We start from the raw sequence: 130,227 nt of genomic DNA on the forward strand, positions 1-130,227 counted from the left end.
CGGTTAAAATCTTGGGGCAGATCGCCTGGAGGCGACAGACACAGGCAGCTGGCACCAGGGGGCAGCAGCGAGCCTATGGGCAGCAGGGTCCATCCCACAGGCCATCCCTTCACAGATCCAAAGTATCTGGCGAGCAGTGACTGCAGGACCTCAGGTGCCTGGGCCCTGGGAGAGAGCAGGCCTGGGGGAGGGGTGTCCAGGATGGGTGATGGGGGAGGTGGACAGGCTTCGTGTGCCTTCTGGAGTCCAGGGATTAGGGCCTAATCAGGGGAAATCTGAGCTGCCTGAAGGTTGGAATTCAGGCAGATCCGCCAGCAGCCAGTGGGTTTCCTGCCCCTCCTCCTTCCTTTTGAGAGAACTGCCCCAGCTCAGAGAATTCGAGAGCCGGGGAAGCTGGGGTCCCCCCCACCAGCCGCCCACTGGCTCACTGCCCCCCACAAACACGCCAGGCCTGGACCTGTACAATAGGCACTTTATTAGTGGTTGGAATGCAGTTACACGCAGGGTTGTGCAGACGCAGTGGGGGCAGGGCTGGCGCAGGTACAGGAAATGGGAGACCCCCCCCACCCCGCTTCCTCCTGGGGCTGGGGTTCTCCCTCTCCAGGATCCTGGGACAGTGCTCATGAGCAGAGATGTTAAGTCTGAGGGGGCCTTGGAATATGGCAAAGGGGCCACTGGGAAGCCAGGTCCCCCAAGTTCAACAAGTTTGGCAAAAGTATCATCAAGTGAGGTGCGTGGGCAGAGGGGCCCGGTTTGCCCCGGGCATCTGCCCTCCACCTTTCCCCCTGAAATCATCCCTTGGGTGGGTTGTTTCTTTCCTCTCTTACAAAGAGAGCTGTGTCAGTAACTGGCAGAGGAAGTCGGGAAATTCAGCCTAACTCCCTCCAGCCCAGCAGGTTTCCATTAAACAGCTATTAGCAATCTCCTCTCCAGCCCGCTCCCCACTGCCAACTACCTCCGTAAAAACCTCCCTCCCTCTCCCTCCTTCCCAGCCAGGAGACACCCCCACCTGGGCACAACACTCCCACCCCAGCCACTCCCAGCTAGGAGGGAGCAAAAGAAAGGCACTCCTTGGCGGCCCCATCTCAGCTGTTGAGACAGATGGAAAAAAAAAAAAAAAAGCTAATAGACCCTTTAATGCACATCCAGTTAAAAAACAATAATAATAAAGAAATGCTTCTGGTGGCTCTTACGCCAACTGTTCAGGTGTGGAGAAGGGGTTCCGTCCTGGCTGGAGCAGGCAGGAATAAACGTGGGTGTTCACTGCGGCCAGCAGCTCCCTCAGACAAACACTATCCTGCCTGTGGTCTGGCCCGTGGTCATGTAAGCGAGAACCGGAAGCATGAGGGAGCTGGCGGAATGTCCCGGACATCAAGAGGCCCCACTGGATTTGAACTCGTTTCTCGCAGTCTTGGGGGGCAGCCGTGAAAACTCTAAGCGCCCCTTGGCATAAGGAGATGCCCCAGACTCTCCACGTCCAGAAACTGGTGGGATCTGGCTCATGGGGATGGGCAGAGCGGCAGTGACAGGACTTTGGGTGAGCCCGAGGGGTCGGGGGGGGGGACAGACCCCGCTACTGAGCACCCTGCGGCATGAGGCTCCTCGAGAAGTGGGGAGCACGGGGCCTTCAGGACTCCGCTACCTTCTTGTTGGTCTTGTTCAAGAGTTTCTTGAGGGTGGAAGACATGAAGTAAGGCCTCTCGGCGGAGCCGTCGTTCCTCTCCAGGTCCTCCACTGTGGAGAGAGGTCCCAGAGCAGGAGGCGTGAGGGGAGCTCACAGGCAGGGGCCACCGGGAACAGGGAGGGTGGGCGAGGGTCACAGAGAAGCCTCAGAGGGTTAGAAAGCAGACACACTGGGACCAGAGAGGGGCGGACTGTGACGGGCTCCGAGGGACACCCAGGATCCCCACACTCCCAGGCCGGGAAGCCTCCCGCTTCATGCACCCCCAATCTACACGGAGGAAAGCTGGCCCCCACGCCAGCCTCCCTCACTGTCTACTCCTCATCTTCTGCCCGCTTCCCCTCCTCCGCACTCCCCTTCAACAGGATGTCTCTCAGCTCGGGCGACATGAAGTAGGGTCGCTCCTGAGAGCCGTCATTCCTTTCCAGGTCCTCACCTGGGCTCCCCCGGGGAACCGGCAGGGGGAAAATGGGGTGGTCGGGAAGGGAGGGAAAGAGAGAGGCAGGGAAGAACAGGGAAGCCAGCAGGCGTGGAGGAGAGGAAGAGAGAAGAAAAAACAAAACAAAACAAAAACAGATGGAGAGACCAGAGTTAGTGGCAGCCACAGATCCACCCCCCCCATCAAAGCCAGAAAATGCGAAGCGAGGGCCTGAGGCCAGCGTCTGGGCTGCAGCCTGGGTCAGTGGACAGGAGGTCAAAGCTGCTTCTAAGTGCAAAAGGAAACCAAGAAGACGGGCTGGGGACCCAGGACGAGGGACAGCCAAGCCCCGGGGAAGCTGGGGGCAGGCAATCATGTTGCCCCATTGGAAGGGGATGTAATGCCCAGTGGAAAGGAGAGTTTCGGGGCCCCGCAAATTTGGGGTGAGGGGTCACTCACAGAAGCAGAGGAACAGTGTGTCCACACACATGCCATAAACGCTGAAGAAACCATGTGCAATCAGGTAGGAGCCGATGATCACCGTCTGGGCGAGGAGAAACAAGCTGTCCTTGCTCTGTGTCCTTCCCAGAGCAACCCCCACCCACTATGTCCCTCCTACGCTGGGATCATGTCCTTCCTCTGCTGAGAAACCGTCTTTGGAATAATGACATCTTAACCCCTCACCCCTGCTGGCCGGGCCCCGCCATCCACACAGCCCTCTTCTCTCCCTCTCTCTTTTTCTTTCTCTTCATTTTTTGGAGATGGAGTCTCACTCCGTCACCCAGTCTCCCCCTGTCGTCCAGTCTGGAGTGCAATGGCGCAATCTCGGCTCACTGTAACCTCCACCTCCTGGGTTCAAGCGATTCTCCTTCCTCAGCCTCCCAAGTAGCTGGGATTACAGGCATGCACCACCACACCTGGCTAATTTTTATATTTTTAGTAGAGACAGGGTTTCACCATGTTGGCCAGGCTGGTCTTGAACTCCTGATATCAGGTGATCTGCCCACCTCGGCCTCCCAAAGTGCTGGGATTACAGGCATGAGCCACCACACTCAGTCTGATTTTTTTTTTTTTTTTTTTTTTTTTTTTTTGTATTTTTAGTAGAGACGGTGTTTCACCACGATGACCAGGCTGGTCTCAAACTCCTGACTAAGGTGATCCACCTGGCTCGGCCTCCCACAGTGCCGGGGTTACAGGTGTGTGCCACATTCCCCTGTCTTTTTTTTTTTTTTTTTTTGAGACAGGGTCTCACTCTGTAGCCCAGGCTGGAGGCACTGGTGCAGTCTCAGCTCACTGCAACCTCTGCCTCCTAGTCTCAAGTGATCCTCCTTCCTCAGCCTCTGGAACAGCTTAGATTACAGATGTGTACCACCATGCCCAGCTAACCTCTGTATTTCCCCCTCCACCCACCCCAGAGATGGAGTCTTGCTCTGTCACCCAGGCTAGAGTGCACTGGCTCGATCTTGGCTCACTACAACCTCTGCCTCCTGGGTTTAAGCAATTCTCCTGCCTCAGCCTCCTGAGTAGCTGGGATTATAGGCACACACCACCATGCCGGCCAGGTTGGTCTTAAACTCCTGACCTCATGATTCACCCACCTTGGCCTCCCAAAGTGCTGGGATTACAGGTGCAAGCCACTGTGCCCAGCCAACCTCTGTATTTTTTGTAGAGATGGGTTTTTGCCACGTTGCCCATTACCCAGGCTGGTCTCAAACTCCTGGGCTTAAGGGATTCACCTTAATTGGCCTCCCAAAGTGCTGGGACTACAGATATTAGCCACCACACCCAGCCTCACCCTTGCTTTCTTTAATCCCTGGTCCTTTGCATGTGCTATTGCCCTAAGTTTAATTTATGCCTCATCAGCCTTCTGCTTTCAGCTCAAAGAGCAAGTCCTCAAGTTCCACCTCTTCCAGTAAGCCACCCGTGACATACAGAGCCGGCTTTTTTTTTTTTTGAGACAGGGTCTCACTGTGTTGCTCAGGCTGGAGTGCAGTGGTACCATCTCAGCTCACTGCAGCCTTGACCTCGAAGGCTCAAGTGATCCTTCCACTGCATCCTCACCAGTAGCTGGGACTACAGGCACGTGCCACCATAGCCAGCTAATTTTTGTATTTTTTTGTAGAGATGGGGTTTTGCCATGTTGACAGGATGGTTTCAAACTCCTGAGCTCAAGCAATCTGCCTGCCTCCCAAAGTGCTCAGATTTTATGTGTGTCCCCCTGTATCTGGCCTAGAGCCTATTTTATGTCCTCCTAGCACTGGGCACCCCTCCTGAGCTCTTGGTTCAGCTGCAATTTTATGCCTATTTAGGTGTTTTCCAGGTTTAAAGCCCATATCCTTTTTCTTTTTTCTTTTTGTTGAGACAGAGTTTTGCCCTTGTTGCCCAGGCTGGAGTGCAACGGCGCAATCTCGGCTCACTGTAACGTCCGCCTCCTGGGTTCAAGTGATTCACCTGCCTTAGCCTCCTTAGTAGCTGGGATTACAGGCACCCACCACCACACCTGGCTAATTTTTGTATTTTTAGTAGAAATGGGGTTTCACTATGTTGGCCAGGCTAGTCTCAAACTCCTGACCTCAAGTGATCTGCCCACCTCAGCCTCCCAAAGTGTTGGGATTACAGGCGTGAGCCACTGTGCCCAGCTTAATGTGCACATCCTCACTACACCCAGTCCCATTTACTGCTGCATCCCTAGCAATCTGGAGACTCCCAGGGCCTCGGTAGCTGCTTGGTAAACATAAGTCAACGTAAGTCAGTGGAGCTAGCTAGGCGTAATGGCTCATGCCTGTAGTCCTTGCACTTGGGAGGCTGAGGCAGGAGGATCCCTTGAGCCCAGGAGTTCAAGACCAGCCTGGGTAATATAGGGAGACCCTGCCTCTATTTTTTTTTTTTTTTTTATGAGAGGGAGTTTCGCTCTTGTTTCCCAGGCTGGAGTGCAATGGCGCGATCTCGGCTCACCGCAACCTCTGCCTCCTGGGTTCAGGCAATTCTCCTGCCTCAGCCTCCTGAGTAGCTGGGATTACAGGCACGCGCTACCATGCCCAGCTAATTTTTTGTATTTTTGGTAGAGACGGGGTTTCACCATGTTGACCAGGATGGTCTCGATCTCTTGACCTCGTGATCCACCCGCCTCGGCCTCCCAAAGTGCTGGGATTACAGGCTTGAGCCACCGCGCCCGGCCAACCCTGCCTCTATTATTATTATTATTGTTATTATAGTAGAGTGTGAGCCGCCAAACCCAGCCTATCTCTGTTATTTTAAAGTAAAAATTTTAAGAAATAAAGCCATGGCCGTGCAGGGTGGCTCACTCCTGTAATCCCAGCACTTTGGGAGGCCAAGGTGGGTGGATCACCTGGCCAATAGTTCATGACTAGCCTAGCCAATAGGGTGAAACCCCATCTCTATTAAAAATTCAGAATTAGCCGGGTGCGGTGGCTCAAGCCTGTAATCCCAGCACTTTGGGAGGCCGAGGCGGGTGGATCACGAGGTCAAGAGATCGAGACCGTCCTGGTCAATATGGTGAAACCCCGTCTCTACTAAAAATACAAAAAAAAAGTAGCTGGGCATGGTGGCACATGCCTGTAATCCGAGCGACTTAGGAGGCTGAGGCAGGAGAATTGCCTGAGCCCAGGAGGCGGAGGTTGCGGTGAGCCGAGATTGCGCCATTGCACTCCAGCCTGGGTAACAAGAGCGAAACTCCATTTCAAAAAAAAAAAAAAATTCAGAATTAGCCGGGCATGTCTGTAATCCCAGTTATTCAGACAGCTGAGGAAGAATTGCCTGAACCCAGGAGGTGGAGGTTGCAGTAAGCTGAGATCACGCCACTGCACTCCAGCCTGGGCAAGAGCAAAACTACATCTCAAAATAAAAAGAACTAGCAAATAGAGGAACTAAGATAAGAAACTAGGTCACTGGGCTTCAAGACCTATACTGAGATACAATACTGCCCTTGCAATGAAGGCTCATTCCCTCCACAGCCTCATTACCTCTCTTTTTTTTTTTTTTAAAAGATGGGGTTTTACCATGTTGGTCAGGCTGGTCTTGAACTCCCGACCTCAGGTGATCCACCTGCCTTGGCCTCCAAAGTGTTTGGATTACAGGCATAAGCCACCGCACCCGGCCTTTTTTTTTTTTTTTTTTTTTGAGACGGAGTTTCCCTCTTGTTGCCCGGGCTGGAGTGCAATGGCGCGATCTCGGCTCACCGCAACCTCCGCCTCCTGGGTTCAGGCAATTCTCCTGCCTCAGCCTCCTGAGTAGCTGGGATTACAGGCACACGCCACCATGCCCAGCTAATTTTTTGTATTTTTAGTAGAGACGGGGTTTCACCATGTTGACCAGGATGGTCTCGATCTCTTGACGTCGTGATCCACCCGCCTCGGCCTCCCAAAGTGCTGGGATTACAGGCTTGAGCCACCGCGCCTGGCCTTTTTTTTTTTTTTTTTTTTTTTTTTTTTTTGATACAGTCTCACTCTATTACCTAGGCTGGAGTGCAGTGGCGTGATCTTGGCTTACTGTAACCTCTGCCTCCTGGGTTAAAGCAATTCTCCTGACTCAGCCTCCTGAGTAGCTGGGATTACAGGCACCTGCCACTATGCCTGGCTAATTTTTGTATTTTTAGTAGAGATGGGGTTTCACCATGTTGGCCATGCTAGTCTCGAACTCTCAACCTTAAGTGATACACCCACCTCAGCCTTCCAAAGTGCTGGGATTAGAGGCATGAGCCACCGTGCCCAGCCCTTATCTCCACTTGTTTAGTCCCTCCACATGCCCCACTGCTCTCTTTACTGTTCCTGGCACAGTCCCACCCCAGGGCCGCTGTACTTGCTGTTCCCTCTGCCTGGATATTGTCTACAGCTTCAGATCTCAGATCCAGCATCACCAGCACGGTGACACCACCTGGACTCCCACACCTGCCACAGGTCCAAACAGTTCCCTGTGCTATACAGACATACAGACGTACTAACGGCATGTCCCAGTTTACAATCATACATTCACCAATATCATTATGGAGGACTATCTGTATACCCCCAAACTGTAAGGCCTTGAGAGGAAAGCTCTGCCTCTCAATGCCTGATACACAATAGGTGCTTGATAATGTTTGTGGTCTGAGGTTGGGCATGGCGGCTCAAGCCTGTGGGAGGCTAAGGTGGGTGGATCACTTGAGGTCAGGAGTTTCTGACCAACTGAGACAACACAGTGAAACCCTGTCTCTATTAAATACACAAAAATGAGCCGGGTGTGGTGGTTGGTGCCTGTAATCCCATCACTTTGAGAGGCCAAGGCAGGTGGATCACCTGAGGTCAGGAGTTTGTGACCAGCCTGGCCAACATGGTGAAACTCTGTCTCTACTAAAAATAAAAAATAGGCCGGGCGCGGTGGCTCAAGCCTGTAATCCCAGCACTTTGGGAGGCCGAGGCGGGTGGATCACGAGGTCAAGAGATCGAGACCATCCTGGTCAACATGGTGAAACCCCGTCTCTACTAAAAATACAAAAAATTAGCTGGGCATGGTGGCACGTGCCTGTAATCCCAGCTACTCGGGAGGCTGAGGCAGGAGAATTGCCTGAGCCCAGGAGGCGGAGGTTGCGGTGAGCCGAGATCGCGCCATTGCACTCCAGCCTGGGTAACAAGAGCGAAACTCCGTCTCAAAAAAAATAAATAAATAAAAATAAATAAAAATAAAAAATAAAAAATAGGCCTGGTGAGGTGGCTCTTGTCTGTAACCCCAGCACTTTGGGAGGCTCAGGCAGGCAGATCACCTGAGGTTGGGAGTTTGAGACCAGCCTGACCAACATGAAGAAACCCTGTTTCTACTAAAAATACAGAATTAGCCAGGCATGGTGGCATATGCGTGTAATCCCAGCTACTCAGGAGGCTGAGGCAGGAGAATTGCTTGAACCTGGGAGGTGGAAGTTACAGTGAGCCGAGATTGTGCCATTGCACTTCAGCCTGGGCAACAAGAGCAAACTCCATCTCAAAAAAAAAAAAAAAAAAAAAATATTAGCCAGGTGTGGTATCGTCTGCCTGTAATCCCAGCTACTCAGGAGGCTGAGGCACAAGAATTACTTGAACTACAGAGGTGGAGGTTGCTGTGAGCCAAGATCGCGTCACTCCACTACAACTTGAGCAACAGAGTAAGACTCTGTTTCAAAATAAATAAATAAAATGAAAATTAAAAAATAAATAAATATACAAAAATTAGCCAGGTGTGGTGGCAGGCACCTGTAATCCCAGCTACTCGGGAGGCAGAAGCTGGAGAATTTGCTTGAAATCGGGAGGCAGAGGTTGCAGTGAGCTGAGATCTCACCACTGCACTCCAGCCTGGGTGAAAGGGCAAGACTCTGATTCAAAATCAAACAAACAAAAAGTCTATAGTCTCAATAAATAATGAATTCCTGCCGGGCGTGGTGGCTCAAGCCTGTAATCCCAGCACTTTGGGAGGCCAAGACGGGTGGATCACGAGGTCGAGAGATCGAGACCATCCTGGTCAACATAGTGAAACCCCGTCTCTACTAAAAATACAAAAAACTAGCTGGGCGTGGTGGCGCGTGCCTGTAATCCCAGCTACTCAGGAGGCTGAGGCAGGAGAATTGCCTGAGCCCAGGAGGTGGAGGTTGCGGTGAGCCGAGATCGTGCCATTGCACTCCAGCCTGGGTAACAAGAGCGAGACTCCGTCTCAAAAAAAAAAAAAAAAAAAAAAAAAAAAATCAATTCCCCACTTCTGACCCCTATCCCCATTTATCTAGTCAAAGAAGACCAGCAAAACATCTCTTTCTTCCCAAACCCCAGCTCCCCCCAGCGGTCCATACCAGTATAGGAACCCAGTAATAATTGAGGGGTGGTGCTGTATCCTGCACGATCCTAATACGGTGAGTGAAGAAGAAGAAAGCCAGGATCCCTGGAAAAAGGAGAGGAAAGCAAGATGCTGAAAGGTTCTAGGTATAGGAAACAGCTTCCCCAGAAGATGACACCCATCACAGAAGACGGAAATCAGGTTCCCACACCCTGAGAGGCTAGGTGGGCGGCACTCACCCACACTACCCACGATCAGAAGTTTGCCCAACAGAAAGAGGAAGTCGGTAACTTTGTCGAGGACAGCCACTCTGTAGAGGACAGTGAGGGGCAGGTGTGAATGCTGGCTTCAGGGACTAGGGGAAGAGGTGGGGTGGCAGGAGGAAGATGTCTTCCCTGACCTGATGATGTTTCTCATGAGCAGAAAGAAGGCATTCCTGGCCGAGGTGCAGAAATTGGTGCCGTAGATGGCAATCTGGAGGACAGTGGGAGGGAGAGATCAGACTCACTGAGTGGGCATGGTGGTGGGTGGGGGGGCATCACCCTGCAGGCGCTGTTGGGTTGGTTGGAGGTCCCAGGCCCACTCACCATGATGTAGGCATTCCTGTTGAGGAATTTGATGAACTTCTCCAGGCACCAGAAGCAGCATTTGAGACAGGTCATGAGGTACTTGGCAAACCTGTTCTCTGCAGCTGGAAAAGAAGGGAAGGGATGTGGAAGTGAGGGGACACCCGGCCTGGCCTGGAAGGGATCCCCTCCTCTTCCCTATCACACACACTTGCCACCGTCCAGGTCTCCTGAGTTCATGCTGTCAAAGAGACAGGGACTTGAGCCCAGGATTTTGAGGCTCCAGTGAGCTATGGTGGTGCCACTGTACTCCAGCCTGGGCAACAGAAAGATCCTGTCTCTAAAACAAAGTGCAACCAATCCCAGCCCCACAGTCCCTCTTCTGCCTTTTTTTTTTTTTTTTTTTTGAAACGGAGTCTCAATCTGTTCCAGGCTGGAATGCAGTGGCTCGACCTTGGCTTACTGCAACCTGCACCTCCCGGGTTCGACCAATTCTCCTGCCTCAGCCTTCCAAGTAGCTGGGATTACAGGCATGTGCCACTACGCTCGGCTAATTTTTGTATTTTTAGTAGAGACGGGGTTTCACCATGTTGGCCAGGCTGGTCTTGAACTCCTGAACTCCAATTTGGCCTCCCAAAGTGCTGGGATTACAGGCATGAGCACCCCATAAACCCGTTTCATTCCTGCTCTCTTGAGCGCAAATAGATCTCACCCCTACTCGCTCTAGTAATAACCAGCGGTGGGCCAGGCTTCATGAGCCTGTCTCCTCCGGTTCTGGGCTGCTTCTCTATCGCAGGACCCAATCACGCGAACTCCCGAACGGCACAGTGAGAGACAGAAACCAATGACTCCCCTATTCTCTTGTCCCCGCCCACCTCCAAGCAAGAACCAATCCTGGTTTGCTATTCAGCCTCACACACCCCCGCCCCGCCAGCCAAGGCCAGCCGTGGGTGTGCCGTACCTTTCAGCCGCTGATCCAGGTACTCGAGGATCACTCGGATGATCTGCACAATGGCCAGGATGAGCGCGCCAAAGGCCAGGGAGCCTGTGTGGTACCTGCAGGCCGAAGGGGTGGTCGGTGGCAGGGCCAGGCCTCGTCCTCCACCCCATCCTGCCCGCAATGCCAGCCCACCTGAGCGCCCGACCAAAGGCAGAGAAGAGCGGAAAGGCCGGCAGGTCGTCTGGCTTGCGCAGGGCCCAGTAGTAGGAGGCAAAGGCCCCGGCCAGCGTGACTTGGCCCAGCGCCAGCACAAAGTTGGCCAACCAGAAGAACATGAAGGCATTGAAGATCTGCAGGCCCAGCAGGGCCCGGTGGTAGCCCGACTCACCACCGTAGAAGGCGAACTGGCAGCGGGCATTGGGGCATAGGCGGGACTCATTGGAGGAGGGGAAGGTCTGTGGGAGAGAAGGGAGAACGAAGTCCAAAAAGAGGCACCAAGAGTTCAGAGTGGGCTCTGAGCATCAGATGTGGGGCCAGGGAGACTAGGACAGGAGACATGGGGGTCAGAGTTAAGTGAAGGAATTAAGGGTTCCGAATACGGTCTTGTGCAAAAAAAGGGAATCTAGAAACAAGAAGTGGACATCACCATGGTCAAGAAGAAGGCATGGAGACAGGAAATGAAGTGGGGAAAATGAGTGATTTAGCACCTGGGGTGAAGGCCAGGTCAAGTTGGAGAAGTCAGCCTGTCCCGGGAAGTTGTTTGATCCTCCCCCCATCCCCCCGCCACACACACCCAGCACAGGGCATGCAACAGGGGACAGTTGCTTGCTGAATAATCTCCTAGTGGACATGAGAGGTTTCAAATCATCTGGGGCCTGCTGGGGCAATACCTGCCCTCCCCATCCCAGGGACGCCCACCTCTGGGTTGCAGGTTTTCGCAGTAAGTGGGCAGGGGCCATCATCAAAGATCTTATAGACCGCTTCGTTGGAAGTGGACAGGAAGCTAGAGGCTTGTTAAGGAAGTGGAGGTCTAGGACTGAGGACCCCAGGGACTTGTGGGAAAGAATCCATTCTCCCACCAGTTTCCAGCCCTGTTCCTAAGCTGCAGGTTACTTCTGGGCAAAGTTGGTCTTTAGCCATCCCTGGGGTCAGAGATTGGTGTCTGGGGGTGGATACACAGCAGTGCTGGCCCAGTAGGCAATGCAGAGGCACAGCAGGAAGAAGGTGACCAGTGGGTAGAGCATGGAGCACATGACGTATCCCACAGCCCTGGGGAGGAACAGAGACACAGGCATCAGGGCAAAAGACATGACTCTAGGGATAGGTCCATCCTGGCCCCTGATGCCCCGGCCCCTACCTGCTGGCTTCTTTGATGAGTGCAATCGCGATGAGAATTCTCTTCCGGAGAAAGATGAGCAGTAAGATGATAATGACTTCAAGGATACTCAGAATGATCACTGCAAAGGGCAAAGGCTGAGCCGCCTGGGCTCCCCACTCCCTCCAAGGCCTCATGTAGGGGCAGGATTGGGAGACTGGGACTCACTAAAGGCCAACCAGGTCTGCCGTAAATGCAGGTACACCCGGAAATCCGTCTGAAAGCCGAGGTCCACCAGAGAGACATCAGAGCCAGCCTCACCACGCAGTCGGGAGTACTCCATGTAGCAGTGAAATATGCCTGCATGGGGGAACCACAAGCTCAGTCCACCAGTGCCTCCTGTAACTTTGCAAAGCAGCTACAACTGCCCCCATTTAACAGAAGCAAACACTGGCCAGGCTCGGAGGCTCACACCTTAAACCCAGCACTTTGGGAGGCCAAGGTGGGCAGATCACCTGTGGTCAGGAGTTCAAGACCAGTCTGGCCAACACGGTGAAACCCCGTCTCAACTACAAATACAAAAGTTAGCCAGGCGTAAGCCGGGCGCGGTGGCTCAAGCCTGTAATCCCAGCACTTTGGGAGGCTGAGGCGGGTGGATCACGAGGTCGAGAGATCGAGACCATCTTGGTCAACATGGTGAAACCCCGTCTCTACTAAAGATATAAAAAATTAGCTGGGCATGGTGGCACGTGCCTGTAATCCCAACTACTCAGGAGGCTGAGGCAGGAGAATTGCCTGAGCCCAGGAGGCGGAGGTTGCGGTGAGCCGAGATCGCGCCATTGCACTCCAGCCTGGGTAACAAGAGCGAAACTCCGTCTCAAAAAAAAAAAAAAAAAAAAAAAAAAAAAGTTAGCCAGGCGTGGTGGTGGGTGCCTGCAGTCCCAGCTACTCGGGAGGCTAAGGCAGGTGAATTGCTTGAACCCAGGAGGTGGAGACTGCAGTGAGCTGAGATCGTGCCATTGCACTGTAGCATGGGCAACAGAGCCAGACTCTGTCTCAAAACAAAACAAAACAAAACAAAAAAACAGAAGCAAACATTGAGGCTGAGAGGCTGCTTTTTTTTTTTTTTCTTTTTTTTTTAGATGGAGTTTCACTCTTGTTGCCTAGTCTGGAGTGCAATGGCATGATCTCGGCTCCTTGAAACCTCCGCCTCCCAGGCTCAAGTGATTCTCCTGCCTCAGCCTCTTCAGTAGCTGGGATTACAGGCAAGTGCCATCATGCCCAGCTAACTTTGTATTTTTAGTAGAGACGGGGTTTCTCGATGTTGGTCAGGCTGGTCTTGAACTCCTGACTCAGGTGATCCACCTGCCTCGACCTCCCAAAATGCTGGGATTACAGGCGTGAGCCAGCGCGCTCGGCAGAGGCTGCCTTTTCTTGCCCCTGCCTCAGGGACTTTACACTTGCAGTTCCCACTGCCAGGCACTTTCTCTCCCGATGGCTGGATCCCACACATCCTTAGGTCTCTGCTCAAGTGTCACCTTCACAGGAGACTTTCCAGAATCCTTTCCCCCTACTTGGAATCATAATCATGCTGCCATGCTAAAACTTCTCTCTTTCTCTTTTTTTTGAGGAGTCTCACTCTGTCTCCCAGGCTGGAGTGCAATGGCATGATCTTTGCTCACTGCAACCTCCGCCTCCCAGGTTCAAGAGAGTCTCCCTGCCTCAGCGTCCAGAATAGCTGTGATTACAGGCACCTCCTACAACGCCCGACTAATTTTTGTATTTTTTAGTAGAGACAGGGTTTTGCCATGTCCGTCAGGCTGGTCTCGAACTCCTGATCTCAGGTGATTTGCCCACCTCGGCCTCCCAAAGTGTTGGGATTATAGGCGTGAGCCACTGCACCTGGCTGAGTCATTTTTTTTTTCCCCATCTTCACTCCCCTCCACTTTTTTTCTTTCTTAAAGACAATGTCTTTCTCTGCTGCCCAGGCTGGAGGGAAGTGGCAGGATCACAGCTTATCGCAGCCTCAAACTCCCAGGCTCAGGCAATCCTCCCACCTCAGCCTCCCCAGTAGCTGGGACTATAGGCTTATACTACTACACCCAGCTAATGTTGACATTTTTGGTACAGATGTGGTCTCATTATGTTGCCCAGGCTCGCCCAAAACTCTTGGGCCTCCCAAAGTACTGGGAGATTACAGGCATGAGCTACTATGCCTGACCCAAGTAGCTTTCTTGAGAATGGCTTTTGCTGTTGATAAAGTACAGACCTAGACCCTGGATTGGAGGCCAGTGGTGAGCCTGGCTTAACCCAGCCTCCACTGAAGGATCCTGAGGCTGTTATCACAGGAATCTGCTCTTGGCTTGTAACCCCAGCACTTTCAGAGTCCAAGGTGAGAGGATCACTTGAGGTCAGGAGTTAAAGACCAGCCTGGCCAACACGGTGAAATGCTTGTCTCTACTAAAATACAAAAATTTGGCCGGGCATGGTGAGATCGGGAGTTCAAGATCAACCTGACCAACATGGAGAAACCCCATCTCTACCAGAAATACAAAATTAGCTAGGTGTGGTGACCCATGCCTGTAACCCCAGCTACTCGGGAGGCTGAGGCAGGAGAATCATTTGAACCCGGGAGGGGGAGGTGTGGTGAACCGAGATTGGCACCATTGCACTCCAGCCTGGGCAACAAAATGAAACAAAAGAAAATTCTGTCTCAAAAAATGAAACAAAAGAAAACAAACAAAAAAGAATCCGGTCTTCTCAACAACACCAAGATGAACATTTTCACAAATATGTCAAGTAAGCGATGAAGAATGTCTGATGGCTTAGGATACATTTCCCGATGGGCCATTTCCATGGGAAAGGGAAGGGCGGTGTGCAGATTCAGGAAAGAGGTGTCTCGGCGAGGGGGTGACGCACCATAGCCCAGCACCAGAATCACCATGATGATCATCACCCAGACCATGATACCAGCCAGGAATCGCAGCAGGATGATGAACAGGAGGCTCATCGCCATGGCAATGACCAAACCTCTGGGGAAAAGAAAAGGGTCATGAACAGATGCCACCCCGGCCAGGCATACAGGGGGCAGCCAGGGGAGAGGCCCCTTCCCTCCCGACTTACATGATAATCCAGTACCAAGACACGGTGTAATCTTCAAATATGCGCATGGCGAGTTGCCGCGCCTCGAGGACCCCATTGGCTTTCCTGGGGGAAGGAGAACGAGGCTCGGATCAGACCCTTTTCCATGATCCGGCCAACCCCAGGGGATGCCTGTCCCACCCAGGAAAGCACGACCCCAGCATGGTGCGCCAACATCCTCACTTAGCGCCCTCCACCAGGTCTGTGATGTTTTTCCGGGAGCCGTGCCCATCCTCATAGGTCGTCTCATTGCCCACCATCAGGACACCCTTGTGGGCATGGATGGCAGGGAAGCATCTCCGGGCCACTGCATGGAGCAGAGGATAGGACCAGTCAGGCTGAGCCTCCTGCACAGCTTCCCCGTCCCCACCTGAGCCTCCTGGGATCCCCTGACTCACAGGGTTTGCTGGGGGTGAGGACAGCAGGACAGTCACCATCTCGAAGCACCTCAGCGACTCCCTGCCGAGAGAGAGATAGAGGGAAGTGAGTCCCCAAGGCCAGCACCCTGCCACTACCCGTGCCTGGGCTCCTGGGGCAGGCTACAACTCACTTTATTGTTCTTGAAGCCAGGAACACAGAACTGCTTATAGTACTCAAAGTCCCGGGAGCTGCGGGCATTCAGGTATGTGAGGTAGCGGTCGGGGCATTTTTCCACGCAGATCTGGGAGGGGAGAAGGAAGGGATTGGGTGGGGTTGGGACAGACTGCTTAGGACAGAGGTCCCAGCCCACCTTCACAGGGAGAAAAGGATGGAAAGCAGGGAGAGGAAAAGAGGAACAGTGGGGACAGGTTACCTGGGGAGTAGGACATTGGAATTCCAGCAAAACCAGGGGGCTGGCACACTTCACAATGTTGAAATAAAACAGGAAGGGTTTCTTCCTGGAGTTGGAGAAAGGAGAATGGAAACTGTCAAGACTTCTTAACCACCCAACAGAAAACTTCTTTGCTTCTTTTTTCCTTTTTGTTTTTTCTTTCTCTCTCTCTCTTTTTTTTTTTTTTTTTTTTTTTTGAGACGGACTCTTGCTCTGTTACCCAGGCTGGAGTGCAGTGGTGAGATGTGGACTCACTGCAACCTCCATCTCCTGGGTTCAAGCCATTCTTTTGTCTCAGCCTTCCGAGTAGTTGGGACCACAGGTACCTGCTACCACACCCAGCTAATTTTTGTATTTTTAGTAGAGACGGGGTTTCGCCATGTTGGGCAGACTGGTCTTGAACTCATGCCCTCAGGTGATCCTCCCACCTTGGCCTTCTAAACTGTTGGGATTACAGGAGTGAGTCACTACGCCTGGCCTCTTTTTTGTTGTTTTTTTGAGACACAGTCTTTCTCTGTTGCCCAGGATGGAGAGCAGTGGCACAGTCTTGGCTCGCTGCAGCCTCAACCTCCTGGGCTCAGGTGATCCTCCACCTCATCCTCCTGAGCAGCTGGGATGACAAGCATGCACAACCACACCTGGCTAATTTTTTGTAGTGACAGTGCTTGAACCCAGGTGGCGGAGGTTGCAGTGAGCCAAGATCGCACCATGGCACTCCTGGCGAAAGAGCGAGACTCTCTCTCTCTCTCTCTCTCTCTCTCTCTCTCAAAAAAAGATATTTTATATAGCGCCAGGCAGGGTGGCTCAGGCCTGTCTTATGCTAGCACTTTGGAAAGCCCAGGTGGGAAGATCACTTGAGCCCAATTCCAGGCTGTAGTGAGCTATGATCCTGCTACCGGCTGACAGAGACATCACCTCAAAATCATATTAACAATAAAACTGCAGCAGCAGGAACTCTATGGCAGGTGCCATTCTAAGCTCTGTACAGGTACTGGCACATCTAACCATCAAAATGGCCCCATGCGGGTGGGACTGTCATGATCCTCATTTTAGAGATGAGGAAACTGAGGCTCAGAGAGATTGAGACACCTGCCCTAGGTCACAGAGCCGGGAAGTGACGCCACTCACACTGTACTTGCTCTGCTGTCTCACCTGCTCATCACCACCTGTCGTCTGCTCCAGGACCGTCCCCTCTCTGTCTCTCCTGCCCTTAAAATGTGAGCTGCCAAAGAACAGGACACTTACTATCTCATTTAGAGTTGTGTGTCCCCAAGGCCTAGAATAGTGGCTGAGGCTGGTGAGACTTTTATCAGTACTTGCTTTCTTTAGTTGTTTGTTTTGCTGAGACCAGGTCTCGCTCTGTCGCCCTGGCTAGAGTGCAGTGGTACCACCATACCTTACTGCAGCCTTGATCTCCCAGCTCAAGCGATCCTCTCACCTCAGCCTCCTGGGTAGCTGGGACTAGAGGTGCACCCCTCCATGTCCACCTAATTTTTTTTTTTTTTTTTTTTGACATGGAGTTTCACTCTTGTTACCCAGGCTGGAGTGCAATGGCGCCATCTTGGCTCACCTCAACCTCTGCCTCCTGGGTTCAAGCAATTCTCCTGGCTCAGCCTCCTGAGTAGCTGGGATTACAGGCGTGCGCCACCATGCCCAGCTAATTTTTTGTATTTTTAGTAGAGACGGGGTTTCACCATGTTAACCAGAATGGTCTTGATCTCTTGACCTCGTGATCCACCTGCCTCACCTAATTTTTTTGTTTGTTTGTTTCTTTTTAGGCAGAGTGTCATTCTGTCACCCAGGCTAAAGTGCAATGGTGCGATCTTGGGTCACTGCAACCTCTGCCTCCCAGGTTCCGGTGATTTTACTGCCTCAGCCTCCCGAGGAACTGGGATTACAGGCATCTGCCACCACGCCTGGCTAATTTTTGTATTTTTAGTAGAGACAGGGTTTCACCCTGTTGGCCAACCTGGTCTCAAACTCCTGGCCTCAAGCGATATTCCTGCCTCGGCCTCCCAAAGTGTTGGGATTTCGGGTGTGAGTCACTGTGCCCGGCCCTGTAAACACTTGTTAACTGGACTTAAGGAGATGGGGAACGCCTAGAATCTTCCACCCACTTCTCCCCAGCTCCACCAGGCCCCAGGGAGGACTCACTCGTTTTTGGTGCCCTTCTGCCCACAGAACTCGCCCCGGCTATCCGTGGGGTAGATGACCTTTCGAGGGTCTCCATGAGTCCAGGCTGTGGAAAGATCCGGGGATACTGAGATGCTGCCACTCCTCAGAACCAGCCCTGTTCCCACTGCAGAGGCTGGGACTGTGTGGCTGCCCCCTCCTATCCTGGAACCCCAGGTCCCATCTCATTCTCTACTCACCTATAATGCCCACAGCCACGTAGCCCACAATGGCCAGGAGCAGAAACACACAGCAAATGACATCTGTGCAGCCCCTGGGGAGCAGAGGGGTAGTGTTGAGGGGCGTCTTGGTGCCGTGTGCACCACGGGCACATCTGCACTCCGCAAACACCCACATACAACACCCGCATCCGTGTGTTATTTGGATACATTTTCCTTAGTCGTTTGAATGCCGTACCAAACAGCATATGCAATTTAATTTTTATTTCATTTCACTTTTGTACTGGCTACTTTTCTTTTTTTTTTTGAGACAAAGTTTTGCTCTTATTGCTCAGGCTGGAGTGCAATGGCACGATCTCGGCTCACCACAACCTCTGCCTCCCAGATTCAAGTGGTTCTCCTGCCTCAGCCTCCTGAGTAGCTGGAATTATAGGAATGCGCCACCACACCCAGCTAAGTTTGTACTTTTAGTAGATGCCAGGTTTCTCCACGTTGGTCAGGCTGTTCTTGAACTCCCGACCTCAGGTGATCCACCCGCCTTGGCCTCCCGAAGTGCTGGAATTACAGGCATGAGCCACTGTGCCTGGCTTTTTATTTTTTATTTTATATTTTTGAGAGCAACTCTTGCTCTGTCGCCCAGGCTGGAGTGCAGTGGCGTGATCTCAGTTCACTGCAACCTCTGCCTCCCAGGTTCAAGTGATTCTCCTGTTTCAGCCTCCCAAGTAGCTGGGATTACAAGCACCCAACACCACACTGGGCTAATTTTTGTATTTTTAGTAGAGATGGGGTTTCACCATGTTGTCCAGGCTGGTCTTGAACTCCTGGTCTCAAGTGATCCACCTGTGTTGCCCTCCCAAAGTGCTGGGATTACAGGTGTGAGCCACTGTGCCCGGCTGCATTTTATTTTTTGTTATTATTTTTTTGAGACAGAATCTCACTCTTGTCATCCAGACTGGAGTGCAGTGGCGCCATCTCGGCTTACTGCAACTTCTGACTCCCAGGTTCAAGCGATTCTTCTGCCTCAGCCTCCCAAGTAGCTTCCAAGTAGTCACAGCTACTCTGGAGGCTGAGGCAAGAGACTCGCTTTAACCTGGAGGGGAAAGTTGAAGTGAGCTGAGATTGGGCCACTCCAGCCTGGGTAACAGACAGAGACTCCATCTCAAAAACAAATAAATAAATAACAGCATGGTAGGCCGGGAGCGGTGGCTCAAGCCTGTAATCCCAGCACTTTGGGAGGCCGAGGCAGGTGGATCACGAGGTCAAGAGATCGAGACCATCCTGGTCAACATGGTGAAACCCCGTCTCTACTAAAAATACAAAAAATTAGCTGGGCATGGTGGCACGTGCCTGTAATCCCAGCTACTCGGGAGGCTGAGGCAGGAGAATTGCCTGAACCCAGGAGGTAGAGGTTGCAGTGAGCCAAGATTGCGCCATTGCACTCCAGCCTGGGTAACAAGAGCGAAACTCCATCTTAAAAAAAAAAAAAAAAAAAAAAAAGAGCATGGTAAAAATTAAGTCCAGGCTGGGTACAGTGACTCACACCTGTGATCCCTAGCACTTCGGGAGGCCAAGGGAGGTGGATCACTTGAGGCCAGGAGTTCAAAACCAGCGCTTCGCACTCAGGAGGTCGAGACTAGCATGGGCAACACAGCAAAACCTGTCTCTGCTAAAAATACAAAAAAAAAAAAAAAAAAAAAGAAAAGAAAGAAAAAAAATTAGCCAGGCGTGGTGGTTTGTGCCTGTAACCCTAGCTACTCGGGAGGTTGAAGTGGGAGCATTGCTTGAACCTGGGAGGTGGAGGTTGCAGCCACTGCTCTCTACCCTCGGCAACAGAGCAAGAGAAAGACTCCGTCTCAAAAAAAAAAAAAAAAAAAAAAGAAAAGTTGCAAATATTTGTCATCAGTCTGTTGGAGAACAGATGGGAGCGGGTGTGAAGAGACAGGGACTGGAGCAGTATTATCTGGGAGAATCCTCCAAAACCCAAAGCCCTTACCTGTTGTAAATGGGTCCTTTGAAAGTAGGATCATACTTCTGTGGCGTTCCTGAAAGTGGACAAGATTAAGATGGATGGGGTTGGAAACCTGAACCAAGACAGCGCTGGGAGAGCACCTCTCCCAAAAGCCCCTAGGGGTGTCTTTGCCTTGGCAAGAATAAAATTCAGAGTCCTATGGAATTTCTGCCCTACCCACCTCCAGGTGACCACACCCAAGCCCCCAGTCCCAGCAGGCCAGGACAGGGAGGGAGGGATCACTAACTGTGAACAAATTCATTAAGTAGGGGCCACCTACTGGGAAGAGGGCTGAAATGGTGGCCACCCTTGAACCAGGTGGAGACGGGGAAGGTCTGAGGTGGGATGGGAGAAAAGGGAGCCGGCACCAGTGCCAGGCAGAGGGGCACAGGGCCAGGTCCTTCGGGTGGCGGAAAGTAAGGAGGGTCGTCTGCGAGGCTCCGGGGGACAAGTGGGGGGGAAGCGGGTTGGGTGACGGTGGGGGGGCTCCAGGCGCAGATGTGCAATTGCGCTCCCCCTCCAGCCCCCTTTCCTGCGGCCCAGCTCCTCTTGAGGCCCCCTCCGAGGGGCCGATGGGTCGGCCCGGGGCTGCAGGCGGGGGTCGCTGCCTACCGTGTTTCCCGTAGTAGTGGGGCCGCTCGTTCCCCATTCTGCAGGCGCCCAGCCCCGGCCGCCTGCGCTCTCTCCCGCGCCCCCTCGGCCCTCCGGAGTCTGGAGGGAGGCACTGACCGCGCGGCTGGCGGCGGCTCCTCCCAGAACAGCGCCAGGCGGGGCGGCCCAAACCGGTCAGGCCGGCCCGAGCTGGACTGCTGCCCAGACGGAGGGACCCGGGAGGGCGCGGGCGGGGCGCAGCTGCTCCCGCCACTCACCGGCCGGCCGGATTTAGCCCTCCCCGCCCCCACCGGGGAACCCTGCGGATTCACCCCGGGGCCACCCCGCCACCGGAAGACGCCGCCTAGAACACCCTCAAAGGGCGCTATTGTGGCTCCGTTTTGCAGGTGTGGAAACTGAGGCACGGGGAGGGAAATCGGCCCACGGCCCAAGCCCAGACAACCAACTGTGGAGTGTTGCGGCTGAAAACTCCTCAAACCTGTGCATAAGTTTTCTGTCTGCTGCTTTTTTTTTGAGACTGGATCTCCCTCTGTTGCCCAGGCTGGAGTGCAGTGGTGCAATCACAACTCATAGCAGTCAGGCCATGCTCCTGACTCAGCCTCCCGAGTAGCTGGGACTACAGGTGCTCTACTGCACTCGGCTAATTTTTAATTTATTTGTAGAGCTGAGATCTTGCTATGTTGCCCAGGCTCATCTTTAACTCCCGGACTCATGGGCTCTTCCCACCGTGGCCCCTCAAAGTGCTGCGATTACAAGCATGTACTACTGGGCCTGGCCTTAGAACAAGTATTTATTCAGCCCTTACGGGGTGCAGGCCTTGGACTGGGCACTGCATACAGTGAAGAATGAGAGACCCAATCTCACTGGTAATCCCAGTGGCTCAGGCCTGTAATCCCAGCACTTTGGGAAGCCGAAGTGGGTGGATCACGAGGCCAAGATATCGAGACCATCCTGGCCAACATGGTGAAACCCCATCTCTATTTAAAAAAAAAAGGTGGGGGGTGGGACCCAATCTCCAGCCTTGTGGAGCCCACATCCTCCTGGGTCACCCTGAATTTAAATGCTCCTTCTGCGCCCTCTGGACTAGATGATACTTAACAAAGGCCTTATCTTCCCTGAGCCTCAGTTTCCTCAACTGCAAAATGCGGCTTAAGTATGAAACCAAAAGTGACCTCAAAGAGCAGGCATAGGCCGGGCATGGTGGCTTATACCTGTAATCCCTCCACTCTCGGAGGCTGAAGTGGGCAGATCACCAGTGATCATGAGTTTGAGACCAGCCTGACCAACATGATGAAAACTCATCGCTACTAAAAATACAGAAATCAGCCAGTGTGGTGGCACATGCCTGTAATCCCAGCTACTTGGGAGGCTGAGGTTGGAGAATCACTTAAATCTAGGAGATGGTGCCATGCCTGATCTAGCCAGTGTTTTCCTTTTTTAAAAAATTTATTGTCTTTTTGTGTGTATGTGTGTGTGATAGAGTCTCACTCTGTCCTCCAGGTTAGAGTGCAGAGAGGTGCAGTGGCTCACACCTGTAATCCCAGCACTTTGGGAGGCTAAGGTGGGTAAATCACCTGCGATCAGGAGTTCAAGACCACCCTGGCCAACATGGCGAAACCCAGTCTCTAAAAATTAGCCAGGCATGGTGGTGGGCGCCTGTAATCCCAGCTACTCTGGAGGCTGAAGTAGGAGAATTGTTTGAACCTGGCAGGTAGAGGTTGCAGTGAGCTGAGGCTGTGCCACTGTACTCCAGCCTGGGTGACAGAGTGAGACTCTTTCTCAAAAAAATAAAATAAAAATAGAGACAGTGTCTCACTGTGTTTACCCAGGATGGTCTCAAACTCCCTGCCTTAAGCAGCTCTCCCACCTTGACCTCCCAAAGTGCTGGGATTGCAGGCATGAGCCACTGCACCACAACCTGCCCCTACTTTTTTATTTATAGATAATTATAAATATAAGTGCATTTAGCGTGTGGGCGGGTACACAGACAGCCTGGGGTTATACAGTCAGTGTGACCATATGCAGTTGGTGTCCAATAACTGTAGCTGCTGCCTTAGACTCTAGGACTCACAGGCAGGGCTCTGGTCACTAACTCACCATTTTTTTTTTTTTTTTTTGAGATGGAGTTTCGCTCTTGTTACCCAGGCTGGAGTGCAATGGCGCGATCTTGGCTCACCGCAACCTCTGCCTCCTGGGTTCAGGCAATTCTCCTGCCTCAGCCTCTTGAGTAGCTGGGATTACAGGCATGCACCACCATGCCCAGCTAATTTTTTGTATTTTTAGTAGAGAGGTGGTTTCACCATGTTGAGCAGGATGGTCTCAATCTCTTGACCTCGTGATCCACCCACCTCGGCCTCCCAAAGTGCTGGGATTACAGGCGTGAGCCCCCGCGCCTGGCCACTAACTCATCTTATCCTTAAAGAAATACTCTCTCGGCTGGGCAAGATGGCTCATGCCTGTAATCCCAGCACTTTGGGAGGCCGAGGCGGGTGGATCATGAGGTCAGACATTTGAGACCAGCCTGACCAACATGGTGAAACCCCGTCTCTACTAAAAATACAATTAGCCGGGCATGGTGGCCCGTGCATGCCTGTAATCCCAGCTACTAACGGGGGCTGAGGCAGGAGGATCACTTGAACCTGGAAGGTGGACGTTGCAGTGAGCCAGGATCATTCCACTGCACTCCAGGGAAACAGAGGGAGACTCTATCTCAAAAAACAACAACAACAACAAAAAACCTCCCTCTCTTATTAGTAGCCTCCAGCAGAGGAGACTCCATCTAAACACCTGGACCACAGGCGAGGGGCAAGGCCTGAGGCACCACGTCATGCCCTCGGATGACCCAGACTCCCAAAGAAGCCCTGTGGTTCTTTCTCAAAGTCTCTGCCAGCCCAAAGGCTGGCTAGTCCCACCCTAGCCATTCCAAGCAGTGGAGAGAGAGCAGGACACAGGCCTCTTCTCCTTCCAACTACACTGGGTGCCCTGGGGACATTCAGGTTTATTTGTGCCCCACCTACCAGCTCTACTGAGGAATCCTAAAAGTTGAGCCCTCAGGAAGCCGTTGTCTCTGAGCTGCACACCCATGTGACATCTGTTTTCCCCCAACACATGTGGGCATCTCATACTCAGTGTGGCGGCATCCACGCTTTTTTTGAGACAAAGTTTCACTCTTGTTGCCCAGGCTGGAGTGTAATGGCAGGATCTCGGCTCACTGCAGCCTCTGCCTCCCAGATTCTCCTGCCTCAGCCTCCCGAATAACTGAGATTACAGGTGCCCACCACCACGCCCAGCTAATTTTGTATTTTTTTTTTTTTTTTTTTTTGAGACGGAGTTTCGCTCTTGTTACCCAGGCTGGAGTGCAATGGCGCGATCTCGGCTCACCACAACCTCCGCCTCCTGGGTTCAAGCAATTCTCCTGCCTCAGCCTCCTGAGTAGCTGGGATTACAGGCATGTGCCACCATGCCCAGCTAATTTTTTGTATTTTTAGTAGAGACAGGGTTTCACCATGTTCATCAGGATGGTCTCGATCTCTCAACCTTGTGATCCACCCGCCTCGGCCTCCCAAAGTGCTGGGATTACAGGCTTGAGCCACCGTGCCTGGCATTTTTTTTTTTTTTAAATAGAGAGGGGGTTTCACCACGTTGGCCAGGCTGGTCTCCTAACCTCAGGTGATCCACCCGACTCAGCATCCCAAAGTGCTGTGATTATAGGCGTGAGCCACCACACCTGACCTAATTTTCTATTTTATTTTTACAAAATACGTGTTGGTCAGGCTTGAACTCCTGACCTCACACACAAGTGATCCACTCACTTCGGCCTCCCAAAGTGCTGGGATTACAGGCGTGAGCCACCATGCCCAGCCAGCTTTTTTGTTTTTGAGACAGGGTCTCACTCTGTCACCCAGGCTGGAGTGCAGGTGCACAGTCACAACTCTCCATAGCTTTGACCTCCTGGGCTCAAGCGATCCTCCCACCTCAGCCTCCTGAGTAGCTGGGACCACAGGCATGCACCACCATACTCAGCTAATTTTTTGTATTTTTAGTAGAGATAGGGTTTTGCCATGTCCTCCAGGCTGGTCTCAAACTCCTGGCCTCAGGGATCCTCCCACCTCAGCCTCCCAAAGTGCTAGGATTATAGGTATGAGCCACCACACCTGGCCCAGCCGAGCTTCTGATTATCCCATGACTCAGGAACAGCAGCTCCATCCTCTCATGTGCTCAGACCAGGAACCTGGGGCTGCTTCTCTGCTTCAGATCAGTTTTGCCTTCAGAGCTATCCAGAATCCAACCTCGTTTCACCTGTTCCTCAAGCACTCACCCTTTTTTTTTTTTTCTTTTTTCTCTGGCTCAGCCACCCAGGCTGGAGTACAGTGGCTGGATCTCAGCTCACTCCAATAACCATCTCCTGGTTTCAAGAGATTCTCCTATCTCAGCCTCCCAAATAGCTGGCATTACTGGCACCTGGCACCATGCCCAGCTAAGTTTTGTATTTTTAGTAGAGATGGGGGTTTCACCATGTTGGCTAGGCTGGTCTTGAACTCCTGACCTCAGATGATCTGCCCACCTCGGCCTCCCAAAGTGCTAGAATTATAGGCGTGAGCCACCATGCCTGGCCAGCACCCAGCCTTTTCACACAGCTCTGTCATCTCCTCCCTGGACAAACACAGGTACCTTCTATCTTCCCCATAGCAGTCAACATGGTGAAACCCCATCTCTACTAAAAAACCAAACCAAACAAACAAACAAAAACCAAAAATTAGCCAGATATGGTGGTGCACGCCTGTAATCTCAGCTACTTGGGAGGCTGAGGCAGGAGAGTTGCTTAAACCTGAGAGGCAGAGGTTGCAGTGAGCCGAGATTGCGACCACGCCATTGCATTCCAGCCTGGGCGACAAGAGCAAAACTCTATCTTAAAAAAAAAAAAAAAAAAAATTCCACATGGATTAATCATGCAAACATCTAAAACTCAAAACTATTCTAAGTATGAAGGGAAAGCTTAAGAGAATACTTCTACCATCAGATAGGCAGTAAGACTGGTAAAGCCAGAAGGCAGAGACAGGGGAGTACTGGAAGTTTCTGGTGTTAGCTAGAATGGCAGAGGGTGAGCGGCCACATAGAAACAGCCAGTGCTGACCAAAGAGAACTCGCTACCCTTCAGATCCTCCCCACCACACTGGAGGCCATTTCATCAACCTATTTTATAGCAGAGGGAATGGAGGCTAAGGGAAGGGAAGGGGCTTTGCTAGTCAACTGAGTGATCAATCCCCAGGCCAGGTTAGATGGGTAAGTGGGAGCCATGGAGGGTGTTTGGGCAGGAGCATGATAGGGCCGCGCCGGGAAGGGGAGAACACATGGGGGAGTCTCAGCTGTCTCGGGAAAAGACTGGGGAGCCTGAGGGTTTGGTGCCATGAGTGGGACAGCTAGGCCATGCCTGGCTCTGTGAACTTGAGTTACTTCTCTGTGAGATGGAACTAAAAATGCAGAGAGAGGTGCCTGGTGTACACTTGGCTCAAGGCCTGGCTTTGTGGGCTCTCAGGAAAGGGAACATTGGTATCACCTTATGATGGTTTCCATTAGCTCTCATTAACGTTAGCTGGGTGGGGACGAAGGGAGGGGAACAGTAAATACTAATGCAGGCGTCCCCAAACTACTGGCCCGCGCCCATGCGGCCCCCTGCCGCACTTCAGGAAGGGGCACCTTTTTCTTTTTTTTTCTTTCAAGACGGAGTTTCGCTCTTGTTACCCAGGCTGGAGTGCAATGGCGCGATCTCGGCTCACCGCAACCTCCACTCACCGCAACCTCCGCCTCCTGGGTTCAGGCAATTCTCCTGCCTCGGCCTCCTGAGTAGCTGGGATTACAGGCACGCGCCACCATGCCCAGCTAATTTTTTGTATTTTTAGTAGAGACGGGATTTCACCTTGTTGACCAGGACAGTCTCGATCTCTTGACCTCGTGATTCACCCGCCTAGGCCTCCCAAAGTGCTGGGATTACAGGCTTGAACCACTGCGCCCGGCAGGGGAACCTCTTTTATTGGTGGTCGGTGAGAGGAGCACAGTATGTGGCGGCCCCCCAACGGTCTGAGGGACAGTGAACTGGCCCCCTGTGTAAAAAGTTTGGGGACGCCTGTACTAATGGTTTCTGCTCGTGGTGCCTGATCTAAACTCTGAAGATTGGAACTTGCTGTATCTCTGCAACAACACTTCAAGATAATAAGCACAAGCTGGGCATGGTGGCCGATGGCCGGTGGCCAGTGCCCGTAGTCCCGGCTACCAGGGAGACTGAGGCAGGAGGATGACTTGAGCCCATGAGTTACAGGCAGCCGTGAGCTGTGATGGCACCATTGCACTACAGCCTTAGCAACAGAACAAGACCCTGTCTCTAAAAACAAAAGTAACATGGTGGCTCAATCCTGTAATCCTAGCACTTTAGGAGGCTGAGGTGGGTGGATGGCTTGCATCCCGGAGATCAAGACCAGCCTGGGCAACATGGCGAAACCTTGTCTCTACAACAACAATAAAATTAACTTGGCGTGGTAGCATGCCTTTGTAGTCCCAGCTACTTGGGAGGCTGAGGTGAGAGAATCTTTGAGTCCAGGGAGATAGAGGTTGCAGAGAACTGAGATTGCGCCACTGCCCTCCAGCCCAGAAACAGAATGAGACCCAGTCTTTTCCACTATGTGTATGGAAACAGTTTCACTCTGTTTCAATAAATAAATAAACATAGTAATAAAATGTTACACCGTTCACCTCATTTCATCCTTACTTTTTTTTTCTTTTGAGACAGGATCTCACTGTCACCCAGGCTGGAATGCAGTGGCATCATCTTGGCTCACTGCAGCCTCGACCTCCCAGGCTCAAGTGATCCTCCACTTCAGCTGGGATTACAGGCACATGCCCCCATGCTTGGCTAATATTTGTATTTTTGGTAGAGACAGGGTTTTGCTGTGCTGCCCAGGCTGGTCTCCAAATCCTGAGCTCAGGCGATCCTGCATTGACCGTCTAAAGTGCTGGGATCACAGGCGTGAGCCACCATGTCCAGCCTGCCTCATTTCATCTTTACAGCCACTCCTGTCATTATCCCCATTTGAGTCAGAACAACTGAGGCCTAGAGAGAAACAGGTGCCCATGATGTAAAAGATTTCAGTGAGCAGACCCAGGCCGTCCAGCTCCTGGGTCAACGTTTAAATAGTTAACGTTTGAACAACACAGGTTTGAACTTCACGGGTCCCCTTAAACACCAATTTTCTTCCACCTCTGTTACCCCTGAAACAGCAAGACCAACCCCTTCCCTTCCTCTTCCTCCTCAGCTCACTCATTGTGAAGACCTTTTTATTTTTTTGAGATGGAGTCTTGCTCTATCGCCCAGGCTGGAGTACACTGGTGCGATCTCCGCTCACTGCAACCTCAGCCTCCCAGGTTCAAGCGATTCTCGTGCCTCAGTCTCCTGAGTAGCTGGGACTGCAGGTGTGAGCCACCATGCCCAGCTAATTTTTGTGTTTTTAGTAGAGATGGGGTTTCACCAGCCTCGGCAGCCTCTGAGGCAGGAGGATGACTTGAACCCAGGAGTTACAGGCAGCAGTGAGCTGTGATGGTATCACTGCACTACAGCCTTGGCAACAGAGCAAGACTCTGTCTCTAAAAACAAAAGTGAAATAGAGACCGAGCATGGTGGCTCAATCCTGTAATCCTAGCGCTTTAGGAGGCTGAGGTGGGTACCCCTCCTGTGGCTGCCCCGGAACCTGGGAGGGAGGCTGCTGTGAAGGGTAGTACAGGGAACAGGAGACCCATCTGCGGCTCAGCCCTAGCCATCAGGCCAGCTTCGGGCAAGTTTACTGCCTGGAGACCCCCCTTGCCCATGCCTCCAGCTACAAAACAATTCAATTGCTTTTGTTGTTTGTCCAAAATAAAACCTCAGCTAGCTCTACCAAAAGAAAAAAAAAAGAAAAAGAAATGGTGTTTCACCATGTTGGCCAGGCTGGTCTCAAATTCCTGACCTCAAGTGATCTGCCCACCTCGGCCTCCCCAAATGCTGGGATTACAGGTGTGAGCCACTGTGCCCGGCCCCTAATTTTTATTTTTATTTTTAGTACAGACAGGGTTTTTGCTATGTTGGCCAGGCTGCTCTTGAACTCCTGACCTCAAGTGATCCACCTGCCTTGGCCTCCCAAAGTGCTGGAACTACAGGTGCGAGCCACCGCACCCAGCCTCTTTAGACCTTTTTGATAATCCACTTCCACTTAATGAATAATAATTTTTTTTTTTTTTTGACGGAATTTCGCTCTTGTTACCCAGGCTGGAGTGCAATGGCGCGATCTCGGCTCACTGCAACCTCCGCCTCCCGGGTTCAGGCAATTCTCCTGCCTCAGCCTCCTGAGTAGCTGGGATTACAGGCACGCGCCACCATGCCCAGCTAATTTTTTGTATTTTTGGTAGAAATGGGGTTTCACCATGTTGACCAGGATGGTCTCGATCTCTTGACCTCGTGATCCACCTGCCTCGGCCTCTCAAAGTGCTGGGATTACAGGCTTGAGCCACCGCGCCCGGCCAATAAACATATTTTCTTTTCCTTATGTTTTAATAGTTTTTGCCATTAAAAGGAATGGCAAAAACTGCAATCACTTTTGACTTTTGCACCAACCCTGTAATATTTTCTTTTGCTTTGTTTTGTTTTCTTTTCCTTCTTTCTTTCTTTTTTTTTTTTTTTTGTGATGCAGTCTCACTCTGCCACCCAGGCTGGAGTGCAGTGGCACAATCTCAGATCACCACAACATTTGCCTCTCAGGTTCAAGCCATTCTCCCGCCTCAGCATCCTGAGTAGCTGGGATTACAAGCATACGCCACCACGCCCAGCTAATTTTTGTATTTTTAGTAGAGATGGGGTTTCACCATGTTGTCCAGGCTGGTCTCAAACTCCTGACCTCAAGTGATCCACCCACCTCCACCTCCCAAAGTGCTGGGATTACAGGCATAAGCCACCGCACCCAGCCTTCTTCAGGTTGCTTTATTCTAAGAATAAGATATAAATAATACATAGACACAATACATATACATTGACTGTTATCAGTAAGGCTAAGGGTCAATAGTGGGTACCACCAGTTAAGTTTTTGAGGAGTTATATGCAGTTATATGCAGGCTGAATGTGGTGGCTCACACCTATAATGCCAGCAATTTGAGAAAGCTGAGGTGGGAGGATTGCTTGAGCCCAGGAGTTTGAAACCAGCCTGATCAACACATCACAACCCTGTCTCTACAGAAACTTAAGGCACAGGCAGATTTCTAATTGCACGGGGGTCGGTGTTCCTCATACCCATGTTGTTTGAGGGTCAATTACATTATTTCCTATGGTTGCTGTAACAGGACACTAAATGCCTTGGTGGCTTAAAAAACACAAATTTAGCCGGGTGCAGTGACTCACGCTTGTAATCTCAGCACTTTGGGAGGCTGAGATGGGCAGATCATGAAGTCAGGAGTTTGAGACCAGCCTGGCCAACATAGTGAAACCCGGTCTCTACTAAAATTACAAAAATTAGCTGGGCGTGGTGGTGCATGCCTGTAGTCCCAGCTACTCGGGAGGCTGAGGCAGGAGAATCACTTGAACCCAGGAGGCGGAGGTTGCAGTGAGCCAAGATCGGGCCACTGCACTCCAGCATGGGTGACTAGACTTCATCTCAAACAAACAAACAAACAAAAACACACATTTATTACCTTACAGCTCAGGAGGGCAGAAGTACAAAATTCAACTCACTAGGCTACAATCAAGGTGTAGGCAGTGCTGTGTTTCTTCCAGAGATTCTAGGGGAAAATCTGTTTCCTTGCCTGTTTCACGTTCTAGAGGCTGCCCACATTCCTTGGCTCCTGGCCTCTTCTTCCATTTTTAAAGCCAGCAATCACATCAAACCCACCATGCTTCCGTTGTTTCGTGTCCTCCTCTGACTCTGCTATCTCCCTCTTCCATTTATTTTTATTTATTTATTTATTTATATAGAGATGGGGTTTCACCATGATGGCCAGGCTGGTCTTGAACTCCTGACCTCAGGTGATCCACCCCCCTCAGCCTCTCAAAGTGCTGGGATTACAGGCATGAGCCACCTTGTCTGGCCGTCCCTCTTCCATTTTTTTTTTTTTTTAAAGAGACAGGGTCTTACTATGTTGCCCAGGCTGGTCTCAAACTCCTGGGCTCAAGCAATCCTCCCACCTTGGCCTCCCAAAGTGCTTGAACTACAGGCATGAGCCACTACACCCAGCCAAAGTCTTCAACTTGGTCAGGAGCAGTGGCTTATGCCTGTAATCCCAGCATTTTGGGAAGCCAAGGAGAGCAGATGAGGTCAGGAGTTCGAGACCAGCCTGGCCAACAGGATGAAAATCAGTCTTTACTAAAAATACAAAAAAATAACTGGGCGTAGTGGCAGGCACCTGTAGTCCCAGCTACTTGGGAAGCTGAGGTAGGAGAATCACTTGAACCCAGGAGGCAGAGGTTGCAGTGAGCCAAGAGCTTGCCACTGCATTCCAGCCTGGGCAACAGAGCAAGACTCCATCTCAAAAAAAAAAAAAAAAAAAAAAAAAGAGAAAAGAAAAGAAAAAATAACTATATTAGCTAAGTGTGGTGGTACATGCCTGTGGTCCCAGTTCACAGCTCACTGCAGCCTACCACTAGAAAGGCTGAGATGGGAGGATCACTTGAGCCCAGGAGGCAGAGGCTACAGTGAGCTGTGATCACACCACTGCACTCCAGACTGGATGAAAGAAACCCTGTCTCTAAAAAAAACAAAAGCAAACAAATAAAAATAACAAAACAAAAACAACCCCTCCCATTCCTACTAACAATTAGTGTGATCCCATTTCACGACGGGCACACTGAGGCTGCTTGGTCAGACCACACAGCTGGTGTGAGACACAGCCAGGAATCAAACCAGGCCCTGCTGGAACCAACCCAGGCCTTTTCCTTGGCAGGTACTGGGAGAAGCAGAGATAACGTTGCGGCAATGGTGGGGAAGAACAATTGGAAAAATTGGGCTATTGGACAAGGCCAGGATTGAGAGAGGCAGCCTTCAGGTCCCAGCCTTGCTGGCGGTGACAGCTGACCCACCCAATGTAGTGGGCGTGGGCGATAAGAGAACAGCCACAGCCTGCCCAGTCACAGTGCTGGTGCCAGGACATCAAATGCCACCCAGCCCCCACAGCTTCCGGACACTGGCCAAGTCCCCAAGAGCTGCAGCAGCCCAAGGCCTCACTCACACAGCCAGCCACTGGCCTCTGCCTTCCCAGAAGTCTCTGCCTGCAGAATGAGCATCACCAGCTGCCCAGACACCTCCTTTTGACAAAGGGTTTGAGGACAGCATCTAGGTGGGGAGGCGAAGTGGGGAGGCGCAGAAGTGTTAAGGGCAAAAGATAAGAGCGCCTACTGTATGCACAGAGCGCCTACTATATGCTGGACCATGCTAGGCACCAAACCAGACGTCGCTTCTAAAAACAGCTAAGCTTTTTTTTTTTTAAGACAGGATCTCCTTTCTCTCTTTTTTTTTTTTTTTTTTGAGATGGAGTCTCACTGTGTTGCCAGGCTGGAGTGCAGTGGCGCGATCTCAGCTCATTGCAACCTCCTTCTCCTGGGTTCAAGTGATTCTCCTGCCTCAGCCTACTGAATAGCTGTGACTGCTGGGACTACACTACAGGCGCACACAGCCACGCCCAGCTAAATTTTGTGTTTTTTAAATCAGAGATGGAGTTTCACCATGTTGGCCAGGATGGTCCTGATCTCTCTCTCTCTCTCTCTCTTTTTTTTTTTTTTTTTTTTAATGAGACGGAGTTTCGCTCTTGTTACCCAGGCTGGAGTGCAATGGCGCGATCTCGGCTCACTGCAACCTCCGCCTCCTGGGTTCAGGCAATTCTCCTGCCTCAGCCTCCTGAGCAGCTGGGATTACAGGCACGCGTCACCATGCCTAGCTAATTTTTTGTATTTTTAGTTGAGGCGGGGGTTTCACCATGTTGACCAGGATGGTCTCGATCTCTTGACCTCGTGGTCCACCCACCTCAGCCTTCCAAAGTGCTGGGATTACAGGCTTGAGCCACCGCACCTGGCAGTCCTGATCTCTTGACCTCATGATCTGCCCTCCTCAGCCTCCCAAAGTACTGGGATTACAGGCATAAGCCACTGTGCCTGGTAAGACAGGGTCTCCTTTCTCGTCCAGGCTGAAGTGCAGGGGTACAATCATGCAGCCTTGACCTCCCGGGCTCAAGTGAGCCTCCTGCCTCAGCCTCCCAAATAGATGTGCCTGTAGACATGCACCACCACACCCCACTAATTTTTAATTTTTTTGTAGAGACAGGGTCTCACTATGTTGCCCAGGCTGGTATCGAATTCCTGGGCTCAAGTGATCCTCCCTTTTTAGCATTTCGAAGTGCTGGGATTAAGAAGTGACCCACCACACCCGGCTTAGCCTAAGAAGCTTTAAAATATCCAGATGCTACACACAAACAGAAATTAATAGGCCACAATCTGGAAGGAGACATTTTGGCTGAGCTGCCTCCGAGGTGAAAACAGCTAGCCGGAGATTTGTAGAAGATTCTTTCACATGGAAAGCTAAAATCTTCCATGCGGTTGAGGGCTTACTTATATTTAGTTTTTAGTCCACCTGCCAGGACAGAGGGAATTTCTTAGTTTTATTATATGAGTTTACTCATATAGTTGTATATTCGAGACACGGTCTTATTCTGTTACCTAGCTTGGAGAGCAGTGGCACAATATCAGCTCACTGCAACCTCCACCTCCCAGGTTCAAGCGATTCTCCCACCTCAGCCTCCCTAGGAGCTGGGATTACAGGCATACGCCACCACGCCTGGCTAATTTTTGTATTTTTAATAGAGACGGGGTTTCACCTTGCTGGTCAAGCTGGTCTTGAACTCCTGACCTCAGGTAATCCTCCCACCTCGGCCTCCCCAAGTGCTGGGATTACAGGTGTGAGCCACTGTGCCCGGCCTAAAATAATATTTTAAAATAATCTTCTCTAGCCTGGCATAGAGGCACATGCCTATAGTTCTAGCTACTCAGGAGGTTGATGGGGGAGGAGCGCTTGAGGGCTTGAGTCCAGGAATTCAGCTAGCTTGGAAAACATCGTGAGACTCCCATTCATTTTTTTTTTTTTTCTTTTTCTTCTTTAAAAAATTTGTTTGTGGCTGGGCGCGGTGGCTCAAGCCTGTAATCCCAGCACTTCGGGAGCCTGAGGCGGGTGGATCACGAGGTTGAGAGATTGAGACCATCCTGGTCAACATGGTGAAACCCCGTCTCTACTAAAAATACAAAAAACTAGCTGGGCGTGGTGGCGCGTGCCTGTAATCCCAGCTACTCAGGAGGCTGAGGCAGCAGAATTGCCTGAACCCAGGAGGCAGAGGTTGCGGTGAGCCGAGATTTCGCCATTGCACTCCAGCCTGGGTAACAAGAGCGAAACTCCGTCTCAAAAAAAAAAAAAAAAAAAAAAAAAAACCAGCCTGGCCCACAAGGCGAAGCCCACTCTCTATTAAAAATACAAGCCGGGCGCGGTGGCTCAAGCCTGTAATCCCAACACTTTGGGAGGCCGAGGTGGGTGGATCACGAGGTCAAGAGATCCAGACCATCCTGGTCAACATGGTGAAACCCCGTCTCTACTAAAAATACAAAAAATCAGCTGGGCATGGTGGCGTGTGCCTGTAATCCCAGCTATTCAGGAGGCTGAGGCAGGAGAATTGCCTGAACCCAGGAGGCGGAGGTTGCGGTGAGCCGAGATTGCTCCATTGCACTCCAGCCTGGGTAAGGAGAGCGAAACTCCGTCTCAAAAAAAAAAAACAAATATTAGCGAGGCATGGTGGCTCATGCCTGTAATCTCAGCTACTTGGGACGCCGAGGCAGGAGAATCACTCAAACCCAGGAAGCAGAGGTTGCAGTGAGTTGAGATAATGCCACTGCACTCCAGCTTGGGCAATAAAAGTGAAACTCCATCTCAAAAAAAAAAAAAAAGGAAGAAAGAAAAGCAAAGTCTCTAGGGAGAATTCTTTACCAGGGTTCTGTAAATGTTTTCTGTTAAAGACCAGATATTGAAGATGTTAAGCTTTGTGGTTCACATATCATCTCTGTCATATATTTTTTTCTTTTTTTACAACCATTTAAAAATATAGCAGCCAATCTTAGCCCACTAGCCTTACAAAAACAGGCCACCACCCAACAATCTAAATATAAGTAACATTAGCCATGTGCGGTGGCTCACGCCTGTAATCCCAGTACTTGGAGAGGCCGAGGTGGGCGGATCACTTGAGGTCAGGAGTTCAACACCAGCCTGGCCAGCAAGGTGAAACCCCGTCTCTTAAAAATACAAAAATTAGGCCGGGCACCATGGCTCACACCTGTAATCCCAGCACTTTGGGAGGCTGAGGCGGGCGGATCATGAGGTCAAGAGATCGAGACCATCCTGGTCAACATGGTGAAACCCCGTCTCTACTAAAAATACAAAAATTAGCTGGGCGTGGTGGCGCCTGCCTGTAATCCCCCCAGCTCAGGAGGCTGAGGCAGGAGAATTGCTTGAACCCAGGAGGCGGAGGTTGCGGTGAGCCGGGATTGCGCCATTGCACTCCAGTCTGGGTAACAAGAGCGAAACTCTGTCTCAAAAAAAAAAAAAAAAAATACAAAAATTAGCTGGGCATGGTGGCTTGTGCCTGTAATTGCAGCTACTGGGGGGGCTGAGGCACGAGACTCACTTTAACCCAGGAGGCAGAAGCTGCAATGAGCTGACATGGCGCCCCTGCCCTCCAGCCTGGGCAACAGAGGGAGACTCCATCTCAATAAATAAATAAATAAGAGTAACATCATAGATCTGCACATTTAAAAAGAGTTATGGGCTGGGCGTGGTGGCTCACATCTGTAATCTCAGTGCTTTGAGAGACCAAGATAGGAGGATCACTTGAGCCCAGGAGTTCAAGACCAGCCTTGGCAGCGTGACAAAACATGGTCTCTTCAAAAAATACAAAAATTAACTAGCCAGGCGCGGTGGCTCACGCCTGTAATCCCAGCACTTTGGGAGACCGAGGCGGGTGGATCACGAGGTCAAGAGATCAAGACCATCCTGGTCAACATGGTGAAACCCCGTCTCTACTAAAAATACAAAAAAATTAGCTGGGCATGGTGGCACGTGCCTGTAATCCCAGTTACTCAGGAGGCTGAGGCAGGAGAATTGCCTGAACCCAGGAGGCGGAGTTTGCGGTGAGCCGAGATCGCGCCATTGCACTCCATCCTGGGTAACGAGAGCGAAAACTCCGTTTCAAAAAAAAAAAAAAAAATTAGTTGACTATCATGGTGCACACCTGTAGTCTCAACTACATGGGAGGCAGAAGCAGGAGGATCACTGGAGCCTGGGAGTTTGAGCCTGCAGTAAGCTATGATCATCCCTCTGCACTCTAGGCTAGCCTAGTGATAGAGTGAAACCCTGTGTATCAACAACAAAAATAACAACAAAGAATAAAGTATTGTCCAGGGTGGCAGAGTAAGAGGGAGACTTTCATCATAAAGCCATAACATCTTTTGTATCTTTACAATTTTTTTTTTTTTTGTTTTGAGACGGAGTTTCGCTCTTGTTACCCAGGCTGGAGTGCAATGGCGCAATCTCGGCTGACCGCAACCTCCGCCTCCTGGGTTCAAGCAATTCTCCCGCCTCAACCTCCTGAGTAGCTGGGATTACAGGCACGCGCCACCATGCCCAGCTAATGTTTTGTATTTTTAGTAGAGACGGGGTTTCACCATGTTGACCAGGATGGTCTCGATCTCCTGACCTCGTGATCCACCTGCCTTGGCCTCCCAAAGTGCTGGGATTACAGGCTTGAGCCACTGCGCCCGGCAGTTGTATCTTTTAAATTTAAAGCATGTGAATGTATTATCCCTTTCAAAGAAAACAGCTGCGAGTAATAACCTTTTCTTTTTTTTTTTTTTTTGAGACGGAGTTTCGCTCTCCTTACCCAGGCTGGAGTGCAACGGCCCAATCTCGGCTCACTGCCACCTCTGCCTCCTGGGTTCAGGCAATTCTCCTGCCTCAGCCTCCTGAGTGGCTTGGATTACAGGCATGTGCCACCATGCCCAGCTACTTTTTTGTATTTTTAGTAGAGACCGGGTTTCACCACGTTGACCAGGATGGTCTCGATCTCTTGACCTCGTGATCCACCTGCCTCGGCCTCCCAAAGTGCTGGGATTACAGACTTGAGCCACCGCGCCTGGCCGTATAATAACCTTTTCATACATACATACATATATATGTGTATGTGTGCATATATATTTTATTTTATTTTATTTTATTATTTTTTTTTGAGACGGAGTTTTGCCCTTGTTACCCAGGCTGGAGTGCAATGGCGCGATCTCGGCTCACCGCAACCTCCACCTCCTGGGCTCAGGCAATTCTCCTGCCTCAGCCTCCTGAGTAGCTGGGATTACAGGCACGTGCCACCATGCCCAGCTAATTTTTTGCACTTTTAGTAGAGACGGGGTTTCACCATGTTGACCAAGATGGTCTCGATCTCTCGACCTCGTGATCCACCCGCCTCGGCCTCCCAAAGTGCTGGGATTACAGGCTTGAGCCACCGCGCCCGGCGCGCATATATATTTTAATATTACACATGTACATATTTTTTTTGAGATGGAATTTCGAGCTTGTGGCCCAGGCTGGAGTGCAATGGCATGATCTCAGCTCACTGCAATGTCCACCTCCTGGGTTCAAGCAATTCTTTTTTTTTTTTTTTTTTTTTTTTTTTTTGAGACGGAGTTTCACTCTTGTTACCCAGGCTGGAGTGCAATGGCGCGATCTCGGCTCACCGCAACCTCCGCCTCCTGGGTTCAGGCAATTCTCCTGCCTCAGCCTCCTGAGTAGCTGGGATTATAGGCACGCGCCACCATGCCCAGCTAATTTTTTGTATTTTGAGTAGAGACGGGGTTTCACCATGTTGACCAGGTTGGTCTCGATCTCTCGACCTTGTGATCCACCCGCCTCGGCCTCCCAAAGTGCTGGGATTACAGGCTTGAGCCACCGCGCCCGGCCAGGGTTCAAGCAATTCTGACTCAGCCTCCCAAGTAGCCGGGACTACAGGTGCACATTACCACACCCAGCTAATTTATTTATTCTTTTATTTTTTGAGACAGAGTCTCTTGTCGCCTAGGCTGGAGTGCAATGGCGTGATCTCGGCTCACTGCAACCTCTGTCTCCCGGGTTCAAGCGATTCTCCTGCCTCAGCCTCCTAAGTAGTTGGGATTACAGGTGCGCATCACCATGCCCGGCTAATTTTTGTATTTTTAGTAGAGACAGGGTTTCACCATGTTGGTCAGGCTGCTCTCGAACTCCTGACCTCGTGATCCACCCTCCTCGGCCTCCCAAAGTGCTGGGATTACAGGCTTTAGCCACCATGTCCGGCCCTAATTTTTGTATTTTTAGTAGAGACAGGGTTTCACCATATTGGTCAGGCTGGTCTCGAACTCCTGACCTCAGGTGATCCACCTGCCTTGGCCTCTCAAAGTGCTGGGATGACAGTAGTAAGCCACCACGCCCAGCCGTATGTATATATATTTAAATCAGGGCCAGGGCCTCAGTGCAGGCTGAACTGTATTCTAGCGAATGGAAGCAGGAAATCTGCTTTTTGAGACAGGGCCTTCCTCTGTCATCCAGGCAGGAGTGCAGTGGCATGATCTTTGCTCACTGCAACCTCTGACTCCTGGGCTCAAGTGATTCTCCCACCTCAGCCTCCCAAGTAGCTGGAACTACAGGTGAGCACCGCCATGCTCAGTTAAATTTTTTTTTTTTTTCCGAGATGGAGTCTCTGGGATTATAGGCATGCGCCACCACACCCATCCAATTTTTTTTTTTTTTTTGAGACGGAGTTTCGCTCTTGTTACCCAGGCTGGAATGCAATGGCATGATCTCGGCTCACCGCAACCTCTGCCTCCTGGGTTCAAGCAATTCTCCTGCCTCAGCCTCCTGAGTAGCTGGGATTACAGGCATGCGCCACCATGCCCGGCTAATTTTTTGTATTTTTAGTAGAGACGGCATTTCACCATGTTGACCAGGATGGTCTCGATCTCTTGACCTCGTGATCCACCCACCTTGGCCTCCCAAAGTGCTGGGATTACAGGCTTGAGCCACCGCGCCCGGCCTAATTTTGTATTTTTAGTAGAGACAGGGTTTCACCATGTTGGCCAGGCTGGCCTTGAACTCCTGACCTCAAATGACCCACCCACCTCGGCCTCCCAAAATGTTGGGATTATAGGCAGGAGCTCACACCTGTAATGCACGCCTGGCCAAGAGTCCGTGTTTTAAATAAGCATCATTACTGTTCCCTCCAACCCCAGTTTTATTTCTCCCTGGTCAGAGTCTATTGTTTTGGACCCAGAATCTTTTTCTGCACTGCTTTTACCAAGGGTGAGCTGGCTGGAAAGGATGGCAGTGCCCATTGCTGACATCCTCCGGGGCCCAGAGCCATTTCCCCATTTCCCTTGGAACTGTTGCCTTCCTCTAGATATGATCTCTGCTGAGGAACGCGCTTCCTGCCCAATCTGGTCTCGCCCAAGTCAATGCTTTGGGTTGCTTCTCCTCCATCAGCTCGTGGCAAAGCCATGTCCACAGTAACACCAGCCCTGGAGGCCTCTTCACACACTGAGTTTGCCAGCCTATGCAAAACGCTTCCTCCACCAGTGAGTGTGGTCAACTGAACCCTACAGACCAAGACACAGAGCATCAGAGAGGTCACAGACTCACCCAGGGCCACATGGCTCCTAAGTGTCAGAGCCGGGATTTGGGCCTGGGTTTGTCTGACGTCAGTCCCTAAACTTCTGCGGGATAGGAAGCCATTAGGACAAGGGGGTAGGTTATGTGAGCCACTCTTCCACACCATCCCCAGGAGAAAGTTCCCTTCATCCATCAGGGACTTCAGGCGGCAGTCCAAGGCCCCCAGGTTTTTGGTTCTGATGTGAAGCTTTTCCAAGCTAAGCAAAACCCCTACTTCAAGCAATCAAACCAGATGGCCCCACTGGCCCCAAGGCAAAATATAATTAAGTAACTATGTGGTTTGTTTGCTGTTCTTTCTTGGTGAAGCACACTTCCCCTAAATCTTCCCACGGCTGGCTCAACCTCCAGCCCTTAGTAACCTAAAATAATCGCTGATGTTTCTGCCACACAAGATCACACGATGTCCCGTTCTTTGCTTCACAATTTACAGCAACCTAAAATTACACATTTCTTCCCTTGACTACTACTCCCTGTGGTCAAAGATTTCACTCTGTATTCACTGCTGGGTTCCCAGGGTCTAGACCCCTGGCTAAATTGTGCTCAATAAATATTTGTTGATTGAAGGTACTCCCTTGAGCCTAGCACAAGATCTGTCTGGCGGGGTCCCCTGTCTCATGTGTGGGCCTGGGAGGTCTGCCTAGCTCCGCCCATGGCTTAGTTCCATCCTTTGGCCAAATTCAAGGCTGGGCGAATTCTATCATTGTCTATTCTGCCCCAGCCAAACCTCATAGAGACTCAAGACCCCTCAAATGCTGCCCACAAGCAGGCAAGACCTGGCTGGAACCCCAGACTGAGACTCTGAGGTCAGAGACAGCCTGTCACACCCAAGGAACACACAGCACCCACAGCCACTGGGGCCGGGGTTTGAGCCCAAATCCAGAGCAAGGAGGTCCCTCCAGGCGACTGGGCTGGCAGCTTCAGTCGGGCAGGGGGTGCTGGGAGCCATCCAGGTCCTGCTGCCTCCCCTTGGCTGGGCTCTGCAGGGAAGGTCCCAGCCTCCATCTATCTCTCCTGAAACCTCCCGAGGCCACAGTCCCTGGGGGCAGGAAGGCACAGTTCTAGGCAACTTGTTTGTCTTGAATATTTTCGAGCAGTTTCCGGCCCCCTCCCCAAGGCCCTTCAGTGTCACAGTTTCCAGGAAGTTCTTGTCACACAAAGAGGGGCGATACGTGGTGCCTCTTTGCCTCCAGGGTAGTACCACCTGGGGCTGGGGCTGAGTTGGGTCTTGGGGACCCAAAACAGAGAAGAGAAAGGAGAAACTGAGGATGGCAACTCTCCCCACCGTGGGAATCCAGGGGAGGGCGGCACCACACGGCGCTAGAGAAGCCCATATCCTGGCCCCATCCCCGGGGCCAACTGACTCAGGCCGCCCCCAGAGGTTCGCGGGAGGGAGTTCCAGTCGCCAGCACCTCTCGAAATGGGAGGTAGGTGTCCCCATTCCCTTGCACAGGGCGGGGAAAGTTTCTCAATTGTTTCCTGCTTCCTTCCTGCCCCCTTGTCAGAGACGCCCTTCTTTCCGCCGTTTCCAGGCGGCTGGCCAGACCCGGTGGGCTCCCAGCTTGGGTATTCGGTCTGCCCAGTCTTGCCTCAGTTTCCCCATTTTGCTAACAGCCCTAGAGGGCTACTTCTGGCGGTAAGGTGCAGGAGGAAGAAGTGGACAAAGGGGTTCGAGAGAGGAAGGGGATTTGGGGAGGTCGGGGCCCTGTCCCTTTTCCGAGCCCGCATCGCCGCGCCTCCCCTCCCCCGCCCGCCATCTGAGCCGCCCAGATAACGGGACCTCCCCGGGCGGAGCATGCGCCGTGAACCCCGGCCCATCAGCAGGAGGGGGAGCTGGGGCTCCCAGGGAGGGGATGCGGGGCGACCCGGGTGGAGCAGGGGGCGTGGGATCCGCGCAGTGTGGGATACGGGGGCCCGAGCGCGGAGGGCCCTCCAGCGGCAGCGCGGGTGCCTAGGGTCTCAGATGTCCCCCTGGCTCAAGGTCCCCCACCCCCAGGTCAGCAGAGGCGGCCCCTGACCGGAGGCGGCTCCTACCGTAGGCTCCGTTTTTGCGCTCGTCCTCCATGGCCACGGCGGGCGGGAGGCGAAGTCCGAGCCAGCGCGACCCCAGCCCGGGCGGGCGGGAGGCTCCGCGGGCTGCAGCGCCCCGCCCCGGGCCCCAGACCCGCCCCACCCGCCAGACCCGCCCCCGCGCGTCTCCTCCAATGGGAGCCTTAAGCGGGTGAGGGCGTGGCCCAGAGGCGGGACCTGGCGTGGGAGGGGTGGAGCCCCAACCTTTGTTTCCAGTCTTGGCTCTCAAGTAATCCTCTCGAGGGCGTGCACCGTGGGCAGAGAGGTCTGTCATTCATTCATTCATTCATTCATTTATTCATTCATCTATGCATTTAATCGTCAAGGAGATATTGAGACTGGGTGTGGTGGCGCGGGCCTGTAATCCCAGCCACTCTGGAGACTGAGGCAGGAGGATCACTTGGGCCAAAGAGTTCCAGACCAGCCTGGGTAGGAGGATCCCTCGAGCCCAGGAGTTCTGGGCTGTAGTGCGTTATGCCGATCAGGTGTCCGCACTAAGTTCGGCATCAATATGGTGACCTCCCGGGAGTGGTGGACCACCAGGTTGCCTAAGGACGGGTGAACCGGCCCAGGTCGGAAAGGGAGCAGGTCAAAACTCCCGTGCTGATCAGTAGTGGGATCGCGCCTGTGAATAGCCACAGCACTCCTGCCTGGGCAACGTAGCGAGACCTCGTCTCTTAAAAAAAATTTTTTTGACTGGGCGCGGTGGCTCAAGCCTGTAATCCCAGCACTTTGGGAGGCCGAGGCGGGTGGATCACGAGGTCAAGAGATCGAGACCATCCTGGTCAACATGGTGAAACCCCGTCTCTACTAAAAAATACAAAAAATTAGCTGGGCATGGTGGCGTGTGCCTGTAATCCCAGCTACTCAGGAGGCTGAGGCAGGAGAATTGCCTGAACCCAGGAGGCGGAGGTTGCGGTGAGCCGAAATCGCGCCATTGCACTCCAGCCTGGGTAACAAGAGCGAAACCCCGTCTCAAAAAGAATAAAAATAAAAATAAAAATAAAAATAAAAAAAAATTAGGCCGGGCGCGGTGGCTCAAGCCTGTAATCCCAGCACTTTGGGAGGCCGAGGCGGGTGGATCACAAGGTCAAGAGATCGAGACCATCCTGGTCAACATGGTGAAACCCCGTCTCTACTAAAAATACAAAAAAATTTAGCTGGGCATGGTGGTGCGTGCCTGTAATCCCAGCTACTCAGGAGGCTGAGGCAGGAGAATTGCCTGAACCCAGGAGGCGGAGGTTGGGGTAAGCCGAGATCGCGCCATTGCACTCCAGCCTGGGTAACAAGAGCGAAACTCCGTCTCAAAAAAAAAGTTAAAAAAAAAAAGTAAATCCAAGTCATGTTCACCCGGTGCCATTCCTGCCCTGGCACTGACCAGTGTGTGTGCACAGAATGTAGTAACCAAGGGGTGTTCCCTGCAGCCTTGACAGTTATTGTGGAAAATGGGTGAAAGCATCACTGCACTCCAGCCTGGGTGACAGAGTGAGACCCTGTCTCAAAAAAGAAAAAAAAGAAAAAAAAAAAAGAATAAAGCATAAAGCACGAAGTCATCAGGGACATGTAAATTAAAGCCTCGATGAGATACCATTGCACACCCACCTGAGTAGCTAAAATTAAAAAGTCTGGTCGAACCAAGTGTTGGGGAAGATGGGAAGCATATGGAGGCTCTCCTACTCTGTTGGTGAGAATGTAAAATGGCACAACCACTTGCAAAATAATCTGACAGTTTCTTCTTTCTTTCTTTCTCCATGTTGGTCAGGCTGGTCTCAAACTCCCAACCTCAGGTGATCCACCTGCCTCTACCTCCCAAAGTGTTGGGATTACAGGCGTGAGCCACCTCACCTGGCCTGATCTGGCACTTTCTTGCAAAGTTAATGCCCTAGAAATTGCACTCCTAGTTACTCACCCAAGAAAAGTATAAGTGAAGAAAAGAAAAAACCCACAAAACATTTCATATAAATGTTCATGGCAGCTTTACAGTATCCTTATTCATAACGGCAAAAAATAATAATAATAACGAAAAGAAAACTAGGGGCCAGGTGCAGTGGCTCATGCCTGTAATCCCAGAACTTTGGGAGCCTAAGACGGGCGGATCACAAGATCAGGAGTTCGAGACCAGCCTGACCAACATGGTGAAACCCCGTCTCTACTAAAAATACAAAAATTAACTGGGCATGGTGGCACCCGCCTGTAATACCAGATACTCAGGAGGCTGAGGCAGGAGAGTCGCTTGAACCCAGGAGGCAGAAGTTGCAGTGAGCTGAGATTTTGCAACTACACTCCAGCCTGGGCAGCAGAGTGAGATTGTCTCAAACAAACAAACAAACAACTAGGAGCAACCTAAATTCCCATTAATGGTTCAGTGGTGAAGCAAACCATTGTGGGTTTCACCCATACCATGGGATTCTCCTTATCGATGAGGAAGGCATATTCCCTTCCCCTTCCCCTTCCCCTTCCCCTTCCCCTTCCCCTTCCCCTTCCCCTTCTTTTTAGGGACAGGATCTTTCTCTGTTGCCCAGGCTGGAGTGCAGCGGTGCAGTCATAGCTTACTGAAGCCCTGACCTCCTCAGCTCAAGCAATCTTCCTGCCTCAGCCTCCCAGGTTGCAAGGACTACAGAAACACACCATCATGCCTGGCTAATTTTTTAAGTTTTTGGAGAGATGGGGCTCTTCCTAATAGGTGCCCAGTCTGGTCTCAAGTGATCCTTCTGCCTCAGTCTCCTAAAGTGCTGAAATTACAGGTATGAGCCACAGCACCCGGTCCAGGAATAAACTATTGATACAGGCAAAAATATGGATGAATCTCCCCAAAAAGCATAATGTTGTGTGAAAGAAGCCACGCACTTTTTTTCTGAAATTCTAGAACAGGCATAGCTAATCAACCTATAGTAAGAGAACATAGATCATTGGTTGACTTTTGGGACAGTAATAACTGCTAGGATGACAGGAGCAGCTTCTGGGGACTGGAAACAGGATTGTAGTGATATAGCTTAGTTCAGTTTGTGAATACTTCATACTTGATCTTTCCCCTTCCATCTCCTCAACTCCTTTCTTTTTTTTTTTTTTTTTTTTTTGAGACACAGTCTTGCTCTGTCGCCGGGCGCCAGGATCTTGGCTCACTGCAACCTCTGCCTCCCGGGTTCAAGCAATTCTCCTGCATCAGCCTCCCAGGTAGCTGGGACTACAGGCACACGCCACCACGCCCAGCTAATTTTTTTTGTATTTTTAGTAGAGACGGGGTTTCACCATGTTGGTCTGGATGGTCTCGATCTCTTGACCTCCTGATCCACATGCCTCGGCCTCTCAAAGTGCTGGGATTACACGCTTGAGTCACCGCGCCCGGCCTTCTTTTTTTTTTTTTTTCTTTTTTTTTTTTTGAGACAGAATCTTGCTCTGTTGCCCAAGCTGGAGTGCAGTGGCAATTTTTGTATTTTTACTAGACACACAGTTTTGCCATGTTGCCCAGCATGGTCTCAAACTCCTGACCTCAAGAGATCCACCCACCTCAGCCTCCCAAAGTGGTGAGATTACAGGCATGAGCCACTACGCCTGGCCTTGACTTCTGCCATTTAAAAATATGTTGCTCAGCTGGGCGTGGTGGCTCATGCCTGTAATCCCAGCACTTTGGGAGGCTGAGGCAGGAGAATCACCTGAGGTCGGGAGTTCGACACCAGCCTGACCAACATGGAGAAACCCCATCTCTATTAAAAATGCAAAAAAAGCCGGGCGCGGTGGCTCAAGCCTGTAATCCCAGCACTTTGGGAGGCCGAGGCGGGTGGATCACAAGGTCAAGAGATCGAGACCATCCTGGTCAACATGGTGAAACCCCGTCTCTACTAAAAATACAAAAAATTAGCTGGGCATGGTGGTGCGTGTCTGTAATCCCAGCTACTCAGGAGGCTGAGGCAGGAGAATTGCCTGAACCCAGGAGGCGGAGGTTGCGGTGAGCCGAGATCGCGCCATTGCACTCCAGCCTGGGTAACAAGAGCGAAACTCCGTCTCAAAAAAAAAAAATAAAAATAAAAATAAAAAAATAAAAATAAAAAAATAAAAAAAAAATAGCCAGGCTTGGTGGCACAGGCCTGTAATTCCAACTACTCAGGAGGCTGGGGCAAGAGAATCACTTGAACCCGGGAAGTGGAGGTTGTGGTGAGGTGAGATTGTGCCATTTCACTTCAGCCTGGGTAACAAAAGTGAAACGTTTTCTAAAAAAATTAAATGGGCCGGGCGCGGTGGCTCAAGCCTGTAATCCCAGCACTTTGGGAGGCCCAGGCGGGTGGATCACGAGGTGGAGAGATCGAGACCATCCTGGTCAACATGGTGAAACCCCGTCTCTACTAAAGATACAAAAAATGAGCTGGGCATGGTGGCAGGTGCCTGTAATCTCAGCTACTCAGGAGGCTGAGGCAGGAGAATTGCCTGAACCCAGGAGGCGGAGGTTGCGGTGAGCCGAGATCGCGCCACTGCACTCCAGCCTGGGTAACAAGAGTGAAACTCCGTCTCAAAAAAAAAAAAAAAAAAAAAAAAAAAATTAAATGAATAAATAAATAAAATATGTTGCTCTTCCAGGTCCAGTCGCCAGCATCATGCTCTTTTATTCCTTTTTCAAGTCCCTCGTGGGCAAGAATGTGGTCATGGAACTCAAGAACGATGTGGACATCTGTGGTACCCTACATTCAGTAGGTCAGTATCTCAACATCAAATGAGCTCACACAAATGTCATACACCTCGAGAAATATCCTCACGAGTTATCAGTGAAGAACTGCTAGACTGAGCTAGATGGCTGACACCTGTAATCCCAGCACTTTGGGAGGCCGAGGCAGGTGATCACCTAAGGTCAGGAGTTTGAGACCAGCCTTGCCAACATGGCAAAATCTCATCTCTATTAAAATACAAAACTTAGAGTGGGGCAGTGGCAGGTGGATCACCTGAGGTCAGGAGTTCAAGACCAGACTTGCCAACATGGCAAAATCCCATCTCTACCAAAATACAAAACTTAGCCCGGGGCAGTGGCAGGTGCCTGTAATCCCAGCTACTCGGGAGGCTGAGGCAGGAGAATTAGTGGAACCTGGGAGGCGGAGGTTGCAGTGAGCTGAAATCACGCCACTGCACCCAGCCTGAGCAACAGAGCAAGACTCTGTCTCAAAGAAAAAAAAAAAAAAAAAAAAGGACTGCTTAATTCTGGGCTTAGTGGTCCCATACAGGCAGTTCCCAGCAGAGGAGGTGGACACAGTGTGCAGCAAGGAAGAAAGCCCGGCAGCAGTAAGTGACGACCCCTCCTTCTCCTCCCCTGCCTCTTCCTTGGTGACCCGTAACCCCAAGTCCCAGCCCAGGACCCCTAACTCCCAATACTTGAAGTTTTTTTGTTTTGTTTTGTTTTTTGTTTTTTTTTTTTTTGAGACGGGGTTTCGCTCTTGTTACCCAGGCTGGAGTGCAATGGCGCGATCTCGGCTCACCCCAACCTCCGCCTCCTGGGTTCAAGCAATTCTCCTGCCTCAGCCTCCTGAGTAGCTGGGATTACAGGCGTGCGCCACCATGCCCAGCTAATTTTTTTTTTGTATTTTTAGTAGAGATGGGGTTTCACCATGTTGACCAGGATGGTCTCGATCTCTTGACCTCGTGATCCACCCGCCTCAGCCTCCCAAAGTGCTGGGATTACAGGTTTGAGCCACTGCGCCCGGCCGAAGGTTTTTTTTTTTAAACTAATGATGGTTTTGTGAGTTTTTTTTTTTTTTAAAGGGATGATCGGATAAGAGGAATAATAGGGAACAGGTGTCCTTTCTGAGCAGGGGAGAAGACATAGGCTGGGAAACTTCAAAGCCTTCCCAATCCCCAGCACCTGCTTTTCTCACTACCTCCCTGGAGATGGTGGGAGGGAGAGCTTCCTCGGTCTTTTCAGGGCAGTATGTGAATCACTTGGGGGATGGAAGGAATCTGTCCCACACCAGGAATAAAATTTATGATGCAAATATATATATGTATATATAGTATGCATATATATATATACACACACACACATATACACACACACACAAGCATATATATACACAGGCTATATTTATAATGTCTCACACACACACACACACACACACACACACCATATACATAAGCCAAATGCGGTAGCTCACGCCTGTAATCCCAGCACTTTGATCCCAGGGCGGATCACCTGAGGTCGGGAGTTTGAGACCGACTTCACCAACACTGAGAAACCCTATCTCTACTAGAAATACAAAATTAGCTGGGCATGGTGGCGCATGTGTGTAATCCCAGCTACTCAGGAGGCTGATGCAGAAGAGTTGCTTGAACCCGGGAGGTGGAGGTGGAGGTTGTGGTGAGCCGAGATTGTGCCATTGCACTCCAGCCTGGGCAACAAGAGCAAAATTCTGTCTAAAATAAATAAATAAATGAATAAATAAATAAGTGTGTGTGTGTGTGTGTGTGTGTGTGTGTGTGTGTGACATGTTGCTGGGTGCAGTGTCTCACACATATTGGGAGGCTAAGGCAGAAGGATTGCTTGAGCCCAGAGGTTCCAGATCAGCTTGGGTAACAGAACACCTGAGGTCGGGAGTTCAAGACCAGCCTGACCAACATGGTGAAACCCCACCTTAAAAAAAAAAAAAAGGCCAGGCGCGGTGGCTCAAGCCTCTAATCCCAGCACTTTGGGAGGCCGAGGCGGGCGGATCACGAGGTCAAGAGATCGAGACCATCCTGGTCAACATGGTGAAACCCCGTCTCTACTAAAAATACAAAACATTAGCTGGGCATGGTGGCGCGTGCCTGTAATCGCAGCTTCTCAGGAGGCTGAGGCAGGAGAATTGCCTGAACCCAGGAGGCGGAGGTTGCGGTGAGCCGAGATTGCGCCATTGCACTCCAGCCTGGGTAACAAGAGCGAAACTCTGTCTCAAAAAAATAAAAAAATAAAAAGAGGGCCGGGCGCGGTGGCTCAAACCTGTAATCCCAGCACTTTGGGAGGCCGAGGCGGGTGGATCATGAGGTCAAGAGATCGAGACCATCCTGGTCAACAGGGTGAAACCCCATCTCTACTAAAAATACAAAAAATTGGCTGGGCATGGTGGCATGTGCCTGTAATCCTAGCTACTCAGGTGGCTGAGGCAGGAGAATTGCCTGAACCCAGGAGGCGGAGGTTGCGGTGAGCCGGGATCGTGCCATTGCACTCCGGCCTGGGTAACAAGAGCGAAACTCCGTCTCAAAAAAAAAAAAAAGAAAAGAAAAAGAGTGAATGTTTATAGAAAGCTTAGTCAGTGTCAGACAAGGCATTAAGTGCTTTATATTTATTATTTTTCTTTATTTATTTACTTATTTTGAGACACAGTCTCACTCTGTCGTCCAGGCTGGAATGCAGTGGTGCGATCTATGCACACTACAACCTCCACCTCCCAGGTTTAATCCATTCTCCTGCCTCAGCTTCCTAAGTAGCTGGAATTACAGGTGCCCGCAACCAAACCCGGCTAATTTTTTTTTTTTTTCTTTTTTGAGACGGAGTTTCGCTCTTGTTACCCAGGCTGGAATGCAATGGCGCGATCCCGGCTCACCGCAACCTCCGCCTCCTGGGTTCAGGCAATTCTCCTGCCTCAGCCTCCTGAGTAGCTGAGATTACTTACAGACACGCGCCACCATGCCCAGCTAATTTTTTGTATTTTTAGTAGAGACGGGGTTTCACCATGTTGACCAGGATGGTCTCGATCTCTTGACCTCATGATCCACCCGCCTCGGCCTCCCAAAGTGCTGGGATTACAGGCTTGAGCCACCGCGCCCGGCCTTAATTTTTTGTATTTTTAGTAGAGATGGGGTTTCATGCCACTGCACTCCAGCCTGGGTAACAAGAGCGAAACTCCATCTCAAAAATAAATAAATAAATAAATAAAATAAAAATAAAATAAATCTATTATAACAATTTTCTAACTGGGGAACGTGACACGGAAAGGTGAAGTAGTCTACCCACAGCAACACAGTGAGCACCTGACTGTGCAAGAATCTGCACGCGGAGGGGCTGGCTTTACACCACAGACACACTTCCTTCCCCTTCAACCACGTGCTTCCAGAGCAGCCTCCGGGTCATATTGTTGAGAGATAACAGCAAGTTGTATTTACTTTTTTTTTTTTTTTTTTGAGACGGAGTTTCGCTCTTGTTACCCAGGCTGGAGTGCAATGGCATCATCTTAGCTCACCGCAACCTCCGCCTCCTGGGTTCAGGCAATTCTCCTGCCTCAGCCTCCCGAGTAGCTGGGATTACAGGCACGTGCCACATGCCCATCTAATTTTTTGTATTTTTAGTAGGTACGGGGTTTCACCTTGTTGACCAGCATGGTCTCGATCTCTTGACCTCATGATCCACCTGCCTTGGCCTCCCAAAGCGCTGAGATTACAGGCTTGAGCCACCACGCCCGGCCTACTTTTTTATTTAAGACAGAGTCTCACTGGGCATGGTGGCTCACACCTGTAATCCCAGCACTTTGGGAGGCCGAATTGGGCGGATCACCTGAGGTCGGGAGTTCAAGACCAGCCTGGCTGACATGGCATCTCTACCCAGTCTCTACCAAAAATACAAAGATTAGCCGGGTGTGGTGGCAGATGCCTGTAGTCCCAGCTACTTGGGAGACTGAGGCAGGAGAATCGCTTGAACTGGGAGGCAGAGGAGGTTGCAGTGAGCCGAGATGGAGTTCCTGCACTCCAGCCTGGGATCTCAAAAAAAGAAAGAAAGAAAGAAAGAAAGAAAGAAAGAAAGAAAGAAAGAAAGAAAGACTGGGCATGGTGACTCACTCCTGTAATCCCAGCACTTTGGGAGGCCAAGGCGGGTGGATCATGAAGTTGGGAGTTCGAGACCAGCCTGGCCAATATGGTGAAAACCCATTTCTACTGAAAATAGGAAAATTAGCCAGGCATGGTGGCACAAACCTGTAATCCCAGCTACTCGGGAGGCTGAGGCAGAAGAATCACTTGAACCTGGGAGGTGGAGGTTGTGTGAGCTAAGATCGCACCACTGCACCCCAGCCTGGGCGACAGAGCAAGATTCTGTCTCAAAAAAAAAAAAAAAAGAAGAAGAAGAAGAAGAAAATGAAGAATGGTGGAATGGTGGATGCCAGGGGCTGGTCGTGGCAGTGGGAGTGTTTCATGGGGACAGATGAGAAAGTTCTAGAGATGGGTGGTGGTGATGCCTGCACCACAGTGTTAATGTGCTTAATGCCACTGAACTGTGCACTTCAAGATGGCTAAGGTGGCCAGCTGGGGTGGCATGTATATGTGGTCTCAGTTACTTGGGAGGCTGAGATGGGAGGATGGCTTGAGAGAGCCAGGAGGGGAACTGAAATTCAGGGCAGCAGATTCAGTGATTTCCTGTGGCAAAGGTCCGCAGGTGTCTGACTGTGCCAGGTGGGGTGGTTGAGGGGCAATGGGGAGCCATAGAGGATATGAGAATGAGTGAGAGTCAAAAAGTCACTGTAAGTTTCAGAGAGATCCCTTTAGTGGTATGGAGAAAGGACTGAAGACAGGGACTACAGCCATGGTCCCTGGGAGAGGCTGGGGGAGGCTCCAGGCATCCAGAAGGAACTAGGACAAGGCCATGGCCTCAGGGGGATGGGGGAGGTGACCACTGAGGCGGGGCAGGCTGGGCAGAGCCGGGGCACAGAGAGCTGCTCTGTTCTCTGACCCCACGGAAGCTTTTGGGCTCATGAATTTTTCATGCCAAACAGGCCTGGAGTTTCAGATTCCAGGGCGCTGGGCCCAGGCTTTTGGGTTCTGTTTACTGCTTCAAAACATCTCAGGGCCCCAGGAGACGAGTTATTTATTTATTTATTTGAGGCAGAGTCTCAGTCCATTGTCCAGCTAATTTTTTGTATTTTTAGTAGAGATGGGGTTTCACTATATTGGTCAGGATGGTCTCAAACTCCTGACCTTAGGCAATCCACCTGCTGGAGTGCAGTGGCCTGACTCTGGCTCACTGCAACCTCTGCGTTCCAGATTCAAGTGATTCCCCTGCCTCAGCCTCTCAAGTAGCTGGGATTACAGGCATGCGCGACCACGCCCGGCTAATTTTGTATTTTTAGGACAGACAGGGTTTCACGATGTTGGCCAGGCTAGTCTCAAACTCCTGACCTCAGGTGATCCACCTGCCTTAGCCTCCCAAAGTGCTGAGATTACAGGCACGAGCCACCACCCCACCAGTAGACAGTTCTTTTGAGGTTCTGCAATGCCTAGGCTGGGGTGAGGGCCTGGCAGTGGCTGTATCCACCTAGGTGACCTTCTCAGCAGGCGGCTGCTGGGAGCCTGAAGGACACCCCCTCTCCTTTGGGCAGAAGCAACATAAAGTCTTGGGCTCTAGGCCAGGCGAGATGGCTCATGCCTGTAATCCCAGCATTTTGGGAGGCCAAGGTGGGTGGACCACTGGAGCCCAGGAGTACGAGACCAGCCTGGGAGACATGGTGATATCAGTCTGTACCAAAAAATATAAAAATAAGCTGGGTGTGGATTTGGAGGCTCATGCCTGTAATCCCAGCACTTTGGGAGACAGAAGCGGTGGATCACCTGATGTCAGGAGTTCGAGACCAGCCTGGCTAACATGGTGAAACCCTGTCTTTACTAAAAATACAAACATTAGCTGGGTGTGGTGGTGGGCACCTATAATCCCCACTACTCAGGAGGCTGAAGCAGGAGAATTGCTGGAACCTGGGAGGCAGATGTTGCAGTGAGCGGAGATCTGCCATTGCACTCACTTCAGTCCGGGCCGACAACAGTAAGACTCTGTCTCAATAAATAATAATAATAATAGGCCAGGAATGGTGGCTCATGCCTGTAATCCCAGCACTTTGGGAAGCCGAGGTGGGCGGATCACCTGAGGTCAGGAGTTCGAGACCAGCCTGACCAACATGGAGAAACTCCCATCTTTTTTTTTTTTTTGAGACGGAGTGTTTCGCTCTTGTTGCCCAGGCTGGAGTGCAATGGCGCGATCTCGGCTCACCGCAACCTCCGCCTCCTGGGTTCAGGCAATTCTCCTGCCTCAGCCTCCTGAGTAGCTGGGATTACAGGCACATGCCACCATGCCCAGCTAATTTTTTGTATTTTTAGTAGAGATGGGGTTTCACCATGTTGACCATGATGGTCTCGATCTCTTGACCTCGTGATCCGCCCGCCTCGGCCTCCCAAAGTGCTGGGATTACAGGCTTGAGCCACCGTGCCCAGCCCGAAACTCCCATCTTTAAAAAAAAAAAAAAATGGCTAGACGTGGTGGCTTACACCTGTAATCCAAGCACTTTGGAGGCCAAGGCGGACAGATCACCTGAGGTCAGGAGTTCAAGACCAGCCTGACCAACATGGTGAAAACGCATCTTATTTAACAAAAAATAAAAATTAAAAAATAAAAATAAAACAAGAAATAAAAATTATCAACTTGCATAGGTCTCCTTCGTGTCATCTTTTTTTTTTTTTTTTTTTTTTTTTTTTTTTTTTTTGAGACAGAGTCTCACTTTGTCACCAGGTGCCAGGCTGGAGTGCAGTGGCACAATCTCGGCTCACTGCAACCTCCGCCTCCTGGGTTCAAGCACTTCTTCTGCCTCAGACTCCCAAGTAGCTGGGACTGCAGGCGCATGCCACCACGCCCAGCTAATTTTTTTTTTTTATTTTTAGTAGAGACAGGGTTTTACCATGTTGGCCAGGATGGTCTCAATCTCTTGACCTCGTGATTCACCCGCCTCGGCCCCCAAAGTGCTGCGATTATAGGCGTAAGCCACCGCGCCTGGCCTAATTTAAAAAATTTTTTGTAGGCCGGGCACGGTGGCTCACACCTGTAATCCCAGCACTTTGGGAGGCTGAGGTGGGCGGATCACGAAGTCAAGAGACCAAGACCATCCTGGTCAACATGGTGAAACCCCTCTCTACTAAAAATACAAAAATTAGCTGGGTATGGTGGCATGTGCCTGTGGTCCCAGCTACTCGGGAGGCTGAGGCAGAAGAATCACTTGAACCCAGGAGGTGGAGGTTGCAGTGAGCCGAGATTGCACCACTACGCTCCAGCCTGGCGACAGATCTCAAAAAAAAAAAAAACAAAAAAACAAATTTTTTTTTGTAAAGACAAGGTCTCACTACATTGCTCAAGCTGGTCTTGAACTCCTGGTCTCAAACCGTCCTCCCACCTCAGCCTTCCAAAACACTGGGATTGGCCGGGCAAGGTGGCTCATGTCTATCATCTCAGCATTTTGGGAGGCTGAGGCAAGTGGATCACCTGAGGTCAGGAGTTTGAGGCCAGCCTGGTCAACATGGCGAAACTCCATCTCTACTAAAAAAAAAAAAAAAAAAAAAAAAAAAAAAAAAAAAAATAGCCGAGTATGGTGATGCATGCCTGTAATCCCAGCCACCTGGGAGGCTGAGGCAGGATACTTGTTTGAACCTGGGAGGTGGAAGTTTGGTAAGCCGAGATTGTGCCATTGCACTTCAGTCTGGGCAACAAGAGTGAAACTCTGTCTCAAAAAAAAAAAAATTAGCAAAATTTGCTAGATGTGGTGGTTTGTGCCTGTAGTCCCAGTTACTAGGGAGGCTGAGGCAGGAGGATGGATGGAGCCCAGGAGGTTAAGGCTGAAGTGAACCATGACTGCGTCACTGTACTCCAGTCTAGGGTAAAGAGTGAGACCCTGTCTCTAAAAAAAAAGTTTTTTTGCCGGGCGCGGTGGCTCAAGCCTGTAATCCCAGCACTTTGGGAGGCCGAGGCGGGTGGATCACGAGGTCAAGAGATCGAGACCATCCTGATCAACATGGTGAAACCCCGTCTCTACTAAAAGTGCAAAAAATTAGCTGGGCATGGTGGCACGTGCCTGTAATCCCAGCTACTCAGGAGGCTGAGGCAGGAGAATTGCCTGAGCCCAGGAGGCAGAGTTTGCGGTGAGCCGAGATCGCGCCATTGCACTCCAGCCTGGGTAACAAGGGCGAAACTCAGTCTCAAAAAAAAAAAAAAAAGTTTTTTTGGCTGAGTGTGGTGGCTCATGCCTGTAATCTCAGCACTTTGGGAAGCCAAGGCAGGTGGATCACCTGAGGTCAGGAGTTCAAGACCAGCTTGGCCAACATAGCGAAACTTCATCTCTACTAAAAATACAAAAATTAGCTGGGCATGGTGGTGGGTGACTGGAATCCCAGTTACTAGGGGTGCTGAGGCAGGAGGATCGCTTGAACCTGGGAGGCAGAAGTTGCAGTCAGCTGAGATCATGCCACTGAACTGCATTCTGGGCAACAGAGCAAGAATCCATCTTTTAAAAAAAGCTTTTTTCAGGAATGAATAAGAGTAAATTAGTAAGAATAATAAAAGCTATATTTGTCCTGCTTAAAATGATATTTACAGTTCCTGTTGCTGAGTGAATGAATATTTCAAATTCACTCAGTAAAATTTATTTAGAAACAGCAACGGTGTGATCTTGGCTCACCGTAAACTTCTCCTTCTGGTTGAAGTGATTCTCCTGCCTCAGCCTTCCAATTAGCTGGGATTACAAGCATGGGCCATCAAGCCAGCCTATTTTTTTTTTTTGTATTTTTTGTAGAGATGGGGTTTCTCTATGTTGGTCAGGATGATCTCCAACTCCCGACCTCAGGTGATTCAACCCCCTCGGCCTCCCAAAGTGCTGGGATTGCAGGCATGAGCTACCACACCCAGCCCACCAATAAAAGTTATTATATTAAACAGTGAATGAATGAACTGGACAAATTTTGAACACCCAGTGCTGAGCACTAGGGACATAAACATGAACAAGACAAAGTTCCTGCTGTATTGGGGCTGACATGTGTGGAAGAGACAAGATGAATGGATGGATGAATTAATGAGAGGATGAATGAATGGATGGATAGATGGGTGGTTGGATAGATAGGTGAATAAATTAACAAGTGCAAGAATGGATGAATGGATGGATGGATGGACCAATGGATGGATGGATAGATCAATAAATTAAAGAATGCAAGAATGGATGAATGGAGGCAGGGATGGTTGATCAGGCCTATAATCCCAGCACTTTGGGAGGCTGAGGCAAGTGGACCACGAGGTCAGGAGTTTAAGACCAGCCTAGCCATATGGTGAAACCCTGTCTCTACTAAAAATACAAATATTAGCCACCTATAATCCCAGCTACTCAGGAGGCTGAGGCAGAAGAACTGCTCCGGCCTGGGGGGCAGAGGTTGCAGTGAGCCAAGATCGCACACCACTGCAAACAGCCTGGGTCACAGAGCAAGACTCCGTCTCAAAAAAAAAAAAAAAAAAAAGAAAAGAAAAAGAAAAAGAAAAAGAAAAAATAAAAAAGAATGGGTGAATGGATGGATGAGTGGAATGATGGATGGATACATGAATAAAATGATGAATGCTAGAATGGATGAATGGGTGGATAGATAAATTAATGAATGTAATAATGGATGAGTGGATCATAAATGGATGGATGGATGGATGAATTGAATGCTAGAATAGATGGATGGATAGATAAATAAATTGATGAATGTAAGAATGGATGAACGGATGGATGGATGAATGGATGGATGGACAGATGAATAAATTGACGAATGTAAGAATGGATGAATGGATGAATGGATGGATGAGTGGAAAGATGAACAATGATGAATGTAAGAGTGGATGAATGAATGAATAAATGGATGGATGGATGGATAATGGATAGATGAATAAATAAATAAATGCAAAAAAAAGAAAAAAAAGAAAAAATAAATGCAAAAATGGATGAATGGATGGATGATGAATGGATGGATGGATGAATCTATGGAACATGGATTAATGAATGGCCAAATGAGTGTATGCATGGATGGATTAATGAATGGAAGAGAGAATGAATGGATGGATGGATGGATGGAGAGAGGAATGTAAGGAAGGATGAATGAATGGGTGGAAGGATGGATGATTTGTCTGGGGTCTCCACCTATCGGTACTCCTGGGTGGGTAGGGAAAGTGAAGCGGAGCAGCAGACCCATCTGAAGCCGCAGTACCGGGTCCCGCAGCCGTCTTCGCGTCTGCCGACAGCGCTGCTCACCTGGCGGCCTCCCCTTTAAGACGCACACACCTGGGCGCTCACCTGGGCGCAGGCGCTTCCGCAGGAAGAAGGAAGCGGCGCCGCCGTCGCCTCCCCGCGCTCCCTCCCCGCCTCCTAGGTCCCTCGGTCACCACCATGTCCGCCTCGGCGGTCTTCATTCTCGACGTCAAGGGCAAGGTGAGGCTGGGCATGAGGAGTTGGGAGACTGACTGGTGAGGTCTCGCTCCCGGGGATTCAGGGGCGACTACTCTGCGCAGGCCAGGGAGGGAGGCCCCAGAAAGGGGCCTGGGAACACCCCCTCCCCCCGCAGTCCCTGGGAATCGGGGTCAAATCCCACCTCCAGCATTCACTCACCTTGTGCCAGAGGCCAAGGCCTTCGCCTCTCAGGGCCTCAGTTTCTCTGTATGTAAAAATGGGAGCAACAGAGTTCCCCACCCAATGAGAATTAATACAACTCTCTGCGTGTAAACTACTTAGCACAGTGGCCTTTCTGCAAATATTAGGAACTCAGCAAACTGAAATTCTCTCCATCACCACCGACATCTGCAGTGTTAATACCTGGAGAAGGCGGCTGAGGCAGGGGCTTCTAACTCCCCTCTGTGGCTGTCTTGTGTCTTTGAAGTCCTTTCATTCTTCTTGCCTTTTTTAATTTTCAAGACAGGGTCTTTTGCTGTCATCCAGCCTGGAGTGCAGTGATGCCATCGTAGCTCACTGCAGCCTGGAACTCCTGGGTTCAAGGGATCCTCCTGCCTCGGCCTCCAGAGGAGCTGTGAAAACACAGGTGCAGGCCACCATGCCTGGCTAATTCTTGAAATTTTTTTGTCGCGAGATCCCGCTATGTTGCCAAAGCTGTGTCAAACTCCTGAGTACCTGGGGCTGTGGGCTGACTCCACCCTCCACCATGCCTGGCTATTTTAAATTTTTTTTCTTTTTTGAGATGGAATCTCACTTTGTCACCCAGGCTGGGATTCTCCTGCCTCAGCCTCCCGAGTAGCTGAGACTGCAGGCACCTGCCACCATGCCCAGCTGATTTTTGTATTTTTAGTAGAAGCAGGGTTTCACCGTCATGGCCACGCTGGTTTTGAACTCCTCACCTCAAGTGGTCCACCCACCTTGGCCTCCCAAACTGCTGGGATTACAGGTGTGAGCTACCACACCCAGCCTTTTGTGTGTGTGTGTGTGTGTGTGGAGATGGGGTCTTGCTATGTTACCTAGATGGTCTTGAACTCCTGGGCTCCAGCGATCCTCCTGCTCAAAGTGCTGAGATGACAGGTGTGAGCCACTGCAGCTGGCCTGTCTTGTTGTTTAATAGCCAAAATAACAGTGGTGAAAATAAGATTTCTGTTAATATTAATAGTGAGAGCTAAGATGTTTGAGAACCTGCCAAGGGTCCTTCCTGTTCAGACCCTGGACGAAACAATCATTTTTTTTTTTTTATTGAGACGGAGTTTCACTCTTGTTACCCAGGCTGGAGCGCAATGGCGCAATCTTGGCTCACCGCAACCTCTGCTCCTGGGTTCAGGCAATTCTCCTGCCTCAGCCTCCTGAGTAGCTGCGATTACAGGCGCGTGCCACCACACCCGGCTAATTTTTTGTATTTTTAGTAGAGATGGGGTTTCACCATGTTGACCATGATGGTCTCGATCTTTTGACCTCGTGATCCACCCGCCTCGGCCTCCCAAAGTGCTGGGATTACAGGCTTGAGCCACCGCGCCCGGCCTTTTTTTTTTTTTTTTTTTTAAATAATAGAGATGGGGTTTCACCATCTTGGCCGGGCTGGTCTTGAACTCCTGACTTAATGATCCGTCTGCCTCGGCCTCCCAAAGTGCTGGGATTATAGGCGTGAGCCACCACGCCTGGCCTCCATTAGTGATTTTTGCTGATCCTTTCCCTCATCCCACCCTCCACCCTCCAAAGGCCCCGGTGTCTGTCCCTCTCTGTGTGTCCATGTGTTCTCATCACATAGCTCCCAGTTATAAGTGAGAATATGCAGTATTTGGTTTTCTATTCCCGTGTTAGAGGATAACGGCCTCCAGCTTCATCCATGTCCCTGTGAAAGACGTCATTTCTTTCTTTTATGGATGCAAACACCTACCCTTTTTCTTTTTTTTCTTTTCTCCTTTTTTTTTTTGATTCAGTCCCCGTAGAGACTGCCAAAAATTGCCAATGCCGACTATATTTCAAGTCGTCATGGCGGGGTATTGGGAAAAGTTTTCAATTAGCAATAATCAAGCCTCAGATAAACCTCGTTGGCTATGATAATGCCGCTGCACAAAGCTCCCTTTTTAATTTTTTCAAGACAGAATCTTACTCTGTCGCTCAGGCTGGAGTGCAGTGACGAGATCTCCACTCACTGCAATCTCTACTTCCCAGGTTCAAGTGATTCTCCTGCCTCAGCCTCCCGAGTAGCTTGGATTATATGTGCCTGCCACCATGCCTGGCTAATTTTTTTTTTTTAAGGTAGAATTTCACTCTTGTTATCCAGGCTGGAATGCAATGGCATGTTCTCGGCTCACCGCAACCTCTGCCTCCCAGGTTTAAGTGATTCTTCTGCCTCAGCCTCCCAAGTAGCTGGGACCACAGGCACGTGTCACCACACTTGGCTAATTTTTTTGTATTTTTGGTAGAGATGGGGTTTCACTGTGTTAGCCTTGTTGGTCTCAATCTCCTGAGCTCGTGATCTGCCCACCTCAGCCTCCCAAAGTGCTGGGATAATAGGCGTGAGCCACTGCACCTGGTCTAATTTTTGTATTTTTTTTTTCTTTTTTTTTGAGACGGAGTTTCGCTCTTGTTACCCAGGCTGGAGTGCAATGGCACGATCTCGGCTCACTGCAACCTCCGCCTCCTGGGTTCAAGCAATTCTCCTGCCTGAGCCTCCTGAGTAACTGGGATTACAGGCACGCACCACCATGCCCAGCTAATTTTTTGTATTTTTAGTAGAGACAGGGTTTCACCATGTTGACCAGGATGGTCTCGATCTCTTGACCTCGTCATCCACCCGCCTTGGCCTCCCAAAATGCTGGGATTATAGGCTTGAGCCACCGTGCCCGGCCCTAATTTTTGTATTTTTAATAAAGATAGTGTTTCACCATGTTGGCCATGCTGGTCTCGAACTTCTGACCTCAGGTGATCTGCCTGCCTCATCTTCTCAAAGTGCTGGGATTACAGGTGTGAGCCACTGCCCCCGGTTGTCACCTGCTCGAGTCTTTTTTTTTTTGAGACAGTCTCAATCTGTCGCCCAGGCTGGAGTGTAGTGGTGCCATCTAGGCCCAGCTCACTGCAACCTCCGACCCCTGGGTTCAAGCAGTTCTGCTTCAGCCTTCTGAGTAGCTGAGATTACAGGTGCACGCCACCATGCCTAGCTAATTTTTTTGTATTTTTAGTAGAGACAGAGTTTTGCTAGGTTGGTCAGGCTGGTCTCAAACTCCTGACCTCAGGTGATCTGCCCACCTCATCCTCTCAAAGTGCTAGGGTTACAGGTGTGAGCCACCACACCCACCTATCACCTACTCTTTTTTTTTTTTTTTTTTTTTTTTTTGAGACGGAGTTTCGCTCTTGTTACCCAGGCTGGAGTGCAATGATGCAATCTCGGCTCACCGCAACCTCCGCCTCCTGGGTTCAGGCAATTCTTCTGCCTCAGCCTCCTGAGTAGCTGGGATTACAGGCATGCGCCACCATGCCCAGCTAATTTTTTTGTATTTTTAGTAGAGACGAGGTTTCACCAGTATGGTCTCCATCTCTTGACCTTGTGATCCACCCGCCTCAGCATCCCAAAGTGCTGGGATTACAGGCTTGAGCCACCGCGCCCGGCTATCACCTACTCTAAACTAGAACACGGCCTGGCACTTAATGAAGACCCTAGACCCATTAGTTATTGTCAGTCATCACACTCCCATTTTACAGAGTGGGAAACTGAGGCACAAGGAGGCAGAGCCTTGCCCGGGTCCCTCAGCTAGGAAGTAGGGTCAGAACTGGGCACTGTGCCCCCACTGTGTGGTAGGTTCCTGGATGCTGGTGGTGACCAGGTCCCTTCCTCACACCCTCAGCCCCTGATCAGCCGCAACTACAAGGGCGATGTGCCCATGAGCAAGATCGAGCACTTCATGCCTCTTCTGGTGCAGCGGGAGGAGGAGGGTGCCCTCACCCCGCTGCTGAGCTATGGCGAAGTCCACTTCCTATGGATAAAACACAGCAACCTCTACTGTATCCACCCATGTGGCGTCCCTGGAGGCGGGTGTGTAGGGGTGGCAGCGATGGTAGCGGCTTAAGCCGAGAGGGTGGCTTGAAGACTGGAGTTGCACAGCATATCTGTGTGGCTCAGGCTGGGGGACAGGGGCAGGGCCAGGGGCAGGGGCAGGTAGAGATGGGGGTGGTGGCAAGGGACAGGGTGGAGGTTCAGGGTCTGTACTCCATTTACGCCTCCATAAATGGCACCTTTTCCTGAACCTTGCTGTCCCCAGTGGTGGCCACCACATTGAAGAACGCCAATGCCTCGCTGGTGTACTCCTTCCTGTATAAGACAATAGAGGTAGGTACTGGCCTCCCATTGGCTGACTGGTCTATCCGTCTACCCCTCTTGCCTGCCTCTTTTGAGATCTCTTTCCTTCTTCCTTCCTTCTTTCCTTCCCTCCTTCCCTCCTTTCTTCCTTTCTTTTTCTATAGTCTCACTCTGTCGCCAGGCTGGAGTACCGTGATATGGTCTCGGCTCACTGCAACCTCTGCCTCCCAGGTTTAAGCAGTTCTCCCAAGTAGCTGAGATTGCAGGCATCTGCCACCACACCCAGCTAACTTTTGTATTTTTAGTAGAAACAGGGTTTCATCATGTTGGTCAGGCTGGTCTCGAACTCCTGACCTCGTGCTCCACCTGCCTCGGCCTCCCGAAGTGCTGGGATTACTGGTGTGAGCCACTGCACCTGGCCTTGAGATCTTTTTCTGATAGGAAGACTTTCCAGCTCTCCCTGGGCCGCCTTCCTTTTTTTTTTTTTTTGGTAGAGACAGGATCTTGCTATATTACTCAGGTTGGTCTAGAACTCCGGAATGGAAGCAGTCTTCCTGCCTCAGCCTCCCAAATTGCTGTGATTACAGGCATAAGCCGCCAAGCTCAGCCCTTCCCTTGGGCCTTGCCCGAGTCCCTGTGCATCAAAGCCCCATCACGCTGCATCTCATCAGCTGCTTATGAGGCCCTCTCTCCCTAAAGGGCAGGAACCAAGAATGTCTCAGAGAGTGTACAGCTCAGCTAAGCCCAAGAACTTGCATCCAGTCCCAACTTCCCTATTTCCTCACTGTGTGACCTGGAGCAAGTGACTTCTCATCTCTGTGCTTTAAAAAAAAAAAAAAAAAAAAAGTCTCATTCTGTCACCCAGGCTGGAGTACAGTGGCGCAATCTTGGCTCACTGCAACCTCCACCTCCTGGGTTTAAGTGATTCTCCTGCGTAGCTGGGATTACAGGCACCCGCCACCATGCCCAGCTAATTTTTCTATTTTTAGTAGAAACAGGGTTTCACCATATTGGTCAGGCTGCTCTCAAAATTCTGACCTCATGATGCCCCCACCTCAGCATTCCAAAGTGCTGGGATTACAGGTACGAGCCACCAAGCCTGGCCTTGCCCAGCTAATTTTTGTACTTTTAGTAGAGACAGGGTTTCACCATGTTGGCTAGGCTGCTCTCGAACTCCTGACCTCAAGTAATCCACCTGCCTCAGCCTCCGAAAATGCTGGGATTACAGGTGTGAGGCACCGCACCCAGCCTCATCTCTGTGCTTCTAAACTAGGGGTTATAACAAGCCCTGCCTCAGCGTTGTTGTACAAATAAATTAATACCTGTTAAGTGCCTAGAACATTGCTCAGTGTATAGTAAGTGCTCAACGAAGGTTTACTGCTATTGTTAGATTATCACAAATATTAGAATAATCATATAATAATGTATTGAATTTTTTTTTTTTTTTTTTTTTTGGGACAGAGTTTCGCTCTTGTTACCCAGGCTGGAGTGCAATGGCGCGATCTCGGCTCACCGCAACCTCCGCCTCCTGGGTTCAGGCAATTCTCCTGCCTCAACCTCCTGAGTAGCTGGGATTACAGGCACGCGTCACCGTGCCCAGCTAATTTTTTGTATTTTTAGTAGAAACGGGGTTTCAACATGTTGACCAGGATGGTCTCGATCTCTCGACCTCGTGATCCACCCGCCTCGGCCTCCCAAAGTGCTGGGATTACAGGCTTGAGCCACCGCGCCCGGCTTTTTTTTTTTTTTTTGAGGCGGAGTTTCGCTCTTGTTACCCAGGCTGGAGTGCAATGGCACGATCTCGGCTCACCGCAACCTCCACCTCCTAGGTTCAGGCAATTCTCCTGTCTCAGCCTCCTGAGTAGCTTGGATTACAGGCACACACCACCATGCCCAGCTAATTTTTTGTATTTTTGGTAGAGATGGGGCTTCACCTTGTTGACCAAGATGGTCTTGATCTCTTGACCTTGTGATCCACCCACCTCGGCCTCCCAAAGTGCTGGGATTACAGGCTTGAGCCACCGTGCCCAGCCCTAATGTATTGAATATTTATAATATGCCACTGGTTTAGGCCGGGCGCGGTTGCTCAAGCCTGTAATCCCAGCACTTTGGGAGGCTGAGGCGGGTAGATCACAAGGTCAAGAGATCGAGACCATCCTGGTCAATATGGTGAAACCCCATCTCTACTAAAAATACAAAAAAGTAGCTGGGCATGGTGGCACATGCCTGTAATCCGAGCTACTCAGGAGGCTGAGGCAGGAGAATTGCCTGAACCCAGGAGGCGGAGGTTGCGGTGAGCCGAGATCACGCCATTGCACTCCAGCCTGGGTAACAAGAGTGAAACTCCATCTCAAAAAAAAAAAAAAATGCCACTGGTTTTTGTTTGTTTGTGTGTTTGTTTTTTGAGATGGAGTTTTGCTCTTCTTGCCCAGGCTGGAGTGCAATGGCGCGATCTCAGCTCACCGCAACCTCTGCCTCCTCGGTTCAAGTGATGCTCCTGTCTCAGCCTCCTGAATAGCTGGGATTACAGGCATCTACCGCCATGCCCAGCTACTTTTGTATTTTTTACTAGAGACGGGGTTTCTCCATGTTGGCCAAGCTGGTGTTGAACTCCTGACCCCAGGTGATCCACCCACCTTGGCCTCCCAAAGTCCTGGGATTACAGACATGAGCCACTGTGCCCGGCCTTTTGTTTGTTTGTTTGAGACAGGGTCTTGCTCTGTAACCCAGACTGGAGAGCAGTGACGCACTACAGCCTTGATCTTCCTTTTTAAATTAAATTAAATCAAATCAAATCAAATTATATTAAATTAAATTTTTTTGAGATAGAGTGTCTCTCTGTTGACCAGGCTGGAGTGCAATGGCACAATCTCAGTTCACTGCAACCTCTGCCTCCTGGGTTCAAGTGATTCTTGTGCCTCAGCCTCCCAAGTAGCTGGGACTACAGGTTCATGTCACCATACTAGGCTAATTTTTATATTTTTATTTTTATTTTTTGAGAAGGGGTCTCACTCTCTCTCCAAGGCTGAAGTGCAGTGGCATAATCTCAGCTCACTGCAACCTCCTCCTACCAGGTTCAAACGATTCTCAGGCCTCAGCCTCCTGAGTAGCTGGGACTACAGGTTCCCACCACCATGCCCAGCTAATTTTTATATTTTTAGTAGACACGGGTTTTCTCCATGTTGGCCAGGCTGGTCTCAAACTCCTGAACTAAGGTGATCCATCTGCCTCAGCCTCCCAAAGTGCTGGGATTATAGGCGTGACCCACTGTTCCCTGCCATTTTTTGGTATTTTTTGTAGAGACAGGGCCTCTCCATGTTACCAGCCGGGGATTATATGTATGAGTGAGTCACTGCACCCTGCCTATAAATATTCTTCCACGAACAAGAAATATTTATTGATTTGCCTTCTCTCTCTCTTTTTTTTTTGAGACCAAGTCTCACTCTTGTTCCCCAGGCTGGATCTCAGCTCATTGCAACCTCCTCCTCCTGGGTTCAAGTGATTCTCCTGCCTCGGCCTCCTGAGTAGCTGGGATTAAAGGCGTGCCACCACACTTGGCTAGTTTTGTATTTTTAGTAGAGACGGGGTTTTACCATGTTGGTCGGGCTGGTCTTGAACTTCTGACCTCAGGTGGGCCACCTGCCTTGGCCTCCCAAAGTGCTGGGATGACAGGTGTGAGCCACCGTGCCCAGCCTGATTTGCCTTCTCTTTGCAAAATGGGAATACACAGCTATGGACGCACTAGGCAGAGTCCTGGTCCCCTTGTTCGCTGATGCTAACAAAGGGAATGAGACAGTACACTGTGGAGTTAAAGGGCATTAAGGAGGCCAGGTGTGGTGGCTTACACCTGTAATCCCAGCACTTTGGGAGGCTGAGGTGGGCAGATCATGAGTTCAGGAGTTTGAGACCATCCTGGCCAACATGGTGAAACCTCGTCTCTATTAAAAGTACAACAATTAGCTGGGCGCGGTGGCTCAAGCCTGTAATCCCAGCCCTTTGGGAGGCCGAGGCGGGTGGATCACAAGGTCGAGAGATTGAGACCAACCTGGTCAACATGGTGAAACCCCGTCTCTACTAAAGATACGAAAAATTAGCTGGGCATGGTGGCGCGTGCCTGTAATCCCAGCTACTCAGGAGGCTGAGGCAGGAGAATTGCCTGAACCCAGGAGGCGGAGGTTGCGGTGAGCCGAGATCGCGCCATTGCACTCCAGCCTGGGTGACAAGAGCAAAAACTCCGTCTCAAAAAAAAAAAAAGATGGAGACCATCCTGGTCAACATAGTGAAACCCCGTCTCTACTAAAAATACAAAAAATTAGCTGGGCACGGTGGCGCGTGCCTGTACTCCCAGCTACTCAGGAGGCTGAGGCAGGAGAATTGCCTGAACCCAGGAGGCGGAAGTTGTGGTGAGCCGAGATCGCGCCATTGCATTCCAACCTGAGTAACGAGCGAAACTCCGTCTCAAAAAAAAGGAAAAAAAGGCCGGGCGCGGTAGCTCACGCCTGTAATCCCAGCACTTTGGGAGGCCGAGGTGGGTGGATCACGAGGTCAAGAGATCGAGACCATCCTGGTCAATATGGTGAAACCCCGTTTCTACTAAAAATACAAAAAATTAGCTGGGCATGGTGGCGTGTGCCTGTAATCTCAGCTATTCAGGAGGCTGAGGCAGGAGAATTGCCTGAACCCAGGAGGCAGAGGTTGCAGTGAGCCGAGATTGTGCCATTGCACTCCAGCCTGGGTAACAAGAGCGAAACTCCGTCTCAAAAAAAAAAAAAAAAAAAAAAATACAACAATTAGCCAGGCATGGTGGTGCGCACCTGTAATCCCAGCTACTTGGGAGGCTGAGGCAGGAGAATCACTTGATCTCGGGAAGTGGAGGTTGCAGTGAGATGAGATCAAGCCACTGCAACCCAGCATGGGCAAGAGCGTCAATTCTTCTAAAAAAAAGTGGGGAGAGGGCATTAAGGAGATTAAACAGAGGATTGTGTTAACCTATGACTTAAGTGCTGATCTCAAGGGAGGGAGTGCTTTGCCAAAGAAGGGACATTGGAGCTGAGGTTTGAATGACAAGGACCCCACTGCGAGGTGAGCTGGGGAAAAGTGTCAAATGAGTATAGTTTCTCCGCTTCGGTCATACATAAGTGTTCTCAGGGGATCTTAACCTGGTGCTAGCTCCAGATTCACGGGGCCAGTGGATAAAATTTAGAATGTTCATGAACTTGGATGTTTCTTTCTTTTCTTTTCTTTCTTGAGACAGAGTTTCACTCTTGTCGCCCAAGTTGGTGCGATCTCGGCTCAACCTCCGCCTCCCAGGTTCAAGTGATTCTCCTGCCTCAGCCTCCTGAGTAGCTGGGATTACAGGCACCTGCCACCATGCCCATCTTTTTTTGTATTTATTTACTAGAGATGAATTTGGCCATTAGGCTGGTCTCGTCTCAAACTCCTGAGCTCAATCTATCTGACTGCCTTGGCCTCTCAAAGTCCTGGGATTACAGTCATGAATCACCATGCCTGGCCTTTTTTCTTTTTGAGACATGGTCTTATACCGTTGCCCAGGCTGGAGTGCAGTGCATTATCATGGCTTCCTGCAGCCTCGATCTCCTGGGCTCAAGCAATCCTCCTGACTGAGCCTCCTGAGTAGCTGGACTACCAGTGTCCACCATCATGCCAAGCTAACAAAAAAATTTTTTTTTTTTTGGTACAAATAGGGGCTTACTATGTTGCCCAGGCTGGTCTTGAACTCGTGACCTCAAGTGATCCTTGTGCCTTGGCCTTCCAAGGTGCTGGGGTTACAGTCATGAGCTACTGTGCCCAGCCCATAGCCACATTTTGTGAGTATCTGTCTCCCCCAACCCCCAGGTATTCTGTGAATACTTCAAGGAGCTGGAGGAGGAGAGCATCCGGGACAACTTTGTCATTGTCTATGAGTTGCTGGACGAGCTCATGGACTTTGGCTTCCCGCAGACCACTGACAGCAAGATCCTGCAGGAGTGAGTGGAGCCCTGGGGGTAGCCATGGGCTGGACCATGGGTGTAGGGAACTGGAGGAGGTCCAGGGAGGTGTCCCTGGGTCCAGCTGCTTGTCCCTGCCACCCTCCTGCCAGGTACATCACTCAGCAGAGCAACAAGCTGGAGACAGGCAAATCACGAGTGCCACCCACTGTCACCAATGCTGTGTCCTGGCGCTCTGAGGGTATCAAGTATAAGAAGAACGAGGTCTTCATTGATGTCATAGAGTCTGTCAACCTGCTGGTGAGCCCACATACCTCCCCCGGACCCTTTCCAGGGCCTGGCTGCAGGAGAGGGGGCTGGATGCCTGCTGACCACCCCCCAACGTTCACCCTCAGGTCAATGCCAACGGCAGCGTCCTGCTGAGTGAGATCGTCGGTACCATCAAGCTCAAGGTGTTTCTGTCAGGAATGCCTGAGCTGCGGCTGGGCCTCAATGACCGTGTGCTCTTTGAGCTCACTGGCCGTAAGTATTTAGGGGACCTCTCTTCTGGGAAGTACACAGGGGAGTCGTGAACCCATCCCACGTGAGGGCCTAGAGAATGGCAGCCCGTTTTGAAATAAGCGCTTGCTCACCCTCTGCTGGTCACAGCCAGTATTGCAGCCATTGGTTGACTGCACAGGCTGTTTCATGATGGAGCAGCTATTGGGTGCCAGGTGCAGTTTTAGGGTCTGAGGACACAGCAGAGAAGAAAAAGACAAACCCATGTTTTTACGGAGCTGACATCCTGCTGAAAGGAGGAGACAGAATAGTATCATATGTATTCATGTATTTTGGGACGGGGTCTCCCTCTGTCGCCCAGGCTGGAGTGTAGTGGTGTGATTGTAGCTCATTGCAGCCTCAACTTCCGAGGCTCAGTTGATCCTCCTACCTCAGCCTCTCGAGCGCTGGGACCATAGGCAAGTACCATCTAATTTTTTTTTTTTTTTTTTTTTTTTTTTTTTGAGACGGAGTTTCGCTCTTGTTACCCAGGCTGGAGTGCAATGGCACGATCTCGGCCCACCGCAACCTCTGCCTCCCGGGCTCAGGCAATTCTCCTGCCTCAGCCTCCTGAGTAGCTGGGATTACAGGCACGTGCCACCATGCCCAGCTAATTTTTTGTATTTTTAGTAGAGACGGGGTCTCACTATGTTGACCAGGATGGTCTCGATCTCTTGATCTCATGATCCACCCGCCTCGGCCTCCCAAAGTGCTGGGATTACAGGCTTGAGCCACTGCGCCTGGCTAATTTTTAAATTTTTTTTATAGAGACAGTGATCTCATTATATTGCCCAGGTTGGTCTAAACTCCTGGCCTCAAGTGATCTTCCTGCCTTGGCCTCCCAAAGTGCTAGGATTACAGGTGTGAGCTACTGTGCCTGGCTTAGCATCGTATTTAAAAGCTAGATGGCTGGGCATGGTGGCTCATGCCCGTAATCCCAATACTTTGGGAGGCTAAGGAGGGTGGGTCACGAGGTCGGGCATTTAAGACCAGCCTGGCCAACAGAGTGAAACCCCATCTCTACTAAAAATACAAAAAATTAGCTGGGTGTGATGGTGGGTGACTGTAATTCCAGCTACTTGGGAAGCTGAGGCAGGAGAATCACTTGAACCTGAGAGGCGGAGGTGAAAGTAAGCCAAGGTCACGTCACCGAACTCCAGCCCAGGTGATAGTTTGAGAGTCCTGTCTCAAAAAAAAAAAAAAAAAAAAAAGCCAAGTTTCGGATTCCAGCTCTACCCTGCTAGTTTTAATGCACCCTCTCTAGGCCTCAGTTTCCCCATATGCAGTGATAGTGGTGGGCAGGGAAGGTGGGGATAGGAATTCTTCTCTGGCCCCCAGGGTCACTCCAGACTCTCCACTCTGAGTTACAGGCAGCAAGAACAAATCGGTAGAGCTAGAGGATGTGAAATTCCACCAGTGCGTGCGGCTCTCACGCTTTGACAACGACCGCACCATCTCCTTCATCCCGCCTGATGGTGACTTTGAGCTCATGTCCTACCGCCTCAGCACCCAGGTGAGGTAGGGGCCAGCCCCATGTGGGTGGGGTAGGATGGGGTAGGCTGAAGAGTAGCTCTGAGCCAGGTGTGGTGGCCCACGCCTGTAATCCCAGCACCTTGGGAGACCGAGGAGCGTAGATCACTTGAGGTCAGGAGTTTGAGACCAGCCTGGCCAACAGGGTGAAACCCCATCTCTACTAAAAATATAAAAATTAGCTGGGTGTGGTGGCACATGCCTGTAATCCCAGCTCCTGAGGAGGGTGAGGCAGGAGAATTGCTTGAACCTGGTAGGCTAAGGTTGCAGTGAGCTGAGATCACACCATTGTACTCCAGCCTGGGTGAAGAAGCCAGACTCTGTCTCAAAAAAAAGGGCTGGTCTTGGTGGCTCATGCCTGCAGTCCAGCACTTTGAAAGGCCAAGGTGGGTGAATCCTGAGGTCAAGAAATCAAGACCAGCCTGGCCAACAGGGTGAAACCCCATCTCTACTAAAAATATAAAAATTAGCTGGGTGTGGTGGCACATGCCTGTAATCCCAGCTCCTGAGGAGGGTGAGGCAGGAGAATTGCTTGAACCTGGTAGGCTAAGGTTGCAGTGAGCTGAGATCACACCATTGTACTCCAGCCTGGGTGAAGAAGCCAGACTCTGTCTCAAAAAAAAGGGCTGGTCTTGGTGGCTCATGCCTGCAGTCCAGCACTTTGAAAGGCCAAGGTGGGTGAATCCTGAGGTCAAGAAATCAAGACCAGCCTGGCAAACAGGGTGAAACCCCATCTCTATTAAAAATACAAAAATTAGCCAGGCGCGGTGGCTCAAGCATGTAATCCCAGCACTTTGGGAGGCCGAGGCGGGTGGATCACGAGGTCAAGAGATCGAGACCATCCTGGTCAACACGGTGAAACCCCGTCTCTACTAAAAATACAAAAAATTAGCTGGGCATGGTGGTGCGTGCCTATAATCCCAGCTACTCAGGAGGCTGAGGCAGGAGAATTGCCTGAACCCAGGAGGCGGAGGTTGCAGTGAGCCGAGATTGTGCCATTGCACTCCAGCCTGGGTAACAAGAGCGAAACTCCGTCTCAAAAAAAAAAAAAAAATACAAAAATTAGGCCAGGCGCGGTGGCTCAACCCTGTAATCCCAGCACTTTGGGAGGCCGAGGCTGGTGGATCATGAGATCGAGAGATCAAGACCATCCTGGTCAACATGGTGAAACACTGTTTGTACTAAAAATACAAAAAGTTAGCTGGGCATGGTGGCACGTGCCTGTAATCCCAGCTACTCAGGAGGCTGAGGCAGGAGAATTGCTTGAACCCAGGAGGCGGAGGTTGTGGTGAGCTGAGATCGCACCATTGCACTCCAGCCTGGGTAACAAGAGCGAAACTCCATCTCAAAAAAAAAAAAAAATACAAATATTAGCTGGGTATGGTGGCACACGCCTGTAGTTCCTGCTACTCAGGAGGCTGAGGCAGCAGAATTACTTGAACCCAGGAGGCATAGGTTGCAGTGAGCTGAGATCATGCTACTGCGCTCCAGCCTGGGTGACAGAGCGAGACTCTGTCTCAAAAAAAAAAAAAAAAAAAGAGTGACCCTGGAGTCTCCAACAACTGCACCCATCTTTTGCCCACAGGTGAAGCCACTGATCTGGATTGAGTCTGTCATTGAGAAGTTCTCCCACAGCCGTGTGGAGATCATGGTCAAGGTGGGCCTTGGGAGAATGCTTGTTAACAATGCATGATCTCGGGTGGGTATAGTGGCTCATGCCTATAATCCCAGCACTTTGGGAGTCTGGAGTGGGCAGGTCACTTAAGCCTAGGACTTTGAGACCAACCTGGGCAACATGGCGAAACCCTGTTTCTACAAAAAAATACAACAATTAGCCTGGCATAGTGGTGAGTACTTGTAATCCCAGTTACTTGGGAGGCTGAGGTGGGAGGATTGCTTGAGCCCAGGAGGAGGAAGTGGTCGCAGTGAGCCAAGGAGTCTAGCCTGGATGATAGAGCTAGAACCCATCTCCCAAAAAAAAAAAGTCAGTTACCAAATAAAAACTTCACTGGGAGTGGTGGCTCACACCTGTAATCTAATCCCAGCACTTTGGGAGGCCGAGGTGGGCAGATCACCTGAAGTCAGAAGTTCAAGAGCAGCCTGGCCAACATGGTGAAACTCTGTCTCTACTAAAAATACAAAAATTGGCCGGGCGCGGTGGCTCAAGCCTGTAATCCCAGCACTTTGGGAGGCCGAGGCGGGTGGATCACGAGGTCGAGAGATCGAGACCATCCTGGTCAACATGGTGAAACCCCATCTCTACTAAAAACACAAAAAACTAGCTGGGCGTGGTGGCGCGTGCCTGTAATCCCAGCTACTTAGGAGGCTGAGGCAGGAGAATTGCCTGAACCCAGGAGGCGGAGGTTGCGGTGAGCCGAGATCGCGCCATTGCACTCCAGCCTGGGTAACAAGAGCGAAACTCCGTCTCAAAAAAAAAAAAAGAAAAAAAAAAAATACAAAAATTAGCCAGGTGTGGTGGTGCTCACCTTAATCCCAGTCACTCAGGGGGCTGAGGTGAGAATCGCTTGAACCCCAAGGCGAAGGTTGTGGTGAGCCAAGAACATGCCATTGCACTCTAGTCTGGGCAATAAGAGTGAAACTTTATATCTAAAACAACAACAAAACAGGCCAGGCAAGGTGGCTCACATCTGTAATTCCAGCACTTTGGGGGGCCAAGGCGGGCGAATCACGAGGTCAGGAGTTCAAGACTAGCCTGACCAACATGGTGAAACCCCGTCTCTACTAAAAATGCAAAAATTAGCCAGGCGTGGTGCTGTGCGCCTGTAATCCCAGCTACTTGGGAGGCTGAGGCAGGAGAATTGCTTAAACTTGGGAGGTGGAAGTTGTGGTGAGCTGAGATTGTGCCACTGAACTCCAGTCTGGGTGACAGAATGAGACTGTCTCAAAAAACAAACAAACAAACCAAAACAAAACAAAGCATATGAGATGGTACAGGAAAGGGCTTGGTGAATATTTGCAGGATGTGCAGTCGAATTCTTCATGCTCCATGCTCTGTTCTCTGATAGGCCAAGGGGCAGTTTAAGAAACAGTCAGTGGCCAACGGTGTGGAGATATCTGTGCCTGTGCCCAGTGATGCCGACTCCCCCAGATTCAAGACCAGTGTGGGCAGCGCCAAGTATGTGCCAGAGAAAAACGTCGTGATTTGGAGTATTAAGTCTTTCCCGGTAAGCACTAGGGACTGGTGGAGCATCTGGGGGTAGGGGTGGCTGGAGTAGTGTCAGGGCTGGCCAGGACTCATGAGAACAAGGCAGAGAAGAAATCAGAGATGCAGTCAGGTGTGGTGGCTCATGCCTGGAATCCCAGCACTTTGAAAGGCTGACATGGGCAGATTGCTTGAACCCAGGAGTTGGAGACCTGCCTGGGCAACACAGTGAGACCCTGCCTCTATAAAAAGATTCAGAGAGGCTAGGTGTGGTGGCTCATGCCTGCAATCCCAGCAGTTTTGGAGGCTGAGGCAGGTGTATCAAGAGGTCAAGAGATCGAGACCATCCTGGCCAACATGGTGAAACTCCATCTCTACTAAAAATGCAAAAATTAGCTGGGTATGGTGGTGCACACCTATAGTCCCAGCTACTCTGGAGGCTGAGGCAGGAGAATTGCTTGAGATCAGGAGGCAGATGTTGCAGTTAGCTGAGATCATGCCACTGCACTCCAGCCCGGGCAACAGAGTGAGAGGACTCCATCTAAAAAGAAAAAAAAATTAAGAGACCAGGCGCAGTAGCTCACACCTGTAATCCCAGCACTTTGGGAGGCTGAGGTGGGTGGATCACCTAAGGTCAGGAGATCAAGACCAGCCTGGCCAGCATGGTGAAACCCTGTCTCTATTAAAAATATAAAAATTAAGGCCGGGCGCGGTGGCTCAAGCCTGTAATCCCAGCACTTTGGGAGGCCGAGGCGGGTGAATCACGAGGTCAAGAGATCGAGACCATCCTGATCAACATGGTGAAACCCCGTCTCTACTAAAAATACAAAACATTAGCTGGGCATGGTGGCGCGTGCCTGTAATCCCAGCTACTCAGGAGCCTGAGGCAGGAGAATTGCCTGAACCCAGGAGACGGAGGTTGTGGTGAGCCGAGATCGTGCCATTGCACTCCAGCCTGGGTAACAAGAGTGAAACTCTGTCTCAAAAAAAAAAAAAAAAAAAAAAAAAAAAAAAAAAAAAAATATATATATATATATATATATATATATATATATATATATATATATAAATAAATAAAAATTAGCTGGGTGTGATAGCATATGCCTGTAAACCTGACTGCTTGGGAGACTGAGGCAGGAGAATTGCTTGTACCTGGGAGGTGGAGGTTGCAGTGAGCTGAGATTGAGCTACCTGACTTAAGCCTGGGTAATGGAAGAGTGAGACTCCATCTCAAAAAAAAAAAGATTAAGAAGAAAGAGGCCGGGTGTGGTGCCTCACACCTGTAATCCCAGCATTTTGAGAGGCCAAGGCGGGTGGATCACAAGAGGTCCAGAGATCAAGACCATCCTGGCCAAAATGGTGAAACCCTGTCTCTACTAAAAATACAAAAATTAGCCGAGTGTGGTGGTGCATGCCTGTAATCCCAGCTACTTGGGAGGCTGAGACAGAAGAATCACTTGCACCCGGGAGGCAGAGGTTGTGGTGAGCCGAGATTGCACCACTGCACTCCACACTGTCAACAGAGTGAGACTCTATCTCAAAAAAAAAAAGTAAAGAAATAAAAATAAATCAGAGAGGTACATATGCAGGTGATGATTCTTTGGGAGTGATCAAGGTGGAAACCAGACCAGTCTACTTCACAGAGGGGTACACTAAGCCTCCATGATGGGAAGTGGGTTTAAGTGTCCCCCTGCCAAGGTCTTGAGGAAACTGGCCCTGGGTTCAGCTTCCTCACCCTTGCTTTGCTAAGCTGGGTGGGCTTGGGAGACGCCATTTCCCCTCAAGGAGGCTCAGTTTGCCCGTCTGTGAAATCCCTGGGCTGCTAGAGGTTTTGGCTTGTCCCTGTGATCTGGGGAGAGGTGGATCATCAGTGTCTGTAAAACAGGACATGGTAGTTTTAAAAAAAATTGGGTTTTGCAGTCAGAATCTTCCCTGGTGAATCTCTGTCACCCAAGCTGGAGTGCAGTGGTGTGATCACAGCTCAATACAGCCTCAAACTCCCAGGCTCAAGGGATCTTCCTGCCTCAGCCTCCCGAGTAGCTGAAACTACAGGTGTGTTCCACTGCACCTAGCTAATTTTTTTTTTTTTTTTTTTTTTTTTTTTTTTTGAGATGGAGTTTCACTCTTGTTGCCCAGGCTGGAGTACAATCGTGCGATCTCGGCTCACCGCAACCTCTACCTCCTGGGTTCAGGCAATTATCCTGCCTCAGCCTCCCAAGTAGCTGGGATTACAGGAATACACCACCACGCCTAGATAATTTTTTTGTGTATTTTTAGTAAAGACAGGGTTTTTCCATGTTGATCAGGCTGGTGTCGAGCTCCTGACCTCAGGTGATCACCCACCTGGGCCTCCCAAATTGCTGGGATTACAGGCATGAGCCACAGTGCCCGGCTTTAATTTTTAAATTTTTTGTAGAGATGGGATCTCACTCTGTTGCCCAGGCTAAGGAGCCATTATTTTCCTGTCTGTGAAATGTGCTGTGAGCACATCTTGCTCCAGGGGTTGCTATAAGGAAGGTCTGGGAAGGGGTAGAGGGACCCTGGTGTGTCTGATGCCCCCATGTTCCCTCAGGGGGGCAAGGAGTACTTGATGCGAGCCCACTTTGGCCTCCCCAGTGTGGAGAAGGAGGAGGTGGAGGGCCGGCCCCCTATCGGGGTCAAGTTTGAGATCCCCTACTTCACCGTCTCTGGGATCCAGGTGAGAGAAGCCAGTGGGGAGGCTCCTCCCCTTGACTTTGGTGTGTCCCTTTCTCTCCTGTCCCTTGGCTCAAGTCGCCTCAGTCCCTCGGCCTATGTCCACTCCTCTGATGGCTTCCTGGCCTTTCCCGAGAGCAATGTTACCTCTACCTGCTTGCAGCCTGGGCCTCCACTCCCCCAGCCTGTGCCACCGCGTTCCCCACTGGCTTGTTCGTTTCTCTCTCTTCTCCACCTCCAAGTCATTCACCATTCCCTTGCCTGTGCCACCTCATCCCCCAAGACCATGTCATGTTCCCTCAGTGATCCCAGCCTATGGCACATAGCCCCCTGGCCTAAGCCATCTCTTTCTCCCTAGCCCTGGCCACCTCCCTCCCGCAATCCTGGAGCACCTCTTTTCATTCCCTTCCAGGTCCGATACATGAAGATCATTGAGAAAAGCGGTTACCAGGCCCTGCCCTGGGTTCGTTACATCACCCAGAGTGGCGGTAAGGCAGCCCGGCTTTCGAGGACAGTGGGGTGAGGGAAGGGCAGTGGGTAGGAACTCAGGGCTTTCACCACATTCTGGTTCAGAAAACTCAAGAAGGTGGCCGGACGAGGTGGCTCACACCTGTAATCCCAGCACTTAGGGAGTCCAAGGCAGGTGGATCACCTGAGATCAGGAGTTCAAGACAAGCCTGGCCATGATGGCAAAACCCCGTCTCCACTAAAAAAGACAAAAAATTATCTGGGCATGGTGGCACATGCCTGTAATCCCAGTTACTTGGGAGGCTGAGGCAGGAGAATTGCTGGAATCTGGGAGGGAGAGGTTGCATTGAGCTGAGATCGTGCCATTGCACTCCAGCCTGGGCAACAAAGCGAGACTGTCTCAAAAAGAAAGGAAATAGAAAAGAAAAAAAACTCAAGAAGGGTTGAGTGCAGTGGTTCACACCTGTAATCTTAGCACTTTGAGAGGCCAAGGCATGTGGATCTCTTGAGGCCAGGAGTTCGAGACCAACCTGGCCAACATAGTGAAACTCTGTTTCTACTAAAAATACAAAAATTAGCCAGGTGTAGTGGCGCATGCCTATAATCCAAGCTATTTGGGAGACTGAGGCAGGAGAATTGCTTGAACCCAGAAGGCGGAGGTTGCAGTGAGCTGAGATTGCACCATTGCACTCCAGCCTGGGCAACAGAGACCCTGTCTCAAAAAAAAAAAAAAAAGAATTGCTACTTCTTGTCATGGCACTGTGAGCCTTGGTTTGCCCATCTTTAAAATGGGGCAGTCGACCCAGGTGTGGTGGCTCACATCTGTATTTCCAACACTTTGGGAGGCTGAGGTGGTAGGACTGCTTGGGCTCAGGAGTTCCAGACCAGCCTTGGCAACACAGGAAAACTGCTTCTCTACAAAAAATATAAAACTTAGCCAGGTATGATGTGTATAGCTGTAGTCTCAGCAACTGACCAGGCTGAGGTGGGAGGATTGCCTGAGCCCAGGAAGTTGAGGCTGCAGTAAGCCATGATTGTGCCACTGCACTCCAGCCTGGGCACAAGTGAGACCCTGGCTCAAAAAAAAAAAAAAACAAAAAACAAAAAACTGGAGCAATTGACAGCTCTAGGGTGGTTGTGATTTGTAGAAGGGGCTGAACATATAGAATCCCTATCTGCTGCCTGGACACCAGCTTCTTGCTATGGTTACAGTACCTGTCTTTAGCCCCAGTCTTTTTTGTTTGTTTGTTTGTTTGTTCTTATGACAGAGTCTCCCTTTGTCACTCAGGCTGGAGTGCGATGGCATGATCTCAGCTCACTGCAACTTCTGCCTTCCAGGTTCAAGCAATTTTCCCTGCCTCAGCCTCCTGAGTAGTTGAGATTACAGATGCCTGCCACCACGCCTGGCTAATTTTTGTATTTTTAGTAGAAATGGGGTTTTGCCATGTTGGCCAGGCTGGTCTCAAACTCCTAACCTCAGATGATCCTCCTGCCTCAGCCTCCCAAAATGCTGGGATTACAGGCGTGAGCCACCGTGCCCAGCCTATTAGCCCCATTCTTAGCCTTGCTGATCATGAGTGCTGAGATCAGGGACAAATTGAAGTGGCGTGGGAGGCTGTCCCTCTTCTTTCCCCTCTCATTTCTTTTCTTTTTTGAGATGGTAGTCTCGCTCTGTCGCCCAGGCTGGAGTGCAGAGGCACGATCTCAGCTCACTGCAGGCTCTACCTCCCAGGTTCAAGCGATTCTTCTGCCTCAGCCTCTGGAGTAGCTAGGATTACAGGCGTGCGCCCCCATGTTCAGCTAATTTTTGTAGAGACGAGGTTCCACCATGTTGGCCAGGCTGGTCTAGAAATCCTGACCTCAATTGATCCGCCCACCTCAGCCTCCCAGAGTGCTGGGATTGCAGGTGTGCACCACCACGTCCGACCCCCGCCCTTTCCCATTTCTGAGACGGCCCCTGCTCATTCTTTCTCTGCAGATTACCAGCTTCGTACCAGCTAGAAGGGAGAAGAGATGGGGGCTTGAACAGGAGCCTTCCTTACAGCCCCGGCAGCAGATTTTAGGAGGGAAGGTGCGGGCTTTGCGTGTCTGTGAGGGCAGGCCTGGACTTGGCACTTTCTCGCTCCCAGCACCGGCCCCTTCCTCACCTCTTCCTTACTCCATAGGCTGAGAGAGAAACTCTCTCTGCTTCCCTCGCCCTTGGAGCTTTCCCTGTCCCCTTGATTTTATATGAAGAAATAGAAAAGGGGCTTGAAGTCCCCATCGCGAGTGCCTTTTTGAAATGACCTGCCTTAGCGTGTGCTGAAGGTCCCTCCTCCTTCACAGCTGCTGAGCCCAGAGGCCCGGCCGGCCCCTCCTCTGAATTTTAGGATGTCATTAAAAAGATGAATCTAGCCGCTGTCTATGTGCTTTTTGGATGGGGACATTGCTCAACTGCTGCAGTGGGAGCGGGCAACAGTCATCGCTCACTTGGGACCCGGGGCAGTCAGTTTGCTTCCTGGTCCCCAGCGGCTGCCTTCGCTTCCCACCTCCAGTCTGTTCCCTCAATAGCCGCTAGAGGGCGCCCGCTAGCTTCGCTTCTTTCTTTTTTGAGAGTCTCACAGTTGTCCAGGCTAGAGTGCAGTGGTGTAATCTTGGCTTACTGCAACCTGTGCCTCCTGGGTTCAAGTGATTGTCCTGCCTCAGCCTCCTACATAGCTGGGACTACAGGCGCCCGCCACCACACTTGGCTAATTTGTGTGTGTGTGTGTGTGTGGAGTTTCACTCTGTCGCCCAGGCTGGAGTGCAGTGGTATGATCTCGGCTCACTGCAACCTCTGCCTCCTGGGTTCAAGCAATTTTCCTGCCTCAGCGTCCCTAGTAGGTGGAACTACAGGTGCCTGCCAACATGCCTGGCTAATTTTTTTTTGTATTTTTAGTGGAGATGGGGTTTCACCGTGTTGGCCAGGATGCTCTTGATCTCCTGACCTCGTGATCTGCCCACCTCGGCCTCCCAAAGTGCTGGGATTACTGGCGTGAGGCACTGCACACGGCATTCCTATCGAATTAAAGCCATAGCCTGGGCCAGGCACAGTGGCTCACGCCTGTAATCCCAGCACTTTGGGAAGCTGAGGCAGGGGGATCACTTGGGGTCAGGAGTTCAAGACCAGCTTGGCCAGCATGGTGAAATCGTCTCTACTAAAAAATACAAAAATTGGCCGACCGTGGTACCGGGTGCTTGTAATCCCAGCTACTCAGGAGGCTGTGGCACAAGAATCGCTTGAACTGGGGAGGTGGAGGTTGCAGTGAGCTGAGATCGGGCCGATGCATTCCAGCCTGGGTGACAGGGCGAGACTCTGTCTCAAAAAAAAAAAAAAAAAAAAAAAAAAAAATTCTATTTAAAAACAAAAAACTCTTAAGAAAGGAAAAAAAAAAAAAAAAAAAGCCATGGCTTGATCTGCGTAACACCACCTCAATCCCCCACCTACCTGCTTTCCCCTCCTCTGTACAGGCACTCTCACCTCTGGGCCTTACCATCTGCTGTGTTTCCCTACTGGTGTGCTTTTCCCCTTATAACCACAAGTCTGGCTCCTTCACCGTTAGGTCTCAAATCAAATGTCACCTCTTCAGGGAGGCCCTCTCTACCTTTCCATTTCAACGTCTTATCTGGTCAGTCGCCTCTACCCACTCTGAAAAGATTTAACTATTGGCCAGGTTTAGGGGCCCATGCCTGTAATCCAGCACTTTGGGAGGCAGAGGCAGAAGGATCCGTTGAGCCCAGGAATTCGAGACCAGCCTGGAAAACATAGCAAGAACTCCAACATTAAAAATATATATATATGGGCCGGGAGCGGTGGCTCATGCCTGTAATCCCAGCACTCTGGGAGACTGAGGCGGGCAGATCACGAGGTCAGGAGATCGAGACCATGCTGGCTAACACGGTGAAACCCTGTTTTTACTAAAAATACAAAAAAATTAGCCAGGTGTGGTGGCATGCACCCGTAGTGTCAGCTACTCGGGAAATAGGCAGGAGCATCGCTTGAACCCAGGAGGCGGAGGTTGCAGTGAACCGAGATCACGCTACTGCACTCCAGCCTGGGCGACAGGGCGAGACTCTGTCTCAAAAAAAAAAAAAAAAAAAAAAAAAATTCTATTTAAAAACAAAAAACAAACCAACCAAAAACACCAGCCTGGGCAACATGGTGAAACCCAATCTCAACTAAAAATACAAATTAGCTGGGTGTAGTCACAGCTACTCCGGAGGCTGAGGCGGTTGGATCACTTGAGCCCGGGAAGTCGAGGCTGTGCAGTAAGCTGTGATCTCGCCACTGCACTCCAGGCTGGGTGATGGGAGTGAGATCCTGTCTCAAAAATAAATAAAAATTAACTATTGTCTCCGGCCCCAAACCATAGGTGTCCTTACAGCAGGGGCTGCCTGGCGTGCTCTCCACTCAGGCACCTCTAGGAGGTGCCAAATTAATCTTTGAGCGAAGACCTCCGAGTCCCTGTCTGGCTGCCACTCTGTCCTCCCAGGCCTTCCCACGTGGCAGCCGCAGGCTCCTTTCCTCCTGGCTCAGTCTGAGCCAGGCAGGGTGATCCCTTCCTCGTCTACCCCGTCTCCCCATTTCCCTTTCTTCACAGTGCTTTACGCTATCTAATATTATTTAGTTGCTTGAATGTGCGCGTGCAGCGGCCAGAACGCTCCCTGCACACAGGGAAAGATGAATGAATGAAATAAAGCGCCCAGCGTGTAATAAGCGCCAATCAACGTCTCTTAGTAGTGGAACCCGGATTGGGTGGCCCCAGCCCTGCCTCCCTTCCCCCAGGAGGCGCCGACGTCCCGGAGCAGCCCGCGCTACCCTGTCCTTGACCTTTCTCCCTGGGTCAATTAAACCGGCCGTCTTTCCCGCCCGCCGAGTACATTTGAAAACCGAAAACCCCGCGATTGCTGGCGGGCCACCTGCTGCCGCGCTCTGACCAAACAGGAGCAACGCCTTTCACCCGGAGCCCGAAATTACCCCGGCGACGCGCGTCCATTGGTTACGCAGGCCCTGTGGGCGGAGCGCCGTAAGGTCGCGCCACAGGCAAAGCGGCGTCGTTACACAGCAGCGAATTTGTAAGAAAACAAATCCCCGGCGTTCGGGGCGGGGCCGGGAGCACGTTGGCTCCGCCCCCTGGCAGCTGCCCTGCCTGCGGCGGCGGCGCAGGCTCAGAGCAGACCCCGCCCGGCTCGGAGGAGGGAGGGTGAGTTGGGGGGAGACCCGGCCCCCAAGGGGCGGGCGCCGGGCAGGGCCCCGCAGGCGGCTGAGGGTTGGGCCGGGTTCTCGGCCCCTCACGGCGGGCCGGCTGACAGGGGGGAGGAGCCCGCTGGGAGGGCCGGGGTCTCGGGCTGTGGATCCCGGCCGGGAGTGCAGCGCAGCCAGGTGCACCGCGGCCGCGCCCCGCGAGGGCTGTTCGGGCCAGCGCCCGCCGGCTCCTCGGTGCTGACGGCGCCTGGCTGGGGCGGGGTGGGGGACTTCGCAGGCCGTCAGTGTCGACATGCTGCTGGAGGAGGTCTGCGCCGGCGACCGGCTGAGTGGGGCCGCGGCCCGGGGCGACGTGCAGGAGGTGCGCCGCCTTCTGCACCGCGAGCTGGTGCATCCCGACGCCCTCAACCGCTTTGGCAAGACGGCGCTGCAGGTGAGGCCGGGCTGGCTCGGGTCAGGGGCGGGGCGGCTCAGCGAGGTGAGTATCGAGACCCCAGAGCCCCTCTCCTCTGGTCTCTTGGCCCTGGTGGTGACCCACCGGAGACCAGTCCTTTTTCTCTAGTCTTTCATTGTTCCCCCACGGTCCCCTTTCGAAGGTGGGTGGTGGGTGAGGCTAGGTTGGAGGGGGAGGGGATAGCTTTCCAGATTCTTCTCTGGGAGGATTCCTGGCTCTCTGAGTGCAGGGGATTCTTTTTCCCTGGGGAGGTTCTTTCTATTCCGTGGGTGGGGGTTCAGCTTCTTTGGATGCCTTTTCCCTAGGGACGGCTCACATTTTGGGGGGCTTCTATGGGGACATCCGATCTCTGGAAGGAGAGTTACGGTCTCCAGGGGTTCCTCATTTTGTAGGGGGCTCTCTGAGACATATTTGGTTACTTGGGGGTGGGGTCTTAATTCCCAAAGTTTATGCGGATCTTTGGTATAGTGTGGAGGCTCCAGAGGAGAAACAGTGTCAGATTGCAAGAGTCCCTATATTCCCTTGGGAGACATGTTACAGAGGAGTCTCTTTTCTCTTATTACTTTTGGAATCCTCCTTTCTTTCTTTCTTTCTTTCTTTCTTTCTTTCTTTTTTTTTAAAGATGGGGTTTCACCATGATGGCCAGGCTTGTCTTGAACTCCTGACCTCAGGTGATCCACCCACCTCGGCCTCCCAAAGTGCTAGGATTACAGGCGTGAGCCACCGCGCCCGCCCGGCTTTTTTTTTTTTTTTTTAGAAGCTGGAGTGCAGTGGCACGATCTTGGCTCACTGCAACCTCCACCTCCCTGGTTCAAGCGATTCTCCACCATCAGCCTCCCGAGTAGCTGGGATTACAGGCCCCCACCACCACGCCCGGCTAATTTTTGTATTTTTAGTAGAGGCGGGGTTTCGCCAAGTTGGCCAGGCTGATTTTGAACTCTTGACCTCAGCTGATCCACCTGCTTCGGCCTGGCAAAGTGCTAGGATTACAGGCGTGAGCCCTGCACTGGTCAGAATCCTGTTTTTTGAAAGGAGCTCTCAGGTATCCTGAAGTGACATCATCATTATAGGAGGAGGCTGTTTCCTGGAGAATGGCGGCGGGGGGTGGGGGGGTTCGCTTTTCTTTGGCATCTCTTTTTCCTTTTGAGGACTGTCAAGTTCTTTGGGGGTAGTTCTCAGTCTCTTGGGGCCCATTTCCTGGAGGGGATTTTATATTTCCTGGTGATTGCCCATATCTGGGGTGTCTTTGGTCCCGTGGAGGAGAGTCTTGGGTTCCTTGAAAGTTTCCATAGGGGCTGTTCTCTGGGTTGGGGGTCTTATATTATTCTTAAGGGAGTGACCAGCTTCTGGCGCTCGGGATTGGGGTGAGGGCAGGCGGTGGGGGAGAGGGGGAGGAAAGGGTTCTCTATTCCCAGGAGAACTTTTTCTCTGTCTTCTCAAACAGTTCCCTGGGGGCTTATGCAGCTTCCCCGTTCACTAGAGGACCCCTCCTCTGGCATATCCTGTTCCTGGGAGATGCCTCTTTCTGGATGACCCTTCTCTCTCCAGTGACCCCTTTTTCAGAACCCCCTGCCTTGAAGACCTCCTGATCCTCTGTCCCTCACACAGGTCATGATGTTTGGCAGCACCACCATCGCCCTAGAGCTGCTGAAGCAAGGTGCCAGCCCCAATGTCCAGGACACCTCCGGTACCAGTCCAGTCCATGACGCAGCCCGCACTGGATTCCTGGACACCCTGAAGGTCCTAGTGGAGCATGGGGCTGATGTCAACGCGCCTGATGGCACCGGGGCACTTCCCATTCATCTGGCGGTGCAAGAAGGTCACACTGCTGTAGTCAGCTTTCTGGCAGCTGAATCTGATCTCCATCTCAGGGATGCCAGGGGGCTCACACCCCTGGAGTTGGCACAGCAGAGAGGGGCTCAGGACGTCGTGGACATCCTGCAGGGGCACATGGTGGCCCCGCTGTGATCTGGGGTCACTCTCTCTAGCAAGAGGACCCGATGGGGTTACATATCAGGAGAGAAAGGAAGAAACACTTTCTCTTCTTGTTTCTCCTACCCACTGCCGCAGTAGGGGAGGAGCACCAGTTTGTGGCTTATAGGTGTTGGTTTTGGGGGTGTGTGTGTGTTTGGGGGACGTTTCTCATTTGTTTTTCTCACCCCTTTTGGTGTGTTGGACAGAGAAGGACTCCTGCAGGCCACAGCCACCTAAACGGTTCAGTTTCTTCTGTGCCTCAGACAAGACCCAACGGCCGAGCATTTAAGAGTGAGGTTGTCACCTCCAGAGCTCCTGGAACCTGGTGACTTTGGCCGGCTGTGCTCAGAGACCTGAAGTGATGTTGCTTCGGGCATGGGGGGTGGGAGAGCGTCCCAAATCAATAAGAAGGTAGCATGAGTTTATATTCTGTTGGAAGCTTGTTTTCCAGTCTCTTGTACAGCGTTTTAAAAGAAATAGATTCTATTTATTATGCTTTATTGGAAAAAATGTTGTGTGTAATAATTTAATGTTTTTACCCATTAAATTAAGACTTGTGCATGATCACAGCGTGGGTGCCTTCTGATTTTTGAGTCTGGGATGGGGAGTCACAGGTCTTGGATGTTGATGGGGATGAGGACGGGGGTCGAGAATCGTGGATGCCGTGGGTGAGGGGAGAGAATAGTAATTCCCAGGGCGCCGGGGTGAGTGAGCTGGGTGGGGCAGCGGTTTTCTCTGTCGGAACGGAAGGGAAGCAGGAAACCGCGAGTGGAGAAAGGGCCCCCAGATGTCAGCTGGGTGCCCGGAGCCCAGGGGGTGGGGCGGGTGGGCGGTGGCCGCGGTCCCTTCCCGCAGGGGCGTAGCCGTGGGTGGTGACTGCGGTCACGAGGCGAAAGAGAGCCCAGAAAAGCCGGGGGCGGGGTTAGGCGCGGTCCGCCTCCTTTAAAGGTGGATGTGGGCGGGGCCGAGGGCGGCCCCCGCCCCTCCTGGACGTCCTCAATGCGCGTGCGCAGTGGGCCACAGAGCCGCCATGCCGGAACCTCACGGGTCGTCGCTGCTGCGGGTGAACGCGGCGTTTGCCGCGCGGTACAACCGCTACCGGGAGCGCGAGGAACTGCAGCGGCGTGAGTGTGGAGCGCATGCGCGCGGGAGCGTACGCGCGCTGGACGGGTGGGAAGTGGGGAGTCGAGCTGGCCCCGCGGGCTGACCTGGGGGGGGCATTACGTCTGTGCCCCGCAGTGAAGGATCGCTACGGGGACCGGGAGAGCGGCGGCGACTCTAGCTCCGAGTCGGACTCCAGTGACGAGCGCGTGGTGCGTGTCCCCTTCCCGTCCTGGGGATGCAGAGGAGTCCAAGCCCCCCTACCGACCCAGACGTAGACGGGGGGGTTAGCCCTCAACCCCAGAGCGCCCTGCGGGAGCGTCCAGCTCCCGCCTCCGCCCCCACCGTGAGGCACGGAAAGCTCTCTTCCTCTGCCCAGGGGAGCCAAATTTCCCCCTATTTTCTCTCCCCTGCCACGATCCACCTGCCCACTTTGATTCTGGGGCGACTCCTCTGTCCCCCAAGAACCCCCTTCCCCTTTCATCCTCGAGTCTAGCCATTTTTCAGTGTACCCCTTGTGCCACGTGGGGCGCCCAACTTCTGCCCACATCAACCCTGATCTTGGTCCCACTGTGGGCCTGGCCCAGCCCCTCCCCGCTGTCTCCCTTGCGCCCTCAGCCCACCTGCTCCTTGTCAAGTCCTTGTCTTCCCCAGGAATTACCTTCTTGCCCCTCGCCTTCCTTTACCCATATCCTGTACACCTGTGGCCCGCCCTTGCCTACCCCAAGAGGGCCCCTCCCTCCTGTTGTTGACCACCTGCCTCTCTCCCCAGCCAGATCCCTCCCTCGCTCCATCCCAATCCCTACGCTGAGCTCACCTTCTGGTGCCAGGGCTCTTATTACCTGCCTTCTGAAGTCTGTCCCCAACCCTTTTCCTGCCCTAGGTATTTGACCCCCAGCAGGAGCGGGACTTTTACAGAACGCTCTCCTTGTTGAAGAAGAAGGACCCCCGCATTTATCAGAAAGATGCCACCTTCTATCAAAGAACAGGTCTGGGGGCACACCTGTCAGCCTCTCCGTTCCTGAGGAACGGAATCCGGGGTCCTTTCCTGTATGGATTCGGAGAAGTGACTTGAATTCTCTCAGCGTCTTTTCCTGTCTGTAAAGTATATCTAATGGTACCATCTACCCTCAGGGCTGTTTTAAGGATAGACTGGGTTTTTCCCAGTTTACACAGTTCATCTGTTGTGATTATTGAATGAATTGCTTCACAAGTCCTTAGCAAGAGCCTAGGTTATTACCTGGTAGTGGGGTTAATGACTGTGTGCTTGGCACTGTTCATGGTGGGAGTTGCTGACTGAATGATTCCAACTCCACTAGGCTGGGCAGATGGTTCAAACCTCTGATCCCAGCACTTTGGGAGGCTGAGGTAGGATGGTCACTTGAGGCCAGGAGTTTGAGACCATTGTGGGCAACATAGCAAGACCCCATTTTTTTTTTCCCCCTTGGAGACAGAGTCTTGCTCTGTCGCCCAGGCTGGAGTGCAGTGGTGCAGTCTCGGCTCACTGCAGTGTCCACCTCCCAGGTTCACACAATTCTCCTGCCTCAGCCTCTTGAGTAGCTGGGATTACAGGCACCCGCCACCAAACCTGGCTAATTTTTCTATTTTTCGTAGAGACGGGGTTTTACAGTGTTGGCCAGGCTGGTCTTGAATTGGCCGGTCTCAAACTCCTGACCTTGTGGTCCGCCCACCTCAGCCTCTCAAAGTGCTAGGAATACAGGCGTGAGCCACTGCACCTGGCTGCAAGACCCCATTTTTACAAAAGATACAGAACTTAGCTGGACATGCTGGCATGTGCCTAGCGTCCCAGGTATTTGGGAGGCTGAGGTGGGAGGATTGCTTGAGCCCCTGAGTTTGAGGCTGCAGTGAGCTGTGAGTTAGGATCTTGGCACTGTACTCCAGCCTGAGCAACAGACTGAGACCCCAACTCTCAAAAAACTAATTATAATAATTAATCAGGTTGGGCATGGTGGTTCATGCCTGTAATCCTAGCACTTGGGGAGGCTGAGGTGGGAGGATCACTTGAAGTTAGGAGTTGGAGATCAACCTGGCCAACATGGTAAAACCTTGTCTCTACTGAAAATACAAAAATTAGCTGGGTGTGGTTTTGCACAGCTGTAATCCCAGCTACTCGGGAGGCTGAGGCAGGAGAATTGCTGGAACCTGGGATTCAGAGGATGCAGTGAGCCGAGATCACGCCATGCACTCCAGCCTGGGCAACATAGGGAGACTCTCCCTACAAATAATAGTCAAAGCAGGAATTCCTGACTGAATGGCCCCAACCCCACCAGACGGTGACAAGCACAATACTCTTAGACAGCTGGGAATTGGTGGATTGGGGATTTGAATCCTTTGTCTAACCCTGGCCCTGCCTTTTGGGATTCTCTGCCAGGGGAAAGAAGAGGGTTGTGGGTAATGGCAGGTGTCTTGGTGGGTTAACAGCATCGTCATCAGACAGCGAGGAGGAGCCAGCAGCTTCGGAGAAGCAGAAAAAAGTACAGCCCATGTACCTGAAGGACTACGAGAGGAAGGTCATCCTGGAGAAGGAAGGGTATGGAGAAGGCCCACATCTCCACCCCCTGGTCCCCAGCCCTCTCAGGTTTATGGGGGTCTTGGGGCAGGAGAGGAAAAAAGCTGGCAACCTGGGCCAGGCATGGGCTCATGCCTGTAATCCTAGCACTTTGGTAAGCCAAGGCAATAGGATTGCTTGAGGACAGTAGTTCGAGACCAGCCTGGGCAACATACTTGTCTTTACAACATTAAAAATTAGCTGGGCATGATGATGGGTCTCTGTACAGTCCCAGCTCCTCAGGAGGCTGAGGCGGGAGGATTCCTTGAGCCCAGGAGATGAAGGCTGCAGTGAACTATAATCAGGCCACTGCACTGCAGCCTAAGCAACAAAGCAAGACCTTGTTGCCAAAAAAAGGCAACCTGGCACGGTGGCTCATGCCTGTAATCCCAGCATTTTGGGAGGCCGAGACGGGTGGATCACCTGAGGTCAGGAGACCAGCCTGGCCAACATGGCAAAACCCCATCTCTACAAAAAATACAAAAACGTGGAAACTCAGTAGAATTGCAGATACTCCTGAGCACAGGAGCCTCAGTGACTCCATAAGCCTCTCAGGATCCCCACCAGCTGTTGCTTGGAACAGCTGCCTTGCATGGGCATGGGGACAGGCAGGCCGGGAAGATACTTTCTAAAGACCTCACTTTTCCTGTACAGCAAATATGTTGACGAGGAGAACTCAGATGGGGAAACTTCCAATCACAGACTCCAGGTGTGTGGGGTGGAGACTGGGTCCCGGGGGGGTGCCGGGCCCGGGGCTGGCCTGAGACCCACAGCCCTCTCTCCTTTGCAGCGGACCTCATCACAAAGTTATGTGGAGGAACAGAAACAGCTCAAAGAAAGGTGAGGCTGGGCCGTTAGGAGTGGCCAGTAGAGGAAAGCTGAGGCTCAGGGATTGGACAGGCAGGTGTTCAAAATTGAGCTCTGTCTCTTTCTCTCCACCTGCTTCTGTTTCCTCATCATCTAAATGAGGTTAATGACATCACAGCACAATTCTGAGCTTGTTGAGAGGAGAGGTCAGGGCTTAGTAAATGGGGTCCATCTTGGGGCAGCCAGTCGGGTGAGGTGGCTCATGCCTGTAATCCCAGGGCTTTGGGAGGCAGAAGAGGGAGGATCACTTGAGCCCAGGAGTTCAAGACCAGCCTGGACAACATAGGGAGACCCCATCTCTACAAAATAAAATGAATGTTGGGGCAGCAGACAGGGGCCAGCCTATCCTGAGGCTTTTCTCTCATGGGCAGCTTCCGGGCATTTGTGGAGGACAGTGAGGACGAGGACAGTGCTGGGGAGGGCGGCTCTAGTTTGCTGCAGAAACGTGCCAAAACCAGGCAGGAGAAGGTGGGTATTGGGGCCCGGCTGTACCACTGGGGGGCAGCATGGGGGGTGGCTGAGTGTCTGCAGATGCTCAGTGCTGGCCTTCCCCCAGGCCCAGGAGGAGGCCGACTACATTGAGTGGCTGAAGGGACAGAAAGAGATTCGGAACCCAGAGTCCCTGAAGGAACTGGTGAGTTCTCGCATGTGGTCACCAATGGAGTAGACCACGTGTTCTGCCTCCAACTATTTACAAAAAATAACCCACTGAAAATGAGGTGTGTGCATCTGTGGGCCTCAGTTCCCACATCTCATAATATGGGGATAGGCTGAGTGCGGTGGCTCACACCTGTAATCCCAGTGCTTTGGGAGGTCAAGGCAGGAGGATTGCTTGAGGCCAGGAGTTTGAGACCAGCTTGGGCAACACAGCAAAACCTCTCTACAAAAAAATGAAAAAATTAGCCAGGCATGGTGGCACGTGCCTGTAGTCTCAGGTACTTGGGAGGCTATTGTGGGAGGATCGCGTGAGCCTGGGAGGTGAATCTGCAGTGAGCTATGATTGCACTACTGTACTCTAACCTGGATGGTAGAGCAAGACCCTGTCTTGAAATAAAAAAAAAGAAAGGTGGGGGGCTAATGTCACCTACTGCAGAGGCTGGCTATGAGGTCCACGTGGTGACCATGCCTGTCCTTTCCTGTCCTCCATTGACCGAGGTCCTGTCTTCTGTCACCCCCAGACCCATCTCAAGGAATACTGGAACAACCCTGAGTTGGATGAAGGGGAGCAGTTTCTGCGGGATTACATCCTCAACAAACGCTACGAGGAGGAGGAAGATGAGGAGGAGGATGAGGAGGAAGATGAGGGGTGAGCCGCTGTGCCTCTCCAGGGCCTAGATTTAGGGTGTTCTTCCTGAAATATCCCCAAGCGGCACTGGCCAGGAGGCAGAGGGCACCACGCATGTATTTTCTTCACAGATGGTGGCAGAGTTAGTCATATGTATTTTCTTCACAGATGGTGGCAGAGTTAGTCTTCTGCAAGACAGAGCCACAGAGTGTGGGCTCTGGAGCCAGATGGCACTGCCTCAAATCCTGGTTCTGTTTTGAGACTTCCATGCCTCAGTTTCCCCATATGTAAAATAACAATGGCAGCGTGCACCTTGTAGCGTTGTGAGAATTAAATGTGTTCATACATTTTGTACTCAGGCGTGCAGGAAATGTGAGCTCAACCTCCCTTGGCTGGCCCCCCAGCCTCACTGCATCTTGTGCCTCAGGGTCCCGGGTCCCCCAGTCCAGCTGGCTGTGGATGACTCCTCAGACGAGGGGGAGCTGTTTCTTAAGAAGCAGGAAGACTTCGAACACAAGTACAACTTCCGTTTTGAGGAGCCGGACTCGGCATCGGTGTGTGGCTGGGGAGGACTCGGCCCCCGGGGTCCATGCCCAGAGAGCCCCACATCATCTCTGTGGCCCTTCTGGGCTTTTCTGCTCCTCTCTAGGTCAAGACCTACCCACGCAGCATTGCGTCCTCTGTGCGCCGTAAGGATGAGCGCAGGAAGGAGAAGAGGGAAGAGACTCGGGAGCGCAAGAAGAGGGTGAGTGTGGGGCCAGCTGGGGAGGACCCCTCAGCCCTTCAGGAAAGCCCATGCCTTCCCTCCCTCTGCCTGGGCCTGCAGGAGAAAGCAAAGAAGCAGGAAGAGCTCAAGCAGCTGAAGAACCTGAAGAGGAAGGAGATTCTGGCCAAGCTGGAGAAGCTGCGGAAAGTCACGGGCAATGAGACGCTGGGGCTCGAGGAGAGGGACCTTGAGGACGACTTCGACCCAGCCCAGCATGACCAGCTCATGGAGGTATGGCCCCTCATCCTGTAATGCTGACCTCACACAAACGTGGCTCTCGCTGGGCACAGTGGCTCATGCCTGTAATCCCAGCACTTTGGGAGGCTGAGGCGGGTGGATCACTTAAGTCGGGAGTTTGAGATCAGCCTGGCCAACATGGTGAAACCACATCTCTACTAAAAAATAGAAAAATTAGCCAGGTATAGTGGTGGGCACCTGTAACCCCAGCTACTTGGGAGGCTAAGACAGAATTACTTGAACCCGGGAGGCAGAGGTTGCAGTAAGCCGAGATTGTGCCACTGCACTCCAGCCTGGGTGACAGAGCAAGACTACTTAAAAATAAAAAGACTTAAGCTGGTTGCTGTGGTTCACACCTGTAATCCCAGCACTTTGGGAGGCCGAGACGGGCAGATCACCTTAGGTCAGGAGTTCAAGACTAGCTTGGCCAACGTGGTAACACCCCATCTCTACTAAAAATACAAAAATTAGCCAGGCCTAGTAGTGGGTGCCTGTAATCCCAGCAGGCTGAGGCAGGACAATCGCTTGAACCTGGGAGGTGGTGGTTGCAGTGAGCTGAGATTGCGCTATTGCACTCCAGCCTGTGAAACAAGAGGAAGACTTCATCTCAAAAAATAAAAAGACCTGGGGCCTGAGTAGTGCAGTGGGTGTAGGCACCACAGGGGCAAAGGCCTGTAGGAAGGCAAAGAACTGGATCTGTGGAACTGAATGGCGGCCAGTATATCATAGGGTAGAGAGCAAGGGAGCTGGCAGAGGAGCCCGGACATGCAGGGTCCCCCCCACCTTAGGAGCTAGGTCCTGGGAGGGCTCTGGGGAGCCCCACGAGGTGCAGGACTAAAACTGCCACAGAGGGGTCACTGGCAGTATTGTTGGGGACTCAGCTCCTCCGCCTTGAGTGGGCCACGGTGACTCTCAGCCCTGACCCTCCAGAAGTGCTTCGGGGACGAGTACTACGGGGCGGTGGAGGAGGAGAAGCCGCAATTTGAGGAAGAGGAAGGGCTTGAAGGTGAGATCAGCTGGGGTACCAGGCTGGGGCTGAGGGACTGGGGACTGGGCCTGAAGCCCAAGGTCCCGCCCTGACCCCACCTGTCTGTTCTGTCTGCATCCAGATGACTGGAACTGGGACACGTGGGATGGGTCTGAGCAGGATGGAGACTGGAGCCAGCATTGTGAGGACCCCGACTTCAACGTAGGTGTCACGGGTTGGGGGAGTCCCAGGGGCCCTGACTGAGGGCTGGCAGGATCTGACCTGTGTGTCCTGGCAGATGGATGCCGACTACGACCCCAGCCAGCCGAGGAAGAAAAAGCACGAGGCCCCCTTGACAAGCAAGAAGAAGCGCAAGTCACCCTTCGCTGCAGCCGTGGGGCAGGAGAAGCCCGTGTTCGAACCTGGTGAGGCCCAGGTGGGCAGGCTGTGGGTGGGGAAGGGGCTCCTCAGGACCTGGCACAGCCCGGCAACCTGGCTGTGTCTTGAACAGGGGACAAGACATTCGAGGAGTACTTGGATGAGTATTACCGGCTGGACTACGAGGACATCATCGACGACCTGCCCTGTCGCTTCAAGTACCGCACCGTGGTGCCCTGTGACTTTGGCCTCAGCACTGAGGAGGTAGGGCCTAGGCAGGTGGGGACACTGCAGAGGGTACCAGGTATGCGGGAGGGGCAGGAAGCTGGCCCTGAACCCTGATCTCTGTTGCTCAGAAATGGTACAACACAGCGGCCTGTTTCTTCATCTTGAAAATGAAGGGCCGGGTGCGGTGGCTCACGCCTGTGATCCCAACACTTTGGGAGGCCAAGGCAGGCGGATCACAAGGTCAAGAGATCAAGACCATCCTGGCCAACATGGTGAAACTCCGTCTCTACTAAAATACAAAAAAATAACCGGGTGTGCCAGCACACGCCTGTAGTTCCAGCTACTTGGGAGGCTGAACGCAGGAGAGTCACTTGTAGCCAGGAGGCAAAGGTTGCAGTGAGCCGAGATCGCGGCACTGCACTCCAAGCTCCAGACAGTTTCACTAGGTGACAGAGTAAGACTGTCTCAGGAAAAAAAAAAAAATTAGTCCAAATGACAGTACTATTACCTTGCCTCAAAGGTAGTATTACTACCTTCTACATGGTGGGGCCTCAAAACAGTATCTCACCCATGGCATGCCATGCCCCATAAATATTACTTTTTTTGAGATAGTCTTGCTCTGTTCCCCACGTTGGAGTGCAGTGGTGCCAACCTCCTGGGGTCAGGTGATCCTCCCAAGCAGCTGGGACTACAGGAATGTGCCACCATGCCCAATTAAAAAAAAATTTTTTGCCGGGCGCGGTGGCTCAAGCCTGTAATCCCAGCACTTTGGGAGGCCGACGCGGGTGGATCACGAGGTCAAGAGATCGAGACCAGCCTGGTCAACATGGTGAAACCCCGTCTCTACTAAAAATACAAAAAATTAGCTGGGCATGGTGGCGCGTGCCTGTAATCCCAGCTACTCAGGAGGCTGAGGCAGGAGAATTGCCTGAACCCAGGAGGCGGAGGTTGCGGTGAGCCGAGATCGTGCCATTGCACTCCAGCCTGGGTTAACAAGAGCGAAACTCCGTCTCAAAAAAAAAAAAAAAAAAAAAAAAAAAAAAAAAAAAAAAAAAAATTTTGTGTGCAGTGTTTTACTGCGTTATGCAGGCTGCTCTCAAACTCACTAGGCTTAAACAATCTTCCTGTTTTGGCTTCCCAGAGTGCTGGGGTTATAGGTGTGCGACACCATACCTAGCCAGTATTACTTATTGTTTTTCTTTTTCTTTTTTTTTTTGAGACGGAGTTCCGCTCTTGTTACCCAGGCTGGAGTGCAACGGCACAATCTCGGCTCACTGCAACCTCCGCCTCCTGGGTTCGGGCAATTCTCCTGCCTCAGCCTCCTGAGTAGCTGGGATTACAGGCACGCGCCACCATGCCCAGCTAATGTTTTGTACTTTTAGTAGAGACGGGGTTTCACCATGTTGACCAGGATGGTCTCGATCTCTCGACCTCGTGATCCGCCCGCCTCGGCCTCCCAAAGTGCTGGGATTACAGGCTTGAGCCACCGTGCCCGGCCTGTTTTTCATTTTTTGATTGATTGAGACGGAGTCTTGCTTTGTTGCCTAGGCTGGCATGCAGTGCTGTGATCACAGCTCACTGCAAACTCTGCCTCCCAGGTTCAAATGACTCTCCTGCCTCAGCCTCTCAAGTAGCTGGGACTACAGGCATGTGCCATCATGCCCAATTTTTATATTTTTAGTAGACGCAAGGTTTCACCACGTTGGCCAGGCTGATCTGGAATTCCTGGCCTCGTGTGATCTGCCCTCCTCAGCCCCCAAAGTGCTGGGATTACAGATGTGAGACACTGCGCCCAGCTAATATTATGCTTTTAATTCTCTCAATATGTATCAGCAGCAGTCTGGCTGGTAAGACTTGGTAGCAGGACTGGGCACACTGGCTCACACCTATAATCCCAGTACTCTGGGAGGCTGAGGCAGGAGGATCACTTGAGCCCAGTTCTGAGACTAGCCTGGGCAACATAGGGAGATATAGTTCTAGTTACTTGGGAGGCTGAGGCAGGAGGGTTGCTTGAGTCCAGGAGGTTGAGGCCGCTATGAACATACCACTGCCCTCCAGCCTGGGCAAGAGTGAGACCCTGTTTCAAAAAAAGCCTTGATATCCTCTGGAACTAGGGGACCCAGGTGGGTTAAAGCCCTGGCTTGGCTATTCACTAGCTGTGTCTCCGGACAAGTGATTCCCCCATCTGTAAAATGGGACAATAATTGATAACACCCCAACTTCCGACTTGGAAGGAACAGGCATAAGATCAAATGCGTGTGGCCCATAGCAGGCTGTGGGCATCTACTCTTCCCCGCTTATGACAGCTGAAAGTGCATGACTGTTGCATGGTCAGTAAAAATAGCCAATGTGTACTGAGCCGATACCATCAGCACTCACTTCCCCTTTCTGATGGCCTTCCAGTAGGTTTGGAAACTGAGGCCTAGAGACTGGGAATGAGAGCCTCATGTGTAATTAGGAACCCTGGTGGTTGGGAGCAACCCCTGCCTGTTTTGAGGCTTTGGGGATAACTGGGAATGGGTGACAGCTCAAGAGCTCTGGGGCTCAAACTGAAATCAGTTCAGTCGAGGCCGGGTGCGGTGGCTCAAGCCTGTAATCCCAGCACTTTGGGAAGCCGAGGCGGGTGGATCACGAGGTCAAGAGATTGAGACCAACGGCCGGGCGCGGTGGCTCAAGTCTGTAATCCCAGCACTTTGGGAGGCCGAGGTGGGTGGATCACGAGGTCAAGAGATCGAGACCATCCTGGTCAACATGGTGAAACTCCGTCTCTACTAAAAATACAAAAAATTAGCTGGGCATGGTGGGTGGCACGTGCCTGTAATCCCAGCTACTCAGGAGGCTGAGGCAGGAGAATTGCCTGAACCCAGGAGGCGGAGGTTGCGGTGAGCCAAGATCGTGCCATTGCACTCCAGCCTGGGTAACAAGAGCGAAACTCCGTCTCAAAAAAAAAAAAAAAGAGAGATTGAGACCATCCTGGTCAACATGGTGAAACCCTGTCTCTACTAAAAATACAAAAACTTAGCTGGGCATGGTGGCGCGTGCCTGTAATCTCAGCTATTCGGGAGGCTGAGGCAGGAGAGTTGCCTGAACCCAGGAGGCAGAGGTTGCGGTGAGCCGAGGTCACGCCATTGCACTCCAGCCTGGGTAACAAGAGCGAAACTCTGTCTCAAAAAAAAAAAAAAAGAAATCAGTTTAGCCAACTTCCTAGCCATAAGGCCTAGGGCAAGGATCCATTCTCTGAGCCTCAGTTTCCCCATCTGACCTCTGCAAAAAATACTGGCCTCTGTAGCAGTCAGTCTCTGGCCATGATGGCAGCCCTGCTTGCTGGTAGCAGCATTACTGTTTTGACTAATGAGGTGACTCGGGCTCGCGGAAGAGTCAGGCCCCACATGGGGAATATCACAGCAGGTCCCCACCCTCCCTTCCCATGCAGATCCTCGCTGCTGATGATAAGGAGCTCAACCGGTGGTGCTCTCTGAAGAAGACCTGCATGTACAGGTGACACAGTGGGGCGGGGCCGTGTGTGCAGGGGCGGGCAGCCCGGGGCACTTCCCAGAGCACCCAACAACAGGCCCCTCTGTGTGCAGGTCGGAGCAGGAGGAGCTTCGGGACAAGCGGGCATACAGCCAGAAGGCCCAGAACTCATGGAAAAAGCAGCAGATCTTCAAGTCACTCTGCAGGGAGGAGTAAGCAGTGCTGGCTGGGGAAGTGTGGGTCAGGAGCCCGCCAGGCCCAGGCTTGAGTCTTGGCTCTGTCAGCCTCTTGTTGCATGACTTTGGGAATACAGCGCCTCTCCCCACCTCTCCTCCCCATTCCCCCACTCTGAGACCCGGGTTCTAATCCTGGGTGCCATTGCTGTGACCTTGGGTAAGTCGCTGCCCCTCTCTGGGTCTGCTTCTTGTAAGGTGGATAGACGATTCCACCTCATAAGATTGCTGAGGATGAAGTGAGTTAATTCATGTAAAGTGATGAAGAGATGGTAAATGCCTGATAGGTCTCCGCTGTTATAAGGCACGGGGTGATAGTTACTTAAAACTAAAAAGAGGCCCTGTGCATGCTCCAGCCTCTAATCCCAGCACTTTGGAATAATTGGGTGAAAAGATCGCTTGAGCCCAGGAGCTGGAGGCTGCCGTGAGCTATGATCACACCACTGCACTCCAGCCTGGGTGAAAATGCAAGACCCGGCCGGGCGCGGTGGCTCAAGCCTGTAATCCCAGCACTTTGGGAGGCCGAGGCGGGTGGATCACGAGGTCAAGAGATCGAGACCATCCTGGTCAACATGGTGAAACCCCGTCTCTACCAAAAATACAAAAAATTAGCTGGGCATGGTGGCAGGTGCCTGTAATCCTAGCTACTCAGGAGGCTGAGGCAGGAGAATTGCTTGAACCCAGGAGGCGGAGGTTGCGGTGAGCCGAGATCGTGCCATTGCACTCCAGCCTGGGTAACAAGAGCAAAACTACGTCTCAAAAAAAAAAAAAAAAAGAAAAGAAAATGCAAGACCCTGTCTCTAAGGCGAGAAAAAAAAAAAAAAAAAAAAGCTAACTGATGTGAATAGCTTAGGGCAGGCCCAGGCACAAATATTGGAATCCTCAGCCTCACAATCTAGCCTTTGGGTTCAGCAGAAAAGCCCCGGACTGGCTTTGGCATGAGACCCAGGTCTGAATCCCAAACAGGCCCTCAGTCACTGTGTGGCCGCTTCACTATGCCCCTTCTTTCCCCACCTGTAAAATGGAGCACGCATGCTCAGGAACGAGCCTGATCTTGACAGGCCTGGGCTGAGCCCTGACTTTTCTCCTTCAGGACAGAGACGCCCGCGGAAGCCACAGGGAAGCCACAGAGAGATGAAGCTGGCCCACAGAAGCAGCTGCCAGCGCTTGATGGGGCTGGTGGGAAGCAGCCCCAGCCAGAGAGTCTCCCAGCACAGGAAGAGGAGGCCCCTGTGTTACCCCCAGAGAAGCTAGCCCTGCAGAGGCGGAGGAGGGCCAAGAAGGCACGGCTGCTGGGCCCCACTGTGATGCTTGGTGGACGCGAGTTCAGCCGCAAGAGACTGCAGGCCTTTGGCCTCAACCCCAAACGGCTGCACTTCCGCCAGCTGGGCCGGCAGCGGAGGAAACAGCAGGGGCCCAAGAGCAGCTCCTGAGCCCCAGGGAGCAGGCAGGGGTCTCTGGCTCCTCCCCTCCAGTCAAGCCCTGGACAGGTCTCACACCCACAAGTACTGTCTGTTATAGAGAACCTCACATCTCTGACCAGGCACGCAGCTCATGCCTATAATCCCAGCACTTTTTTTTTTTTTTTTTTGAGACAGAGTCTTACTCTGTCCCCAAGCTGGAGTGCAGTGGCACAATCTCGGCTCACTGCAACCTCTGCCTCCCGGGTTCAAGCAGTTCTGCCTCAGCCTCCCAAGTAGCTGGGACTACAGGCACATGCCACCATGCCCAGCTAATTTTTTTTTTGTATTTTTTAGTAGAGACAGGGTTTCACCATGTTGGCCAGGCTGGTCTCGATCTTTTGACCTTGTGATCCACCCGCCTCAGCCTCCCAAAGTGCTGGGATTACAGGCTTGAGCCACCGTGCCAGGCCTAATCCCGGCACTTTAGGAGGCCAAGGTGAAAGGATCACTTGAGCCCAGGAATTCGAGATGATAAGCCTGGGCAACATATCGAGACTCCATCTCTACAAAATGGGGGCACGTGCCTGTAGTCCTAGCTACTCAAGAGGCTGGGCAAGGAGGATCACTTGAGGCCAGGAGTTTTGAGGCTGCAGTGAGCTGTATGATTGCACCACTGCACTCCAGCCTGGGCAACAAAGCAAGACCTTGTCTTTTTTTTTTTTTTTTGAGACGGAGTTTCGCTCTTGTTACCTAGGCTGGAGTGCAATGGCGCGATCTCGGCTCACCGCAACCTCCGCCTCCTGAGTAGCTGGGATCACAGGCACTCGCCACCATGCCCAGCTAAATGTTTTGTATTTTTAGTAGAGACGGGGTTTCACCATGTTGACCGGGATGGTCTCGATCTCTTGACTGCGTGATCCACCCGCCTCGGCCTCCCAAAGTGCTGGGATTATAGGCTTGAGCCACCGTGCCCGGCCTAAGACCCTGTCTCTTAAAGAAGCACGTGTAGCTGCAGGTAAGGAAGTTATCTCTCTCCTCAAGATACTTCCCAGACATTACATCCCCTCAGAATGCTGCGCCCAGCCACAGCCATCATCTAGTCACACAGCTTTATTGGTCCCCAGCAGCCAGTTTCCCTATGGTGGCTTTGGGACAGGGAGGGCCCGGGCGTCCAGTGCAAACTACAGTACTTGAGTCAGGCCCTGAGGGGGGTGCCCGGGATCCTCCCTGCCCTGCCAGGAGGGCCCCACTGGTGGGTGACAACAGGAAGTACTATCATTGCCAGAGCTCAAGATCCCACACCTGACATGACATAAATAAAAAAATAAATAGTGTTGCTGCTTTTCTCCCAATTCCCTCCCTTTATAAAAACACAAAGTCCTCGGAGCTGGGCCGTTTGGCTCTGAGGAGCCGCCCTGTGCGAGGGAGCCGGAGTGTGGGCTGGGAGAGCTGGGAGCAGAGGTCATCCAGGCTGTGGTCCTGAGCGTGGCCCTCGGCCAGAGTGAACATGGGGTACCGCTCCGTGGCTGAGGAGGAGCTGAGGACCTGGTAGGAGGAGGGGGACGCTCAGCCACAAACAGTGCCAAGCCGTATTCCCTAGCCCTGGTTACTCAGCCACAAATGGTGCCAAGCTGTATTCACTAGCCCTGGTTACTTACTAGCAGGTGCATCTCAAGACTGCCCTCCAGGGCAGGCCAGCCAGCACCTTCCAGCCCCTGGCCACAGGTGGCTCAGCCACTCAGCCAAACAACACTGGGATTTTTGCTGCAAAAACGAAATTCCCCTTCCAGTGACTAGAGAGTGTGTGCCTAGAAGGGCTGGTGGCCATCTTTTGCCCTAGTTACACAGCAGAGAGACAAGGAGGGTTCTCCCCACCTGACTGCCTGGATACAGCAAGTTGACCTGACAGGTGGCCTTGGCCTTGCACATTTTCAGGGGTGGACGTTCTTCACATTTCCCAGATTAGGACACCCAGCCTGGAAGCAGCACCCTAGCTCCACTGGACTCCAGGCCTCTGTTCCTGTTTCACCCCCAGCCCTGCCTGTCCACCCTCCCTCCCCTCCCCTCCAGCTTTCCTCTTGCTCACCCTGGTCAGCTCTGAGCAGAGTGTCTCAAACTCCTTCCTGTCTCCAGCGTAGAAGCCCACAGTACAGCTTGGGTCCATCTTGGCGAAGGCCATCTTGCGGGGCGAGGTGCAGTGGAAGGACTGGGGCAGACAGATGAGGGAGGCTCAGAGGCCCTGGCTGCCCACCCACCATGATCCCAACCACACGCTGCTGGGGCTCCCACTCACCTCCAGGGGAAAGTTGGCCTGGCTGACGTCCACAGTGGGCTGGCAGTAGTGAGGGTCCAAGTATAGCAGGAAGTCATCTGCAGGGGCGCAGGTGTGAGTGGGGATGGGGCGAGGGTTGGGGACTGAGGAGGGGTCAGGCCTACCTTGGTAGCCAATGAAGTACAGCGAGTGCCGCGGCTTCCCGCCCATGATGCCCAGGCACAGCTCACAACGCAGGAGTTCCTGCAGGGAGGGTGTGCAGGTGCTGTGAGGCAGCCATTCAACAAAAGCTTAGCAAACGCCGCCTCAGTGAGAACCCAGCCTCTGGAGGGCACCAGTGATCAAAACCACAAAACACCTGCCCTCAGGGGTTAACATCCTAGTGTGGGAGATGATTATTTTTTTTATAAGGAAGATGATTACATGGGTGTTTTTTATTTTATTTTTTTGAGATGGGAGTCTTACTCTGTCACACAGGCTGGAGTGCAGTGGCATGATCACGGTTCACCGCAACCTCTGCCTCCCGGGTTCAAGTGATTCTCTTGCCTCAGCCTCCTGAATATCTGGGATTACAAGTGCCCACCACCACGCCTGGCTAATTTTTGTACTGTTAGTAGGGACGAGGTTTCACAATGTTGGTCAGGCTGGTATCAAACTCCTCAGCCTCCCAACGTGCTGGAATTACAGGCAGAGATCCACCTGCCGCAGCCTCCCAACGTGCTGGGATTTCAGGCGGAGATCCACCTGCCGCAGCCTCCCAATGTGCTGGGATTACAGGTGGAGATCCACCTGCCTAAGCATCCAAAGGGCTGGGATTACAGGCGGAGCTGATTACATGATTTATCTCATGTGTTAGAGGTGATAACTTTATGGAAAAGAATAAAGGAGGGAGAGGAACCTTGTGATTTTAAGTAAGGAGGTCAAACATTACAACTCCTTTAGAATTTGTCTCATAGGTTTTCTGATCCTCACTGGAAAACCTCCCAATGCAAAAAATATTTTAAGACAGAGGCCAGCTGGGCGCAGTGGCTCAAGCCTGTAATCCCAGCACTTTGGGAGTCCGAGGCGGGTGGATCACGAGGTCAAGAGATCGAGACCATCCTGGTCAACATGGTGAAACCCCGTCTCTACTAAAAATACAAAACATTAGCTGGGCATGGTGGCACGTGCCTGTAATCCCAGCTACTCAGGAGGCTGAGGCAGGAGAATTGCCTGAACCCAGGAGACGGAGGTTGCGGTGAGCTGAGATCGCGCCATTGCACTCTAGCCTGGGTAACAAGAGCAAAACCCCATCTCAAAAAAAAAAAAAAAAAAAATTTAAGACAGCGGCCAGCCAGGCGCAGTGGCTCAAGCCTGTAATCCCAGCACTTTGGGAGGCCGAGGCGGGTGGATCACGAGGTCGAGAGATCGAGACTATCCCGGTCAACATGGTAAAACCCCGTCTCTACTAAAAATACAAAACATTAGCTGGGCATGGTGGCGCGTGCCTGTGATCCCAGCTACTCAGGAGGCTGAGGCAGGAGAATTGCCTGAACCCAGGAGGCGGAGGTTTCGGTGAGCAAGATCGTGCCATTGCACTCCAGCCTGGGTAACAAGAGGGAAATTCCGTCTCAAAAAAAAAAAAAAAAAAAAAAGAGGCCTAACAGTGGCTCATATCTCTAATCTCAGTAGTTTGGGAGGCCAAAGTGGGAGGATCACTTGATCCCAGGAGTTCAAGACCAGCCTGGGCAACATAGTGAGACCCTGTCTCTAAAAAAAAAAAAAAAAGAGCTGAGTGTGGTAGTGAGTGTGCCTGCAGTCCCAGATATTCAGGAGGCTGAGGAGAGAGGATCATTTGAGCCCGGGAGGTTGAGGCTGCAGTAAGCTGAGACCACACCACTGCACTCCACCCTTAGTAACAGAGTGAGACTCTGAATCGATCAATCATAAATAAATAAGAGAGTCAGGGCAGGCCCTATTGAGAGATGATGGAAATAATTGAAGGATTTCTTTTGATGGTTAGTGTTAGTAAAATAACAAATTTTTAAATAAACAGAGCTGACTGTGGTGGTGCCTGCACCCGTAGTCCCAGCTACTCAGGAGCTACATGCATTACAGCTGAAAGAGCTCTCCATGCAGCAGGAGCCGGAAGCACAAAGGCCCTGGGGCAGGAGTGTTCTGAAATCAGGGAGGAGGCCCCTGTGGCTGCTGCAGCAGAGTGTGGGAGGAGATGAGGTCAAGGCAGGAGATGACCTCCAGAAGGTGATTGGGACAAACAGTGTGGGGTTCTGTGGGCCCTGGGGACACTTTGGCTTTTATTCTGATGCAAATACATAGGTGCCTTTCCAGCCTCAGGGCCTCTGTCTTGTTGTTCCTTTTGCCTGGAGCACTCCTCCTCTGGCTCCTCGTTTGCCTGGTGGCTGCAGAGGGCCTTTTCTAGGCTCTCCTGCTACCCTCATCATTTGGGAGGCCAAGGCAGGCGGATTACCTGAGGTCAGGAGTTCAAGACTAGCCTGACCAACATGGAGAAACCTGATCTCTACTAAAAATACAAAATTAGCCGGGCGTGGTGGCGCATGCCTGTAATCCCAACTACTTAGGAGGCTGAGGCAAGAGAAGCACTTGAACCCAGGAGGCAGAGGTTGCAGTGAGCTGAGATCACGTTACTGTACTCCAGCCTGGGCAACAAGAGTGAAACTCTGTCTCCAAAAAAAAAAAAAAGGTCTGGTAGCTCACGCCTGTAATCCCAGCTTGGGAGGCTGAGGCAAGTGGATCACCTGCGGTCAGAAGTTCGAGACCAGCCTGGCCAACATGACGAAACCTGTCTCTACTTAAAATACAAAAATTAGCTGGGCATGGTGGCAGAAACCTGTAATCCCACGCTACTTGGGAGGCTGAGGCAGGAGAATCGCTTGAATCTGGGAGGCAGAGGTTGCAATGAGCCGAGATTGAGCCACTGCACTCCAGCCTGGGGAACAAGAGCGAAACTCCGTCCCAAAAAAAAAGGGATGAGGGACACAACAGAAACAGCAGCCCTAACCCAAGCTAAACAAGTCTGGAGGGCTCCCGGGTGGAGGCGTCCTGGAACTCAGCTGAACCTACCTTCACGCAGGGCACATACACGGGGTTGAGAGTCTCGCCACCCAGTCGCACGGGCACCAGGATGACCACAGACTTCCACTCAGCTGTGGGGTCTGGCCTGGCCACCAGGCGTGCCACATCTGCCTTGTACACTGGAGGGACAAGACAGCAGCAAGTCACCTTCTTGGCAACCCTTCAAGCCCCAGAGTGTGGCCCTCTAACCCCAGGAGCCCAACCTCAACCTTGCAGTTTCTCAGTGGGCAGCACTGTCACCAGCCAAAAACATTGTTCTAGTGTCCTTCGGACACCCCCAGAAAATCCCAGGACCTCCAGGCAGGTGTGGACATCCCCATTTTACAGAGTGGGCAACTGAGGCCCTGGGATGTAGACCAAAAGTATACACAGCTGGGAGAGGTGGAGACTGTTCTCTCAGGCTCCTCCCCAGCCCCAGGCCTGAGGAGTCCTCAGTGACTCCATGCCTTGGTTTACCAATACAGAAACAGAAGCACTTGGCGCTCGGCCCTCGAGCCAGACACCCCGGGTGTGTCCCTCCTCCTCTAGTCCCGTTTACTTGGGCCCATTCTCCTCCCCCTGCCTTGCAGCTACGTAAGCCCATTTCGCACTCCTAGAGAAGCAGATCCGTTTTGGAGTAAAAAATTTTGTGTAAAAAATTTACAAGGGTTGGGCACAGTGGCTCATGCCTGGAATCACAGCACTTTGGGAGGCTGAGGTGGCCGGATCACCCGAGGCCAGGAGTTCAAGACCTTCCAAAAATAGTGAAACCCTGGCTCTACTAAAATACAAAAATTAGCCAGGCATGGGGGTGCGCACCTGTATCCCAGCTACTCAGGAGGCGGAGACAAGAATCACCTGAACCTGGGAGGCAGACAGTTGCAATGAGCCGAGATCATGCCACTGCACTCCAGTCTGGGTCAGAGTGACCTGACCTCAGGTGATCCACCTGCCTCAGCCTCCCAAAGTGCCAGGATTATAGGCATGAGCCACTGCACCTGGCCTTTTTTTTTTATTTTATTTTTTTAAGATAGGATCCTACTCTGTCACCCAGGCTAGTATACAGTGGCAAAATCACAGCTCACTGTAACCTCGAACTCCCAGGCTTAATCAAGCAATCCTCCCACCTCAGCCTCCTGAGTAGCTGGGACTACAGTATGTGCCACCACACCTGGCCTCTATTCTATCACTCAAGGTGTGGTGGCACTATCACCCTGATGTTTCTTCTCCCAGTTCCAGAGGGAGAGAAGGAGAAGAGGGACTGTCTCCCACTACACAGGACTGGCACCCTTCCCCAGTTTCCCTCTGCCCCAGAACTTGTTCCAGCCTCTGAGGAAGGTGCATTCTTTTTTTTTTTTTCCTTTTTCCTGAGACAGAGTCTCGCTCTTGTTACCCAGGCTGGAGTGCAATAGCGCAATCTCGGCTCACCGCCACCTCCGCCTCCTGGGTTCAGGCAATTCTCCTGTCTCAGCCTCCTGAGTAGCTGGGATTACAGGCACGCACAACCATGCCCAGCTAATTTTTTGTATTTTTAGTAGAGACGGGGTTTTACCTTGTTGACCAGGATGGTCTCGATCTCTTGACCTCATGATCCACCCGCCTCAGCCTCCCAAAGTGCTGGGATTACAGGCGTGAGCCACCCCGCCCGGTGAGGAAGGTGCATTCTAAGAAGCAGGTGAGTTACAGTGTGGCTCAGGGTGGGACCCCCATGATTTCGGCTCCCAGCCCCTTACCTGTGCAGTCCTGAGAAACATACACCACCAGGCGGGTGACCTCGGAGGAGCTCTCCACGGCTTTCCTGGGGGAGGGAGGGAAGGCCTTAGTGCCTGCGGGTATCCAGCAGCTCCCATGATCCCTGCAGCGGCCCTTACCTGAGGATGTGTGCCACCAGCGATGGCCCATACCAGTCACCTGCCTTCTTGCCTGAACTCTGCCCCAGCTCCACCAGCCGGTGAAGGCCAAATGGGGCCTGGGGGTGGTCGGCGAACCAGGACACAATCTGCCGGTGCCGGCGTTCCTGCTCCAGCTCAGGGGCACCCTGGGCCCAGCATGGGGGCATCCAGCGGGCAGGGCCATGGTACCGGCTGGGAGAGGCTGGCCCTGACAGCTCAGGGGGGCCCAGGCCTGTGCCCTCGGCCCATGTCCAGTCTGGTGGAATGGAGCACACAGTCAAACAGTGCTAGTGTGTGGGGGGCAGAGGTCCCATCTACACATGTACCGCATACAATGCTAATGCCCCTGAACCTAGTGATTCAACAGAATTTACATACTCCTGAAACTTATCCTTATTTATTTATTTACTTTTCATTACTTAAAGACGGGATTTCAGCTGGACGTGGTGGCTCAAGCCTGTAATCCCAGCACTTTGGGAGACTTAGGCGGGCGAGGGGGAGTGGGGTTCATGAAATCAGAAGATGGAAACCACCTGGCCAATGTGGTGAAACCCCATCTGTAATAAAACAAAAATACAAAAAAGGCAGACAGGCATAGTGGCAGGCACCTGAAATCTTAGCTACTCACGAGGCCGAGGCAGGAAAATTGCTTGAACCAGGAGCAGGGGTTGCTGTGAACCAAGAATGCTCTACTGCACTTCAGCCTGGACAATGGAGCAAGACTTGGTCTCAAAAACAATAAGAATAATAAATATATAAATAAAGACAAGATCTCACTGTCAGCCAGACTGGAATGCAGTGGCATGATCATGACTCCCCACAGCCTCTAAATCCTGGGCTTAACAGATTCTCCTGCCTCAGCCTCTTGAGTAGTTGGAATCACAAGCACATGCCACCACACTGGGCTAATTTTTAAAAATTTTTTTGTAGAAACAGGAGTCTCATCATGTTGCCCAGGCTGGTGCCGAACGCCTATGTTCAAGCCATCCTCCTGCCTCAGCCTCCCAGTGTGCTGGGATTACAGGTGTGAGCCACCACACTTGACCTGTGGATGTTGCTGGAGTCTCATTCTGTCACCCAGACTGGAGTGCAGTGGCAGGATCATAGCTCACTGCGGCCTTGAACACCTGGGCACAAGTGATTCTCCCTCCTCAGCCTCCCAGGTAGCTGGAATTACCAGCATGCACCACAGGGCCCAGCCAAAACTCTTTTTAATTAATAATTAATTAATTAACTTATTAATTTATTTAGAGACACACTCTCGCTCTGTCGCCAGGTGCCAGGCTGGAGTGCAGTGGCACGATCTTGGCTCACTGCAACCTCCGCCTCCCGGGTTCAAGCAATTCTCCTGCCTCTGCCTCCCGAGTAGCTGGGACTACAGGCGCACACCACCATGCCCAGCTAATTTTTCTATTTTTTTTTAGTAGAGACGGTGTTTCACCATGTTGGCCAGGATGGTCTTGATCTCTTGACCTCGTGATCCGCCTGCCTCAGCCTCCCAAAGTGCTGGGATTACAGGCATGAGCCACGGCGCCCAACCTATTTTTTTATTTTTAATTTTCTGACACAGAGTCTTACTCTGTTGCCCAGGCTGGAGTACAGTAGTGTGATCTCAGCTCACTGCAACCTCCAACTCCTGGGTTCAAGCGATTCTCCTGCCTCAGCCTCCGGTGTAGCTGCGTTACAGGCATGTGCCACCACACCCAGCTAATTTTTGTATTTTTAGTAGAGATGGGGTTTCATCATATTGGCCAGGCTGGTCTTGAACTCCTGATCCCAAGGGATCCACATGCCTAGGCCTCCCAAAGTGCTAGGATTACAGGCATGAGCCACCACACCCAGCCCCGGCTGAAACTCTTAGAAACAACTCTCATCTCTCCAAAATTTACCTGACACACAATTCCAACGTGACTTTGAACTCTTAGTAGTTTCCAAGTAATTCTAATACTGCTGATATGGCGATTGACCCTGTAATCCTAGTCCACCCCTTCCCCCACTCCCATCCCCGGGGCTCACCTCTAGGCAGGAAATGCAGCAGTAAGCCCTGTGCCAGCATCATCTGGCCACTGCGTAACATGCACCCCCAGCCACAGTCCGAGGTCAGGCAGCCCCCAGGAAGGGGCGGGAAGTCCCGGCGGTATGTGAGCCACAGGCGGGACACAAAGTCACGCTGGAAACGCTGGATATCACCTACAAGAGTGCGTCTGTCAGCTGCCACCAGTGACAGTGGGGCAGGCATAGAGAGGTCTCCCCCAACCCTGGTCCCAACCACCAGCTCACCCTCGCCCTCGAAACGGTAGCGGCGGCCACAGAGGTGGATGCTGGAGATCTTGCTAAAGCTGGTCCGGCTTTTAACTGCCCAACCTGGGGAGACGTGGGGGCAGCGCCCAGCGAGATGAAGCACTCGCATGACAGCAACAGCTATTCCATTCCCCCATCTGTGAAATGGGCACGATCCTAGTTCCTATCTCCGAGGTGGCTCTGGGGACTCCGTGCAATAGCCCTCTCAGTCGGAGGTGGGGCCCCCGGTGACAGCTGCAGGAGTGTCCACCATCAATTCAGGATGAAGGAAGGCAGCTCTGATTATTGTACCCATTTTACAGAGAGGAGTAAAAACAGAGGCGCCAAGAAGCAAAGGATTTTGCCCAAGGTCAAACAGGGGAATGGGCGGAGCTTGAAAACACTGCCTATTGGACCTGCCACAGGTCCACCCTGGGCCGGGCAGGGCGGGGGACCCACAGGTGACTCAGGACGGGAGCAAGGTCTGACAGGGCCGAGGTCAGGGCCTGGCAGAGCCGAGGTCTGGTTTTCCTCGACGGCCCCCCACACTCCCAAGATCTCCAAGCCCCCTCCTCACCATACTTCACGTTGTTCCAGGCTGTCAGGAACTTGGCTTTGAACTTGTCCACTTCGTCCGGCTCACTCGTGCCAGCCCCGGTAGAGCCAAGAGCGGGCCCGCTGGCTCCGGAGGGCCCCAGGCCGTTGGGGTCTGGGCCTCGGGAACCACGCGGCCTGCGGGCCTCGGGCCGGCGGCGCGCGTCCTCCGGGCTGCTGCTCCGGTACTGCGCGGCGGCCGGCGACACTGAGTTCATGGACGCGCCGGGAGGGCAGACCGAGGGCCCAGGTGGGGGGCTGCGAACGCTGCCCCGCCAGGTGCCCCGCGGCCGGTTCACGGGGGCCTGGGGAAGGCGCTACTCGGCCCCCGTCCCCAAGCTCCCGGGTCCGGCAGCAGCATCCGCTACAGCTGCCGTAGCCAACGCCATCTTAGCGGCCCAGGACCCCGGATGACGGTGGGCGTGGCCAGGTCCAACGCCCCGCCTCTCCCCGCCCCAGACGCGTTTCTAGCCCGGATCCCAGGTCGCCAGGCGGGGACCTCACACCCGGACACCTCCCCGCGGCCTCCCCACGCCCTCCTTATCACACTGCCAGGCGCGCGACCGTCCCTGCAGGTCTTTATCGGAGGCCGCAGAGCCAGGGAACACCCGCCCCTGGCCCCGCCCCTAGTCCTGCCCCCCAGGGCCTAGGATTGACCTCCTGGCAGGCGCCCAGGTGTGACTGACTGCGCACCTGCCACGCCCGCCCCGCCACCCCAGCGCACGTGCGCGGGCTGCCGACCCAGAACCGGCCCTCACCTGGGAGCAGATCGACTAGTGTGACCTCCGGGGAAAGGCACGCCTCTCTATGCCTCAGTTTCCTCATGTGCAAAATAGGTCTGGAATACACGCAACAACATAGAGGAATCTTCATGTGAATTATGCTAGGAAAAAAATCCAGACTTCCCGCCTCCAAAAAGAAAAGCAATATATAACCTATGGTCCCATTTATAAAAAAACTCCAAAAATGCAACCTTTTCTATAGTAACCTAAACCAGACCAGTGGTTGGTTGCTGGAGGGTGAGAGTGGTCAAGTGAGGGAGGGAGGGATGAATAAAGCGCGCCAGGAAAGTTTTTCAGTGTCTGTTTTGTTTTTTCAGGATCTGGCTCTGTTGTCAGACTGCAGTGCAGTGACACTGTATAGCTCACTGCAGCCTCCGATCATCCAGCCTCAGCCTCCAGAGTAGCTGGGATCACAAACGGGAGCCACCACGCCTGGTTAAATAAAAAAAATTTTTTTTGTAGATACGGAGTCTTGCTGTGTTGTCCAGTCTGGACTCAAACTCCTGCCTTAATGAGTTCCTCCCGCCTCAGCCTCTCAAAATGCTGGGATTACAGGCATGAGCCACCACCTCAGGCAGAAGGAAATTTTTTGGAACTGTGGATAAATTCTGTACCTTGACTGTAATAGTGGCTTCATAGGTGTGAAAACTCGTCAGACTGTATGCTTAAAATGTGCATTTTTTATGTCTATACCTCAATAAAGCTGTAAAAAAAACAAAAAACAAAAACAAAAAAAACCCCTTTATTTTAAAAAGCAGTCAATTAACTTTTTATAGAGACAGGGTCTCTCTATGTTGTCTAGGCTGGCCTGAAACTCCTTAGCTCAAGTGATCCCCCTGCCTCAGCCTCCCAAGTAGCTGAGCCTACAGGAAAATATTTTGATTTTTACTTTTTTTTTTTGAGACGGAGTTTCGCTCTTGTTACCCAGGCTGGAGTGCAATGGCGCGATCTCGGCTCACCGCAACCTCCGCCTCCTGGGTTCAGGCAATTCTCCTGCCTCAGCCTCCTGAGTAGCTGGGATTACAGGCACGCACCACCATGCCCAGCTAATTTTTTGTATTTTTAGTAGAGACGGGGTTTCACCATGTTGACCAGGTTGGTCTCGATCTCTCGACCTCGTGATCCACCCGCCTCGGCCTCCCAAAGTGCTGGGATTACAGGCTTGAGCCACCGCGCCCAGCGATTTTTACTTTTTAATTCTTTTCTCAAAACTTGCAAGGCCCAAACAGATTTTTATTGTTGTTGAGATAGGGTCTTGCTCTGTCAATCCCAGCCATCTGAGTTGCTGGGATTACAGGTGACCGCCACCATGTCCAGCTAATCTTTGTATTTTTTTTTTTTTTCCCGGGATGGAGTCTCGGTCTGTCACCTAGGCTGGAGTGTAGTGGCTCGATCTCAGCTCACTGCAACCTCCACCTCCCAGTTGAAGCAATTCTCTGCCTCAGCCCCCTGAGTAGCTGGGATTACAGGCACCAGCCCACGCTGGTGCTAATTTTTGTATCTTTAGTAGAGTCTAATCATGGCTCACTGCAGTCTTAACTGCCCAGGTTTAAGCAAGTCTCCTGCCCCAGCCACCTGAGTAGCCAGGAATACTGGCACGCGCTACCACACCTGGCTAATTTTTTTTTTTTTTTTTTTGAGATAGAGTTTTGCTCTTGTTGCCCAGGCTGGAGTGAAATGGCATGATCTTGGCTCACCAAAACCTCCACCTCCCAGGTTCAAGCAATTCTCCTACCTCGGCCTCCCAAGTAGCTGGGATTACAGGCACCTGCCATCATGCTCGGCTAATTTTTGTATTTTTAGTAGAGACGGGGTTTCACCATGTTAGCCAGGATAGTCTCGATCTCCTGACCTCATAATCAGCCCGCCTCAGCCTCCCAAATTGCTGGGATTACAGGCATGAGCCACTGCGCCCGGCCTACACACCTGGCTAATTTTAAACATTCTTTTGTAAAGACAGGGTCTCCCTGTGTTGCTCAGGCTGGTCTTGAACTTCTGGGCTGAAGCTATCCTCCTTGGCTTCCCAAAGTGCTGGGATTACAGATATGAGCCACTGTACCAAGCCAAAGACAATTTATTATTTTGAGATGGAGTTTCACTCTTGTTGCCCAATGCAGTAGCCCAGTCTGAGCTCACTGCAACCACCACCTCTCGGGTTCAAGCTATTTTCCTGCCTCAGTCTCCTGAGTAGCTGGGATTACGGGTGCACACCACCATGCCCGGCTAATTTTTGTATTTTTAGTAGAGACAGGGTTCCACCGTGTCGGCCAGGCTGGTCTCAAACTCCTGACTTCAGGTGATCTGCCCGTCTCGGCCTCCCAAAATCCTGGGATTACAGGGATGAACCACCTCACCCAGCCAGGAAAAATGTTTAAATATATCTAACTCATGAAGACGTATGGGAGTGAGCTGAACTTAACAATGTCAAGTGCTTAGAGTGGTGTTTCAGGGACAGCTGGAGCTCAGTGAAAGGCAATTACACAGGCCGGGCGCGGTGGCTCAAGCCTGTAATCCCAGCACTTTGGGAGGCCGAGGCGGGTGGATCACAAGGTCGAGAGATCGAGACCATCCTGGTCAACATGGTGAAACCCCGTCTCTACTAAAAATACAAAAAATTAGCTGGGCATGGTGGTGCGTGCCTGTAATCCCAGCTACTCAGGAGGCTGAGGCAGGAGAATTGCCTGAACCCAGGAGGCGGAGGTTGCGGTGAGCCGAGATCGCGCCATTGCACTCCAGCCTGGGTAACAAGAGCGAAACTCCGTCTCAAAAAAAAAAAAAAAAAAAAAGGCAATTACACGATGACACTGCAGTGACCCTGTGAGCCATGGAGAGGGTGGCCTCTAGTGGCCAGCCCCGGGGCTCTATCCAGCTCTCTGGAGGAAGTAAGAGAAAGATTTGAATGAGGGTGTGGTCCAAGAAGGAGAAAGCACAAAAGGGGCAGTCACCGCCCTGACTTTCTGTTTTTCCCCCTCTCCTTTCAGTCCCCTTACAGCACAATTGACCCTTTTCTCTCTCTCTTTTTTTTTTTTGAGACAGAGTCTTGCTGTGTCACCCAGGCTGGAGTGGGAGTGCAATGGCGAAATCTCGGCTCACTGCTACCTCCACCTCCCAGGTTCAAGCCATTCTCCTACCTCAGCCTCCTGAGAAGCTGGGATTACAGACGTGCATCACTACACCTGGCTAATTTTTGTATTTTTAGGAGAGACAGGGGTATCAACATGTTGGTCAGGCTGGTCTCAAACTGCTGACCTTGTGATTCCCCTGCCTTGGCCTCTCAAAGTGTTGGGATTGCAGGTGTAAGCCACTGCGCTCAGCCGACCACTTTCTCCTTCATTAATTTATTAATTTATTGATTCATTGATAGCATTCTTTTTTTTGAGATGGAGTCTCACTTTGTCACCAGGCTGGAGTGCAGTGGCACAATCTCGGCTCACTGCAACCTCCACCTTCCAGGTTCAAGTGATTCTCCTGCCTTAGCCCCCTGAGGAGCTGGGACTACAGGCTTCTGCTACCATGCCCAGCTAATTTTGTAGTTTTAGTAAGAGATGGAATTTTGCCATGTTGGTAAGGCTGGTCTGGAACTCCTGGCCTTAGGCGATCCACCTGCCTTGGCCTTCCAACATGCTGGGATTTCAGGCGTGAGCCACCATGCCCAGCCAATTTATTTTTATTTTATTTTATTTATTTATTTATTTATTTATTTATTTATTTATTTTTAGACAAAGTTTCACTCTTGTCGCCCAGGCTGGAGTGCTCACTGCAAACTCCAGCTTCTGGATTAGAGTGGTTCTCCTATCTCAGCTTCCCGGGTAGCTGGGATTACAGGTGCCTGCCACCAGGCCTGGCTAATTTTTTTATTTTTAGTAGAGACATGGTATTGCCATGTTGGCCAGGCTGGTCTTGAACTCCTGACCTCGTGATCCTTTGGCCTTGGCCTACCAAAGTGCTGGGATTACAGGCATCAGCCACCATGCCCGTTCTATTTTTATTTCTGTATTTATTTATTGAGATGGAGTCATGATCTGTCACCAGGCTGGAGTGCAGTGGCGCAGTCTCAGCTCATTGCAACTTCTGCCTTCTGGGTTCGAGTGATTCTCCTGCCTCAGTGACCTGAGTAGCTGGGATTACAGGCACCTGCCACCATGCCCAGCTAATTTTTATAATTTTTTCTTTTTTCACCCAAGATGGAGTCTTGCTCTGTCACCTAGGTTGGAGTGCAGTGGCATGCTCTCGGCTCACTGCAACTTCTGCCTCCCGGGTTGAAGCAATTCTCCTGCCTCAGCCCCCCAAGTAGCTGGGATTACAGGCACCAGCCACCATGCCCGGCTAATTTTTGTATTTTTATTAGAGATATACTCCTAGAGACATCCAGTGATTCTCCTGCCTTGACCTCCTGAGTAGCTGGGACTACAGGTGCATGCTACCAAGCCCAGTTAATTTTTTGTATTTTAGTAGAGATGGGTGTCACCATTTGTCCAGGATGGTCTCAATCTCCTGACCTTGTGATCTGCCCACCTTGGCCTCCCAAGGTGCTGGGATTATAGGCATGAGCCACCATGCCCGGCCGTGTATATATATAGAGATGGAGTTTCACTTTGTTGCCCAGGCTGGAGTGCAGTGGTGCAATCTCAGCTCAGTGCAACCTCTGCCTCCCAGGTTCAAGCGATTCTCCTGACTCAGCCTCTGGAGTAGCTGGGATTATAGGTGTAAGCCACCAGACTTGGCTAATTTTGGTACATTTAGTAGAAAAGGGGTTTTGCCATGTTGGCCAGGCTGGTCTTGAACTCCTGACCTCAGGTGATCTGCCTTCCTCAGCTCCCCAATGTGCTGGGATTACAAGTTTGAGACACTACATCTGGCCAGGCATGGGGGCTGATGCCTATAATCCCAGGACTTTGGAAGGCTGGGGCAGGAGGATCACTTGAGCCAAGAAGTTTGAGACCAGCGTGGGCGATACAGTGAGACCACGATCTCTACAAAAAAAAAAAAAAAAAAAAAAAAAAAATGCTGGGCAGGGTAGCACTCATCTGTAGTCCTAGCTACTCAGGAGACTGAGGTGGGAGGATTGATTGAGCCCAGGAGGTGGAGGCTGTAGTGAGCTGTGAGTGCACCACTGCACTCCAGCCTGGGTGACAGATAGAGATCCTGTCCCCAAAAAAAGAATATTCAGCCCGGCACAGTGGCACATGCCTGTAATCCCAGCACTTCGGGAGGCCAAGTGGGCGGATCACTTGAAGTCGTGAATTCGAGACCAGCCTGACCAACATGGACAAACCCTGTCTCTACTAAAAATGCAAAATTAGCCAGGCATAGTGGCATGAGCTTGTAATCCCAGCTACTCAGGAGGCTGAGGCAGGAGAATCACCTGAACCCAGGAGGCGGAGGTTGTGGTGAGCCGCGATTGCGCCATTGCTCTCCAGTCTGAGCAATGAGAGTGAAACATCATCCAAAAAAACAAAAACAAAAACAAAAAAAAACAATACCCATGTGGCCAGGTACAGTGGCTCATGCCTGTAATCCCAGCACTTTGGGATGTTGAGGCAGGAAGGTTGCTTGAGTCCGGGAGTTCGAGTTTGAGACCAACTTGGGCAACATGGGGAGACTCTGTCCCTACAAAAATAAAAAATAAAAAATAGTTGGGCTTGGTGGCACATGTCTGTAGTCTTAGCTACTTATGAGGCTGAGGTGGGAGGATCGCTTGAGTTCAGGAGCTGGTGGTTGTGATGAGCCAAGATCACGCCACTAACTACAGCCTGGGTGACACAGCCAGATCTTGTCTCTATTAAAAAAAAAAAAAAAGGCTGGGCACAGTAGCTCACACCTGTAATCCCAGAACTTTGGGAGCCTGAGGTGGGAGGATTGCTTGAAGGCAAGAGTTGAAGACCAGCCTGGGCAGCATAGTGAAACACTCTCTCTACAAAAAGGAAAAATTGTACTTGATGGTTCTTTGGAAACAAAGAAACAAACAAAACAACAGCAAAACCCACACACACAAAAACCAAAGAATCTGAACATCATTATCCATCAGGGAAATTCAAAATAACGTGAAAATCAGATACCACACAAAATCCTTTAGAACCTCTAAAATGAAAAACACTGACCTTAACAAGTGTTGAAGACGACGTACAGGAACTAGACTATTTTATTATTTTATTTATTGATTTTGAGACAGAGTCTCACTCTGCCACCCAGGCTGGAGTACAATCTCAGCTCACTGCAACCTCCACCTCCCTGGTTCAAGTGATTCTCCCAATTCTTCTACCTCAGCCTCCTCCAGTAGCTGGGATTACAGACATGCACCACCACACTCAGCTAATTTATTTTATTTTTGTTACTGCCTCACTCTGTCACCCAGGCTGGCATGCAATGGTGCTATCACAGCTCATTGCAGCCTCAAACTCCTGGACTCAAGAGATCCTCCCTCCTTAGCCTCCCAAGCAGTGTATGAGATTACAAGCACATACCCCCACATTCTGATATAGAATTTTTTTTTTTTTTTTTTTTTTTTTTTTTTTTTTTTTGAGACAGAGTCTTGCTCTGTCACCCAGGCTGGAATGCAATGGCCCACTCTGGGCTCACCGAAACCTCTGCCTCCCAGGTTCAAGTGATTCTCCTGCCTCAGCCTCCCGAGTAGCTGGGATTACAGGCACACAGCACCACACCCAGCTAATTTTTGTATCTTTAGTAGAGACGGGGTTTCACCATGTTGGTCAGGCTGGTCTTGAACTCCTGAGCTGGTGATCCACCTGCCTCAGCCTCCCAAAGTGCTGGGATTACAGGCTTGAGCCACCGTGCCCGGCCAGAATATTTTTTAAGTATGTGCAGTTTATTACATGTCCAGTATTCCTTAATAGAGTTGAGAAAACAAATCATATGGTGGCATTAGGGCACTGACTCACAGCTGCCCTTGAGTAGAACCCAGTAAGGTAACATTTCCTCCTACTGACTGCGTTGTGGCGTCTGTGCATTAATTTTGTCCTGAGCCTCTCAACAATTCAAAAAATGTTTCCGTGCATCCCCACCCAGTTCCCATGCCTCTTAGTGAAATAAATCATGCCGGAAATCCCTTCCAGGCAGAGCGGTTGCTGGAATAAATTACAGTCTTGAAGAAAACATAACTATGTGGACAAGCACTTTCTCACGATAGATCATGTTCCTTGTCAAACTTCCCCTATTTCCTGGGGCCATCCGGTCCCGTCTCTCATGCATCCATTACCCTGTGGGCGACATGAATGATGCTCCAGAAACGAGTTCTGTTAATTGCTGCCTTTTTTTTTTTTTTTTTTTTTTTTTTTTTTGAGACGGAGTTTCGCTCTTGTTACCCAGGCTGGAATGCAATGACGCGATCTCGGCTCACCGCAACCTCCGTCTCCTGGGTTCAGGTAATTCTCCTGCCTCAGCCTCCTGAGTAGCTGGGATTACAGGCACGCGCCACCATGCCCAGGTAGTTTTTTGTTTTTTTAGGAGAGACGGGCTTTCACCATGTTGACCAGGATGGTCTCGATCTCTTGACCTCGTGATCCACCCGCCTTGGCCTCCCAAAGTGCTGGGATTACAGGCGCTTGAGCCACCGTGCCCGGCTCCCCCCCCTTTTTTTTTTTTTTTTTTTTTGAGATGGAGTCTCACTCTTGCCCAGGCTGGAATGCAGTGGCAGGATCTCGGTTCACTGCAGCCTCCACCTCCAGGGTTCAAGAGATTCTCCTGCCTCAGCCTCGTGAGTAGCTGGGATTACAGGCTTACATCACCACCCCGGACTAATTTTTGTACTATTAGCAGAGACAGAATTTCACCATGTTGGCCAGGCTGGTCTTGAACTCCTGAACTCAGATGAGTGGCCCGCCTCGGCCTCCCAAAGTGCTGGGATTACAGGCATGAGCCACTGTGCCTAGTCTTGCTGCCTCTCTGGCTGAAAGGATTAAAAACTGTTTCATTCAACAAATGTATCCTGAATACCTACTATGCACCAGACACTATTTTGAGTCCAGGCTGCAGCAATGGAAAATCCACACTGTTGTTTCCCCTGGGGGTTTTGGAGATGGGGTAGAGCAGACAGATGAGGAATTTATTACACAAATAATTACACAGTTATGATTTCAGTAATGATCAAGTAGGAATATACAAGCTTACAATAGGGGGAAGAAACTGAATCTGGGGCTATGATCCAGGAGGACTTCTCTGAGGAAGCCACATTTAGGTTGGGTTCTGTATTAGTCAGAATAGTCCAAGATTTGCTGCAGTAACAAATAAGCCCAAAGCTTAGTGTTTTAACACAATCAAAGTTGATTTCTCCCTTGGGCGAAATATGTATCCTATATGGTCTGGCAGGGGCTCGGCTCCACACAGTCATTCAGGAGCCTAGACTGACAAGTCTTCCATCATCTTGTGAGTGCACTATCTGAAACTCACCACTTCAGTTATCACAGAAGAGCAAGAGGGAGACAGGAGAGGCATGTATGAGTTTTTGGATGCCTCTGTTCAGAAGTGACTGACATCCAGAGTAATGTATGTCACCTCTACTCCCACTTCAATGGCCAGAATTAGTCAAGAGAGCCAGCTATCTGGAAAGCACAGTTTTTCATTCAATGGATTGTTATCTACACTAAAAATGTCTATCATGGAATCTAATGGATGAGTAGGCATTAGCCAAAAAGAGAGAGGATGGCAATGTATTCCTGGTAGGACAAACAGCATGTTCACAGACACTGGAGCCTGGGTGAGGTGGCTCATGCCTGTAATCCCAGCACTTTGGGAGGCCAAGGTGGGCAGATCACTTGAAGTCAGCAGTTCGAGACCAGCCTGGCCAACATGGTGAAATCCTATCTCTTCTAAAAATACAAAATTAGCTGGGCCTGGTGGCAGGCACCAGTGGTCCAAGCTACTCGGGAGGCTGAGGCAGGAGGATCACTTGAGCCTAGGAAGAGGAGGTTGCAGTGAGGTGAGATTACACCACTACACTTCAGCCTGGGCGACAGAGTGAGACTGTCTCAAAAAAAAAAAAAAAAAAAAAAAGCTAAGAAAGGCAAGTAAAGAAAAAAAAAAAAAAAACAAACAGTTGGGCGAGGTGGCTCATGCCTGCAATCCCAGCACTTTGGGAGGCCGAGATGGGTGGATCACAAGGTCAGGAGTTCAAGATCAGCCTGGCCAAGATGGTGAAACCTGATCCCTAAAAGAAAAAAAAAGAAAGAAAGAAAGAAAGAAAGAAAAGAAAAAAACCAACTACCTGTAGGTGGAGAAATTATACATCATAGTAATTATACTTCTCAATTGTATCCTTCAAAGGGAAATGAAATTCCGTTGTTATAAAAGCAATAAAAAGAGGCCAGGCACAGGGGCTCATGCCTGTAATCACAGCACTTTGGGAGGCTGAGGTGGGCAGATCATAAGTTCAGGAGATCAAGACCATCCTGGCTAATAGAGTGAAACCGTGTCTCTACTAAAAAATACAAAACAATTGGCTGGCATGTTGGCACACATCTGTAATCCCAGCTACTCACAAGGCTGAGGCAGGAGAATTGCTTGAATCCAGAAGGCAGAGGTTGCAGTGAGCCAAGATTGCTCCACGGCACTCCAGCCTGGCAATAGAGAGAGACTCCATCTGAAAGAAAGAAAAAAAAGCAATAAAAAGAATGTGTACTGTTTGCCAGGCATAATAGTTCACACCTGTAACTCAACATTCTGGAAGGCTGAGGTTGGAGGATCTCTTAAAGCCAGGAATTCAAGACCAGCCTGGGTAACATAGCAATCTCATGCCTGTAATCCCAACACTTTGGGAGGCCAAGGTAGGTGAATTACTTGAGCCCAGGAGCTCGAGACCAGCCTAGGTAACATATGGAGACCCCATCTCTACAAAAAATAAAAATAAAAAAATTTTCTGATCATGGTGGTACATGCCTGTAATCCCAGCTACTCGGGAGGCTAAGGGAGGAGGATCACTTCAGCCCAGAGGGTAAAGACTGCCATAAGCTGTGTTCTACTGCACTCTAGCCTGGGTGACAGAGTGAGACCTTATCTCAAAAAAAGAAAGAAAGAAAGAAGTTGGACTGCACTGTGGGTGGTATGATCAATAGAGACTTGTCCAGGCTTGAGTGCAATGGCGCAATCTTAGCTCACTGCAAACTCTGCCTTCTGGGTTCAAGCGACTCTCCTGCCTCGGCCTACCAAGTATCTAGGATTACAGGCATGCACCACCGCAGCCAGCTACTTTTGTATTTTTAGTAGAGACAGGGTTTTACCATGTTGGTCAGGCTGATCTTGAACTCCTGACTTCAGGTGATCCACACACCTTGGCCTCCCAAAGTGCTGGGATTGCAGGCATGAGCCGCCGCCCCTAGTCTGTTTCTAATTTTTTTGGAGACAGAGTCTCTTTGTTGTTGCACAGGCTGGAGAACAGTGGCATGATCTTGGTTCACTGCAACCTCTGCCTCCCATGTTCATGTGTCTTCTGCCTCAGCCTCCCCAGTAGCTGGGACTACAGGCACACACCGTCACAGCCAGCTAATTTTTTTTAATTTTAGTAGAAACCGGGTTTCACTGTGTTGCCCAGGCTGGTCTCGAACTCCTGAGCTCAGGCAATCACCTGCCTCAGCTTCCCAAAGTGCTAAGATTACCGGCATAAACCACCGCGCCCCTCCCTGTTCCTCTTTTCTTAGGACAGGATTTCACTCTGTCGCCCAGCTGGAGTGCAGTCACGTGAACATGGCTCACTGCAGCCTTGAACTCCTGGGCTCAAGCAATCCTCCCTGCCTCAGCCTTCTGCGTAGCCTGGACTGCAGGTGCCCCACCAACACACCACCAGGCCTGGCTACTTTTTTTTTTTTTTTTTTTTTTTCCTTTTAGAAATGGGGTCTCACTCTGCTTCCCAGGCTGTTCTTGAACTTTTGACTTCAAGCAGTCCTCTCTCCTGTGCCTCTCAAAGTGCTGGGATTACAGATGTGAGCCACCACGCCCAGCCAGGAACGACTATTCAAACCACAGTTAGATACCCCTTCATGTCTTTTAGTATGGCCATAATAAAAGTCAGAAAATGGCCCAGTGCAGTGGCTCACACCCGTAATTCCAGCATTTTGGGATGCTGAGGTGGGCAGATCACCTGAGGTCAGGAGTTTGAGACCAGCCTGGCCAACATGGTAAAACCCCGTCTCTACTAAAGATACGAAAGTTATTTCTTTGTTAATAAAACCAAATGTGATGGCGGCCATGTGTAATCCCAGCTACTCTGGAGGCTGAGGCAGGAGAATCGCTTGAACCTAGGAAGTGGAGGTTGCAGCAAGCTGAGATTGTGTCACTGCACTGCAGCCTGGGTGACTGAGGGAGACACTATCTCAAAAAAGAAGAAAGAAGAAAGAGGAGGAGGAGAAGGAGGAGGAGGAGAAGAAGAAAACAAGCATGTCAAAGATTCAGAGAAAATGGAATCCTTACACATTGCGGATGGGAAGGTAAAATAATGTCACTGTTTTATTTTTATTTATTTACTTCTTTTTCAGATGGAGTCTAGCTATGTTGCCCAGGCTGGAGTGCAGTGACGCGATCTCCACTCACTGCAACATACGCCTCCTGGGTTCAAGCAGTGCTCCCTCCTCAACCTCCCAAGTAGCTGAGGTTACAGGCACCCACCACCACTCCTGGCTAGTTTTTATATTTTTAGTAGAGATGGGGTTTCAACATATTTGTCAGGCTGGTCTTTTTTTTTTTTTTTTTTTGAGACGGAGTTTCGCTCTTGTTACCCAGGCTGGAGTGCAATGGCGCGATCTCGGCTCACCGCAACCTCCGTCTCCTGGGTTCAGGCAATTCTCCTGCCTCAGCCTCCCGAGTAGCTGGGATTACAGGCACGCGCCACCATGCCCAGCTAATTTTTTGCACCTTTAGTAGAGACGGGGTTTCACCATGTTGACCAGGATGGTCTCGATCTCTTGACCTCGTGATCCACCCACCTCAGCCTCCCAAAGTGCTGGGATTACAGGCTTGAGCCACTGCGCCCGGCCAGGCTGGTCTTAAACTCCTGTCCTCAAGTGATCCACCTGCCTCAGCCTCTCGAAGTGCTGGGATTACAGGCGTGAATCACCACATCTGGCCTTATTTTATTTTATTTTTGAGACAGAGTCTCAATCTGTCACCCAGACTGCAGTGCAGTGGCGTGATCTCAACTCACTATAACCTCCGCCTCCCAGGTTTGAGCGATTCTCCTGCCTCAGCCTCCAGAGTAGCTGGACTACAGGCATGTACCGCCACACCCAGCCAATTTTTGTATTTTTAGTAGAGATGTGGTTTCACCATGTTGGCCAGGATGGTCTTGATCTCTTGACCTCATGATCTGCCTGCCTCTGCCTCTCAAAGTGCTGGGATTACAGGCGTGAGCCACTGCACCTGGCTTAATTATGTTATTTTTTTTTTTTTTTTGAGACGGAGTTTCCCTCTTGTTACCCAGGCTGGAGTGCAATGGCACGATCTCGGCTTACCGCAACCTCCGCCTCCTGGGTTCAGGCGATTCTCCTGCCTCAGCCTCCTTAGTAGCTGGGATTACAGGCACGCGCCACCATGCCCAGCTAATTTTTATACTTTTAGTAGAGACGGGGTTTCACCATGTTGACCAGGATGGTCTCGATCTCTCGACCTCGTGATCCACCCGCCTCGGCCTCCCAAAGTGCTGGGATTACAGGCTTGAGCCACCGCGTCTGGCTTAATTATGTTTTTTAAATGAGTTTCTTCTTTCTTATTCTTTTTTGTTTTTTTTTTTTTTTAGAGACAAGATCTCATCCTGCTGCACAGCCTGGAGTGCAGTGGTGTGATCATGGTTCACTATAACCCCGAACTCCTGGGTTTAAGTGATCCTTCCATATCAGCTTCCTCAGTAGCTGTGACTGCAGGTGCACATTACCATGGCTTCTTATTTTTTGCAGAGATGGGGGTCTCGCTATGTTGCTAAGGCTGTTCCAGAGCTGCTGGGCGCAAGTACTCCTCCCACACCAGCCTCTGAGAGCGTTATGTTGTAGTCATGGACCACCATGCCTGGCCGGTGGTGCCACTCCTTTAGAAAACAGTCTAGGCTGGGTGCAGTGGTTCATGTAATTTCAGCACTTTGGGAGGCTGGGGCAGGTGGATCAGCTGAGCTCAGATGTTCAAGACCAGCCTAGCCAACATGGTGAAACCCTGTCTCTACAAAAAATAGAAAAAAATTAGCCAAGTGTGGTGGCACATGCCTATAGTTCCAGCTAATTGGGAGGCTGAGGTGGGAGGATCACTTGAACCCAGAAGTTTGGGGTTACAGTGAGCCATGACGATACCACCACTGCACTCCAATCTGTACAACAGAACAAGACCCTGTCTCCAAAAAAAAAAAAAAAAAATAAGCTGGGCGTGGTGGTTACACCTGTAATCCCAGCCCTTTGGGAGGCCGAGGCGGGTGGATCACAGGGTCAGGAGTTCAAGACCAACCTGGTCAAGATAGCAAAACCCCGTCTCTACTAAAAATACAAAAATTAGCTTGGTGTGTTGGCACGCGGCTGTAGTCCCAGCTACTCTGGAGGCTGAGGCAGGAGAATCACTTGAACCGGCAAGGCGGAGTTTGCTGTGAGCCGAGATCGAGCTACTGCACTCCAATCTGGCGACAGAGTGAGACTCTGTCTCAAAAAATAAAAAAGGATATTTCCTTCTCACTTGATTTTGTGGGTGAGAATGTAACATGATGTAGAAAGTTCAGCACATTGCCCAGCCTTGAAACAACCACTTGATAAATGTCAAGTATTTTTTAACAGCTTTATTGAGGTATAATTCAGATACCATCAAATTCACACATTCAAAGTATACAACTCTGGTTTTGTTTTTTTTTTTTTTTTGAGACGGAGTTTCGCTCTCGTTACCCAGGCTGGAGTGCAATGGCGCGATCTCGGCTCACTGCAACCTCCGCCTCCTGGGTTCAGGCAATTCTCCTGCCTCAGCCTCCTGAGTAGCTGGGATTACAGGCACGCGCCACCATGCCCAGCTAATTTTTTGTATTTTTAGTAGAGATGGGGTTTCACCATGTTGACCAGGATGGTCTCGATCTCTCGACCTCGTGATCCACCCGCCTCAGCCTCCCAAAGTGCTGGGATTACAGGCTTGAGCCACCGCGCCCGGCTACAACTCTGGTTTTCAGTGTATTTTTTTTTTTTTTTTTTTTTTTTTTTTTGAGACGGAGTTTCGTTCTTGTTACCCAGGCTGGAGTGCAATGGCGCGATCTCGGCTCACCACAACCTCCACCTCCTGGGTTCAGGCAATTCTCCTGTCTCAGCCTCCTGAGTAGCTGGGATTACAGGCACGCAGCACCATGCCCAGCTAATTTTTGTATTTTTAGTAGAGACAGGGTTTCACCTTGCTGACCAGGATGGTCTTGATCTCTTGACCTTGTGATCCACCCGCCTCAGCCTCCCAAAGTGCTGGGATTACAGGCTTGAGCCACCACACCCGGCCGTTTTTAGTGTATTTTACAGAGTGGTGCAACCATTACCACATTCTAATTTTAAATTCTTTTTTTTTTTTTTTTTTTTTTTTGAGATGGAGTCTCACTCTGTAGCCAGGCACCATCCTGCCTCTCTGGTCTCTGGCCGTGGGAAAGATGCCACATTTAAGTCTGAGACCTATGAATAAGGGAGCATGGGCCAGATGCGGTGGCTCATGCCTGTAATCCCAGCAATTTGGGAGGCCGAGGCAGCAGGACCATTTGAGCCCAGTAGTTTGAGACCAGTCTGGGCAACATGGCTAAATGCTATCTCTACAAAAATAGAAAAAAAAAAGTAGCTGGGCATAGTGGGGCAAGCTACTTGGGAGGCTGTGGTGGAAGAATCCCTTGAACTCAGGGGCAGAGGTTGCACTGAGCCAAGATCCCGCCACTGCACTCCAGCCTGGGTGGCAGAGCCAGATCTGCCTCAGAAAAAGAAAAGAAAAAAAGGCCAGGCGCAGTGGCTCACGCCTGTAATGCCAGCACTTTGGGAGGCCGAGGCGGGTGGATCACAAGGTCAGGAGTTTGATACCAGTCTGACCAATCTGATGAAACCCTGTCTCTACTAAAAATACAAAGATTAGCTGGGTATGGTGGTGGGCACCTGTAATCCCAGCTACTCAGGAGGCTGAGGCAGGAGAATCCCTTGAACCCAGGAGGCAGAGGTTGTAGTGAGCCAAGATCGTGCCACTGTACTCCACAGAAAATACGGAGTGAAACTCTGTCTCAAAAAGTGCGGAGAGCGGGGATGGTGGGAATGGGAAATGGTGACCACGGGAGGCAGTTTGCCCTCTTGAAGGTGCAGACCCAGCTCTGCAAGAGTGGGCGCTGGGTGGAGCTGCCCCTGTGGGCGACGGTGCTGTCAGCAGAACCGGCCAGGCAGGTGTGCTGGTCTAGACATGCTTCAGGCAGGCGGGCTGCTGAGAGGCACAGCGGGAACACAGAGGCCAGGGGTGCCCTGCACCCAGGGAAGACACAGTTTGGCCTGCGGGGTGTGGGAGGAGGGCTGGGGTGGGGGCAGGTGGTGGCAATGCCTGGGGCTGATTCCTTGTGAGCCCATTGCCCTCATTTTTCTTTGGAGATACAATGGTGACCAGTAATACCTGCAGTAACGCTGGTGGAGCTCTCACTGTATGCCCTGACTCTGTTCCAGCTGTTCATCTTCAACAACAGCCTTGGAGTGGGCAAGGTTATCTCAAAATTATTTATTATTTATTATTTATTTTATTTTTATTTTTATTTTATTTATTATTGTTATTTTTTGAGACGGAGTTTCGCTCTTGTTGCCCAGGCTGGAGTGCAATGGCGCAATCTTGGCTCACTGCAACCTCCGCCTCCTGGGTTCAGGCAATTCTCCTGCCTCAGCCTCCTGAGTAGCTGGGATTACAGGCACACGCCACCATGCCCAGCTAATTTTTTTTTTTTTTTTTTTTTGAGACGGAGTTTCGCTCTTGTTACCCAGGCTGGAGTGCAATGGCGTGATCTCGGCTCACCGCAACCTCCGCCTCCTGGGCTCAGGCAATTCTCCTGCCTCAGCCTCCTAAGTAGCTGGGATTACAGGCACGTGCCACCATGCCCAGCTATTTTTTGTATTTTTAGTAGAGACGGGGTTTCACCATGTTGACCAGGATGGTCTCGATCTCTTGACCTCGTGATCCACCCGCCTCGGCCTCCCAAAGTACTGGGATTACAGGCGTGAGCCACCGTGCCCCGCTTTTTTATTTTTTGATACGGAGTCCCACTTTGCCGCCCAGGTTGGAGTGCAGTGGCTCGATCTTGGCTCACTACAACTTCCACCTGCTGGGTTCAAGTGATTCTCCTGCCTCAGCCACCGGAGTAGCTGAGATTACAGGCATGAGGCACCATGCCCAGCTAATTTCTGTATTTTTAGTAGAGTCAGGGTTTCACCATGTTGGGCAGGTTGGTCTTGAACTCCTTACCTCAGGTGATCTGACCACCTCGGCCTTCCAAAGTGCTTGGATTACAGGCGCGAACCACTGCACCTGACCTATTATCTCAGTTTTACAGGTAAGTCCACTGAGGCTCAGAATGGGCATCACTTGCCTACCTCCAGACCTTGAGTCCTGTCTCATTTCTGTAATGCCAGCACTTTGGGAGGCCGAGGCGGGAGGACTGCTTGAGCCCAGGAGTTCAAGGTCAGCCTGGGTAACATGGTGAGACCTTGTCTCTACAAAGAATTTAAAAAAGTAGCCAGGTGCAGTGGCAGTACCAGCTACTCAGGAGGCTGGGGCAGGAGGATTGCTTGAGCTTGGAAAGTTGAGGCTGGAGGGAGCTGTGATCACAGCACTGCATTCCAGCCTGGTGACAGAGTGAGGCACTGTCTCAGAAAAGAAAGAAAAAAGAGTATGAGCCCTTAACCTTCAGGAATCTGGGCAGAGGGACAGATAGTGGCCCTGCTTTCATGGAGCGGAGGCTCTAGGTCAGAGATATACATTAGGGCAGATGAATAAATAAATGAACAAAGTGGCTAGGTGTGGTGGCTCATGCCTGTAATCCCAGCACTTTGGGAGGTGGAGGTGGGCATGGTTTACCTGAGGTCAGCAGCTGGAGACCCGCCTGGCTAATATGGTGAAACCCGGTCTCTACTAAAAACACAAAAAATTAGCCAAGCGTGGTGGCGCATGCCTGTAATCCCAGCTACTCAGGAAGCTGAGGCAGGAGAATTGCTTGAACCTGGGAGGCAGGGAGATTTCAGGGGCAGAGGAGTTTGCAGTGAGCCCAAATAATTCCACTGCACTCCAGCCTGGGCAATAGAGCAAGACTCTTGTCTCAAAAAAAAAAAAAAAAAAAAAAAAAAAAGACCAGGTGTGGTGGGTCATGCCGGTAATCCCAGCACTTTGGGAGGCCAAGGCAGGAGGATCATGAGATCAGAAGATGGAGACCATCCTGGCTAATACAGCAACCCCCTCTCTACTAAAAATACAAAAAAAAAAAAAATAAAAAAAAAAAATAGCCAGGCATGGTGGCACATGCCTTCTGGTACCAGCTACTCAGGAGGCTGAGGCATGAGAATCATTTGAACCTGGGATGTGGAGGCTGCAGTGAGCCAAGATTGTGCCATTCACTCCAGCCTGGGCGACAAGAGTGAAACTCCATCTCAAAAAAACAAAAAGAACAAGGTGATTACAGATAATGCCAACTGCCATTTCAGATGAGGGGCAGATCACCAAAGGCCTCTCTGAGGAGGTGACCAGGTGACCAGCTGACTAGCTGGGAGGGGGTGGGGAGAAGGGTGCCCCAGGCCACCTGGCCCCCAAGTTCAAAGGTCTTTTTTTCTTTATTTTTTTTATTTTAAATTAGAAAAAAAATTTTTTTTTAGAGATCTGGCTATATTGCCCAGCCTGGAGTGCAGTGACTATTCACAGGCTCGATCCCAGTACTGATCAGCATGGGAGTTTTGACCACTTTGTTTCCGACCTGGGCAGGTTCATCCCTCCTTAGGCAACCTGGTGGTCTCCCGCTCCCAGGAGGTCACCATATTGATGCCGAACTTAGTGCAGACACCCAATTGGCATAGCGCACTACAGCCCAGAACTCCTGGCTTCAAGTGATCAACCTCAGCCTCCCGAGTACGGGCATGCGCCTCCACACCCAACTCAAAGGTCTTGAAGTGTCTGTGCACCTCGGAGGAGACCAGCGGCCAGAAGCAGAATGGAGCAGAGAGAGACACAGAAGTAACAGCAACAGACAGATCGGGACTGCATATGGCCTTATCCTTGGGGTGGGGAGGTCCTCGCTGAGGACTTGATTACTTACTCAGAGACACAGGGAACCTTGGGAGGGTTGGAGAGAAAACGTGATCTGAGTTTTAAGGATGGTGGCCAGCCAGCTGTGGTGGCTTATGCCTGTAATCCCGGCGCTTTGGGAGGCCGAGGCAGGTGGATCACTAAGTGAGGAGATGGAGACCATCATGCTTAACAAGGTGAAACCCCGTCTCTACTAAAAATACAAACAATTAGCCAGCTGTGATAGTGGGCACCGGTAGTCCCAGCTACTCACGAGGCTGAGGCAGGAGAATCACTTGAACCCAGGAGGCAGAGGTTGCAGTGAGCTGAGATCATGCCACTGCACTCCAGCCTGGGCCACAAAGTGAGACTCCATCTCAAAAACAAAACAAACAAACAAAAAACAACAAAAGAACCATGGTCAGGAGTGTGGAGTGAGAGTTAGGGATGGGACTCCCGACATCTGTCCAGATCCTGGTGCCTGAGTCCCCAGGGTCCCAATTCGTGGGAAAGAAGTGCAGGGAGGGCGGGTTGCTGGGCCGGGGACCCGCAGCGGAAGAGTTCCATTTCGTGAGAGGTGAGATTGGCGCCTGGGAGGTGTGAAGGGGCCACCTTCCCACTCTGGGGCGTGGCTTCCCCTTTACAGAAGGAGGTCATTTATTGAGTGCCTACTGGGTGCCAAGCGCAGCCATGTTGGGAGATCTTCATGGCTCATCCCAGCAGGTACCATTGGAGTGGACTTAATCCACAGTACTGTGGCAGACCTGGCACTGAAGGGTTAACACCATCCCACACTGCGGGTCCCGTTGGCTGTGTCTTTGAGCAGAGTAGGAAAGAAAGGTTCTGCCCACCCAGGGAACAGCAGGGGCAGGAGGGCTGGGACCCCCAAGGGGCTACATGGGGGCGTGACCCAGCCTGAGCATCCTGGAGTTTCCTCCCATGAGGGCACCCCCGATCCACGCTTATTCTCAGCCTCTGGCTCATCTCTTCTGGGGCACTGTCACCCCACCCGCGGCCAGCAGGGCCTGAAGCATCAGGGGCAAAGGGCACGGTCCTGGAGAAGGTCGCAGCAGTGGGACCCAGACCCCCCTTCCTGAGTCTGAGGGTGGAAGAGCTGAGACCATCGGGAAGCTCCTGGGAAGTGGGGGTGGAGGCCTCTTGGGGTCAGCAGGACGGGTGGGTTGGAGGAGCAGTGGCTGGGAGAGGCGTGGGAGAGTAACACAGACAGCAACAAAGAGACATGCAGAGACAAAGAGATACACAGGCAAGAGACTAAGATCCTCCTGAGAGAGACACAGAGGACATGAAGGAGACACTCATTCTTTCCTTCATTCATTCATGCAGCAGTTACTGGGCACTGGCTGTGTCCTGGCAGTGCCCACGATAGACTCAAATCCCTACCCCAATGGACGGGCTGCGGTGGCTCACACCTGTAATCCCAGCACTTTAGGAGGTCGAAGTGGGAAGATCGCTTGAGTTCAGGAGTTCAAGCAGCCTGGGCAACATAGCAAGACCCTGTCTCTATTTTTAAAAAATTATCTGGACATGGTGGCAAGCGACTGGAGTCCCGGCAGCTATGTTCAGGGGGCTGAGATGGGAGGATGGCTTGAGCCCAGCTGGTCGCAGCCGCAGTGAGTTATGATGGTGCCACTGCTCTCCACTCTGGGCGACTGAGTGAGATCCTGTCTGGGACCAAAAAAAAAAAAAAAAAAAAAAAAAAAAACACTTACATCAGTGGGGTTTACTGTTACTGACACAGTCCAGAAACACCGTTAATGAGTAAATCACTTCGTCCTCAGCGATAAGGGTGGGAGAGAACCGGTCGGGGGAAGGCGGAATCCAGGGGGTGGGACTGGACAGACCCTCCTTATCTAAGGAGCTGCAACTTCCCAGAACAATCCTGCCCGCCCCTGTCTCACCCCGACTCGCCCTGAGCCGGGGGCGGGAGCGGGAAATTGGGAGGGACCCGTGCCCGGGAGCAGCAGGGACCTATCTGCCGGTGGGATCAGACTCAGGGATCAGACTCAGGCAAAGGTGGCCCCTGTTAAAAACTCCTGCTAAGCAAGCACTAAAGACTCCTCCGAACCATAGACGGGGCGTCCTTGGGGCGCAGCCCAGGAAGCTCAGTTCACAGGTGCGTGGGCAATGGGGAGGGCGCAGTGCCTGGACACCCAGGACAGAGAAGACCCCACCGCTGGGGAGAAGAGGCTCAGGCTGCGACCGTCCTGCCGCAGAACCCTCCCTTTCCCGCCTCCTCTCCGAGTCCTCCCATCGCGACGGAGCGTCCCTGGGAGGGGGCAGCCCAGGCCCAGAGCAGGGAGCTGAGGGCTCGCCCGTGCCAGTCGCCGCCGGGGCGCGTTCCGGTGCCGCGGCGGATGGCACAGGCTGGCAGCCACAGGCTGAGTGCCCGGGACCCGAGGGGAGGGGGCAACTGTTGGCGACCGCCGGCCCTTTGCGTCGCTGGCCCGCCCCTCGCCTGCCCCGGCGAGGCTCCAGCCCCGCCCCCGGAGCGGCTTCGGTTCACTCAGCTCAAGGCAGCGCGACTTCGGGGGGCGCACGACCAGGGCGCAGGGTGAGTGGAGCGCACTGGACCCTTGGGGGAGCAGGGGTCGGCCTGATCCGGAGGGGGTCGCCCTGGCGGCCACTTTCCCTGTCTAAAAAGGCGCACCGCCAGTCGCAGGGAGTTCCCTGATCTTTTTCTGGAGGCCTCTGGGGAGGGGGAAGCTGAGGACTCACCGGCTGGGTGCATGGCCTGGGATACGGGGTGAAGGTGGCTGGAATCACCCTGGCCTCACCCCCTCCTGGCTGGGCCACTGCAAGTTTCCACACTTCAGTCCTGTTGCCGGGCAGGCTGGGCCGATGGGGGTGGCCTCCCATCAGAGCATGTGTAAACCTTGTCTCCTTGAATTTGGGCTCCCCACCTCCAGCTTGGGTGAGCCAGAGACTTCCTGTCTGTCTATATTTGCCTGCCTTGGTTGTCTGTGTGTGCCTTGTGCAAAGAGAGGTCCATTCCCCTCCCTAGGCCTTGGTTTTCTCATCTGAACTTGCATGGGGACCATTTCTGCATGGGTGTTTGTGTGGGAGCGTGGAAACTTTTGTGCCTGCTTTGATACGAAGCATTTCTTTTGAGCCTCAGTTTTCTCACCTGTACATTGGGACTAAAGGAAGCGGGGATTGATAAGGGCACAGAGGTCAGGGTGCAGTCCCCCACGCCTGTAATCCCAGTACTTTGGGAGGCCAAGGCGGGCTGATCACCGGATAAAGAGATCGAGACCATCCTGGCCAACATGGTGAAACCCGTCTCTATTACAAAGACAAAAATTAGCTGGGCATGGTGGAGCATGCCTGTAGTCCCAGCTCCTTGGAAGGCTGAGGCAGGAGAATCGCTTGAACCTGGGACCCAAGGGTTGCAGTGAGCTGAGATCACGCCAGTGGCACTCCAGCCTGGTGACTGAGTGAGACTTCGTCTCAAAAAGATAAATAATTTAAAAAAGGACACAGAGGCAGGTGAGGAGTATTATTACACTTTAATGACACATGTGCCCCTCTGCAAAAGCCTGTCTGCCCCTTGTGGATTCTCTCTCCTCTCCTCGGGCTCTGCCTTAGTAAAATGAATGAATAGGATCAATTTTCCTTTTTTTGAGATGGAGTTTCATTCTTGTTGCCTGGGCTGGAGTGCAGGGGTGCGATCATGGCTCACTGCAGCATCTACCTCTCAGGCTCAAGTGATCCTTCCACCTCAGCCTCTTGAGTAGCTGGGATAAAGGCACATGTCACCACACCTGGCTAATTTTTAAATTTTTTGTAGAGATGGAGTCTTACTATGTTGCTCAGGCTGGTGTCAAACTCCTGGGCCCAAGTGATCATCCCAGCTCAGCCTCCCAAAGTGCTGGGATTACAGGAGAAAGCCACTGTGCCTGGCCAAGGAGCAACTTTCTCATGGGGTTTTTGGGTGGATGAGGGGGTTTTGGCATGAGAAAGCTTTGTGTGCAGTGAGACAAGAGTGTGGAGTTTGGGGTTGTGGGCCCCAGGCTAGTGTGAGTGGAGTTGTGAAACTGTGGCCTGTGCCACTGGGTGGGAGAGCCGGTATTCGTGTGACTGAAATTTTTTTTGTTGTTTTTTGAGACAGAGTCTTACTCTGTTGCCCAGGCTGGAGTGCAGTGGCGCGGTCTTGGCTCACTGAAACCTCTGCCTCCTGGTTCAAGCGATTCTCCTGCCTCAGCCTCCCGCGTAGCTGGGATTACAGGCATGCACCACCATGCCTGGCTAATTTTGTATTTTTAGTAGAGACGGGGTTTCTCCATGTTGGTCAGGCTAGTCTGGAACTCCCGACCTCAGGCGATCCACCCACCTCGGCCTCCCAAATTGCTGAGATTATACACTCCACACCCTATCATCCTATTTTTTATTTTTTAAAGACAGGGTCTTGCTCTGTTGCCCTGGCTGGAGTACAGTTGCACAGTCAAGGCTCACTGCAGCCCCTCTGGGGCTCAAGTGGTGCTCCCACCTCAGCCTCTGAGTAGCTGGGACTACAGGTGTACACCACCATGGGCGGCCAATTTTTGTATTTTTTTGTAGAAACAGGGTCCTCCTATGTTGCCCAGGCTAATCTCCAAC

General features: G+C 51.5%; 5 protein-coding genes and 2 non-coding genes across 16 annotated transcripts; 4 read left to right on the forward strand and 3 right to left on the reverse strand.

The window, feature by feature from the left end:
- Positions 1-454: 454 nt before the first annotated feature.
- On the reverse strand, positions 455-41,566 carry SLC44A2 (solute carrier family 44 member 2 (CTL2 blood group)). 4 transcript variants are annotated; one of them, XM_003941798.4, is made up of 22 exons: positions 41,443-41,565; positions 20,006-20,054; positions 18,034-18,107; positions 17,816-17,900; positions 15,644-15,728; positions 15,401-15,511; positions 15,249-15,309; positions 15,034-15,157; positions 14,833-14,916; positions 14,629-14,741; positions 11,938-12,069; positions 11,752-11,851; positions 11,571-11,663; positions 11,313-11,397; positions 10,587-10,849; positions 10,416-10,510; positions 9,476-9,579; positions 9,289-9,362; positions 9,128-9,198; positions 8,905-8,993; positions 2,559-2,643; positions 455-1,734 (listed from the first exon to the last, which is right to left on the reverse strand). In XM_003941798.4, exons 1-22 carry the CDS (start codon positions 41,471-41,473, stop codon positions 1,628-1,630), a joined length of 2,115 nt encoding a protein of 704 aa, XP_003941847.1. In that variant the 5' UTR covers positions 41,474-41,565; the 3' UTR covers positions 455-1,627. The 4 variants fall into 4 exon arrangements, with proteins under 4 accessions (XP_003941847.1, XP_003941848.1, XP_010327849.1 ...); XM_003941799.4 differs by lacking the exon at positions 41,443-41,565 and adding an exon at positions 20,633-20,771; XM_010329547.3 differs by having other exon boundaries at positions 1,645-2,117; positions 41,443-41,566.
- A 14,962-nt stretch (positions 41,567-56,528) lies between these two features.
- Positions 56,529-77,732, forward strand: AP1M2 (adaptor related protein complex 1 subunit mu 2). 2 transcript variants are annotated; one of them, XM_039467037.2, is made up of 12 exons: positions 56,529-56,678; positions 60,548-60,704; positions 60,962-61,029; positions 66,856-66,986; positions 67,100-67,247; positions 67,343-67,469; positions 68,849-68,997; positions 70,600-70,671; positions 72,041-72,199; positions 74,750-74,875; positions 75,284-75,359; positions 77,318-77,732. In XM_039467037.2, the coding sequence occupies exons 1-12, from the start codon at positions 56,637-56,639 to the stop codon at positions 77,338-77,340; spliced, it is 1,278 nt and encodes a 425-aa protein (XP_039322971.1). In that variant the 5' UTR covers positions 56,529-56,636; the 3' UTR covers positions 77,341-77,732. The 2 variants fall into 2 exon arrangements, with proteins under 2 accessions (XP_039322971.1, XP_039322972.1); XM_039467038.2 differs by having other exon boundaries at positions 56,536-56,678; positions 68,855-68,997.
- On the reverse strand, positions 58,640-58,780 carry LOC120362926 (U4 spliceosomal RNA). Its single transcript, XR_005578712.1, has one exon. It is a non-coding gene; the product is annotated as a U4 spliceosomal RNA (small nuclear RNA).
- Positions 77,733-80,395: 2,663 nt separating the features above from the next.
- On the forward strand, positions 80,396-83,555 carry CDKN2D (cyclin dependent kinase inhibitor 2D). Of its 2 annotated transcripts, none has more exons than XM_074384634.1 (3): positions 80,396-80,561; positions 80,841-81,041; positions 82,626-83,555. In XM_074384634.1, exons 2-3 carry the CDS (start codon positions 80,856-80,858, stop codon positions 82,983-82,985), a joined length of 546 nt encoding a protein of 181 aa, XP_074240735.1. In that variant the 5' UTR covers positions 80,396-80,561; positions 80,841-80,855; the 3' UTR covers positions 82,986-83,555. The 2 variants fall into 2 exon arrangements, with proteins under 2 accessions (XP_074240735.1, XP_039322986.1); XM_039467052.2 differs by having other exon boundaries at positions 80,438-80,561; positions 80,841-80,996.
- A 431-nt stretch (positions 83,556-83,986) lies between these two features.
- On the forward strand, positions 83,987-97,846 carry KRI1 (KRI1 homolog). 2 transcript variants are annotated; one of them, XM_039466058.2, is made up of 19 exons: positions 83,987-84,115; positions 84,231-84,304; positions 84,976-85,081; positions 86,535-86,643; positions 87,316-87,370; positions 87,452-87,501; positions 87,900-87,996; positions 88,085-88,162; positions 88,707-88,834; positions 89,241-89,367; positions 89,463-89,558; positions 89,640-89,810; positions 90,747-90,822; positions 90,926-91,005; positions 91,082-91,208; positions 91,295-91,425; positions 94,823-94,887; positions 94,977-95,075; positions 96,190-97,846. In XM_039466058.2, the coding sequence occupies exons 1-19, from the start codon at positions 84,022-84,024 to the stop codon at positions 96,527-96,529; spliced, it is 2,103 nt and encodes a 700-aa protein (XP_039321992.2). In that variant the 5' UTR covers positions 83,987-84,021; the 3' UTR covers positions 96,530-97,846. The 2 variants fall into 2 exon arrangements, with proteins under 2 accessions (XP_039321992.2, XP_039321991.2); XM_039466057.2 differs by lacking the exon at positions 83,987-84,115 and having other exon boundaries at positions 84,130-84,304.
- ATG4D (autophagy related 4D cysteine peptidase) lies at positions 97,595-107,158 on the reverse strand. 4 transcript variants are annotated; one of them, XM_039466060.2, is made up of 10 exons: positions 106,593-107,156; positions 106,016-106,099; positions 105,752-105,925; positions 103,715-103,991; positions 103,577-103,641; positions 101,853-101,983; positions 98,936-99,014; positions 98,793-98,869; positions 98,586-98,705; positions 97,595-98,044 (listed from the first exon to the last, which is right to left on the reverse strand). In XM_039466060.2, exons 1-10 carry the CDS (start codon positions 106,825-106,827, stop codon positions 97,862-97,864), a joined length of 1,425 nt encoding a protein of 474 aa, XP_039321994.1. In that variant the 5' UTR covers positions 106,828-107,156; the 3' UTR covers positions 97,595-97,861. The 4 variants fall into 4 exon arrangements, with proteins under 4 accessions (XP_039321994.1, XP_039321996.1, XP_039321993.1 ...); XM_039466062.2 differs by having other exon boundaries at positions 106,016-106,173; positions 106,593-106,683; XM_039466059.2 differs by having other exon boundaries at positions 98,793-99,014; positions 106,593-107,158.
- On the forward strand, positions 99,694-99,755 carry LOC120362873 (U7 small nuclear RNA). The gene has a single exon (XR_005578667.1). It is a non-coding gene; the product is annotated as a U7 small nuclear RNA (small nuclear RNA).
- Positions 107,159-130,227: the final 23,069 nt, after the last annotated feature.

This window comes from Saimiri boliviensis, chromosome 14, assembly GCF_048565385.1.
Source record: "Saimiri boliviensis isolate mSaiBol1 chromosome 14, mSaiBol1.pri, whole genome shotgun sequence".
Taxonomy (NCBI): domain Eukaryota; kingdom Metazoa; phylum Chordata; class Mammalia; order Primates; family Cebidae; genus Saimiri; species Saimiri boliviensis.

Coding starts and splice junctions, on each gene's coding strand:
- AP1M2 (XM_039467037.2), top strand. CDS start 56,637: ATGTCCGCCTCGGCGGTCTTCATTCTCGACGTCAAGGGCAAG. Junction 72,200..74,749: donor GGAGTATTAAGTCTTTCCCG/GTAAGCACTAGG, acceptor ATGTTCCCTCAG/GGGGGCAAGGAGTACTTGAT. Junction 75,360..77,317: donor TTACATCACCCAGAGTGGCG/GTAAGGCAGCCC, acceptor CTTTCTCTGCAG/ATTACCAGCTTCGTACCAGC.
- CDKN2D (XM_074384634.1), top strand. CDS start 80,856: ATGCTGCTGGAGGAGGTCTGCGCCGGCGACCGGCTGAGTGGGGCCGCG. Junction 81,042..82,625: donor GGGCGGGGCGGCTCAGCGAG/GTGAGTATCGAG, acceptor TCCCTCACACAG/GTCATGATGTTTGGCAGCAC.
- SLC44A2 (XM_010329546.3), bottom strand. CDS start 20,669: ATGGGGAACGAGCGGCCCCACTACTACGGGAAACACG. Junction 17,901..18,033: donor CGTGGCTGTGGGCATTATAG/GTGAGTAGAGAA, acceptor ATCTTTCCACAG/CCTGGACTCATGGAGACCCT. Junction 8,994..9,127: donor TCTGATCGTGGGTAGTGTGG/GTGAGTGCCGCC, acceptor TCCTTTTTCCAG/GGATCCTGGCTTTCTTCTTC.
- KRI1 (XM_039466057.2), top strand. CDS start 84,131: ATGCGCGCGGGAGCGTACGCGCGCTGGACGGGTGGGAAGTGGGGAGTC. Junction 89,559..89,639: donor CTCGGGAGCGCAAGAAGAGG/GTGAGTGTGGGG, acceptor CTGGGCCTGCAG/GAGAAAGCAAAGAAGCAGGA. Junction 91,426..94,822: donor TTGGCCTCAGCACTGAGGAG/GTAGGGCCTAGG, acceptor CTTCCCATGCAG/ATCCTCGCTGCTGATGATAA.
- ATG4D (XM_039466059.2), bottom strand. CDS start 106,827: ATGAACTCAGTGTCGCCGGCCGCCGCGCAGTACCGGAGCAGCAGCCCG. Junction 106,100..106,592: donor CTGGAACAACGTGAAGTATG/GTGAGGAGGGGG, acceptor ACGTCTCCCCAG/GTTGGGCAGTTAAAAGCCGG. Junction 103,992..105,751: donor GCTGCATTTCCTGCCTAGAG/GTGAGCCCCGGG, acceptor CCATTCCACCAG/ACTGGACATGGGCCGAGGGC.